The 134,648-nt window shown below is 35.5% G+C and overlaps 8 protein-coding genes, 1 long non-coding RNA gene and 2 pseudogenes across 11 annotated transcripts; 7 read left to right on the top strand and 4 right to left on the bottom strand.

Moving 5' to 3' along the window:
* Positions 1 to 5,365: 5,365 nt before the first annotated feature.
* LOC142633167 (uncharacterized) lies at positions 5,366 to 6,127 on the bottom strand. The gene has a single exon (XM_075807445.1). The coding sequence runs from the start codon at positions 6,125 to 6,127 to the stop codon at positions 5,366 to 5,368; it is 762 nt and encodes a 253-aa protein (XP_075663560.1).
* Positions 6,128 to 31,818: 25,691 nt separating this feature from the next.
* Positions 31,819 to 36,786, top strand: LOC142621953 (protein NRT1/ PTR FAMILY 5.8-like). Of its 2 annotated transcripts, XM_075795341.1 has the most exons (5): positions 31,819 to 31,857; positions 32,994 to 33,088; positions 33,371 to 33,588; positions 35,287 to 35,804; positions 35,914 to 36,786. In XM_075795341.1, exons 2-5 carry the CDS (start codon positions 33,034 to 33,036, stop codon positions 36,749 to 36,751), a joined length of 1,629 nt encoding a protein of 542 aa, XP_075651456.1. In that variant the 5' UTR covers positions 31,819 to 31,857; positions 32,994 to 33,033; the 3' UTR covers positions 36,752 to 36,786. The 2 variants fall into 2 exon arrangements, with proteins under 2 accessions (XP_075651456.1, XP_075651455.1); XM_075795340.1 differs by lacking the exon at positions 31,819 to 31,857 and having other exon boundaries at positions 32,903 to 33,088.
* Positions 36,787 to 40,637: 3,851 nt separating this feature from the next.
* On the top strand, positions 40,638 to 41,592 carry LOC142633159 (putative F-box/kelch-repeat protein At1g15680). The gene is made up of 2 exons (XM_075807435.1): positions 40,638 to 41,247; positions 41,462 to 41,592. Exons 1-2 carry the CDS (start codon positions 40,638 to 40,640, stop codon positions 41,590 to 41,592), a joined length of 741 nt encoding a protein of 246 aa, XP_075663550.1.
* Positions 41,593 to 45,662: 4,070 nt separating this feature from the next.
* LOC142641052 (uncharacterized) lies at positions 45,663 to 47,089 on the bottom strand. Its single transcript, XM_075815418.1, has one exon. It carries the CDS (start codon positions 46,916 to 46,918, stop codon positions 45,929 to 45,931), a length of 990 nt encoding a protein of 329 aa, XP_075671533.1. The 5' UTR covers positions 46,919 to 47,089; the 3' UTR covers positions 45,663 to 45,928.
* Positions 47,090 to 55,819: 8,730 nt separating this feature from the next.
* Positions 55,820 to 62,588, top strand: LOC142633151 (uncharacterized; annotated as a pseudogene).
* Positions 62,589 to 65,810: 3,222 nt separating this feature from the next.
* Positions 65,811 to 67,788, top strand: LOC142621916 (uncharacterized). Its single transcript, XR_012841846.1, has 2 exons — positions 65,811 to 66,392; positions 67,398 to 67,788. It is a non-coding gene; the product is annotated as an uncharacterized LOC142621916 (long non-coding RNA).
* Positions 67,789 to 72,011: 4,223 nt separating this feature from the next.
* Positions 72,012 to 76,876, top strand: LOC142623091 (uncharacterized). Its single transcript, XM_075796526.1, has 6 exons — positions 72,012 to 72,275; positions 73,417 to 73,452; positions 75,003 to 75,204; positions 76,151 to 76,229; positions 76,317 to 76,434; positions 76,604 to 76,876. The coding sequence occupies exons 1-6, from the start codon at positions 72,103 to 72,105 to the stop codon at positions 76,626 to 76,628; spliced, it is 633 nt and encodes a 210-aa protein (XP_075652641.1). The 5' UTR covers positions 72,012 to 72,102; the 3' UTR covers positions 76,629 to 76,876.
* A 1,479-nt stretch (positions 76,877 to 78,355) lies between these two features.
* On the bottom strand, positions 78,356 to 80,866 carry LOC142644681 (dihydroneopterin aldolase 2-like). 2 transcript variants are annotated; one of them, XM_075819260.1, is made up of 3 exons: positions 80,656 to 80,866; positions 79,097 to 79,301; positions 78,356 to 78,718 (listed from the first exon to the last, which is right to left on the bottom strand). In XM_075819260.1, exons 1-3 carry the CDS (start codon positions 80,849 to 80,851, stop codon positions 78,514 to 78,516), a joined length of 606 nt encoding a protein of 201 aa, XP_075675375.1. In that variant the 5' UTR covers positions 80,852 to 80,866; the 3' UTR covers positions 78,356 to 78,513. The 2 variants fall into 2 exon arrangements, with proteins under 2 accessions (XP_075675375.1, XP_075675381.1); XM_075819266.1 differs by lacking the exon at positions 80,656 to 80,866 and adding an exon at positions 79,539 to 79,650.
* Positions 80,867 to 84,053: 3,187 nt separating this feature from the next.
* Positions 84,054 to 89,521, bottom strand: LOC142617967 (iron-sulfur cluster assembly SufBD family protein ABCI8, chloroplastic). Its single transcript, XM_075790945.1, has 2 exons — positions 87,935 to 89,521; positions 84,054 to 84,596 (listed from the first exon to the last, which is right to left on the bottom strand). The coding sequence occupies exons 1-2, from the start codon at positions 89,411 to 89,413 to the stop codon at positions 84,378 to 84,380; spliced, it is 1,698 nt and encodes a 565-aa protein (XP_075647060.1). The 5' UTR covers positions 89,414 to 89,521; the 3' UTR covers positions 84,054 to 84,377.
* Positions 89,522 to 98,618: 9,097 nt separating this feature from the next.
* On the top strand, positions 98,619 to 101,097 carry LOC142640443 (G-type lectin S-receptor-like serine/threonine-protein kinase SD2-5; annotated as a pseudogene).
* An 11,199-nt stretch (positions 101,098 to 112,296) lies between these two features.
* On the top strand, positions 112,297 to 114,672 carry LOC142637482 (G-type lectin S-receptor-like serine/threonine-protein kinase SD2-5). Its single transcript, XM_075811760.1, has one exon. It carries the CDS (start codon positions 112,297 to 112,299, stop codon positions 114,670 to 114,672), a length of 2,376 nt encoding a protein of 791 aa, XP_075667875.1.
* Positions 114,673 to 134,648: the final 19,976 nt, after the last annotated feature.

Here is a 134,648-nt window from a genome sequence, read left to right as displayed (position 1 = left end):
AGAGCAGTCTTTCTATCTTTTAATTTAAAAAAAATTGAAATTGGCCTTTTTCTTAAAATATAGAAAGGTAAAGTTAGTCAAGAAAGTTATAGAACATAATTTTTTTTTTTTAAATCAAAGTTGTTAGACATCGCAACAATAGGAATTTTGTATACTAAATATTACCTTTAATTAAATTTAATGGATCAAAATGAAAATTTTCAAATTAAGAAAAAAAATCCATATATTAAATTTTATATATATATATATATATATATATATATATATATATATATAAAACATAAGATGAAGTATGGGACAGAAAAAGAAATAAAAGAAAAAGATATTCAGTATAAGGAGCAAAGGTATAGCCGTCACTCCAATGCTCCATAGAGGGACAGGGGAAGACTTTGGAATTTCTGATAGAGCCGGGTCTTTGGAGCTTTAAGAGGAACAGTTGAGTTAATTAAAGGGGTCGGACCAACAACCTGGTGACTAATGGGGTGATTTTGACCGTTGGATAAGTGATAACCAAAAAAAAAAAAAAAAATGTAAATTTCATTTACATTTGGAATCATGCCACAAATCTAAAAATTTTCAAAACTAATTAATTTGGTGCCTAAAACCAATTTAATCTCTAAAATAATTAAGAAAAATAATTAACTGTTTAAAGACTAAACTAATTTTAACTTTTAACAATCAAATTAACTAGTTTTAAAAATTTTGAACCCTTTTTTTTTTTTTTTTGAGAATCAGATTAGTATTAACTCAAAGAAGTGGCTTACCTAAAATGAAAAAGTTCTTGATTTATTTATTTTTTTGAATCCTGTCAGGAAGCTTCAAAGTCAATGTTTTCTGGAACCTGGACTGAGACCTTGCCTTATTATTTGGGCGTTGACTGTGGGAGAGAGCTCTGAGTCTCTGACTAGTCTTTGCTTCATTAGCCTAGACTTCCCATTTCTTTGGAGAAACGGGCTTCTGTAACTTTGTTTTTTTGGGTGAGTTTTCTAGACTGGTTCAGTGGGTCACGTTCATATAAGATAGCGGAGTGGGTTGTAGTCTAACTTACAGGCCCAAAGGTGAATCATGGGCTTAGATTTGTGATGCCATAGGCCTATCCCATTCATCTTTTTTAATTGTGGAGGATTTAACGAAAGATAGATGAAGCTTGAACTTGATACTGATTATAATAATTCTTCGGACAATAATCTTGATTATGTGGATGGGTCATGAAATTTTTGACAAAATCCTCTTTCGTATGAATTTATATAATCTATATAATCAACACTTTTTTTTTTATTGAGACGGTAGAATCTATAATCAACACTTGAAATGTATTATGTCATAATAATTGTGAAAAAAAAATCAACCAACAATTTTTTTTTTTTCATTGTTTGTCAAGAACGAATTTGATGCTTACCTTTTCACACTCTACCGCCTTATATTCGGATACATCAATATTGAATCAATGAAATCCAACACATTATTCCATAAAAAAATGAAATTTTATTAAATTTAGCAATGCGCCCTTGAATAGGCTAACTGGTATTGCCATGGGAGGGTTTTCTAGTAAGAATCGTAGTGATTGCTTGCTAAAGTTCACATAATACTTGCTACTGTTGAAGTTGAAGAAATGTTTACCCCTATAATAACTTGTACTTCAACCTATCAATCATAAAACAACTACTAACATGTTCATTAGCTATCAAACCAAGATAAAAACGAGGTTATGAACTTATGATACCAACTAACTTAGGTTTAAAGTCACGAAAGCAAAACTTATTTGTTTCAAGGGAAAAAAAATCCCTTGAATCCCCAAGAGATTCCATGAATTTACAAGTAGAATTCTTGGAATCCACCATAAAAGAAAATGAGACAACTTTTTTTTCTAGAGAAATAAGTGAGATTAGTCAAGAAAGTGATAAAAAAAAAATTCATTTTAAAAACAAAATCAAAGATGGTAGACATCCTAAAAATAGGAATTTTGTACACTAGATATTATTATTTTTATATATATTTAATAATTAAAAAGAAACAACTCCAAATATTAAATGGGTCAGGGTATAAGATGAAATATGGGACATAGGTGTTAGGACATATGTAATTCATATTAGGAACATATGTCAACATTTTATGTAATTAGTTAATCATTTGAAAAAACACACTTTACTTATAATTGGGTAGATCTAGGATGTGTTTAATGTTTCAAGAAATAAGATTTCAAGTTCAAGTGTTAAAATCATGCAAGTTTGTCCAAGAATCAAGTAAAAGAAGTGTTGTTTATTAAAACTCGACAGCTATCTCAACAGCTAGTATCTAACGAGGTTTAAAAAGTTATTTCAGTACGAGGCTCGACAGCTGCTCTATAGATAGAGTATCTGTCGAGATTTATGAAAAACATATTTTCAATTATGATTTTCATCTAATCCGTGAATGTATGTTTGAGTTTTCTTTTCTCATAACCCTAAACATATATAAGGATTATTTTAAGGGCCGCCACAGGTTGCATAAAAGCATAATTGCACAAGTGTGAAGAAAAGTGTAACTGGAAACCTAGTTTGCCCTAATTCATCTTGAAGAAGCTGTTGTATTTGTACACCGTAGAGTTTTGTGACCTAGCAATTTTGTGATTTTCATCTATGATGAACTGATGAACTTTGCAACCAACATCTTTTTCAAGTTGGTGATCAAGTTGCATACTAGGATCTACGCATCTATTGGTTAGTCACGTACTGAGAGCCGTGCAATATAAGAAGAGATTGTTACTACAAAACAAGTCTAATTGGGTATTGGAGTAAAGGTTCAACTGTAAGTTGGTATAAGGTACTGTGATTCCTTTATTTGTAACTGCTTGTTTTGATAATAGTGGATTCTCGAGAGTAGTGATCATAAAATCACCTGGTGGAGTTTTTGCCTCGGAAGTTTTCCCCATTCGTAAACAAATCGCCGTGTCAACTTTATTTTCCGTTGCATTATACTTTAGTTGGTGATTTGTTTGTACTGCCACGTACATTGCATGTTAATTTGATTAATTAATAAACTTGGATAATTAATCAATTAATTAATCACAAATGGTCAATACATTCTTGGTCTGGCAATTGGTAAAGCCGTCATTCTCTAGAAGGACAGGGGAAGACTTTAGAATATTGATAGAGCCGGTTCTTTGGAGTTAAGGTTGAGGTAGAGCTCAAAAGTCCATTTAGTAACAATGCATAGTGTCAAACAGGAAAGGCCCAAGTTATTTATATTTCATCAAAGAAAAATGTGGATAGATACCATACCAATAAGGTAAATCATATAAAGTAATAACAAACAAATTAATTTCTCTCAAATGACTAGTTAGAATTTTCTCCCAAAAAAAAAGACTAGTTAGAAATATAGTCTAACAAAATATTCTGCTTTCAAACACAGATAACAAATAGAGTAAATTATAAATATACGTATGCATTCATAAAATAAATTGGAACATGGTTAACATATGGCCATGTGGCTGGCGGATTGAATGTATAATCCTATGAGTGAGCAAAAATCTTAAAGATAATTACACTTTACCCACCTGTGGTTTGCTTCTAATTTGACTTACCTACCTGTGATTTCATTTTTTACACTTTACCCACCTGTAATTCCCTCTGTTACTACTCTGTTAACCCACCTCCAGTGCAAACATTACTCTAACACATAAACTCATAAAAAACAGAACCTAAAACAGATCAAACACTCCTCACTCCCAAAACACACTCTCATCCAATGTGCTCACCAAACTAAGATCACTATGATGAATCTCAAAATTGAATGTCAAGTCAGCCATCTGCATATAAAATACAACAAAATAAAGTATGAGATGGGCTTGCATGTGGAAAAGTATAATCTATTATAGATTATTGCTTTATTAGAAGTCAAATTTCTCTTTCAATTTCCCTAACTATATACCAGCAAATGAGAGTGTGTTTATTGCAGTGATTTTTTTTTAATAATCTTTATCTACCTATTTTTTTAAAATTAGTTGCTTCTTCTAGGTGGGTCAGCTCATTTTACTTGTAAACCGTTTTTCTTGCACTTTCTTTTAACGTTTTCTTGAGAAACAAACAGAGTACTATCTTCTTGATCTTGAACACTTTAATGCTTAATCAATCACTAAACTTTTATGGGTCATCATTAATGAAACAAAATGAAATGCCAACACCCTTTTCTAGTTAGCATTTTGCTACACTCTCTCTCTCTCTCTCTCTCTCTCTCTCTCTCTCTCTCTTTGCATTTTTTTTCCCCTGAGAAACAAGCAGAGCACCAGCTTGTAAATCTGGGAAAAATTCAAACTTTCCTTACTGGGTCAGTGGGATTTTATTACGCCATTACTCTTTTTCGAAGTTTTCCCAAATGGATTAGTCGTAGTTTCTGGGTTAAGGTTATCGATTATTGTTTAGTTGCTATTATATTTACTTGTAACCATTTTCCTTCACTTTATTTTGCCAATTTCTCGAGAAACAAACAAAGTTCTTGATCCAGAAGTCGTATTGTTTAAGTTATCCCAAGCGTGTTTGATTTATGCACAAATGAAACAAAACACTTATGCCCTTCGCCTACATTTTGCTTCACTCTTCCTTTCTCTCTTTGCCCTTTGATTTTTCCCTAGAAACAAACACGGAGCATGAGGTGCAAAATTGGGTCAACGTGATTATTTTTATTGTTGCATTTTTCTGACAATTTGTTGCAAATGGGTTGTTTGGAGTTTCTGATCAAAACCCAGATGGTTCTCAGTCCATTATCTCAAGTACATTTCATTGTGATCTTAGTTTGGTGAGCATGTTGGATGAGAGTGTGTTTTGGGAGTGAGGATTGTTTGATCTGTTTTAGGTCCTGTTTTTTATGAGTTTATGTGTTAGAGTAACGTCTGCACTGGAGGTGGGTAACAGAGTAGTAATGGAGGGAATTACAGGTGGGTAAAGTGTCAAAAATGAAACCACGGGTAGATAAGTCAAATTAGAGGCAAACCACAGGTGGGTAAAGTGTAATTATCCCAAAATCTTATATATGCCCAATGTATAAGATACTTTCTCCGTGAGCAGATATTGCCAACTTATTCAAACCCCTGTTGGCACAGTCAAATTACACTGGTGACTAATAGATGATCATATATTATAACCCCATGAATAGCTAAATAGCATCAGTCTCCACAGCTAACCAAGTTTAAAGTACAAATAAATATTTCTGAACTAAAACTAAACATATATTGTGTTGCTAACATGTGTTTAAAACAAGTCTAGGTTACCAAACGAATTTGAAAACTGTCACGATTCAAATAAAAAATCAGAATAACCCAAGTTGGACTCCAAAATGAAAAACAGTTTTTTTTTTTTTTTTTTTTTGAGGAAACCACATAAGTTGATTTTTATTCAGTTAAGCATAATAAATCGGCTTGAAGTACATCATGAAATTGTGGAGGAATATCCTCCATCCAAACTAAAAAATATGGAATGCCAGCGGCATGTCTAGCCAGATTATGAGCTAAATTATTACATTCCCTCTTTACATGAGAGTAAAGTAATTCTTCAAAACGTTGGGACAACTGTTGTGCATCCTTAATGAGCAAACCCAATGGTACTAGCAGATTTTCTTCCTCCACTAGCCCTCTAATAACAGTCAACGAATCACCCTCCAATACGGCCCGTTTCACTCCTACTTCTAGTGCAAAAGCCATAGCCCAGCTTGCTACTTTCACCTCAATATCATCACTGCATAATTCTTGGTTCACTAGTTTTGAGCATGATGCAATCACCTGTCCTTGGTAGTCTCTTATCACAATGCCTATGCCTAATTTCTTTGCATGTGGGAAGACAGCACCATCAAAGTTTATTTTGAAGAACTCAGATGGTGGTGGTCTCCAACGTGTTTTGGTTCGGTGAGTTCGCTGCACTGGTGTAGGTTGACATACTTGCCTATCATGGTAATCAGTGAGCCAAGTCTTCGAGAGGTTAGGAATCTGGTGTAATGAGTCCACTGGCTGGTTGAGGCGAACCTGGTTCCACTGGTTCCAGATTGTCCAAGCCGTGACTGCGAAGAGCTCGAGCTGGTGGTTGTTTTTAATTAACCACGATAACAGCTCTTTGAATGTCATGAACTGAGCTGTAGCCCGAAAACTCCACAGCTCCATATCTAACCACACCGAGTCTAATTCATGGCAAGACCACAAAGCGTGAAAGGCGTCTTCTTCATGGGCCTGGCATCTAACACACCGTGAATATGTGAATATTGCTAAAATCATAAAACGAATATCATATCATAAAACTTATATGAGGGCGAAAACTGTTGAGTAAATGAAACATTGACAAAATTGTGTTTGGCCTAAAAAATGTTGACTTATATATATATATATATATATATATATATATATATATATATATATATATATATATTTTGATACAAAATAGAAATTCTACTCTAACCTAATCTAAGTGTATATGTGTGTGAAACTCTCTCCTAGAGACTTGAACCTCGGCCTTTAACCCCCACACCCCATAAACACTTATACTTGTAGAATGGTCATTACACCAAGGGTGTGTGGTGGTTACTTATATCATATCAAAACAAGTACTTCACAAATAGTAACTTTCATCAAAATACCTTGGTCAAATATTAACTAATAGTAATAAGTAAGAGTTTTTTTTTTTTTTTTTTGAGTGAGATGTAAGATTTATTATCTAGTAATTTTCTATCTTTAGATAACACTATAGTCCTCCATAAACTATTCTTTCCCCTTAATGCAATTAGTATGTCCCAAAGTCAAACTATACTTTCTCCTAAATGTAATTAATATGCTTCAAAGTCAAACTGCTATAGATATTCCCCCAAAACAATATCATCAAGTAGCTCCTTATGTCCTTAAAAAGAAAAAAAAAAAGAAGAAGTTAACTCCTTATGTTAAAGGCAATAGCAATGCCGTGTTTTAGCCAAAAAAGCAAAAAAATTGGATGAACTGCAGGTGTGACTGAAAGAAATTACAGACAATGTAGCTCCTTATATGTATTTCGTTATGTTTCCTTTGCTAGTTTTTATGTTTATTCAATAGAACTCCTTTGGATGGATTCTCCAAAAAATTTCTATTAACCATATAAAAAGGGTTGATACTTGATAGGCTTAGGAATAGTGTTAGGAATAGTGTTTTGGTTTAGTTAAGTTCCTGGACTCATTCTAATACTATTAAGGCTGTGTTTGTTTTAGTGTAAAATATTTTTCGGTGTAAAATAATTTTAAGTGAAAATATTTTCGGGAAAGGAAAATATTTTCTAGTGTTTGGTTGCATTTTAAAAATTATATTAGAAAATAATTTTAAGTGTTTAGTAACATTTTGAAAATGAAAATTTTCTACTAGTTTCTCACATTTTCTCAGCCATTTTCTCAGCTTCCAAACAAATTTTATAATAAAAAATTGCATTTAAAAGAAACATAAATTAGATTAAACCATTAATCCTCTTAAACTCGGTCAAACCAAAGAGAGGAAAGAAGAAAGAGGGAGAGATTGAGTCGGTCAAACCAGAGAGAGGGATGAAGAAAGAGGGAGAGATTGAGGGAAAGAGGGAGGTAGATCGAGAAACTCTGTTGAAATCGGGTCAAGGGGGGTTGATCTAGAGGCAGTGACGACGATCTTTGGAGGTGACGACAAGATCGGCCATGGGTGGGTTGACCTAGAGGGCGGCGGCAATGAGATGAGAGAGTTGGAGGAGACAAGCTATAGGGCGGCGGTGCGATCTGAACGGCGCGATCTGACCGGCACGTGGAGGGGAATGAACGCGCGATCTAACCGGCAATGGGTTTGTGTGGATCGACCTTACCGCTGCTCTTTCTCTGTTTTCAATCCATAAAATGAGATTTGAAGGTAAAATAAAAACTGAAATGGTTTTTCGGGTGAGGAGGCTTATTTTACGATCAACACGTAAAATAATTTCCGTTGACCCAATTTTCTATGCGTACCAAACATGGGGCCTGGTGTAAAATAATTTCCTAAAATGCTTTTCAGCCAAAACAAACGCAACCTAAAAAACAATTCTTACTTATTCAAGGCATTTGGCCAATTTGTGATATGAATTTTTTTTCTTCTCAAGTACACTAATTTGTTTTTGTTTTTTATTTTTAATATTATGTTATCTATATATAAAAAGAGTGAATGACTCGAAGTTACAATATTTTTGGTTTGTTCAACTTGCATTATTTCACTAGCCGCTTTTTTTTTTTTTTTGAATATGTAAAGTTACAATAGTTTTGCTACATTATTTTTGGTTTGTTCAATTCACAATGCTTCACAAAATAATAAAATATTAACATAGCAAATTAGTACAATATTTTCATAATTGTTGAGGTGTTAACTTCTTCTAGGTCAAAATAAAATAATAAAATATCATATTGAAACCAACCACAACTAAAAATAAAGTTATTATGCAAAAAAAAAAAAAAAAAAACGATACATCCCTAACATTTTTCACAACACTGTTGTGGGGGGTAAAAATTCTCGAATAAACATTTGGGTTTTGGGCTTTATTGACTGGTACCAGTTTGTTTTTTATTAAGGCCTTTAGGCCCACAAGTTAGTCTACGCTGTAAAGGTCCAAGGAGTTGTCCGAGGAGGAATGTCTCCTCGGACAGGCCCAGCAATGACCCTGGGACTAGCCAAGAAGGTTAAAGGCAGAACTCTGGAAAAACTGGTGGGTAAGAGGGTGATCCAAGCACCCTCTAGACGCAAGGATGTGATAGAAATATCTAGAGAAAAGGCTGCTACCTCCACATTAAAGACCCTGCATCTACCTCCCTGGCCGCATTAATGGGGAAATGACTTCTGAACAGTAGGATGCAACCCCCCTACTATTTGTTTGAAGACTTCAAGGTGGCGGTGGAGAAAAAAAGTATCTAAGGGAAAGATTTGTATGACACGTAGATGAACAGTGAAGAGGAAGAAGTATATAAGGAGACGAGAGAAGAAAGAGAAAGGGATCGAGACTTTCTGCTAAGAATAAAATAGGAACTAAGGACGGTAAACTTTGGCCTAAAAAGATTATATTTATACAAATCATCCTCGGCTTACGTCCGAGGAGATCTATTTGTCATATTTGTTCATCATTTGCACAAATTGTAACACTCTAGCCTGTTAATCGAACTTCCAATATCCCGAGCCTAGGTTTCAAACCCATACTCTACAAATTTTATTGTATAAGGCTCATTGGGCCTGAGCCTAACATTCACTTTTGGGTCCAAGTGCAATTGTGCACTTACAATTGGCGCCGTCTGTGGGAAATCTAGCGTTGAAGGAGTTGAAACATCATGGCAGGTTTAGGTTCACACCATGCAGAATCTCAGGGATCACAGCCCGAAGATCTTTTTGAGTGTCTTGGGCGCCAGAGGGATCGAGAGGGAAGTGTTCATACTGTGTATCCTGGCGCGAGTCATACGCGCGGCGGAGGCAGTGCCACCCATGAAGATGATGCCAACGCCATGCAGAGGGAGATTAACCACCTAAAGAAGAAGCTGCGCCGTGTCAGACGAAGGTGGGCTTCACCCTCATCCAATCCTTCCTCGGGGGAATCCCGGGGAAGCAGTTACAGTTCAAGGTCCTAGACACCCCCCAGCAAAACCTCTTCTTGTGGAGAGGATGAACTACCGGGTCGCAAGCATAGGAAGCTCCCCTCCAGGGGCTTGGGGAACGACGCTATGAGCCGAGCGTTACACCAACTCTCCAAATCGCCCTTCTCACGCAGGATTGAGAATGGAAGGCTCCCCAAGCGGTTCACCCAGCCCACTTTCACCATTTATAATGGCCGGACAGACCCGATGGAGCACGTGAGCCACTTTAATCAGAGGATGGCGGTGCATTCTCACAACGAAACCTTGATGTGCAAAGTTTTTCCTTCTAGCTTGGGGCCTGTTGCTATGAGGTGGTTCAATGGACTCAAGTCGGGGTCTGTCGGTTCGTTCAGGGAACTTACTAGGGCATTCGCGTCTCGGTTCATTACATGCAGCAGAGTTCCTCGACCGTTGGACTCGTTATTATCTATGGCCATGAGGGAGGGTGAGATGTTGAAAGCATACTCTGACAGGTATTGGGAGATGTTCAACAAGATAGATGGAGATTTTGACGAAGTAGCGATTAATACTTTTAAAGTGGGCCTTCCCACTAATCATGACTTGAGGAAATCCTTGACCAAAAAGCCCGTACGGAGCGTACGTCGTCTCATAGACCGTATTGACAAGTACAAAAGGGTTGAAGAAGATCAACAGCAGGGCAAGGCAGCGGCGCGGATATTATGTATCCCGACTTATTCAAGGGGCTAAGATTAAAACTAGAGGATCTCACTCCTTATGACTCCCCACTGATAAGCTTCGAGGGGAAGGCTGTCATACCTAAGGGACAGATTTGATTGCCTGTATAGTCGGGCTCGAAAACGGTAGAGGTGGATTTTATTGTGGTTGACGCATACTCCCCATACACAGCCATCCTTGCTAGGCTTTGGTTACACGCTTTGGGTGCTGTCTTCTCAACTTTGCTTGTTAAAGTAAAATTCCCCTCGAGGGAATTCACCGAAGAAATTCTTGGCAGCCAAGCAGTGGCAAGGCAATGCATATCGGCAGCAGTACTGCATCAAGCCAAATCAGAGTCCTCGGCCTCGGTTATGAAGGACTTATAGCAATTAACGACTCTGGATGCGCCTGATGCTGTGACAGCAGAGGAAGCCATGTGTGAAGACTTAGAGAGGTTTCTGATAGTCGATGACCCTGAAAGGTTCTTTCAAGTTGGTATACGTTTGCCACACCAAGAGAAGATGAAATTGGTGGAGTTTTTAAAGGACAATATCGATGTTTTTGCTTGGGATCCTTATGAGGCTCCGGGAGTTCACCCAAGCTTCATTTGTCATCATTTGAACGTCAACCCTGCCATTGTTCCTAGGAGGCAGCCACCTCGGCGTTCCTCCAAAGAGCATTCCGAGGCTGTTAAAGAAGAAGTGCTCAAGCTCAAGAGGACTGGGGCTATTAAAGAAGTTTTCTACACGGATTGGTTGGCGCATACAGTTGTGGTGAAAAAGAAGAGCGGAAAGTGGAGAGTATGTGTGGATTTCACAGACTTAAACAAAGCCTGCCCAAAGAACTCGTTCCCGATGCCACACATCGATCAGCTGGTGGATGCCACGGTCGGACATCCTTGGATGAGCTTTTTAGATGCCTTTCAGGGCTATCACCAAATTCCATTGGCAGCAGATGATCAGGAGAAGACTGCCTTCATTACTCCAACAAGGAACTATCACTATAAAGTGATGCCATTCGGGTTGAAGAATGCAGTGGCTACTTACCAAAGGATGATGACCAGAATGTTTGAGTCACAACTTGGAAAGACCATTGAGGTATATGTGGATAATATGGTAGTGAAGAGTAAAACCATACCCACGCACGTGAAAGATCTGGACGACGCATTTCAAATACTTAGAAAGTACAAGCTGCGCCTTAACGCCTCAAAGTGTTCTTTTGGTGTGGGCTCCGGAAAATTCCTAGGCTACATGGTGACTCATAGAGGAATAGAGGTGAATCCGACGCAAGTTAGAGCCATCCAGGGCTTACAGGCACCTCGAAACCCAAAGGAAATTTAGAAGTTAACCGGAATGATCGCTGCTCTCAGCAGATTTATCTCTCGGTCAGCTGATCGGTGCAAGGCCTTTTTACCAATTGTTAAATAAATGGAAAGGATTTCAATGGTCCGAGGAGTGCGCGTTAGCTTTCCAACGACTTAAGGAATATCTTTCCCGGCCACCCATTATGTCTCGGCCGGAGGTTGATGAAGTCCTGTTTGCGTACCTAGCTGTGGCCGTCCATGCAGTCAGCCTGATCCTTATAAAGGACGACGGCGGGGTGCAAAGACAAGTCTATTACGTCAGCAAATCCTTAAATGAAGCTGAGGTGCATTACTTGCCCTTGGAGAAGGCGCTTCTGGTCGTAGTCCATGCCACGCGAAAGCTTCCTCACTATTTCCAGTCCCACACCGTCGTGATTTTGACCCAACTGCCTCTCAAGTCGGTGTTACGAAGTGCTGACTACTCCGGAAGGGTAGCTAAGTGGGGAACTATTTTGGGAGCTTTTAATATCAAATACATGCCGCGCACCTCGGTGAAGGGCCAGGTTCTCGCAGATTTGGTGGCGGAGTTTACTGAACCATTGTTGGAAGAAACTGCAAAAAAATCACACATGGATGAAAAATCAGTTGACCTGATCATGGACAAAGGACCTCCGATTTGGAAAGTGTCCGTTGATGGGGTAGCCAACCAGAGGGGGTCTGGTGTCGGACTTGTTTTGGTATCCCTTGAGGGAATTGTCTTCGAAAAATCATTGAGATTAGCGTTCTCGGCAACTAACAACGAGGCCGAGTACGAAGCGGTCTTGGTCGATATGAATATGGTGCGTAGGATGGGCGGAAAGGAAGTTCATATGTTCTCGGATTCTCAGTTAGTGGTCGGCCAGGTGACGGGGGCCATGGAGGCTAGGGATCCAAGAATGCAGGAGTATCTGACTAAGGTCAAATGTTTACAATCAGAATTTGATTCTTTTATCCTTTCTCACGTTTCTAGAAGTGGAAACACACATGCAGACTTATTGGCCACCTTGGCAACGTCCTCGGCTCAGTGTCTGCCTAGGATTATCCTCATTGAAGACTTGCTAGAACCCACTCTGACCACTGTAAGGGCCGTCCGTATCCATCTGATAAGGCCCGGACCTAGCTGGATTGACCCTGTGGTATCTTTTCTGAAAAGCGACGTTCTTCCTGAGGACAAGTCTGAAGCAGATAAGATCCATCGAAAGGCGCCTCGTTTCTGGCTATCCGAGGATCAGAAATTGTATAAACATTCCTTCTCCGGACCATACTTGTTATGTGTACACCCCGAGTCAACGGAGGCACTTTTGGAAGAATTGCATAAGGGAATTTGCAGAAGCCATACTGGGGGAAGGTCCTTAGCCCATAGGGCTCTAACTCAGGGATATTGGTGGCCCAATATGCAGAGGGAAGCTCAAGACTACGCGAGAAAGTGTGACCAATGCCAAAGGTTTACTCCCATCATTCATCAGCCTAGGGGAGTCCTTAATCCTTTGTCCAGTCCTTGGCCTTTTGCTCAATGGGGATTGGATATAGTAGGGCCTTTTCCGAGGGCTGTGGGAAACAAAAGATGGTTACTCGTGGGAATCGATTACTTCACCAAGTGGGTCAAAGCTGAGCCCTTAGCAAATATTAGGGACATCGACACCAAGAAGTTTATCTAGAAGAATATTATCACTAGATTTGGGGTACCACACACACTTATCTCAGATAATGGTGTTCAATTCGATAGTAGAGCTTTCAGGAAGTATTGTAGTGACATGGGCATCACAAACAGATACTCCACCCCAGCTTATCCTCAGGAAAATGGGCAAGCCGAGACCGTTAACAAGGTCATAGTCAGTGGACTCAAGAAGAGGCTGGATGATACGAAGGGCAGATGGGTAGAGGAGCTACCGTATGTTTTATGGACGTATCGGACTACGCCGCGCAAATCCACTAGAGAAACACCATTATCTATGACTTATGGGGCCGAGGCGGTGATACCTTTAGAATCTGGTTTCCCTACACTAAGGACGAGTTCTTTTAGTCCAGAAAATAACGATGGTCTCCTGCAGAAAAGCCTGGATTTGGTTGAGGAACGGCGAGAGGCCGCTATGGTCCAAATGGCTTATTATCAGCAATAGATTAAACGAGGGTATGATGCCCATGTGAAACTAAGGCCACTAGTGCCTGGGGACCTAGTGTTGAGAAAAGTTGTGGGTACTGCCAAAAACCTAGCGTGGGAAAAGCTAGGACCAAATTGAGAAGGACCCTATCGGATTATCTCTGTAGCAAGCATAGGATCATATCGATTAGCTGATCTAGATGAAAAAGTGGTACAACGCCCTTGGAATGTAAACAACCTACGAAGGTATTATTATTAATAAAGAGCACTTTTATCGTTCGTTGTTCAAATTATCAATATGTATTTGTGTTTATCTCTTACAATTTTTAAGTATCAAATAGAAACTTGGTGATGCATGGTCCTCGGACCACATACCCTGTGGAAATTGATGTCTTATCATTTGTTAAACAAAACCTTAGTTATGTCGGGTCCACAGACCTTCTACTTTGGGGAAATTAACATCTTAAGTTACAATTCTTAAGTATCAAACAAAAACTTGGTGATGCATGGTCCTCGGACCACATACCTTGTAGAAATTGATGTCTTATCATTTGTTAAACAGAACCTTAGTTATGCCGGGTCCACAGATCTTCTACTTTGGGGAAATTAACATCTTAAGTTACAATTCTTAAGTATCAAACAGAAACTTGGTGATGCATGGTCCTCGGACCATATAACTTGTGGAAATTGATGTCTTATCATTTGTTAAACAGAACCTTAGTTATGTCGGGTCCACAGACCTTCTACTTTGGGAAATTAACATCTTAAGTTACAATTCTTAAGTATCAAACAGAAATTTGATGATGCATGGTCCTCGGACCACATACCTTGTGAAAATTGATATCTTATCATTTGTTAAACAGAACCTTAGTTATGCCAGGTCCACAGACCTTCTACTTTGGGAAAATTAACATCTTAAGTTACAATTCTTAAGTATCAAACAGAAACTTGGTGATGCATGGTCCTCGGACCACATACCTTGTGGAAATTGATGTCTTATCATTTGTTAAACAGAACCTTAGTTATGCCGGGTCCACAGACCTTCTACTTTAGGAAAATTAACATCTTAAGTTACAATTTTTAAGTATCAAACAAAAACTTGGTGATGCATGGTCCTCGGACCACATACCTTGTGGAAATTGATGTCTTATCATTTGTTAAACAGAACCTTAGTTATGCTAGGTCCACAGACCTTCTACTTTGGGGAAATTAACATCTTAAGTTACAATTCTTAAGTATCAAACAGAAACTTGGTTATGCATGGTCCTCGGACCACATACCTTGTGGAAATTGATATCTTATCATTTGTTAAATGAAATCGTAGTTATGCCGGGTCCACAAACCTTCTACTTTGGGGAAATTAACATCTTAAGTTACAATTACTAAGTATCAAACAGAAACTTGGTAATGCATGGTCCTCGGACCACATACCTTGTGGAAATTGATATCTTATCATTTGTTAAACAGAACCTTAGTTATGCCGGGTCCACAGACCTTCTACTTTGGGGAAATTAACATCTTAAGTTACAATTACTAAGTATCAAACAGAAACTTGGTAATGCATGGTCCTCGGACCACATACCCTGTGGAAATTGATGTCTTATCATTTGTTAAACAAAACCTTAGTTATGTCGGGTCCACAGACCTTCTACTTTGGGGAAATTAACATCTTAAGTTACAATTCTTAAGTATCAAACAGAAACTTGGTTATGCATGGTCCTCGGACCACATACCTTGTGGAAATTGATGTCTTATCATTTGTTAAACATAACCTTAGTTATGTCGAGTCCACAGACCTTCTACTTTGGGGAAATTAACATCTTAAGTTACAATTCTTAAGTATCAAACAGAAACTTGGTGATGCATGGTCCTCGGACCACATACCTTGTGGAAATTGATGTCTTATCATTTGTTAAACAGAATCTTAGTTATGTCGAGTCCACAGACCTTCTACTTTGGGGAAATTAACATCTTAAGTTACAATTCTTAAGTATCAAACAGAAACTTGGTGATGCATGGTCCTCGGACCACATACCTTGTGGAAATTGATATCTTATCATTTATTAAACAGAACCTTAGTTATGCCGGGTCCACAGACCTTCTACTTTGGGAAAATTAACATCTTAAGTTACAATTCTTAAGTATCAAACAGAAACTTGGTGATGCATGGTCCTCGGACCACATATCTTGTGTGGAAATTGATGTCTTATCATTTGTTAAACAGAACCTTAGTTATGCCGGGTCCACAAACCTTCTACTTTGGGGAAATTAACATCTTAAGTTACAATTTTTAAGTATCAAACAGAAACTTGGTGATGCATGGTCCTCGGACCACATACCTTGTGGAAATTAATGTCTTATCATTTGTTAAACGGAACCTTAGTTATGCCGGGTCCACAGACCTTCTACTTTGGGGAAATTAACATCTTAAGTTACAATTCTTAAGTATCAAACAGAAACTTGGTTATGCATGGTCCTCGGACCACATACCTTGTGAAAATTGATGTCTTATCATTTGTTAAACAGAACCTTAGTTATGCCGGATCCACAGACCTCCTACTTTGGTGAAATTAACGTTTCAAGTTACAGATTTTAAGTATCAAACAAGAATTTGGGTATGTATGGTTCTCAACCCATCTACCTTGTACAAATTGATATCGTACTTATCATTAAGACAAAATTTATTTATGTCAGATCCTTGAATCTTTTACTTTAGAAATACTAGCAAAAATCCACGTCGTATTGATTTTGAGATGATGATGAAGTAGTTCGATCACTTTGTGCCTCAAATTGAATTCTAAGTCAGGTTGTTAGTTGTGCCTCATTGTGTCTCACATGTTGTATTCTTGAGGCATAATTTGTAAAATATAAGCTAAGTGTATGTACTGTTGTTTAAAGTTATGTTAGTTCAAATATTGAAAGTGGAATTGACTGTTCCACTTATTCATTCTTGTGCTGATGGGAATTCTTATACTAAAAAGTCTAAGTCAAATGAAAATTAAATTGGACAATCTTTCATTAATTACTTCTAATGTACATTACAAGAAGAAAAAAAAAAAAAAATGAGTCTTTGTTACATAATAAGAAAAAGGAGAAGTCCTAGGCTCGGCCCTAAACTTTTGAAGGAGGGTCCTGTCCGGAAGTGCTGCCAGCTTCTGTGCTTTTTAGCTCCATTTCAAAGGAGGATTGGACCTGTTTTCCCTTGTCTGCTGCCGCTGGTGGGAGGACGTTAGGCTGGCGCCTTGGCTTGTAGGCTTTTCGGCACCTTCACCCTGTTCCTTCTCTTTGTTGGAACTCGTAGGTTTTGTAGGAGCAGGAATGGGCTCTGGGATCACAAGAGGGGGCATGGAAGGAGCTGTCTCAGGGGCAGGGACGACAGGAGGAAGCTCTTCTATCTCCTGTATGTCTGAGGGAAGCCAAATGTTCTCGGGCTTCCTCAGCTCGAAAGTTGAAGGAACCTTTGCTACATTTAAGGCTTCCCCCCAAACTTGCTGGCAGTATTCTCGGCACAGCGCAGCGAACTCCTCTGTCAGCTGGTCTTCTGTTGCCGCTACCCCTTCCTTGTAAGCAGTTTTCTTCACGGCCTCCATCGAGTCCTTCAAGGTGCGGGCCTCGTCCTTCATCTTGGCAAGCTCCTTCTTCAAGTCGGAGTGTTCCTGCTGAGCTTTGGATAACTCTTCATCCTTCTGACGAAGAAGCTTGCGTTGCCCCTCCACTTGGGTCTTCATCATCTTCAAGCTGGCCTCGGCACCGTCCCTTTCCCTTTTTAGCTCCACCAACTGTGTGATGAGCTTCTCATTTTGCGCAAGGGCCTGACCTAGGGACTTCTCGGTCTCCAGCCAAAGCTCCAGTTCAAGCCCCGCCTTCTTCCGAGAATCCTCCACCCACTTCTTAGCAGCAAAGACTTCCTGGATGGCCTGTGACAAGATATCAAAATATCAAAATATCAAACGCATAAAAATGTCTCCTATAGTGAGGTGTGAAAAAAAAAAAAAAAAGGTGAAGATAAGATTTAAAAACTTATTGGACGTTCCAAGGCATCGGCCAAGTGGAGAGCCTGGCCTTGTTGGAACATCTTGATATTGGATTGACTGGAGATGGGTGCCCCGTCCAGCTTAAGCTCGGGAGACCAGTTAGCCGGTGCACGGCGCACTTCGGCAAGATCCCTGATCTCCCCGCTTTCCACTGACGAGGCATGTCCCTTGCCCTTGTCAGGTCTTTGTTACTAGGGTTGTTGTTTCTGCTTCTTTTGCCTCTCCCCATCTGCCTCCTCGGCCTCACCTTTCCTTTTCTTTCGCAACGAGAGGCTTAGGATCGGATGGAGGAGGAGGTGGGGGCAAAGACGGAGGGACCTGTGACCTACCTGCTCCCTTCTTAGAGACTCTCGCGCCCTTTTATGCATCAGCTCCTTCAGGGCATCAATCTCTTCTTCTTCGAAGCTGGAGTCAGGGCGGGCAACTACCAAACCTTGTATCCCCGAAGTCTCGGCAGGCTTGTGCTCTTCATCCGAGAGAATGACAAACGGGTTTCCTCGAGGCCTTTCGACGTCTTCGAGGTGAAACTGGTCTATCTCCTCGTCCAACGAGTGCAGCGAGGATGCTTGCTCTTCTTGGGCGGCGGTTGTCTGAGAGTGCGCCGAGAGGGGAATTGCTACAATTGGTCGCGTGTACAGGATGGTGCTGGGATCGTCGGGAAGATCGTGGTCGGAGAGGAAGCTTGGTCTTGCGACGTTTATCCTTCTACGTCGCTTATCCCCCGCGATGATTGCGTTTTCTATCTCTTGAAAGTTCGATGATATAGGATCGTATCCTAATATCAAATGTGCTGCTCTCACTTGTAAATCTTCACTCACGAAGACTTTTGAGCGCAGGACGCGATTTAAGTCGTCAACGTTGCAGAAGCTCAGGCGTGGGCGTATGTGTTGTTTATCTGTGAGAAGAGGCATCCGAGAAGACAAACATGGTCAGATTCTTAATAAACATAAAAACCAGAAGCAATAGTGTGCAATAAGAATTAAAGCAGTAAAGGCGGCGGGATTGAATCACGGGTTAAGGAATTTAACTCCTAAGGAGTCACACCTGGATCTCCCTATACGACTGGGCAGTGAGGGCCATCATGCCAATTCCCTGAGGCGATGAGGTAGTCGTCCTTCATGCCCTTGTTGGATTTAGGCAAACAGGAGATCAGCCTGACTATGCTGGACCGTGATTTGATGTAATATCCTACGTTTTTAAGTTTGTGGCACTCGTACATAAAGGCAACGTCGTGCCATGTGAGGTTTAGGCCCATTTGCTCATTCAGAGCGTCGACACTACCCAAGACCCTAAACACGTTAGGCGCGCACTGGTCTGGGCATAACCTATGGTTGCGAAGGTATTCACTGGTCACATTTCTCATAGGGAGAGCCATTCCACCTTCTATGAAGGCAATCATTAGAATGATGACTTCTTCCGTTTTCTTAGCACCGCCTACGACTTCTACTGGGCAATACTTTAGACCTACGTCGTTGGGAATGCGGTACTTGGCCCTAAACCCTTCCATACCGGTGTCGGTATCAACCAGGCACTTATATCTACCCATCTAGGAGAAGCGAAAATGCGAGTTTAAAGAAGAAAGAAGTTTAGAGGGGAGCTGAGGATGGAATCTGAGAAGGAAGGAGTAAAGAAAAGCAAAAACTTACTGGAGTTGGTTATGCGGTTCTTCACGAATTTCTGGAGAGAAAAGGTGATGATTGATACTTTGATACGATTGACTTCTGCAGAAATGAATGAAGGCGCGGGTTTCCAAGCGTTTTGACGTGCGGGAGGCGGCCTCGAAATTAAATTTGTCCCGCTCAAATTTTCAGGGGGCAACTTGGACCGTTGGATGTTCACCTTACCGTTGAACGTAGGCAACTAGATGTAACTTGCGGTCATAAATGCATGCATTCCGGATTTCGAAGCGTCAGAAGCGTTTTTCAAGGAACGAAAGGACCCATACACGCGTGGCGGTCTACAAAGTGTGTGGGAGGTATTCTGGTCGGATCAAAACTCTATTTCTCTCCTCGGATGGGTGGGAAAAATAAAGTTTTGAGGGGCTATTGTGGGGGGTAAAAATTCCCGAATAAACATTTGGGCTTTGGGCTTTATTGACGGGTAACAGTTTGTTTTTGATTAACGCCTCCAGGCCCACAAGTTAGTCTGCACTGTAAAGGTCCGAGGAGTTGTCCGAGGAGGAATGTCTCCTCGGACAGGCCCAGTAATGACCCTGGGACTGGCCAAGAAGGTTAAAGGCAGAACTTTGAAAAAACTAATGGGTAAGAGGGTGATCCAAGCACCCTCTAGACGCAAGGATGTGATATAAATATCTAGAGAAAAGGCTGCTACCTCCACATTAAAGACCCTGCATCTACCTCCCTGGCCGCATTAATGGAGAAATGACCTCTGAATAGTAGGATGCAACCCCCCTACTATTTGTTTGAAGACTTCAAGGTGGCGGTGGAGAAAAAAAGTATCTAAGGGAAAGATTTGTACGACACGTGGATGAATAGTGAAGATGAAGAAGTATATAAGGAGACGAGAGATGAAAGAGAAAGGGATCGAGACTTTCTGCAAAGAATAAAATAGGAACTAAGGACTGTAAATTTTGGCCTAAAAAGAGTATATTTATACAAATCATCCTCGGCTTACGTCCGAGGAGATCTATTTGTCATATTTGTTCATCATTTGCACAAATTGTAACACTCTAGCCTGTTAATCGAACTTCCAATATCCCGAGCCTAGGTTTCAAACTCATACTCTACAAATTTTATTGTATAAGGCTCATTGGGCCTGAGCCCAACATTCACTTTTGGGTCCAAGTGCAATTGTGCACTTACAACTGTCATAACAAATCACAGGTGAGAAATTGTTATTAGTTTTAATTTAAACTTGTTAATAAAATTACTTTTTTGCCCACCAATAACAACCTACTACTTATAATTCTTATGAAAATGTCGTGGATATAACATTTCTTTTGTGAAAATTTTAAAATATCTTGTTGTCGTCACAATATTTTCAAAACTGTTGAGCTATCAATTCTTTACAAGTCAAAATAAAATAGAAAAAGAGCCAATAGGTTTAGGAATAGTGTTTTGGTTTAGTCAAGTTTTTGGACTTAGTATTGTTAAGTCGTCCCACATAGGTAAGGTGTGATATTGAGAAAGGGTTTATCACTTGCTCCGCGACACTAATACCGTATGCAGTTTTAGTGTTGGCATATGAGTGTATTCCTTTTTCTCATCTCTCTTCCCCTATATATATGTACATGTGTGTGTGTTTCTCAAAACAAAAAAAAAAACAAAAAAAACAAAAATTGGACTCGTTCTAATGCTACTAAAAAACTTTTCATACTTATTCAAGGCATTTGACCAATTTGGTGAGATGTATATTTTTTTCTTCTCAAGTACACAAATTTGTTTTTGTTTTTTTTTATATTATATTATCTATATATAAAAAGGGCAAATGCCTTGAAGTTACATTATTTTTGGTTTGTTCAACTTGCACTGTTTCACTAGCCACTTCTTTTTTTATTTTTTTTTATTTTTATGAATGCATAAAGTTACAGTAGTTTTGCTACATTATTTTTAGTTTGTTCAATTCGCAATGTTTTACAAAATAATAAATAGTAACACAACAAATTAGCATAATATTTTCAAAATTATTGAGGTGCTAATTTCTTATAGGTCAAAATGAAATAACAAAATATCATATTGGAACCAACCACAACTAAAAATAAAGTTATTATACAAAAAAAATGTTACATTCACAATATTTTTCATAGCACTTTCATAACAAACCATAAGTGGTAAATTATTATTGGTTCTATTTAAACTTGCTAATGAAATCACTTTTTTGCCCACCAATAATAACCTACTACTTATAATTTGTTATGAAAATGTTGTTGACATAATATTTCTTTTGTGAAAATTTTAAAATATCTTGTTGTTGTCACAATATTTTTAAAACTGTTGAGCTATCAATTATTTACAAGTCAAAATAAAATATAAAAAGAGTCAATAGGCTTAGGAATAGTGTTTTGGTTTAGTCAAGTTTTTGGTTTCATTCTATTGCTACTAAAAAACCTTTCATACTTATTCAAGGCATTTGGCCAATTAGGTGAGATGGATTTTTTTTTTCTCAAGTACACCAATTTGTTTTTGTTTTGTTTTATATTATATTATCTATGTCTAAAAAGAGTAAATGCCTTGAATCTACAGTATTTATGGTTTGTTCAACTTGCACTATTTCACCAGCCTTTTTTTTTTTTGAATTCGTAAAGTTACAATGGTTTTGCTACATTATTTTTGGTTTGTTTAATTTGCAATGTTTCACAAAATAATAAAATATTAACACAACAAATTGGCACAATATTTTCAAAATTGTTGAGGTGTTAATTTTTTATAGGTCAACAATCAAGAATATAAAATATAATTTTATACTTAAATCGACGGAAAAAAACTAAATATTTGTCAATTCACTCAAACAATAGATTCGTATTCTTAATTAATTCTAACACTTTGCACTTTCTTTCAAACTATTACTTGTAATATAATTGAGTTGATCCCTAAATATTATAACAGAAAATAAATATTATACAGAGGCTATAAGATAATTTCTTTAAAAAATGTTTCTAAATTCATTGCTAATTGCATGGGACGTTGGTTAGTTTATATAAAATCACAAACCTCAATCTTAATTTCTTGTTCTTTGTTCCGGAAAAAAATATTAAAAAAACATTGGCACACTTTTTGAGAAGAAAAAAGATTTTTTTATGAAAAATACTAATGAGTGCCTTTAGGACATTGGTTAGTAATCTATTTTAGGAAAGTTTTGACATCACTTTTATGGAAAACGAAAAAAGCTGTCAAAACATTAATTTTTTTTTTTCTTTTTTCATAAAAACTTTCTTTAACTAAATTATTAACCAATACTCTAAGGGCACTTGTTAGCATGACATTTTCTTTATTTATCCTCCCACCTCATCAATTTTTTTTGTTTTTTGTTTGTTTATGTCAATGTATTAATTACTTGCCATGTATTAATGAGGTTAATGCATTTATTTCAATGTATTAATTAGCTATAAATGGTGCAATAATTAGTATTTATATAAAATAAATTGATATGGTTATGTTTATAAAATTGGTATAAAAGAAATTATTTAGGATACTTATTTTTGAGTAATGCTAGACATACAAATTTTTTTACAAAATTTTTTATTAACTGCTAATGTAGTGAGTAGTTATTGGTAAATAAAAAAGTGATATTAATGGTGAGTCTAGATGAAAACTAATGAAAAGTTGGTCATATAAAAAATTTGTAAACATGTTGTAAAATAGTTTGTGACTGTAGCATTACTCATTATTTTTTTCTTTTTGAAATTTTAATTGTCACAACAATGAATGCGGGAGAATTTGAACCTTGGCCGTTTAAATGAGAAATACTAAAAGGTACTAGTTGAATTACAAGCCAAGTTGGCTATTTAGAAAACTTATTGTTATTTTCTATAAAAAAGAAAAGAAGAACACTTATTATTAAAAAAAATTGGAATATGAAATTCTTTCTAAAATTTGAAACAAAAGCTATCAAAAGGTAAAAGAAAATTTTAAAAACACATTCACTAAAAAGTATAAAAAATTATTATGCTTAAATTAATCAAAATACTAAATTATTTATGAATTCAATAAAATAATTGATTTAAAATTTTAATCATGTTAATCTTAACAATTTATATTTTCTAACTCCTTTTAATGATTTGTAACAATTGGTTTGATCGTGAACCGGTCAATGGTCCGGTCCAACTAAATAAAAAGAAAAAGGAAAAATCATAAAAAAAATAATTTGAGAATAATTTTTAACGACTAGTTTAATCGGCAAAGCTAGGAAGTACATGAGTGGTGAAAATGGTTCTTGTTACTGTCGAAAGTGAAGACTTCATCGAGACAGTGTTGATTTACAACTATAGCAGCAACAAAAATGCTTGCGACAATATCGACATGGAATTGGAAGGTCTGATTGGGATGGGTTAGGCTTTGGTCCAGTGTCCAGTAGTATAGAACCCATTGAGATGATAATATGTGTCCACTTTTGGACACATGTCATCATCTCAACGAGTTCAATGCATTGGATGCACTAGACCTAAACCAAAATTGGGGAATTTTGGGTGGGTGCCTCAAGAAATGGGCAGGTGATTGGTAAAGAATACAAAAATATTGGAGTATTACATTTATTAAAAAAAAATGAAGAGAAGAGAGAATAGTTTGCATTTTAAGTCACTTATTTTTCTAATTCAACACCCTTTTCTTTTAGAATAGATCACTACAAGAAAAACCTATCATTTCTATGAATTATATAATCTTAATTGTAGTATTGTAGTAAAATTTGACTTTATACCTATTGTTATGAAATATCTACTAGAGTAGTGATTCATTATCTTGAACCTAAAGTCATAAAACATATATGGGAATTTCTCCCAAAATTATTTTACACTTTGTTTGCTTCACTGTAATAAATGGGTGTGAGTTGAATTTATGCGTCATTTATGGAAAATATTAATAGAAGCCCTAAGGGTATTTGTTAATAAACAATTTTAGGAAAATGTTTATGAGAAAATAAAATAAGCAATTGACATTTTGATGGTTTTTTTTTTTCCATAAAGGTAGTGTCAAAACTTTACTAAAATGGTTTGTTAATAATTACTCTAAAGGCATCCATTAACATAATGAGTCCAAATCTTCTATTGCACTCTTCCTACTCCACTATATACTCCACAAGTAAAAACATGTCATATATCCATTTATTTTATTAAATACTAAATTTATGCTTTCTGTTATTCTAATTACCTAAATATGATGGGTTATTTATTTATTTATTTTAGGAAATTAAAATAATAGAAGGCATAAATTTAACATTTAATAAAATAAATAGACATGTGACATGTTTTTATTTGTGAAGTATATAGTGAAGTAGAAAAAGTGGGATAGAAGATTTAGGCTATTAACATGACGTTTCATTTATTTAAAGATTTAGGATTCTTTCTTTCCTAAGCCTACAAATAGCACACTCATATTATCTCTTTTTTCCTAAACTCTTTCCTAGCCACTTACTCGCCTACAGCATTCCATTCATTGAACCAACAAAAAACCCTTCGGGTATGGGAGGAGTTAAAATTAATGAGACTTTTACTTTACAAATTTTTGTAGATTTGTAAAGTGTGCAGTGAGTGGCTAAGCTTATTGTATCTTAGGGACAACGTGCTAATAATCTCTCTACACCGCTAATACTACTAAGAGGGTGATAATTGTCTCAAGCGATTGCCCCTCAACCTGTTACCCACTAGCTTATTGTATACTATTTTTGTGTATGAGCAAGATTTAAGTACAATACTTAAGTGCTGTTTTTTAGATTCATCTCTTAAGATTTTGCCACATGGCTTTTTTCTTATTGATGGAAATGTATTTTTTAAGTTAAGTAGTCACATGACAAAATTTTAAGAGAGGAACCTTAGAAATAACACTTAAGGTACTATATATAAGTTTTGTTCTTTGTGTATAACTTCTCATATTCTCCAACATTAACTATGTCATAAAAAAGTACATGGAAAAAAAAGTGATAAAATTATTATTATTATTATTATTATTATTATTATTATTATTATTATTATTATTTATTACTAATTTGATTGTTTATATTTTTTTTCTACTTATTAATATTATTAATATTGGCTAATTCTTTTAGTAAATATGATGAGTTATTATATATTTATTATTTAATAATTAAAATAATTATAATGTCATCGATTTGATCCTCAATTAGATCTTGTTATAATATGCTATATATTTCACTAACTGTGGTGCTAAAGCAACAGGGTTCACAAATGCTTTGAAAATGGGGTTCAGTTAGACCAGAAAGCAAATAAAAGGGAGATTCTGTTTCTATCAAAATATTTTCATAATACAATTACATCAAATTAAAAAGATATGCCTGCCATTTGACAGAAAACTAGGAACTTCCAAGGCCACATGTTCTACCGTTTGGTGCATCAAAAATGAAGTTTGAAAATTTCTTAACATGTTATTGGTCATCCTAAAGACACTCATATACTCTCTAATTAAAATTTCTCTCTCTTTCTCTTTTGCTAGATTGCTTGTCTCCACTTATTTCATTTGTCTTTAGTTTCTTCCGCAACAAATCTCAGGTTTTTGGTCTATTAACAATTAGAATTGCACCTATCAAAGTCAGTAATTGAAGCCTGCAACCATATTGAACAAGTACAGGATCAAAGAGACAAAGACACAAAGTTTGTCATTCTATCCACTATCAAAGATAACTTTCTGGGTTCCAAATTTGTCGTGATCAATGAAAAAAAGGAGGTAACAATATTCTCTCTCTCTCTCTCTCTCTCAAAAAAAAAAAAAAATGTATGTAATAAATTGCTTCGATCTGTTCTGTATTAATGAACATTATTAGTATTATTAGCATTTCCATATAATAATGTTTGAACCTACAATGCATGATGTATGTGATTTGCCATTAAATTGGTTTAAATGGGTTGAATAAAGTATTAAAGTAAATATATATATATATATATTGATAAAAATCATAAATATATTTGTAATCAAAATCATAAAATGTTTTTAACATATGATTTTAGTTGATTAGGGGTGTTAAGTGTTATTACAAATTCATAACAAATGAGTTTTGGTAGGACTTCTTGTTAAAATTCACTCAAAACAATGTATTCTAGAAATTATTCTTCCGATCCTTTAATTTTAATTCTTCAAAATGATATACAATTTTAATCAATTCTTATATATAAAATTATTATTGGAACCTAAATCCTTGATAATTCAACATGGCTATATTGAACCTGATAGAAATATGTGTAAATAGATAATAGAATGGAATCAATTCAAATTAAAGTTTCTTCCTTGATGTTATGCGTTCTTGTTTTCTATTTACACAAATTGGTTCCATATTTTCTTTGTATTTCTTGTTTTGCTTCATTCCCATATTTGCTTTTGTGGTAGTTGACGGCCAATTGGATTTCTCGATAAAATTAGCATTACTAACTTTGTCAACCAAGTTTCTCAACAAAAAAAAAAAAATTGTCAGCCAAGAGAAAAGAATCTTTTCCAATATATTCACCCATCTATTTTTGTATAAATCTTCTTACTAATGGAAAATTTAGTGAGAAACAAAAGGAAAAAAAAAAACCTCAAGAAACCTAATGCAATATGAGTGCAACCAAACCGATGTTGGGAATATTACACAAAGTAATAATAGAACACAAAAGACAATATTTGCTTCATTCATTTTCCTTGGAGGTACTATATCATTTTCCTTAGACAATATTTACCTCTCACACTTTTGTTGTTAAAGGGTTATCGCAAATTTTTCCTCAGGATACAACCAAGATTTTAGGTTCTACAGATAGCAATTCTGGAGAATGAACACAGAATTTCTTGTGTTTCTCTCTATTTATACCCATAGGATTATATTTCATTAAAAGGCACATATGAAAAGTTATGAAAACGTTAACAAAGCTTGAAACCTCTTCAATCTTTCTGAACAATCACCAGAAAATTCTACAGAAAATCTTGTTTTACGATTTTCGATCGGTCAAAAATTACTTTCGATCGATTGAATGAAAATCAAACAGTGATCAAAACATCCATAAACTTCAGGATTTTTTCTTTACCATTTTCAATCGATTGAGCCAAAATTTTTGACCAATCAAAAATGCTATATTTCAAATTTTCACTTTATGAAAACAATATTTTCCAAACTCAAATATTATTATTATAACATATCTATGTATATAGCTATACATACAGCAACTGAGTCAAGACGTTATTGAAAGTAATTGAACTTATATATTAAAATATAAGTATGTGATTGTATGTGAACTACATAGATATCATATTCAATTTTCCCCCTTAAGTCTGTGGAGTCTTAATTTATAGCCATGAAGTCCTTGTAAAGGATTCCGAATTTTTGAATACTTCCAGCAAATACCAATTTAAGTAGTCTGAAACAACCTCTCAAGTTTAAAACTTCTTCCAAATTCCAATTTATATAGTCTGAAATAACCTTTCAAATTTGTCAATATTGTTCCAGTTTTTTTTTTTTTTTTTTTGAGAAAATATTGTTCCAGTTAAATATCTTAAAGACTTGGAGTCGCCTACCAAAAAATGTCAATCCCATTTCCATTTATGCTATATCCATATCTCTACCTATAATATTATTATATAAAGAAAATCAATTTATACAATATAAATTAAAAGTTTGGACTTTTTGTTGATTTCTTCTAATTGTTAGAAATCCAATACATTCTTCGTTTTGTTTATCTGATTTTATTTTTGTTAGGTACAATTTGTAATTATTTTTAAGTATAATTGTACTTTTATATAACTAGGGATAAGCATGGTTAAATTGGGTTTGAGGTATTTTTCCCCAAATGATAAAAGCTTGACAAACCCAACCTAATCCATCTTTAGTATCTGTCAAAACCAACCTAGCTGAATCCCTAGAGATACGAGTTGACCTTAATCATAGAAAAAAAAGGATTTTTATTTAATTATTTAATAAACTAGTCGTTAATCTGTGCGATGCACGGGAAACCTATTGAGTATGATTTATTATTTTATATGAATGTTTTACAAATATAACTTTTGTAACCTCTTTGGTCACATATTAAGATTCGAATCTTAAAAATTTGATCTGAAACATTAAATTACTAATTTTCTTTTTATTTTAGCATTAACATTTTCTTGGAAAATATCAATCAAACAAAAAATAAAAAATAAAAATTAGTATTCAACAATCCAATAAATGTTGTGATGTAAGTTTTTTTTTTTTTTGGAAAATACCAAGTATTTTAACACACACATAGGAAGAGAAAAAGATGTTTTAAAGCAACTTACAGTAGTGTATATTCAAAATAGCTTAACTCTTTGATACACAACATAATAATCATATATATTACTTATATATGACAATTATTAAACCAAATGATATAGTTTAATGAATTTTATTTATTACAATATTTCAAAAAAGAAAATCATAATAAAGTGATCAGAATGGTTCTTGAGGAAAAAATATTTCACATTTTGGGATTTCTTGTAAATAAACAAATATATTAGTATATTTATAATTTTATAAATAATGAAAGTTCTCCACTCCCGAGTCCAGCAACCTACCCACGTGATACCTCATTCCAATGCTTTTACCTTTGTACATTTCCAAGTCTCATTCAGTCATCTCCCTATACCAGTTTGAAAACTCTACAGACTTATTAAGGCCTGTTGGGTCTACAATTTTAAACTCACATTTTTACATTTTAAACAACTTTACACACATTTTTATACACTTTTTCATTTACACAAATTTCAAAAAATTACAAAAATCTCATTTCAAATTACTCTGTCAAACTCCCCCTTACAAAGTACATATGCAAGCCTTCAAGAACGAAGAGGAATGCTTCTTTGTCCATCCCAACTCATGGCTGAATTCTTTCTTCTACTTTTTTTTTTCCTCACAAATCATTTAGTACCAAATCTGAAGTTTTATGTTTGATCATTGATGCAAGGAAAAATAAACACAGAACAAAATTAAGAACATTGATTTGAAAACACGGAATGTCTCGTTACTGCCACTACGACATCAAGGTAGAGTTGAGGAAGAAGGAGACGATAGAGTTTGTGGAGCAAAGGAGTTGGACTTTCTTTTTAAAACAAATTGGAGGAAGTTGATGTAGAGAATCACATTTGAAGGAAGAGAAGGGTAGAGAAGAGAGAGTAGAGAAGATTTTCAAAATTATATTGAGGAAAAAATTTCAGGTTTTAGCTTTTTTTTTACTGAAATTTTTGGGTTAGAAATAGTTTTTTTTTTTTTTTTTTTTGTGTGGGTATGGTGGGTATGGTAGGTTTTGATTCTTGGAAATCTCTGTTGGTTTGTGGGTATGGTGGGTATGGTGGGTTTTGATTGAGGAATTTGTGGGTATGATGTCTTTGCCGTGGGTCTGAGGAAGGAGATCTTCCTTGGGTCTAAACGTTGGGGGAGTCGGTAGAGGAGGAGCGTTGGGCTGGGAGAGCTGGAAAAAGGAGCTTAAGGTCTGCATTTTGGAGAAAGAGAAGGCAAAGCATATACTGGGGTTGGTTTTTTTTTTTTGGGTTTATGTTTTTTTTTTAATATTGTGCTGATGTGGAAAATTATAGGAGTTTCAAAGGTTTCGGTTATATATATATATATATATATATATCTATATATATATATTGATAATTGCAATTTACCTTGGAACTAATATGTCAACTTCTTCATGTCTCAAAATACCAAAATTAAATTAAAATAGCAAATTTAAAATAAGTCTCAAATTCAAAATAAATGAAATTAAAAATATAAATAATATATATACACACACACGCACACAAACACACAAAACAACTCAACCCAATCTAATTTTTTATACTAAAACAAATTAAAATTGGAACTCAATAGTCTTAGTCCCATATTTTCCTTATCACCATCATCACTTGATGGTCCCCTACTCTATTAGAGCACTTGAATTAATGCTTGTATGTGATAGAAAAAATGGTCACATTTTAGCCAATTCAAACCCAAAATTTATATACATCAGGTCATGCAAAGTTGTGTAAAAATATATAATTTTTAGATAACCGTATATACATAAAAAAATAAAAAAAAAATAAAAATAAAAACTCGACCCAATCTGATTTAAAAAAATAATATTAAAATTAGAACTCAACAGTCATAATCCTATATTTTCCCTATCACTATCGTTACTTTATGGTCCCCTCCTCTATTTTACTGAACAACCATGTATCCTCGAACGTAATTAAGACCAACAGAAGGATAAAAACTTATAATAAGATGCTGAAAACTTGTGTACCACGTAGGGTAATTCAATTTTTGGTCGTAACATTGCTCTAAGTAGAATGGTCTAGTTGGCCTACCAAATATATTGTCGAGTTGTAGTGGCCACAAAACAATCATTATTTAGTGTCTGCATAAAATTTCTCAACATAATGCAGTGGCTTCACATCAAAATGTCGATTCCATTAACTTCCACCTAGGCATGTCGAAATTGAGAGTGGGCCATGTAAGATCAAAAATCAATAATTGCGTGCTTTTATATATATTTTGTTGGGGATAAGAATAATTGCATAGATTATTGTAGATCGAGGACATGAGAGTGAATTAAACAAGGATTCAACGTATAAAAGCCATGCAAACGCACTAAATTCTGAGTTGGTGTTCTTTCCTTACGTGTCAACTCAAACATTTAACTATTAATGCTAACCAAAGTTGAAAAAGAACTAATTAATCACAAGGGATTCATAACAACCCAATAGGGATAAGCGTAAAAAAAATTTCCAAAGAAGAGCAATATAATCTAGAAATAGAGAAATGCATACGTGTTGATGACCCATTAGGCATTGTGTTACGTTTTGGTCACTGGCTATCTTTTCTTGTATCATTCCTTTTGTGGTGGAGGTGTTGGATAGCAAAAGTGTCATCCTTCTCACTAAACCATTAAGGTGGGGAATTGGAAAATGAGGCAAAGTTATGGTGGATCTTCCAAACAGTGGCTAATGTTGATACCCATTGAGTGAGATTGCCATCTGTTCATTTTGTGGCTAGTTTTGTAATTGACATTGGTGGCCAATTCTGTCATTGGCTAGCACCGGTTCAGAGCTACATATGTGTGTGTCTCTTCGTTTGTCACTGTGAAGTTTGTGTGTTTGTTGTGTGTTTGCATGTGTTTGCTGTGTGTGTGTGCGTGTGTGCCATAGACATTTCCTTTCCATGCATTTGTGTAACGCATACTGATGTGTCAGTCATGCAGTAGTAGTGATCTGAACGTAACGCAAAAAATAGAGTATAAAACTGATTCAATTTTGTGTTTCAGTTTGTGTTTGTTAGCTCTTTCTGGTGTAGGATTGCATTAGACAAAAGGTAGTAAAGTTAAAATTCATAACTGTCAATGAAATGACGAAATTATGAGTTATGACAGCACAAACAATACCAGTAAAAATGGCGTGATCGAACAGGGTACGAGTTAGGTGCATGGAGATTAACTCAGTCAAAAAGGAATCTTGCTTGGATTGCATATATAAGTATTTTTTTTCCCCAAACAAGTCTGCATTTTGTGTATGATTTACAATTGTATACGTCATATTATATGTTTGGTTGCATTCTTTTTCTCTTTTCCTTTTTTTCTTCATTTGATGAATTGCTTGCTATCATTCTTATGTGTAAAGAAAAATTTAGTAAGGTTTAGCTAGAATTTATCAGCTTAAGCACATGTTGGGTGTTTAATACTTTAATTTTTGGAGTTTCTTTGTGAGGATTTTATATGTTATATTGCTGCCACCTTAACTTAACACAAAAAGTTTAGGCTTGACAATATATAATATATTATAATCATTTTTTTTATTTATCACTACTATAATAATTTGAACAACTTCATCAACCACATGACAAAAAATAACTCGAATATTCCAACAAGATCCTCCTATATATGGTAAAAGCTTTTTGACTGTTTATGCTATACTCTTTTTCATGTGGTATTACATGAAAAAAAAATATTAATCTGAACTTCTTCATCGTCACCAAAAATGACTCGCGCGAATATTCCAATACAAGATCTTCCTAGTAAAAGCTTTTTGACTGCCTATGTTATATTCGTTTTCATGTGATATTAATTACATGACTTCATCTAGACAAAAAAGTGTAATTTATATCATCATTCACAATATCATATCGAATCCTATACTTGTAACCTCGGAAATCTTCGTTCGAAATATTTGTACAGGTGTGCACATTGACGTGTCATTGATGCCAGGTGGCTATCCGTGAATCAAACTCACATACTTGAGGCTGTGTATTTGGTTTAGCATCGCATGTAGACATTTTTTTCTTTTCTTTTTGTTCTAGATAACGTCGCCGTGACCCCATGTCCAAACTGATCTTAGTGGAATTATTATTATTAGCTTCTGTTGAAATAGAAATACAACCAATGTTTGAAAAGCTTTAGCGTTAGTGTATTGTCTAGTGTCCCATTAAGAGCTTGGAAACAAAACCTTGGACACATATATAGAAGGTAATTAACAAGATGAGCCAATAATGAGTGGTGCAACTGTTTTTGGATGGTGAAAGCAACTTACGTTGATTATAAAAATGACAAAAAAACTACAACTTATTCTTGCTTCAATTTTCACCTCCCTCTTATTTATTGGCTCTTTGATTCCAGATACTTGATTCTGTAAGTAGTGTATTCCTTCGCTTCACTCATGGCTGGAGGTCAGAGAACAAAGAGTCTAAGCAAGTCATGCATTCTTCTAATAGGTAACAATTAAGAATATATTCCATCATCTTAATTTCTCTCTTTTTTTTCAACCATAAAACATGATTTTTCTCAACCTTGAACACCCTTATTTGGGTCTAGTAAGTTCTCTAAAACCCATATGGGGGATTTTTACACCTTGGTATATACAAGTGCTCCATTCTATAGCTGTAGCATTGGATGAGCATTTGTAATGAACTTAATTTTTTTCCTCATAATGTCTTAGTTAATGTGTATGTGTGTAATAGAGTTCTCATTTGATCTGTTTATGGCTGAATTAACAGTGCTAGCTGGTATGGAGAGGTTTGCATTCAAAGGGGTGGCATCAAATTTAGTGACTTATCTCACAGATGTTGTGAAGATGAGCAACTCTTCTGCAGCCAAAGCGGTTAACAGTTGGTGTGGGTTTACTTCTATGTTGCCACTGCTAGTGGCACCTCTTGCTGACTCTTATTGGGATAGATATTCCACCATATTGAACTCTTCTTTCCTCTATGCTGCTGTGAGTCACTCCTCTCTTCTTAATTCTCTCTTATTTTTTATTTATTTAATTTGATTCTGAGTGCATGGTACAGTTCTTTAATTTTTTGTTGTTGTTAATTGTTATTAATGTTAGTGTTATTATCACAATACTTGGCAGTGATTCCCACGAGTGAATGGAGATTGCAACTTAATAATATTGCATAGCTTGTTTTATCTAGAAGTTTACTTATCAAGGTGTGGCTAATTATTTAAGGCTTTAAAAGATGGCTAATTATTTAAGGCTTTAAAAGATGATTAGATAATCCATTGTGATTATGGAGCCTTAGTCATCATTCATCGCCATTCACCACCCAATAGAATTATAAAATTAATATCCTTAAAATTCAGAAGACTAGCTGGTAAACTTTTGTGGGGCCATTAGAATCTATTAATTTTTGTGATGATTAAGGAATAAGAAGAGCCATTTATTTGCCTAAGACTTTGTCACCAATTAAATATCACTATATCAGCAAGTGCATGCCAAGCTACTTCCAAGATTAGCGCCCACTATCTGATAGCCCTTGAGTGAAATGAATGTTTTTATTTGCTAAGATTAAATAAGTTAATTTCAATAGTTCTTGTTCTCTTGAGTGATTGCTGATTACCACAATAATGGTTTGATTAGACCATTTTATTGCTATTTTTATTTTTAATGGTCAAAAGTCTTTACTGCTTTTCAAGAATTGCTTTTAACTCCTTTAAGAGTTCATCACCCAATGACCTTGTGTGTGCGTGTGTCATGGGGGCCAGACAACTACAGAGCCAGAACTTTAAAGTTTGCTACTTTGCTTCCTTTGAGTATGAGGAAATTATGACCTCATGACTGGTGGTACGTGATTCCTTGGATTTTGAATCAAGAAAATTTGTTATGATTGTGGGTGACATTTGTTAAACTCCCACTTTTGTAGGAAATTAACTTATATTTGACTGAGAACCCATGAAAAAAATGTCTTCTCTTAGGTGAAATTTCACCACAAAGCACTGTGTTTTTGTCACTAATAAAATACCATGGATTGTAGTTTTGTCAAGGAGATTTATTGGAAATGGTAGCAATATAAAAAGGTTGCAGTGTGAGCAGAAAAAAGAATCAATTAAAGGACTAATCTTTACAAAAAGCTAGCACTACTTTGATTACTTTTTTTGGTTACTGATAATGAAGAATCACTTTTGATTCTCAAAACAAGAGAAAAGAGTTCATTAAGGATAGGCCAGCCTCAAATACTAATAATAACTTACAAGCTCAATTGGAAATAATGGTATCAATTTCCTCTGTATAACTTGAAAAAATCAACAACACAATATATACCAAGAATAGGAAAGTCACTTTTTTGCTATTTGTAAGTGAAATTATTTTATCCTTGGGACTAAATCCCACGAGGGAGCAGATAGGCCTTAAGGTCACTGGCAATAGAGAAGTCACTAAGTTAAGGTAGCTAGCGGAACATATATGTTTTAATGAAAAAAAAAAAAAAAAAGGTGAAGTGAACTGGTTCTACTTTCTCTTAGGTATTGTGCTCTTTTAAGCATTAGTCTTATGTCTAGTGGTGGATAATAAACTCTGTGTGTGTGTGTGTGTATTACAGTTAAATAATGTATATATTGCCTGTCTATGAAAGCTTTTGCAATATAATCAAGATAATATTATATATTTTGTTCTTACTATGCTTATCACTTTTAGGGGCTTGTGGCATTGACATCATCAACTGCATTGGCATTGGCATGGTCTTCTTCTAAAAACAAAACAATGTCTTCTTCATTTCTGTTTTTGTCGCTATACTTGGTTTCAATAGGCCAAGGTGCATATAACCCATCGTTGCAAGCCTTTGGAGCAGATCAACTCGATGATGATGAGGAATTGCCCTGTAGCAAAAACGAGAATAAGTCTCATAAAAAGAGTACATTCTTCCAATGGTGGTATTTTGGTGTTTGTAGTGGAAGCCTGTTGGGTGTCACAGTTATGTCCTACATCCAAGATACCTTTGGTTGGGTACTGGGATTTACCATTCCCATGACAGCAATGGTAACATCGGTTGCATTTTTCTGTTGCGGAAGACGGATGTTTATTTATAAACAAAATGATGCTATCTTTAATAATCCCTTTGAGAGCATAGTTCAAGCTTTCAAAGCAGCCAAATCAAAATTTATGTACTGTGAAGTCAAGTTATCAAATTACAAAGCTGATAAGGTTGAGCTAGAGTAAGTTTTTTTGTATCAATTTCAAGGTATCTTCATTTTATAATTACAATTCTTACTTATTTGTGCTTCAAGACTGAACTTTTCAATAACAAATCTTGCTTGTTTGTAGGCTTCAAGAGAAACCTCTTTGTCACGAAGAGTTTGACAGCATAAAGGACTTGGAAGCGAACCCAAGAAATGGCGTACCCATGTTTGACAACGTCAAAGTAGTGCTGCGGCTTTTGCCCATATGGACAATGCTTCTAATGTTTGCAGTAATTTTTCAACAACCTGCAACATTCTTTACTAAACAAGGTATGACAATGAAGAGGAACATTGGAAGCTTCAAGATTCCACCGGCTACACTACAGAGTGCTATTACATTGTCTATAATTCTTCTAATGCCTTTATATGACAAGATTTTGATCCCGATTACACAACTGATAACTCGAGATGAAAAAGGTATTAGTGTAATGAAAAGAATGGGGATAGGAATGTTTCTCTCTATCATAGCCATGATCATTGCAGCAATTGTTGAAACAAAGAGGCTGGAGATTAGCAGAAATATGGAAAAACTTGAATCACATTCAGAAACGGTACCTCTAAGCATATTTTGGTTGCTGCCTCAATACGTTCTCTTGGGCATTTCAGACATTTTCACTGTTGTTGGGATGCAAGAGTTCTTTTACAATGAAGTTCCTGTTAGAATGAGAACCATGGGGTTTGCTCTATACACTAGTGTTTTTGGTGTGGGAAGCTACTTGAGTGCCTTATCAATTTCCCTTGTTGAAATCTTTACCAGCTCAAAAGAAGGGCATGGCTGGTTCTCTGACAACATGAATGAAGCTTGCCTAGCCAAATTCTACTGGCTTCTAGCCTTGTTAAGTACATTGAGCTTTCTATTTTACATGATTTTGTGTAAGTGTTACATAAGTAGGGCTGAATTGGAGAATGAAAACTGTAAATGACCTTTTAATTGGTTTTGAGTTTTTTACAGTTTCTGCAATTTGATTTAAACCCTGTTGATAACTTGGCTCTATGTGGCAACAATTATGTGAATGTCCTAGTAAAAAACTAAAGAAAAACAAAAAAATGTGAATGTCTTAAGTTTTGCTGCAGGGGGGAAGGTAAGCAAGTAACTTTTTTATGCCAGCAGAATCTTAAAAGAGTGGAAACAAAAGACTCACTGGTCTTAATTCCTGTTCATTTGTATATACGTGAGAAATGTTTGGCCACAGAATGGTATCAAATTCAGGAAGTTGTTGGGGATATTGTGGACATTGGATGATATTCAACAAAATTTTATTGTTTGTTAGCCAAACAGAAAACAGATTTGAAAAATAAAGTTGAAGTCATTTAGTTTGTAATCTTGGTCCATCCATTGTGTTGTTGACATATCAAATATTTGGCACTTTTCCCCTCTCTTCAGAGCTACAAGACAGAGTGGAGATTTGATGACAAAATCTACAAGAATGACCGGTTACATGGACCCCAACAACAAATATTAGGTAGTCCAGCCTATTGTCACATTTCTATGTGCAAGTGGAATATTCGTGCATTGATGTAGTATTTTCCAATTTTCAGATTGTCACTAGTTGAGACTCATTTCATGTTCAAAATATTGGTCATTCATAAGGCGGCTGTAAAAATGAAAGAAACTTCTACACTTATTTTACATATGCTGTTTTACACAACATTCACAGTTGATGCTGATATACATATTTTAAAATAGGAAAAAGGTAATGTCACATTTAAAACATATAAATGGATGTGTAAAATTGGAAGTAAAAAAGTGGACGTGAGAGAATAGAAGCCTCATATCCTCTTTAAAAATTGTTAACATGTAATGTCGTGCAATTGTCCAATAGAAAGTCTTTTTTTTTCGATAGGCAATAACAAGTCATTTATATACTATCTAAAAGTTGATAGGCTATCCTGATCTGTTGGGACAGATCAGGATAGCATTTTGGTTCATTTGGTCCTAGTCGGTCCATTTGATCCAATTTTTTTTTGTCCACTTCAGTCCAGTTTGGTCCACTTCTGTCCAATTAGGTGCCTTATGTCCATTTTGGTCCATTTGGACTAATCCGGTCCACTTCAGTCAATTTTAGACTAATTGGACCTTAAATTGATTCTTTTTGTAGGTTGCCTTTTCAATTTTGGGCTCAAAATTTCAATTTTTTTCTTAATTTTTTGGTTGAAAAATATGAAATTCAATTCTATTTGGGACAAACTCTTTAGTTTTGGGATAAAAAAATACAAGTAAAATAGGTTTTAGAAATTATAGTTATGTGCCTTATAAAAATGATAAATATTTAAAAGCTTTCCTTAAAATTCAAATTTCAATAATATAGGCATTATACTTATATTTAGAAAGAAAAACAAAATGCTACAATTAAAATTATATAATAATTATAACTTTTTTTAGAAACAATATAATAATTTATAATTTAAACTTAATGTAACATGTTACAAGGAAATAGGGGAGTACATTTTTTTAATATTCTTGGATATTTTCAAATTAATCAACCGATTATGGTATATTTTTTATAAAAAGAATTCATTTTAATAATATCTTCTCACAATATTATAATGATTTAATATAAATATTTTTATTACATACATTACACTTTTCATATGTGTGTGTGTGTATGTTGTTGTTGTTGTTAAATACAAAGAACAAGAAGCTTTATTACCCTCGGGGCCTTTAGAACCTGAAGCCAAAGCAATGGAGGAAGCTTTTCGGTTCAAGGAAGCTGTGGAGTTTGCCTAGGATGTTGGTATTCGGAATGCACACTTTGAGAGAGACTCACTTATACTCTCTAATGCTATTCAAGGTCTATGTAAATCACTAGTAACCATCTCTAATGTTGTCACTAGGATTTGTCATAAACTACAAGTTTTTAGATCTGTCATTGTGTCCCATGTGAGGCGTGGCTATTATAATCTAGCACATATTTTAGCTCAAAATGCCAAAGGCATTAGTAATTGTTTAACTTGTCTAGAGGAGGATCCAATAGTCATTGGGTCAGCTTTAGCTCAAGATGTATTAAATTTATTTATTTATTTTTTATTGATCTTTTCATTAAAAAAAATCAAATAAAAAAACATTTTAGGAAATTAGACTATTTAGATGGGAGGAAATCTTCCCCAATTAATAGCACATATTACCTTTAAATCCCAAATCCACTTGCCTCTCACCAAACCCCACCTCCTAATAATTCTTAATTACTCATAAGAACCGTAATCTCACAACCTGCTAAGAGTATCTCCAGCAGATTCTTTAAATTTTTGTATTATTTGAAGAATGAACAGTGACTTTTACCTTTTAGCTATCGACATTTTTAAATACACTTTTCAACAAATTCTCTATCTCATTTAAATATTATTTCTTCATTCTTTTTTTAATATTTTTTTATTCTTCCTTTATTCATTCCTAACTGCTATATTTTTCAAATTCCCAACGGTTATATTTTTTAAATTTCATAACATTTTCAAATTTTGCAGCAAAAAGAGAACAAGAGGAGAGAATATATATATTTTCTTTTAGTTGCTTGATTTTGTTGGTTGATTTCAATGATCTCACAATGCTGAAATTTGAAAAGACAACAAGAAGAATCCAAGAAAAAACAAGGTTTTCAAACCCGGACTGGACTGGAAGGTCGAATCTTGAAAACCGAGAATTGCATGAAAATTCGGTTTTTTAAGCATAGAGAACCGGGCATATGTGGCAATTTTGTGAACCCCTAAAACCGAAGTTGGACTGCAAGAACTAGTGGCAAGAACCATGCGGTCCAACCCCTTAGAATTTTTATTTTTATTTTATAAAAACAACTTAACACAATTTTATTTTACTTAATTAAATTATCCATCTCTTACAAGGAATAAAAAAAATTATAATTAAAATCCTTCAAAAATATTCAACTTTACTTCAAAAATTAATCATAAATTTTAATGTTTTCATGATTTTTATTTTATTTTATTAACTTTCTTATTTAATTATTATATATAACCTTGAAAATCATTAAATTTCCATCACATATATAGATATATTAGTAAATTTTGCTAGTTTTATAAATTTAATATCTATATTTAAGCTTTAATTAATTATTAAATTAATTGTGACGTCATTACAGTTCGATCACGGTTTGACCTCGGTTCGACCTCAAAAACCTTGAACCTCTCTATTTTACGGTTTAATGAACAGTTCGGGTCTAAAAACCTTGAGAAAAAATATAAAGGCAGAGCCTCCTTTCACTTGTTCTGTGAGAAGCAACAGAGAGAGAAGGAAGAGAGAGAGAGAGTATGAGAGAAAAAAAAAATCTAGAGAAAGAATTGATATAATAATAGTTGGTATAATTTTTTAATCAAAAAAATCTAATTGCTAAGGTAGAGTAGCCCATCAAACTTGATGAACTACTATTCATGAGCAAAAATAAATTGTAATTCAGAAAATTTACTGGAGACCATTTTTTTGGTTTCATTCTCTATTATAGAGATCATTTTACTTTTACCTAAGCTATTGGAGAGCTCTTATAGATCTTTTGCAAGATTTGATACATTCATCATAGTGGGAACTGGGACATACTCATCTGCCTCCACAATGTCAGAGAGACAACCACACGACCAACATGTCCAAGAATCATCATATGATTATTATGATCTCCCAGACTATCTTTGGATCGAAATCCCCCTAAGACTACCTCTTGTTCTCCTATTCAGACTCAGGTGCGTTTCAAAACGCTGGCTCTCTCTTATCTCAGACCCTTCTTTCGCTTCCTCCTATATCTCTCGCTTTCATTTCATGCCTCACCCTCATGGAGACTCCTAAACCAATCCTTTTTCAATAGAATAATGCCAAACCTTTTAGTTTCATACGAGGTGAAAAAGAACAAAATGTTCTCTGAAGAGATATATCTTCCTGATTTTCTCACTAGATCAGATTACGTTTCTATCGTAGCATCAAGCAACGGCTTGTTGTTGTTTAGATTGTGCGAGTATGATAGAAACGCGTACTATGTGTGCAGCCTTATTACTAAGGAATGGTTTGCACTGCCTCAACCTGGTATTGATCGCAACATAATGCTAGATGGGTTTGCTTCACGTTTGGAAGGCGGGGTCATTACAATTTACAAAGTGTTGCGCTGTTTATATAATGGAGAGCCAGGAGAAAATGAGTTTGTCACTGCAGAGATATACTCTTCTGAGACTGGTGAATGGAGCAGTGAGTTTCAAGTGAAATGGGATAGACCCAGTTACCGTTCCACAGCTAAAGCTGTTGCGGCTTGCAATGGAATTGTGTATTGGCTTAGCCCTGGAGGTGGTGGCATTAAAGCCTATAACCTCTATGATGGTCCTACAGATTGTTGTAATTTGATCAATTTGCCGGGTGATAGGGACTTGGATAGTGTAAATGGAGGACTTGATCACAAAGCATGTGTGATTTGTGTCAAGGAGGGCTACGGTACGTAGAAATAAGTGGGAAAAGGCTTGCTAGGACTTTGACCGTGTGGGAAGTGAAGAATTGTGATGCTGGGAAGTGGTGTTTGGAGCATAGTATTAGAGTTATTGATATGGGATGTGATGATGGTTTGTTGAAGAAGTCGATTTCAGGTTCTAGGCATCCATTTGCTTCCACCCTTTTGATTTGGATATCATATATATCAGTTGTGATGAAGGTGTTGTACCATATAATCTTCGAACTAGAAGGTTGGAGAAGCCAGCTTCTCATGCCATGCTTGGATGGTCTGAGACACTCTCTTATGTGCTCCCTGCTTGGCCTACCCCAATTCCAAAACAAGAAGTATAGTCACACAATCTGATTTTTCAAAACAAATAGACATATGTTGCGATTTGTGATAATAAAAATTGTTTCAGTAGTGAGGGTAAGTAAAAGTGATTTTGTATCAATCTCAACTTGCCACACTTCTGCAAGTTATTAAAATTAGTGTGTATCAAGTTGTGTTCTTTTGCATTAATCAATTCCCAAATAGCCTCTTTTGAAGTTCAAGTCTTCTTTGCCAATATGCACTGTGAAATGTTAAATGTTATTGTCTCAATGGTATATTTCTTGTTTGAACAATATATTTGAATAGCTATGGCTCTATTCTCTAATCAGTATGCTAAAGTTAATCTGAAAATATTTCCTTGTTTAACAAGATCATGAAATATGCATGTTTAGTGACATTGTCATATGTTAGATTATTTGCTTGGAAAATTTTAGTCGATTTTCTTATGGTTGAGGCTTGCTCATGCCTTCTTTGACTATGTCAGAGGCAATGGGATCCTGTTTTAGAATTTCTCTTTCAATTTGTAAGACAATGGGATCCTCTTTCAATTTGTCAAAGTAAAACTGCTCCAGTTCAGACTTTGAATTCATATGTGATATTGATTAATTTGTATATAGGTCTTAGAAAGGCCCTTTTTTGTATGATAGTGGAACAAGTCTTGGAAGAATCTTTGACCACATAAATCCAAGCCACAAAAGCCACTGGTTTTAATTCACAAATATAGATATTTCAAGATTTTTTAAGAAGGATTTTGAATTATTTTGTAGAATTACTTATGAAAAATAATATTTTGCATAATTAAAATACTTGGCAAATTAATATTTTGGTCGATAATGTTTACACTGTATAATGTGCCAATTTAGTCTTTAATGTTTCAGTTTAATCCCTAAGTATTTGATATTGTGTGTCAAAATAGTCATTTGATCATTGCCGTTTAGTGAAGATGGAGTTCTTGGGTTGAATGGACGTCTAGGGCTTCACTTTGTTGTGTACCAACCTTTATGGCTAGACTTGCAACTTCATCATTGTTGCATTTTCAAGATAAAACCAACCATGTTTATAAACACAATGCAAAGCAAGAAGGATATGATAATCAATACAAAAGCATAATATGAGTTAGTGATATGGGGAGGAGATGTACTCAGAGTTGGTAAAAACCTAAGTCTCAAAGATAGTGTTCTTGTTTCTCGAGTGATTTGCATAGCATTCTAGTTTTGATTGATGAGGAAGACAGAGGAATGGCACTTATTAATTACTAATTAGTGCTGCTAAATGAGATAGGATCAATTTAGGGGACTTGCTGAATTGGAGGGAATGAGTATTGGAATTTTCTAAATAAAAATGGATGGGAGTTTTCCTCCAAGTGAAGGAACATGAGTTCCTTCTTTTACATTCCCCCTTATATGGAATGTTTTCCATCCCATTTATGCATGAAAGTTTTGGCTTTATAGATGGAAATCCTTGTAAAAAAATCCAAAAGTTCAGGTGTCAACTTGGGTGTACATAATTTTGTGGTTGAAGTAATGGATTTTGGAGTTTTTTTTTTTTTTTTTGTTCCAAAGATGTGCAAAAAGTGTCCTCAAAACAGTCAGGTTGCTGCTGGTTCTAGGTCATTTACCTATTTTCTTTGAGCCTGAGTGCAAGGTGCAAACTTATCTTCTAGAATCTTAATTTTCAAAAATCCTAGCCATCAAAGATTGAAAAAAAAAAAAAAAAATACAGCTCCTCATGGAGAGGAGACTCTCAAGTAGTTTCAAGTCAACAAGGATTATATTCTCTTCCGTTGAACAAAAATCTGGTTCTGTGCGCTGAACTGTACAGAGCTTATTCATATTCTCTGTATTGGGACGAGAATTTGATTCTAAGATATTGGTGGCACACCACAGTCAGCAGGTATGACTTTTTTACATAAAATTGAATAAAAGCTTATCCATGTCCTCATGTGCTCGATAAAGCATTCTTCTAGGGATCATTGTAGAGCTCCAACTAAGTGCAAATCATATAGGAGTTTCATATAAGTAAAATAAGTCATCCTTAGTATTGATTTCTTCATGCGTTAATCAATGTGAATTGGCATCTGACTTCAAAGCATCTATCACATATCTTAATTTTGATCCAGGGTCATCTCAATCACAAACAAGTTGAGAACAGAATATTAGAAGGGATCCAAAAATGCATGAGCATGTGTGCGTTGTGTGTGTGAACCATACCTATTAGTGCAGGCTCAGAGAAAAAAATAAAGACAATTGCTTAAAGACTGGCTTCTCTAATTATGTTTTTCATTAAATTATTAAGCTTGAAAATCAATTTCAATAATTAATACTAAATAGAAGTTTACTAGACTTCCAAACTTACATTAAATTGGAAAGCTTGAAAAACAGGGGAAAAAATTACAATGTGTCCAAACAACATTACACTTTTTTTTTTTTGGCAAGAATGACAAAAACATAGCTTAGAGCACATTTCATTGCTCTAGCCTCAATTTTATACAAATAACCAATACATACACAAAGTAAGCAACCTAACAATCCATCCTTTTGAAATTTATCCACACCATTCAATTATGTCAAACCAAAAATTCTAATAGACACCATATGTATTTGACAAAGACATATAAACATTTAAATAATTGACAAAAAGTAAGCACAATGGCTTCCAACCCAAAATTAAATACATACCAAATGTAGAAAGGCTAATGCACAACAAAGGAACCATATGTGAAACTTTTTTTTTTATTATTATATAAGTAAAACCATATGTGAAACTCAAACACAATGAAATCTACGGAGAACATAAATTGCACTCCTTTCCAATATCAATGTTTTCATTGGGTATCCAAGTGCTCCTGGAAAATTTACTTGGAGAACTGCTGGCCTCACAGGTGCATGAAGGAAGAGATTGGAGAAATAAGATTTTTATAGAATAAAAATAAATAAATAAAAATTATATATATATATATATATATATATATATATATATATATATATCTATCTTGAGTTTTCAACAATAAAAGCCTCCACCAGCAGCCACCCTGGGGGGTGGGGGGGGGGGGGGAAACTCTTCAAGAAAATGGCAAATAAGAGAGAACATCACTTTTCTTCTTTACTAAAAAATTAAAATCCATTCAAACACCATTTTTTCCCATTCTTACAAAAATGCAAGCCACATCAAATTAGGGAATTTTTGTTAATAAGATTTCCATGAATATTCTGTCTATTTTTTTTACCATATATACAGCTATCTTAGGTTCCTAATCTAATTGCTGCCCATAATAGTAACAAAAGTTTGCTTTGTGATCCAAATACATTATGCTTTGGAGTTATTAGCACGGTTGGTTAGTGTCTTTAAGATAGGAATTTAGTTGGCTAGTGTCTTTAAGATAGGATTTTAGTGGCAGCTCTTACCTGATTAAGTTTCATCTTTTCTGATGCTAAAACATATGATGTATAACAATGCGAACAAACAACGTAGTCATAGATAATGGCCACATAAAGACTAACAATACCAGATGTTATACAAAATTAAAGAAATTTTATTTCAGAGTTCAGAAACTTGTAAAACTTTTGAAAGTCGCATAGAATTGAATAAGGATGATCTACTTTATTGGGATACAGAACCAGTCTTTGGAAAATTTTACGTTTCTTAAAATTATTTTAACCAATGGCAATTCATAAATCCATCAGAGGACCATATTCTATTTCATCTCAGAAATAGAATATGATCTACTTTACTGGGATACAGAAACTAGTCTTTGGCAAAATTTATGTTTCTTAAAATTTCTTTAACCGATGGAAATTCATAAATCCATCAGAAGACCATATTCTATTTCATCTCAGAAATAGAATATGTTCTACTTTACTGGGATACAGAACTAGTCTTTGGAAAAATTTATGTTTCTTAAAATTACTTTAATATGGCAATTCATAAATCCATCAGAAGACCATATTCTATTTCATCTCAGAAATATTGGGTTGATAATACCAAGTACAGAGAAACACTATATAAAATAGATGAATTGAAAATCCATGGAACTGATAAGCTTGTTCATAAAAAAAATTCAAAACAATACTAAATTAAATGAATCACAACAGACCACTCAATATCAGTATCAAAATCACATAAAATGAGAAAAGGAATGAAGTTTGGAGTTTGATCACAATATCAAACTGAAGAACACAATGTATAACATATAACTAGAAATCTAGGACAAAATCTACAAAACTGAAATCCAGTTAAAACGCTATCCCAATTCATGTACACGAAGCAAACCACACTCTTCACAACAATCACAAAAAATAAAAATAATAAATTGAAACATTACATTCAACACCTCAAAATTCGCCTAGATTTACCTCACTAATGGGAGCCATGGCCATTCGCACCCATTTCCAACATACCCACATTCTGCTTTCCCATACTCTCCACTTCCTTAATCTCTTCATCAACATCATCATCAGAATCCAAAGAGAATTGTGCATTCTCAATTTGCTGCATTTCTGCGCTGAGCGGCCTATACTGCACAAAATCACCGGGAACTCCATGCTTCCTGACAAAAACCGAGTAAATCCCCACGACCAAAAGCACCATAAGTGCGAGATGACAATTAAACTGTAGAGTGGCGACCGCTCTTGCCCGGTGATACTCAGGGTGTCCCTTACACCTAATCGTATAATTCCCTCTACTCTTTTCATGCAAAGCACATCCATGAGCAATCAAATTGCTGTAAAAAGAAATACCCATTTGCACAAACCATGTCCCCTGTAGAATTAACCCAACCCCACGAGCCAATTTCGGGTAATTCGATTTTGGGGATTTCACTTCCATCATCGTGGCAAATAAACAAACAGCTATAGGGACAAGCAACAAATCATAATAATGATTTTCGATCCCACTTGTGTCTTTTCTCTGCAAGTAAAACAACAAAAACTCTTCCACGAAAGCGAAAAGACCAATCAAACTAAGAAAAGAACAAGGCATAGGAATGAAACTCTTGAAATTTACCACGAAACCCGTAAGGGAATAGAGCAAGAAGAGCGAGGCAATAGCGAGCACTTGTAGTTGGAGCGCCGAGCCCATTTTGTCATTGGAATTGAGGGCGTCAAAGAAGGAGACCAAGGAGTTTAGGAGGAACAAGGAGGAGAGGACAGAGAAGAAAAGGAAGGTTAAAGAAGAAGAGGAAGATGGGTTTGTTTTGGTTTTCGACGACGAATCTTGTTGTGGTGGGTGAATTGTTGAGAGAGGTGAAGGTGGGATCGAATTGTGATTTGGGTTTGTGGAGGTAAGGGCTTCCCATGAACCCATAAGGATGAATCCACCGCCTGCCATGGTGTATGTGAAGAGACCCATTGTTAAAATTCTCTGCTTTTTCAATCTCTGTATCAATGGAGATCTTAATCTAAAGGATTTTTGGGTTTTCCGAGATGTTTGTGCCTTTGTGGGATTGATTGTTGTAAAGTCAGACTGTGATTTGTGTTTGATTTCAACGGTTGGAATAGGACTTTTTTTTGTCTTTCTCCAGGCTGATTCTGAGAAATGGGCACGTAGGGGGCATGACAATTTGATGGTTTTTTTTTTTTTTTTTTTTTTGGGGGGGGCAAAATACAGTAATTAATTAATTATTCTTGAGCTTTGGCCTAATGATAATCAAGTCCCAAAAATTTTAAAATTGATCATTTTGGACTCTAAACATACATAATGTGTAATCCATTAATATTCTAACTCTTTATTTTGACCATTTGATGGATAAACCGCGTTACAGTTAACTTATATGAAGGTCAGTCAAACTGTTACAGATAATATGGTCAACTTTTTTAACTAATTGTTTGTATTTAGGATCAAATTGGTTAATTTTAAAATGAAATTGATTGTCATTAGCTTAAACCTAAGGGTAATTATTGTATTTTACCCTTTTTTTCTAACCTTTTATTAAAAAAATTGAAATTTTCTTTTCATAAATAGAATCAAAATTCAAATAGTATTATGTTGCTAGAAAATATTATCTTATAGGACAATTTTATAAGATATTTCTTTTACAACATGTGTAGATCTCGCACATATAAATCTCACATGTTGTGAGAGAGATTCATAAGACCGTCTCATAAAATACATTTTCACTTATTATTAGAATGAGTCTTAATTGATTTCAATTAAAGCATAATAATTTAGTATTTATTATAATTATGAAATTTTGAAAATTGTATTAGAGAAATATATTGTAAAATGTTGAGTTGATGTGAAAAAAATATATGCTTCCAAAAACTTATGTGATTGTATAAGAAAAGCCAACAAAGAGTCTCGACAATTTTTAACATTTACACACGTTACCAGATCGAGTTCAGCTTTGTTTATCAAATAATAGGTTGATTAGATTGTGGCAAGACTTCTGACATGACTCGTGAATATAAGTTTTTCAAAACATTTTTCCTTTGTTTCTAAGCATGTGCAAAGGAGGGGATAATATCTAGTATTTGGAACAGTCACAAAACCGGTGGAGTTCTCATGTGGTGACTGTGTGAGAGTTCCACTAAATGCAAGGAAAACACTATATATTTTTTCGGTTTTTCCTGAAAGAGGGGTGGATGAATTTCTTTAAGGAAAAAGGGACTTATTTCATAATGAAAGAAGTCCGCAACTCATAGAGCTAAACAACAGTACAGAAACCCCAGTGAGTGGGCAAAGATTAACAAAATTAAAATAAAAAGCAGAGGAAAGTAGCAAACCTACTGACATCATAAAGATGGATCATTCAATCGCGGCCCCCTGATGCAAGGAAGGACTGGCTATCTGCGGCTTCTTCAGAATTAGCCTCCTTTTTACTTGATAAGCTAAAGCTCAATGAGAGGATCTCTATGTCATGAGCACCCTGCCAAAATTTTAACATTCAAATATGCAAAGGACTTAAACGCTTGTCAGAAAGCATAACCTAAGGAATATTTCAAAACTGCATATATGTGAATGCATTACTTGAAAGCATGAATAATCAAAAGTTTGTAGGTAACAAATATGAAGTTCTCTACATGCAGAGGATGTAAGCTCTACTCTTGCCACTTCCTTGTGATCAACATCAACACTTTCTACACTCTGATAGAATGTTAGAATTCAAGCTCTCATACAATCTTCTAATTATTCATAGATATGTAGAGAACAACAAGTTCTGCATAAACAACATTAGATAGACTTAGCCTTTGTACTGTATACACGACTTGTAGTTTAGTAGTTGATTTATTTCTATAAGTGATTGCACGTGGGAGTGTTAGTTATTGTTGTCTACTCACGTGTAAGAGTTAGTTTTAGGTCTGTTAGTAGCAGTTGGTAGTTAGGCTTGTTTTACTCTTTGATACATATTAGTCTTTGTATTCTAGCTTTGTTAATCAATGAAATACATAATTTCTTCATTCATTTCTTGATACATTCTCTCTATAAAACTCTCTTTTTCCCTCTCTCTCTCTCAAACTCTCTCTTTTTCCCTTAGAAGAACACAATGGGTTCTTTCTGGTTTCAAGCTTCATCGACTGGTTCTTTCACCATTACAAGGCTTCTGGGTTGGTAAGTTCTTTCACCATTAATCTTTCAATTTCAAGAAATATATAAGTTTATGTATGTTTGTTCCTTTCTGCATTAAATGAATAAAAACCTGCATTAAAAATAACAGCATAATTTTTTGTTATTGAAACAATAATCAAGATCAACATGCTCTCATGCTCTAGAGCATGTGGAAGCAACATGTGTCTTACAATCTTTCACTTGCAAGAGGTGTAGTGACCTCCATTGAGTGAAGTCATTTTTTCTCTTTTCCGTTTATTTGTCTTGTCCTAGTTAGGTAGTACGTTAACTGCTTAGGTTCCATACGAAGGGAAAGTGTGGAAAGAGGGTTAATGGCTGAGGAACTTGAGAAACTATGGAATAAGCTCTCATTTACTGAGGAGGAGGATGAAGATATTGTGCTTGGGAGTAGTTGCACAAGAGCTGCTTGAGAAGTAAGGAAAAACTGTGCAGTGATGAAGATTCTAGCGCACAGAAGCATCAGCTTGGAAGCTCTGAGGAAAAATTTGAAAATGATGTGGAAACCAAATAAGGGAGTCCAAATCTTTGAAATAGAGGAGGACCTCTACCTGGTGGAGTTCAGTGACGGGAAGGACAAGAAGAAGGTTTTAGATCTATGCCCGTGGAGCTACGACAAACAGTTGGTCCTTATCCAAGAGTTCGAAGGGGAATTAACGCCAAAGGAGATAGTTCTGAAGTGGTCTCCATTCTGGGTCCAAATCTTCAATCTCCCACTAAAGAGCTGAACAAAAGAAATGGGATGGGTGAAAGGGTCAAAGTTAGGTGAGGTCTTGGAGGTGAATGTGCCAGAATCCAGGATGTCTAATCGATTCAAAGTGATCACAACAGTAGGCCTATAAATTCCAACAATTAGGAGATCATCAACTATCATTGGTGTTGATCTTGACATAGTTACATTCACAACAATTCCCGTCCCATTTAGCCCGGTTATTTCACTAAGGTTCTGCTTCCATATTGAAGCACCAGTGAAAGCATTTACAGCATACAAATATCCATTCCATGATGGGAAATAGACCACTCCACTGTCTACTATTGGGGTAGCAGATATGTCTTTCCCAACAAAGAACTTCCATTTCAGCCTCAGTCTTGACACTGTCAATGGGTTTATCAGCACTTCATCATTCGCGTAGCTTCGGTTAGTAATATCTTTCCCATGATTGAGCCACTGAAACCATATACATCAAAATTGAAAGCTTCATATTAGTGTTCTTGAGAAAGTGTGAAAGAAACTAAAAAGCTATGAAAAACAAGAAGGAATCTCATGCATTGGATATATATATATACATCCTTTGTGATATATATAGTACATGTAGGCTTTACATTTTTTTTTTCTTTTTTTGATAATCAACAAAAGAAATATTGTAAGCCTATAATCATGTAATGATTGTAAGATCATATATGATGTATAAGATAATTATCCGTGAAAAACCCTTTTTTGGTTTCTTTGGTTGGAAAGAATATATAAGGCTTACAATGCAACTATGTTATCCACCACTGCAAATAAGCAGAGTGCCATGACAATGCTATTGATAGTGCTAGGATATTTCTGGGTCTGTGTTCGAATAGATGTCACCAAAAGGTTAGTACGGGGAAAGAAACTCACCATTGAGGGAGGAGAGAGTCGGTGGATAAACTATAAATAAGAAAGGTTACCGAACTTCTATTATTGGTGTGGAATGCTCAACCATGCCTTAAAGGAGTGCCCCGATAAGACAGGAGTCAACAACCAAGCAGCGGAAGAGTGTCTCCAGTATGGACCTTGGTTGAGGGGTTGTTCGGCGGCCTTTTTCGGTTACTCGGCCACGTGTGGTCCTTTGGAGGGGTGACCTTGCTAGACCTGGGTTCGTTTGGGGAGTTGCGTCCAGGAACTCAACATTGGGCCACGTGGTCCAACGGCTACCGGTGTACTTTTAAGCCTACCAAACCATTAAAGCCAAAGTCTAAGAATCACGATAATGGTTGAATAAATATGTAATATGTGTTTGATATAATAGGTTTAATTAGTAGTTGAAATAAAGTAGTATTTATTTAGAAGTAAAATAATCATGTACTCAATGATGTAAATTTAAAGATATGGAAGCAAAGTCACTTATCTTCGTATGGTTTGTAGCCCAGCTGTGTAGCATCGGTGAGCTGATAGGATTCCAGCAGAATGCCAACGGTAGAGGCTAGTTAAGCTTGCCCCTCTTATCATGCATTTAAATGAGTTTAAGCCTTGGTTAATAGTTGTAATAGTAGTAATAGTAGTTGGAATAAAGTAATATGTATTTAAATTTGAAGTAATCATGTACCCAATAACATAAGTTTAAAGATTAGGAAGCAAAATCACTTATCTTTGTATGGTTTGTAGCCCAACTATACAACTTCTGTGAGTTAATGATATCCCAGCAGAGTGACCTAGAGGTAGAGAGGCAGTTTGCCATAATAACTTCAAGATCGAAGGGAAAAAATGGGTGCAACTAGAGAGAGAGAGAGTATGCTCAGCTGTGTGTAAGGGCTGGTTAAGCTTGCTCCTCTTATCATGCACTTAAATGAGTTTTCCCCTTGACAATGCTCTTTTAGTTGTTGAAGTTATGAATAGTGTTGCCTTCCATGAGAAGAGCTTTTGTATGAAGTATTTGTGCCTTCTAAGAGAAGGGCTTTATGTAAAATGGATTTGTGTCTTCCATGAGAAGGGTTTTGATAGGAGAAGGGCTTAGCATTAAAAGTTTTTGCCTTCTTTGAGAAGGGTCTTTATAAGAGAGATAGAGAAGAGTATTGATATGTGTTTATAAGCAGCAAAACGGTAGAACTTCAGAGTGAGAGAGTATGAGAATGAAGTTTAGAAGAGTGTAGTGAGTCATATGTAATGGTGTAGTAAATATGTATGAGATTGTGTAAGAGAAGTGAGGAAAGAGATGTTTAGAGATATGAGTATTTTGTGGGATGTAACATTTGTAATATGTATGGCATATGGAAGTATGAGAGATATAGTAGTTAAAAATAGTAAAAATATGAGATTATAACCGTTGAAGAAGTTGTAGAGATAGCTTTCCAAGAGGAAATATTTTATAAGAGAAGAGTATGAAGATGTGTTTAAGTATTTGAAGATAGTAGCAGTAAGATATGTATATTTTTGAATATGGAGAGTGAGAGAATGAGTATAAGAGAGTAATGGTGTTGTAGTGTGTTTAGCAAAGCTGTTGGGATTTACTACTGGGATTTTCTACTGTAGGGTGTATGAAGGCTTATGAAGGGTATTTATGAGCTAAAGGCTAAAGAGTTTAGTTCTTGATTTTGAAACTAAAAATCTTAGAACTTCATTAAGAACTTCGAGAGAGAGCATAGAGAGGTTTGTGAAGAGTTGCTCTTCTTCATTGGTGTCCCCTTAAGGTGTTAATGAGGGGTCCTATTTAGCTGAATCTTTAGAAAATCTGTCCCAAATAGTAATGAATTTTTAGAAAATCCATCTTAAGATTTGAGCAAAAATGGTAGGTTTAGCTTTAAGGTATTCTTGCTGTTTTGGGTAAGAGCTACTGGGGAAAGAGCAGTAGAAAAGGAAGGTATTTTGGCAAGAAAAAGATAGTTACTTTATTTGGTTTTGGTTTTAGCTAAATGAGAAAAAATCAGTAATGCTAAGGCTGTTGGGTCAGCTGGGTCTCTGTTCTGAAAAAGTTGTCCCAACTGTTAGGAAAAGCTGTGACAGCTGTCATAAGACAGTTATTGCTTTGGATAGAAGCAAATGAGGTTAGCTGGGGTGATATCAGACTGCTGGAGAGGGTATTCAGCATTTATTTTATGGATTTGGCTGAAAATTGTAAGATCTCTTTCAAGGGTATCTTGCTATTTTGGGTATAGCAGCTGGTAGCTAGGATTTCAGCATTAAAAGGCTAATGATATCACCTCCAGCTAGGTGTCAAGTGCTGAATACACTGCTGGGGTTCTGTTGGAAATGTTTCCCCTTTTCGGTGTTTGTGTTTTTGGTGCAAGGTTCTATTACAACACATTTTTAGCAAGTAATAGAAGGATTGGTTGAAAGTTAATGAAGCTTTAGAGATTTAGTCAATGTCTCATTGTGTTGTGACAGAATATTGGTGAGTAAGAATAGTATTTAATGCTCTGCTCTAGCAGCTGGCAGAGAAATATATGATCTGATTGTGGCAGACAGCAGCTGAGTATGAGAGATATAATGAATATTTTGCATATAATTGGAGATAAAAGATAGTCAATCAGATTAGGCCATGTGTTTGAGTTGGATTTTAGCTGAAAGTGGTAATAAGATTTATGTATAATAATATAATGAAATTTCTAAATTTGTATAGCAACAACTGGGGATTGAATGAACGTTATTTTCCTAGCAGTTGTATGGCTAGGGATATTGAATATAAGTTTTAGGAAAAGAGCAATAGGAAATTTTATCATCTAAAATGCTATGTGATAAGAGATGTTTACCATATGTTACCCGCTACACACAGACTCGTCAGAGTTCAGGGAGTTGAAGAAGACACGGCAAGTAACATGCTTCTTTTATCAACTTTAAACCGCTAGAGCTTACTGAACATACCTCTTGGCCCTTCAAACCACGACTCCCAAAGTTTTTCCAAAGAGACTTATGAGCTTGGATCATAAGCCGAAGATGAGAAGACGTACCTCGGGTTTTGTTGTCATTTTGTGTAAATATTGGCTCTTGTTGAAGAAGCCGCTTGCCATGAGTGTAAGAGAGGTAATATGAGCCGTGAGCTTTGATTCATTGCTTAAGCCCGATCCATATGTTGATGTTGATGATGTCGTGGGGTTATGATCCCAATTGATGAAAAGGAAATGTAGACCATGAATTTGTCTCTTGAAGTAAGGATTTTATGGGCCATGTGAGCCCAATCCATAAGATATAAGCTTATTTTGGGCTTTAAAGAGATTTACCCAAAAAATCAATAATATTTTGATGTGGCATGGGTTGCCAATGAAGTAGTGCCACGTGAGGCGAAAAAAGAGTCCTCAACAGGGGTGAACCGATCAGAAGGAATGGGTGGGGAACTACTCAGACCAAGTCCGGGAGGAACGCCGATATCAGTCAACGAGCAAATAGAGTCGGCACAACAAAACATGCTGAGTTGACTCATGCATCACACGGTGACAAAGATTCAAATGGTGCTCACATGATTAAGCCCCCAGTTCGGGATGAAAATCCTCCATGGGAGATATCAATGTCAAAAGCCAAAGGAAACTTACCCGAGGCTTTACACAAAAATGGAATTAGAATGGGAGAGGTGAGAAAGATGGATGAGACAAATACCTCTTTGGATGAAACATCAGAGGGACTAGTTACAACACAGGCATACAAAAAGGTGGCTATGTAGTGGGATGAGACAACAAGCCAGGAGAGGGAACCCGTTTTTGAATTTGGTCTGACGCCAAACCAGTGGGCCAATAACCAAGAAGGGGTGGAAAGTGGCCCAATTAGTAATCAAAGCCTGATGGCCATGACTTATGAATTAAAGTTAAGGTGGGTTGTTGAGCAGTTAGGCCCAAAAAGTGGACACTAGAAGAGGCTTGCATGGGAAGTAAAATCCAAGCCAGCCCAAAACAAAGGAAACCCAAAAACCCCGAAACGAAAAATGCCCAACACCATTAGAAGAGCTTGATCCGAATCTCCCAAGCCAAAAATGAAGTAAGGGAAAAGGGAAAGCTAATGAAAACCTAGAGAACGAAAACCAGAGGGATGGCGGTGTGGCAGTGGTTGTTAGGCAGCACCACTGAGCCCGATGAGTTTGTTCACGTGGAATTGCCAGGGATTGGGGTCGTCTTTGGCGGTTCACATTCTCACCAACAAGGTGAAAGCGAAAGACCCCACTCTGGTCTTCTTGGCGGAGACGAAGGCTAGAGTTAGTCGGATGAAGGGAATACAACAAAAGTTAGCGTATACTCATGGGATTATCATCCCCAGCAATGGCAGGAGTGGCGAACTTGCATTGCTATGGAAGGAAGGCACCGACGTCAAATTCAAGAGATGCTCGAACTCACACATTGATGTGGTGGTTCACGACATGCTCTCCTCAGATCCATGGCATGCCACTGGATTCATGCAAAAGGGATATTTCATGGAAGCTATTAAATGCCCTCCGAGCTCAATGTGACATGCCGTGGGTAGTCTTCAGAGATTTCAATGAAATAATACACTCTGATGAAAAGCTTGGGGGAGCGGATAGAGATGCAAGACAAATGGAAGCCTTCAGGGAATGCCTAAATAGATGCGGATTGATTGATCTTGGGTTTATCGGCGTAGAACCCACTTGGAGGAGACCCGAGTAGTCCGATTATGGATAGAGTAAAGAGATTCCAAGTGTAACTTCAAAGGTGAAACTAGAAAGAGTCTGGAAAGAGTTTGGAAATATAAGTTACTTGTTGAAATAAAAGAAGGATTGGCTACAACAATTGGAATCTCTTAATAGCCTTCATGAAAATGCAGAGGAGATACAAAGCCTAAAAAAGGAAATAAATGAAGTTTTAACTAGGGAGGAAATTATGTGGAGCCAAAGATCAAGGGCTTTGTGGATTAAATGGGGCGATCGTAACACGAAGTTTTTCCATGTCACGGCTAGTCAAAGGCAGAGAAAGAATTGTATCACAAGACTGATGGACTCGGAGGGGAGGTGGCAAGAAGATCAGGAGGGAATTGAAATGACCATTTAAGAGTATTTTTCCACCATGTTCAAAACAAGCCAACCTGCAAGTTTTGATGCCAGTCTCAATGCCATCCGAACCACAGTATCCCCAGAGATGAATGATATGCTGATAGCAGAATTCAAGGCAAAGGAGGTTTAGAGTGCACATAACCAAATGCACCCCACTAGAAGTTCACATTTTTCTATGAGAAATTCTTGCTTTTATGATTATAGGTATATGATGTTTTACACGCACACTTGGTCCCAAACACATTATATCATTAAAAAAAAGTTTAAAATATTATAAAACTATAGATTTACAATTGAAAATGATGTTATATCTCTTTTCTTCTTTTTATTTTTTAATTTCAGTATAATGTTAATTTATGGAGTACGCTACACAATGGTTGCTCTCTATTAATAGACCTAAACACACTTATATATGTACATGACATATAATAGAATAAAAGAAATATTAAATCTATTTTTTAATATCTTTCCTGTGCATCGCACAGGTTAGTGACTAGTTAATTAATTATTCTTGAGCTTTGGCCTAATGAGAATTAGGTCCTAACAATTTTAAAATTGATCAATTTAGTCTCTAAACGCACATAACGTGTAATGCCGTTAATATTCTAACTCTTTGTTTTGACCGTTTGACGGACAAATGGCTTACAGCTAACTTATATGAAGGTTAGTCATACTGTTACAGCTATTATGGTCAACTTTTTTAACCCTTTTTTGTGTTTAGATCAAATTGGTCAGTTTTAAAATGAATTTAATAGTCATTAGCTTAAACCTCAAGGGTAATTATTGTATTTTGCCCCCTTTTTTCTAACATTTTATTAGAAAAAATTTGGCATTTTCTTTTCATGAATAGAGTCAAAATTCAAATAGTATTGTGTTGCTAGAAAATATTATCTTATGGGACAGTCTTATAAGATATCTCTCACAACATGTGTAGGTCTCATATATATAAATTCCGCATGTTGTGAGAGAGGTCTCATGAGATTGTATCATAAAATACCTTACGACTTTCTAGAACTTAGAGAAATAGATTGTCTTAATTGAATTCAACTAAAGCATAATAATTTAGTATTTATTATAATTATGAAATTTTAAAAACTCTATTAGAAAAATATATTGTAAAATGTTGAGTTGATGTGAAAAAAAATATATGCTTCCACACAAACTTATGTGATTGTATAAGAAAAGCCAACAAAGAGTCTCGACAATTTTTAACATGTACACACATTGCCACATCGAGTTCGGCTTTGTTTATCAAATAATAGGTTGATTAAATTGTTTATCAAATTATAGGTTTTTCATTACATTTTTCCTTTGTTTCTAAGCATGTGTGAAGGAGGGGATGATATCTAGTATTTGGAACGGCCACAAAACCAGTGGATTCCTCATGTAGTGAGTGTGATTATGTGAGTGTTCCACAGTTCCACTAAATGCAAGGAAAACGCTATGTATTTTTTCGGTTTTTCCCAAGGAAGTCAATACCGTACCGGAGGCTGTACCGGTTTGGCCACCGGTACGATATATTTCGGATACCGGTCAATACCGGTGTACCGTTTCGGGTTTACCGCTATTTTATATATATATATATATACACACACACACACACACCAAAATCTTTAGAACCATGTTTATAAACATATAATATTTCACTTATATTATAGTAAATATAAAAGTTTATTATAAAATATTACCTCAATTCATAACAAATTATTCATAGTTTTAGACTTTAGTATCAAATAAAAGAAAAAAAAAACACAATATAAAAAATAGAAAGCTTAGTTGTTCATTACATACTAAGAAAACAAATAATACTAAGAAGTTAATGTAAATAAGTTACCATTATGCCTTTACAAAAATTCAAAAATTAAAAAAATAAAAATAAAAAAAAGCTTTTTTCTGTACCGGCCGGTACGCCCGGTACCGGCCGGTATTGCCCGAAATTGGCCGGAATGGCCGGTACGCGGCCGGTATTTTTTCCGGTACAATATAGAAGTGTACCGGTACCAGTGCACTGGCCGGTACGGTATGTACCGGCCGGTACGGCCGGTACCGGTACGGTATCGGCCACACTGGTTTTTCCTGAAAGAGGGGTGGATGAATTGCTTAAATAATACACAAAAATATCTTATAAATGATCAACTAATGGGTTGAAGAGCTAAACTTTGTTCTAGGTAAATTGTAAGTCCTGTTGTAATAGATGTTTTATCTTGTTAGAGTTTAGGAAGGTTACCAATGAAAAAAAAGAAAGAAAGAAAGAAGCAGCTAGAATAAGCATAGTTATCCTTGTCCTCAAGTTGATACCCAAATTTCAATACCCGTTAGGCACTCATACCCGATTCCTACCTGAAACTTTACCCACGAATACCCACACCTAACCTCAAACCACCCCCCCACCCCCTTTTTTTTTTTTTTTTAAAGTTAAAAACGTGATTTTCCAAAAACAGAAGAAATAATAATTTTAGAATAATTGTATGAAACTAACTCCATTCGTTTTTTATACAACAAAAGCAATGTTGAAATGCTAAATTTAAGGGCTCAAATATTAACTCAAGCTAAACTAAAGGACTTCTCCATGACTCCACTCCACCCTTCCATTAACTAAACATTCGGACTCATACCATTCTACCTAATCCGGCCCATAGAAATAGGAATACAAAACAGCCCCCTACTATGCGTCTCCTACAATTCAGCCAAAAAAAAAAAATACTATGTGTCTCCTACATGGGATGAAGGGAATCGTGTGCCTTGAAGGACCACGGTTGAAGACACAAAACCACACGCTTAGCAAAAACATTATTATTACTATGCACCTTTGATGCAATGATGACTTCACAAGTATAAATATTTTTGGGGTGTGAATGGATAAGGACTAGAGTTCAAGTTATTAGGAGGGAGTTCTATACACATATACACTTAAATTGGGATAGAGTAGAATTTCTATCTTGTAAAACAAAAAAAATAAAAACAAAAACAAAAACATAATTGAGGACGGAAAATTTTTAGATACTCCCAAAGTATAGAATAATGGTGTTTTCTCCTCTTACATTTATGGTAAAGTCTACCATGAATTTAATGAGTGAATTTCACCATGAGTATGAGAAAATGAAGTATCATTTTCCGTACTCGGAGAGTACCTAAAAATTACTCATTCAAAACACAAATGCAACATTTGAGGGTAGTTCTCAATTTTAAGTGAAATGAAGAGCATCCTGAAACTAATAGTTGTGATAGCCAAGTTTAGGACATATATATAAAATTTGGCTAGAAACTAGTATTCCATATTTTATTGTACCCTTTGTTCCCAAGGAGAATCATGGACACCAATCTATTTGCGATAAAATAGCCTATCTTTTTGTCTAAGGGGAAAAAAAGAAGAAGAAGATAAGAGTATAGAAAAAGTTGCACATGCGATTTTTATTTTTATTTTTTATTTTATGAAGTGGCCTTTGTAAATAAATGGTGGATTAAGTATATATAATTAAGTGTCCCTTGTAAATTCCAAATGACATGATATAAAAAAAATGGGTTGCAACACTTTCTAATATCTTTCATTGGATTAATATTTCAAAAAATTCATTACTTTTTGGATTATATTTTTTATATTTTTAACATATATGCTAAATTGATTTGTATTAATCAAATTTATTCAATCCATAGAATCATATTTTGTGTAATTTTAAAATATAAAAACTTGAAATTTCAACATTTTACATATAAAATGATTATTAATTTCACATCCAATAAAAAATGTTGAGCAATATATATATCATTATACAAAGTTACACAGCCATATACAACTTAAACGTAACTCTCTCTTGTAAAAAAAAAAAAAAACAAACAAAACGTAACTCTCTCTCTCTCTCTCTCTCTCTCTCTCTCTCTATATATATATATATATATATATAGTTTGTAAATAATTATTCAGTATACTTTGTCCAGGCTAAGGATACTTATTTTTTTCTCCCTTTTTCAACAATCTACGGGCTTATAAAAATCAACTTAAGCTCTTTGGACTTGCATGTTATTGCCTAGTCACTACCAAGCTTCCACACAGACTTTATCTCAACTTTTTGGCTGGCCATAAAAAATTTAGAAACAGCATTAAGCCCTCCAAAATATAGCATTACGTACTCTTTGTACTAAAACCCCTAACACAAACACTACACTAGTGTCTTTTGGCAACCACAAAATGGCTTAATTTCTTATATATGCTATTCTAGAATGCACAAAAGGGTACATGATCCAACCTATTTTGTCTATAAATACTAAGGCCTTTTGCACTCTCTCTTCATCTTCTCCTTGGTATTCACTCTAGGCCTAGAGTCTGACCATATATCAGAGAAAAAAAAAAAAAGGAAAACGAGCATCAATGGATTTTTTCACTATTTCAATGTTTTATACTTGGTCTTAATATTTGTGGGCTTCTGGGGTTTCGTATAGGGACGGTTACTCACAGAAAAGAAACCTGACCGAAAAAATATTGCTGCCAAAGCTCGTTGATTGGTCTCTCAGAATTTCTGGGGAGTCGTAAAGCATGCTCTCCCTCTCTACTCTCTAGCTTGTTAGCTCAAAATGGGTATAGCTGTGTTGTATAGGGATGCTTTGTTGAACTTGAAGCTCATTTTTCTTTTTAATGTTGCAGTACTGTTTCAATTGACTTGGGGGGAGCACCATTTGGGTAAGCTTTTCCCATTCCTATGTCTTAGAGAGTTACTTCTCATGTACAAGCTGCATATATGGAAGTTAATTAAGTTATTGTAGCATAATATAGTATTGCCTGAAATATGTTAGTTCTTCCAAAAGAATGAAAATGATCACAGTTCTCTTTGAGATGAATATTAATTAATTTTACATTATTGTTCAAATACAAGAAGGAATGCGGTTTCATTCAGTGATGGACTACCTCACAGAGGTCTTCATTCACTGTCAGCGAGTATCCTCTTGGAACTTGTGGAAAGATAGACCCTGAGAACCCCAGTTGTGCAAAAATTACACTCACAGGAAAGGTGAGTTAACAAAAATCAGTTTTATCTAATTGTAATATTTGTATTGTCACATAGGTTGAAGAAAAATAAATAAAAAGAACTGTATGTCTGTACATATATATGAGTGTCAACACTATGAATGACTATTTTGTCTGTCTTTCTAGTTTCCAATTTGAACATATTTCTTCCATTCTTATGCTTGAATATGCTTAAATATGTTATTCAACTAATTAAAGTACATTTGTAGAGACAAGTTTTAGAAATCTACATCAGGTGCCAAAGATCAATGTTAATGTCACTAATTGGATAATATATGTGCGTATAAGAAGCTAGAGCTAAATTATCAACATTACGAGATTAATTAGTGATGCCAATATACCTACAGGTATATATATGCACACTACAGTAAGATGACAACTGAAGTCATATTATTTAAATATTTTAAATCATAGTTTTTTTATTAGATAAATTAAAGATTACCCATTAGATAATGATAATAGTTTTAAAGATTAAAAAAATATATAAAAAATTAATTTTGATAAATTAAATTATAAATACCACTTTTATTTTTCACCACATTTAAAATTTAACATTAAAGAAATATAGTAATTAACAATGCTAAGAAATTTTTAAAAAGTTCTAAAGGTAATTTTTTTTTAATCATAGATGACAAAAATGATAATTTAGGACATGTCCTAAACTATAAAAATCATAGTTTTTATTTTTTATTTTTTATTTATAGTTTATTGAGTAAATCATAAATTATCTCGCATATAATAACAATATTACAACTAGGCACCTTACCCATATTTTTTTTTGAGAGAGTAGGCACCTTACCCATAAAAAATAATCCTCTATTTTTTTTTTCCATTAATGCAAATCTGATCATATATATATATATATATATATATATATATATATATATTAAAATTAAATATTCAACTAAAAATGAAACCCATCCATTTGAAAGCAAATGGAGAGCTCATAATCCTAGAAGAATTAGATTAACTTCAAAGAAATGTCATAAAGAAACTAAAGCATCAACTATAAAAAGTAATTTTCAAGAATGAACGTTATAGGTTGAAGCTATCTTTATAAAAAAAATTCCACCATAGTGGATGAAGATTTTCTCCTACTTAAATTTTCCAATTTTCTCAAATTTTAACCAAATGTGAGAAAAGTGACATTTGTTTAATTTTGTGTTGTTGTTCAACAACCCCACTCCCAACCCCCACCAAAAAGAAAAACACAAAGAAAAATAAAATAGAAAGCCTACGTACGTAGACCTGTCTTTGCTAGTAACTAGTGCTTTTGATTTTGACAAGCATGGATTAAAATCTTCCTGTAATGGCATTTCAGTTGAAGCTAGTTGATAAAAACTCTAAGGAAGCAGGATTGGCTAAAATCGCCTTGTTCTCAAAGCATAAGGAAATGAAGGGTACGTAATTGCACAAATTTGATACGTTAATTGCAATTCTTCTTTCAATGGTCACTTTTTTTTTCTGTTTTTTTTTACCTGAGACACCTGACATGTTGCAAGTGTTACTTTTTTATTTTTCTATATTTTTTACTACCAAATGTACCCAACCTTACACTTTGTGTTTCAAATGGTTGACAGATTGACCTAAAAATCACAACTTCAAGTTCTACAAGTTGACAATTGAGCATATATTTTTGATTGATGGGGCTGGTGGTCCAAATTCTCCTACACCAGATCAGTACCTGGCATCCCAAAAAATGAGTGCTAGAATTATGATTCCCTTGATCAGGGGAAAAATACTGGAAAAAAAATATATGTAATTTCTTTACTATTAAATATCCCCATCATTTTGTGAATGGTTCATAATATATAATTCCCACTTTTCTTATTTGATTGTTCACTGGATTTAATGTGAAGTGTGTAAATTGAGAACGTTGTGTCAATTGTTTACATATTCTCACAAAATTGTGTGTCAAGTGTCAACCCATCGTTTGATAACAAAATATAAGACAATATGTTGTTGATATAAGCATTTAAATCGCAGGAACGGAGAACCTTTACTGTTTTACATTGTATTCTAAACAATAAACATTCATAAACATTGGTAGAATTTGGAATCCAATTAGTTAATTTGTGCATTTTATTCAATGTGAAGCGTGCCATAATTTACTGTTGACATATTCTTTCAATTTTGTGTCAACCTATCATCTGATAACATATTAAAAGACAATAAGGGGTTGTTTAAATTTGTGGGTTTCTATCACTCATCACCCTATTTCCATCACTCATCACCCAAAATAAGGGGGTTCCACAGAGAAGGTGCTTGTTTGGATGCGGGTTTTGGGGTTTTGTTTCCATCACTTTGTTCTCACCGAACCAGGTAATGAGTTACTGAAAACAAAAACAAGTTTTAGGTGTTTTTAAGTTACAAAAACAAAGTAACGGGTGGCAATTTCCTAAATACCCTCACATTAGCGGGCCCCACGGTCAGAGAAGAGTCAAATCTACAGCTCCTTTTCATACTCCCCACCAATGGCTCTAATGAGCATTTGCTTCCACAACTACAACCCCATTTGCGTAGCCACATCACTACACTCCCATCTTTCTTCACATCCTCAGCACAACCCCATCTTCACAAAAATCCCACCTTGTCTGGGTTAATGCTGGGTTCGGTTTTGGCGCCAAGGACGGAGGAAGGAGGTACAGACGTAGGTTGTGGGTTCGGTTTTAGGGACAAGGAGGGAGGAAGAAAGCCCATCCATCATTGGTGGCATCAGCGCAGTTGGGTGAGGATTGAGTAAAGGACATTTTGTGTTGAGGCGCAAAAGGGGAGTGAGGAGGATGGTTTGGTGAAGTTAGGTTTTGGGGTAAGTGGGGTGAGGAGGGGGCGGGTAGGGGTTCTGAGAGCACCGGTAGCCTAGGTCAGAGTGTGGGTCACACATTTTTGAGTTTTTGGATTTGAAAACATAACTGGGTTTAGGGGATATTTGGGAATTTTTAAGTGATAGGAAATGAGTTATAGGGTGATGAGTAATGATATTTTTCCACCTAAACAAGACCTAAGTTGTCTTCATAAAAGATGTCTCTTTAGTTTTTTAGTGACACTAGTTAGAGAAGCATCATTTTATACACAAGTTCTATAAAATGATGGGGTTAGCATTTTCATTTTTTGTTTTTCAAGGGTTTCGAAATTTTTTACCAACTTTTTCACATCTTATGCATCTTCATTTGAAAAGGTTTCTATTAGACTTATGGGTTCCAGTTAGCTCAACTGATAAAATTTCTGATAGTTAAATAAGAGATTTAGGATTCAATCCCTGCCTACACCAAAAATCGACTGATGTCTTAGTTTGATAATAAAAAGAGTTATCATCAGGAGCGGATGCTACATGTTAAAACTCTCTTAAAAAAAATTTCTATTAGACCCACCATAGCACAAACACTAGAGAGGATGTGAAAAAACCAATGAATTATTTGCTGATACTAAAAAATAAGTGAATTATTCAAAGACCCTTCCTTTCATTTTATATACAACTTTTTTTTTTAGATATAGTATATGTTGGGAAATTTAGACACTGGTTAATAGAATTAACAAGTTTTAAAATCAAGTTGTTAATTAGATCTATTATAAATAATCCTTGTTCAAACAAACAAACATTAATATCATGTCAATATCATGCACATCAAAATAATATATAAGACAAGATATGATGACACAGGAAAACCAATGAAACAAACTAGTTTCATAATAAAGAACCTGGGGGGAAAACCTTCCCAAAAAGCAATCCACTATAATAAAGAAAAGTTTCATATTTAGTACAAAGCCTTTACTCCTAGGCTCTACAATCTAGTAGATGAACTTACAGCAGAAATCTTCTATCGCTTTAGAACCTCTGAACTCTTCAATATATGAACATTTCACCCACAATTAGAATTGGAAACCTCCAGCTGACTTCAAGAACTTCTTGAAGGTTTTTCTCACATTAGTAAGTCAGTGGTGGTTGCTATGACTTCAACTTCTTCACTAATGGAACCTTTAGAGCTACTTTAAAACTCTTTGGTCTAGTGAAATAGAGAAAACTTGGTTACAAGACCCTAGCCACATAAATAGAGTGTTTCTCTCTCTAAAAAGCCTCCTAATAGATGGCTTATAATGTCCTTTAAATCTTGGTTCAAACGGATCTCAATTCGTGCTTCAAACAAATAAGTTATGAGCTTTTTCGAGTTGCTAATTTTTGTTGATCTGCGACGCTCGATCGATCGAGCTTGTGTTGAGACTTCTATCAAGGAAACAGTAAGTTTCGAGCTTCTATTGAGAGGTATTGAGCTTCCATCGAGCTGCTATCAAGGTACATGTTGAAAAAGTGCTGAAAAGATGTTTTTTCTTGACATTTTCTTGAGCAAACTTTGTTTCTTCAACTTGCACTACAACAAAATGTATTTTTAGTGACGAAAATTAGTGAGGAAATATTTTTCGTCGCTAAAAATACAGCTTTAGTGACGAAATATGGATTCCGTCACTAATAATGAAAAAAAAAATATAACATTTAGTGACGAAATATAAATTTCATCTCTATTGTGATCTGAAAAATGGGCGCCAACGGAGGGAAACTTTGGCGCAAGTTTAATCAATCTATAGCGATGAAATATTTCGTCGCTAAAAGTTAAAATTTTTAGTGACGAAATATTTCGTCACTGTAGGTATTGCTGTGAATAGTATTAGTGACGAAAATCATTTCGTCACTATAAGGAAGAATTAGTGACGAAAAATATTCGTCACTAAAAATAATAATAGTTTTGCACTTTCATGTTTTTAGCAACGAAATCACAATTTGTCACTAAAAGTTTGCTTTAGTGACGAAATATGAATTTCGTCACTAAAAATCTTAACAAAGCTTGGGTCTTTAGTGACGAAACTTAAATTCGTCGCTAAAAGCTTAAAAGCCTACTACATTTGGCGACGAAGAAGTAGCAATAGCGACGGACCAATTCGTCACTAAAGGCCACTATAAATACCAAAACCTTCTATTTCATCCTATTTTCTCTAAAAGCCTTTAGCCCAAAAGAACCCAACCCACCGAAAAGCTCCCAAAAGCCTTCATCCAAAGCATCTTACCGTCGCCAAAAGGAGCCATCTTACCAAAAGAATCCGTCGCCGATAAGCATCTTACTGTCGCCGATAAGCCATCTGACCGTCGCTGAAGAGATCCCTGAACCATCGCCGATAAGCCATCTTACCAAAAGAAGCCATCGCCGAAAAGCTTCTTACCGTTGCCGATAAGCATCTTACCGTCGCTGATAAGCCATCTGACCGTCGCCGAAGAGATCCCTGAACTGTTGCCGATAAGCTTCACCAATAAGCGTCGCCGATAAGACCTAAACCGTTGCCGATTGGAGACCTGAACCGTCGTTGATATCCACCTAAACCGTTGCTGATATCCACCTGAACCGTCGCCGATCAGAAAGATTTGCAATGATTCTTGAGCACGCCGTCGCCGATTGAAGAACCACCTGAGCATCATCGTCGATTCAAAATCACGTCGTCGCCGATTTGAGCACAAACCCCGACGCTTCGCTCTTCGCCTCCCCTTCGCACCGGCGACGCTTTGCATCGTCGCCGATATGTACGTCTCCTTTTTCTTTTCTTTTTACCTCTCTTTCTGTATTTTGATTTCTTGGTTTGGTGGCTGAATTTTTTTTTTTCAATCTTAGTTAATCTGTGACTTTAAGTATGTTGGATTACTTTGTTTTGGGTTGTGTTTGTTTATACATGATTGTTTTTTTTTTTGGGGCTTAAAATCGTGTAAAGTTGTGAACATAGTTTTGTACTTTAAATCGGTTCAGATGTTATGAACTATTATCTGATATATTGATGATTGAAAGGCTATTAATGTTGAATGGTCCTGTAATTTCTTGGTCTCTGAGTTTTAATGGAATTGAAAGTTAATTCTGACATGCTCAAAGTATGGCTGAGTTTGTGATTTCTTGGTTTGGTTTTGATTTTCAGAGTGTTTTTCCGGCAAAGGTTTGGTTTTGGCTGTTTGGTTGTGATTCCTTGAAATAATGATAAATATTTAGGCATGTGAAGTGTGAAAAGATGCTTAATTGCACTTATTAAGGAGGAATTCATTGCATTGGGAAGTAGTAATAAAAGCAAAACAAACAATTATCTATTCAACTTTTTAGGTAATAGTAATGCTGCTGAAACATTTTTTTTTATTTTAATATAAGATCGAATTACCTTCGGGATTCATTAGTTCTCACACACTTTTTTTTTATTTGTTAAAACAAACCAAACGTTTTTTGTTTTCTCCAATAGTTGGCAATTAATGGATTCATAATTGGCTGTTTGGTTGTGATTCCCAGAAATAATGATAAATATTTAGGCATGTGAAGTGTGAAAAGATGCTTAATTGCCCTTATTAAGGAGGAATTCATTGCATTGGGAAGTAGTAATAAAAGCAAAACAAACATTTATCTATTCAACTTTTTAGGTAATAGTAATGCTGCTGTAACATATATCTTTCTATATCATTCTTTCTCCTTCTCTCTTTGAGTGTGAAAGTATCTTCAATTCTTTTGGAAATTGTTTGTTATGGGAATTGATGGTTTGATGATGGGCCTTGCAGGGGTAGATATGACATAGACAGAAAAAAATTGTGATTTTGTGAAAGCTTGGTAAGGTTAGAGAAAGAAATCGCGCCTGCAGAGTTGACACCTCAATTTGAGGTATAATGCCCTCAATTTTGTATATAAAAAAAAAATAGGGAAATGAAGATGTCAATAGAAGAAAATGAACAAAGAAAAAGAAATGCCTGATTTCTTTGCCTTTTTCTTTTCTTTATTATTATTATTTTTTAAAGTTTTTATTCTGTATTTTGCACATTTTGGGTTATGATGCAGGTGCAGACTTTAGTTGGTAGTTTTAAGTTGTAAACATGAACATAAAGTTTTTATTCTTACAAAGTTTGTTTGTTTTGTGTAGTTCTATTTAGTGCAAGTTTTTTTATTTTTAATTGATAATTATTGTTCATAAGATCCTATCTGTTGTTGTGTTCTTGGAATTATTGTTTGCTATATAAGGTTTATCCTAAAGTTATGTACAAGTCCAGCTTGTAAATCATTGGTGACATCTTACCTTAGCTTATTTTCTGGTTGAATTTGATTAGATTGTTAATCTTAAAGCTATTTTGTTTGTATATGTAAGGATTACACTAAAAGTGCCATGTACTTTTAGATTATCTATTGATATAAAATAATTGTGTGGTAAATCTACCATGCCTATGACTTAAACAGTTGCAATGGTATGTGGGCTAAAGCTAACTAAAAATTATCTTTCTTTTATCTCTAGCTCTCTTTCTCTTTTGTGGCTGAAGAAATTGTGAGGGACAAGGTGAAGAACACAAGTTAACTTTGGATTTTTTCTGAAAGTTGTAAACTTAGCTTGAGCAAAGTAAGTAAGTTTTAGTTAAAAACTTATAAAACTCTATACTTGTAATGTTGGAAATGGGATTTGTGTTGGTCTTTAATTACAACTTTAAGACACATCAAAACTCAATAAAAGACAAATAATTTGGCATGGTTTGACAATACCAAAACACATAACCCTAATAATCTCCCTCTTTGTCAATCCATGACAAAATTTCAAATACAAGGGTAAGTCCAATGCATTAATAAGTCGAATATAATGAATGAACTCATACTCATACAAACCAACTTATCTAAAAATAACTAGTCTTGAGAAGCCATAGTACAAATTAAGATTGATTGTTTTGATTGGCTTCTTACTTATTTTTTCTGAAAGCACTTAACAAACATGTTATGCGCACCATGGAAAAAATAATGATAAATAATAAATAAATAAAGTGCGTTTTGTCATAGGATATACCAATCACATAAAAATATGAACCTAACAATATAATTTCAATCAATGATGTCTATTTTATGATCTACCATAACACAAACACAAGAGTACCGTAAGGTGCCTGTTAACACCTAATTTTATATCAAAATTTTTATAAACCCCTTAGTTATATGTTAGTATTTTGTCAACTTTATAAGTTTTAGGATTACCACACCACACCGTGTTTGTTAACATTTTCCATACAATATTTCTTATTTTTTTCTTACCCCACGAGGCAATTGTGGTACAAGCTTGAAGAAGGTACACGTGAACACGATAAGATAAAGTCACAGGAGACTTGTTGATTAAACTGATGAATGATACTATACCAACCAATAAGTGCAAAGGAAACCCATGCTGGCGAGTTGTGTGACCCTCAAAACAAGGACCAGTGTCCCTTCTCTAGTTGCTTTCCGTTTTACTAATTGCAGTTCAGTGTAGTGGAGAGCACCAAGTTCTTTCTAAATCCTATAGGGGGAAAACAATAAATCTATTATTTAATTATTTATTTCGATAGGAAAATAATGGGAGAGGGGAAAAAACCAAAAAGGAGGTGGTTCAATTTATTTTTTAAGCCAAATAACTAATTAATGGTTCATCGAAAAAAAAAAACTAATTAATGAAGGTTATATTAACTAAATATTTTATCAAATCTTTAATAATATTGGAGGGGTTTAACTTCAAGTGATCGCTCATAAGGTAGTTGTGGGGGGTAAAAGTACTTGAATATGCGTTTGGACTTTGGGCCTGATTAGTTGGTACAAATCTGTTCAATCAAGGTCTCTAGGCCCACAGGTCAGTCCGCACTATAATAATCCGAGGAGTTGTCCGATGAGAAGTATCTCCTCGGACGGGCCCAGCAAAGGCCCTGAGACTTGCTAAACGGTTTAAAGGCAAAATTTTGGAAGATCTATTAGGTAAAGGTGTGATCCAAACACCCTTTAGAAGCAGAAACGTGTGAGAAATGTTTGAGAAAAAAGCTGCTACAACCGCATTAAAGGCCCTGCATCTACCTCCCTGGCCGCATTAATGGAGAAATGACCTCTGAATAGTAAAATTCAGCCTTCTAGCTATTATTTGAAGACTTTAAGAAGGTGGTGGATGAGACAAGTATCTGGGAGAAAGATTTGTGTTACACGTGGATGAAACAGGGAAGAAGAAGAATGATATAAAAAGACGAGAGAGGAAAAAAGAGGGGGATCTCTTCTTCTTGGCTAAAAACCAAAAGTTGTAATCTTTTGCTTAGAAAAAGAAATACTATACAAATTGTCCTCGGCTTACGTCCGAGGAGGTTTTTTTGTTACGTCCATCTATTACTTGCATAGACAGCGGCATTCTAGCCTGTTGATCAACCTTCCAACATCCCAAACCTAGGTTTCAAACTCATACTCTACAAATTTCATTGTATAATGCCCTTTGGGCCTGAGCACATCACTTGTTTTTGGATCCGGGTACAAATTGTGCACTTACAGTAGTGATATTCTCTATAATTTGAATCACGTTTCCCTCCCAACTATCTACCTCTCTAAACAAAATAGACCATATCTATTATCAACAAGAAATAAGATGTCTTAAATTTCAAGAACAACTGTAATATATAAAATTTCAAATTTCAAACATTTATTATTCAATTATTATTTTAATTTTTGGAAAATCTTGAAGTTAATACCAACTATACTATAAACTACTTGCAAATTGACAATAAATATAACTTGTACATGTAAATAATAGAATAAATACCACCGCACACCCTTAATGCGGTGGTCACTCCATAAGTATAAATGCTTGTGGGGTGTGGGGGGTAAGGACCAAGATTCAAGTCTCCAGAGGGAGTTTCACACATATATACACTTAGATTAGGCTAGAGTAGAATTCTATTTTGTATAAAAAAAATATATAACAGAATAAATAAATTTTTAAATTTGTGTTTTCTATTTAAAAATAGACACATCAATTTGTAAGAATTATATAGTTAAATTTTTCAACAATTTAATATTTTAAATTTCCTAAAAATACTAAATTCAATACTAATTTTACTACAAAATACTTATAAACTGATAATGAATATAAGTCGTCTCATATTAACAATATAATAAATGAATTACTAAAATTTTGTTTTATATATAAAAATTGGCTCGTCAGTTTGTAAGGATTATATAGTAAAATTTATCAATATTATAATATCAATTTAATTTTTATAATAATAATAATAATAATTGAAAAGTAGATGATATATAAAATGCAATCTAGTTTTTTTTTTTTATCAAATATTATATTCATTTGTTTCGATGGAAAACTTTATGTGAAGATAGTTTTTTGCATTTTTTAGTATTTGGTAATATCCGCAAAAAATGGCTTAGAGGAAACCATGTTTTGATTTTTTTTTTATTTAGTTTGGTGTGAGATAGAATCGTTTTTTACTAAAATTTCTTGGAAAACAACTATATTTTAAGTCAAGCTATATGAGGGAAGTCAAATAATAATTTTCCAGCCTATTTTAAAGTTTCTACTAAACATAAGAAAATAAGATAATTTTTTAAAAAGTGATTCATTTTCATAAGATGTTAAAGTCGAAACAAACAATTGATTTCTACTAAAATTTAGTGGAAAATAACTCTATCTCACACCAACCTAAATAAGGGAAGTTAAAAGTTATTTTTTCAATTTATTTTAAAGTTGTTATCAAATATAGGAAAATGTGATAATTATCTAAAAAAATTTTTTTTTTTAAAAATAATTCATTTTCTAAAAAAATGTTAATGCTGAAACAAACAAAATGCTTATATTTATATATGTTGTTTGTACCTCCCCTCCTTGCTATCCACCTAAAATAGAATAAAATAAAATAAACTTATGGCATTGAATTAAGTAGATCAACTTTGAGTGTTTCTTTCTTTCTTTTTCTTTTTTTTTTATAAAGAAGTTGTGTTTGTCTTTTCAATCATGAACCAAGTAAATGGATTACTTGATTTAAATTAAGGGTCATGTTAACGAATGTCCTTAAGACAATTGTAAATAAATTATAATAAGAAAGTTTTGACACTATTTTTATAGAAAATATAAAATTATAAAAAAATTGTCAACAATATTTATTATTTGATTATTTTTTTAATAAAATATTTTTATTTTATTATTTTTTCAATAAAATATTTTTAAAAGTAGTTTCTAAACTAATGTCCTGGTTACGTTTCTAAAAAAAAATAAAAATTATACAAAATTCTATCCACGTGCATATCCTGGCTGGATAGTAGAGGATAAATCCTTTTTATCTTTTTTTTTTTTTGGAACAGCCAACACGACACTATTGATATGCCTCAAACTTTGGGGCTATAAATACTTCGAATATTTTGTTCAGTTCTTCATCTTCTTCTTCTTCTTGACCCTTTTACTGTGTCTGACAGACTTCGGAGATCACAGAATATAGCAACATCATGGGCATCAAAGTCCTTCTTCCTTGTTTCTATGTTTTATATTTGTTCTTGTGTTTTGTGGGTTTTCCAGGTTCCATAGAGGGACGGTTGCTCCTAACCAAGAAACCGGACCCAAAAAATGCTGCTGCCACTGCTCGTTGGTTGGTCTCTCAGAATTCTTGGGGGGTCTTAAAGTATACTCTCTCTCTCTCTCTACTTGTTTATCTAGCTTATTATTTCTTGTAAAGGCTCCATTTTTTTTATAGACCAAATGGGTTTTGGGTCTGTTTTATGTTTCTGTTGACTATGATTAAAGAACAAACCCATTAGCTTGGTTTCTTTAGGAGTTGTGATTTTTAGCTATGTGATTGCCAACCCCACTTGGTTGTGGTGAAATTAAATTGGTTTTTTTTTTGGTTATTTGATTGAAAAACCAATTTATGCTGATTATCAATAGAAATGAGCGAGCTGATTGAAGTTGAGGGAACGAAAAATGATAGAAAGGCCCAAAATAACATAAATAGAAGTAGTAAAAATTGACGTGTCAATTAAGGAGGTGACAGAGAGTATATCTTCGGATAGAATAGAATGGTAGAAAAGAATACATCTGTGTTCTACAGCCTACTTGATTTGTGCGTTGAGGATCTACAGCAAACCCCTAAATTTTGGGACTAAGGTTTAGTTGTAGGTGTATCAATACAGATGATTCATGAGAACAAACAGTTTCTTTTGGTGATTGATAAACTTGTCAATACCATTAATTAATTTTGCACCTTTCTGTTTAAATCCTTTATGTTGTGGTTAACTGTCTATGTGTTCTTTGTTTTTCTTGTAATGTTTTGTATGTTTAGTTTTCTTCTCTTATTTCACTAATCTTGTACTTGTTGGGCATAGAGGGTTCTCACCTCCTTGCTATTTTATGAGCTCAGTTGGTCATGTTGGAAGATATAGCATGCAAGCTTAATGTCTCTGGGTGACTTAAATGCAATAGGAATTTCCAATCAAGTTGTTGGTTTGCTGGTTCATTACGGACTCATCTTTGATATATTGCTTATGCAAAAGTTATTGAGGAATACATTAAGATATTTTATGGACATTCTGATGTGCGATAAAGAAAGTGAGTGTTAAGAAGTTCTCTATTGTTTAATTGTTAAATCAAAGAAGCCAACATATATATCATATTTTTTCACCTTATGTTGTATTGAAACCAATTGCTGCAAAACAATTCAGTTTTAAAGGTCCTAACTATTGACTTTGTAATATGATATGTGTATATGGGTGATTGTTTTCTGTTGAAACAGAAGCTTATTTTTCTTTTTCTTTTTCATTTTGTAGTACCATCTCAAGTGACTTGGGAGGAGCTCCATTTGGGTAAGTTTTTCCTATTTCTATGTACTTGAGAATTATTTTTAAAGTTCAAGAGCTTAAAATTCAAGTGCTTTGTTTGGAGAATATTGTAGCACTGCCTGAAATGGGTTACTTCTTTACTAAATTTTTACTTCTCTATGAGATGCACAGTGACTTTTAGATGTTTTTGTGGAGTTATAGCCATAGGTAAACAAGGATGCTTGGGTTCATATTCCTTAAAACTCATGGCTTCAATTGCCAGTCACACTTTTGTGCTTGTGAAGATTATTGTATGTATGATATTTCTGCCTCATACATTATCTAAAAAATATACAGTAACTTGAAACTTGATTTCCTCTAGTATATATGTCAGGAGAGAGTGCAAAATGGGCAGAAAAAATTTGTCTCATAGTTGAGTCGAGTTAAGATGTAAGTGTGCATAATTTCATTTAATTTTTTGTTGAAGGGCTATTAAGAATATTCACAAAAAATCCAAACAACCGTTTAGGTGAGTCCCTTGCTATCAACCCTTGTCTCTTTCAGGAATGTCATGAGGATTAAACATATTAAGCTGTCCTGAATTTTCATTCTGGGGAAGCAAATTCATAAAAAATGTAATGTTCTCTGTATCACATGAAAAAGGGGTACTCTTCTAAGCTTATAGTGACCTGAATAATTTGTTTGACAACACTTTGGGCACAACATTTTGTTTCTAAGCACATCTATAGCATTTGTTGAACCCATAGTCACTCTGGTTCTCTTCTTTGCTAGGTTGAGGCTAGCCTTAAATACCTTGAAGCTAAACCTTTGCAATCCCTCACAATAACTATAGAACCTCAAATACTGTTTGTTAATGGACAGCAAATAATAATTCGTTTATAAGTGAAAATTTTTATTAATATAATTGATTACTTCATGCTCACGATTACGAAATCCATATTCACATTTCAGCTATAGCAGAAGTCTCCGTTCTCTGTATCTAATACCTCTGTATCATGAATCTAATTGCAACCAGAAATTTCCAAAGCAGAAATAGTTATGAATTTGCTTGTTTCTTACAAAATATGTATTTATTATAATACTGCTAAAATTGACTTTCTAAGTATTGATTGTTCAAAGACATGTCTAATAGCAAGTAGAGCCTCTTCACTATCAAGGTTTCATGTGAGCTTCTTTTGAATTAAGTCCTATTTTGTTTCTTATTACATTATGCAAATGATTACCTGCAAACATAACTAATTTTTAGTCTAAAATATAGATATACAATTGATTTTTTTTTAGTTACTTTTGTCAAGAAAATCCTTTAATTTTTTTTTTCTTTTTGGCTCAAATTTTGGTCTTTTCTTTCCTTTTTAATAAAAGATTTTGCATGTGAGCACTTCACACTTCTCCGAGTGTGCATGTATGTGTATGTATGCATTTGTGTATAAATGAGTACATTTCTTGACTCTAAATTCTCTTTTGAATAAATTTAAAAATTTGTTATACTTATTTGTTATACCTTTCTTTACGATAGGTTTGCCTCCACCTCATTTATCCAGAACTAGTTTCATAATTATCTAAATATGTTGCAGGAATGTGGTTTCTTTTAGTGATGGGTTGCCTAACAAAGGTAGGGGCATCCCATACTTTTACTTGACAGCTCTTGATCCAACTGCGAGAGATGCATTGAAAGATGACAGGGCTTCATTCACAATCAGTGAATACCCTATTGGAACTTGTGGCAAGATAGACCCTGAGAATCCCACTTGCGCAAAAATTACACTTACTGGCAAGGTCTGTTGCAAAATAAAATTTTTCTAATACTAATTTGGTTTATGTTTGGTCACATTAACTGTAGCTCTATTGATTGTTGCTGTAATTTCCAGTTTGCACTTATCTTTTTTCTTTTTCTTTTTTTGTTATGGGTCCTTTGATTTTGCTATATGTGAGTAGACAAGTATTACCAATCGCACCCAGTAATTAAAAATCAAATTCTAACTGATAGGAAATGATGATCTTAATCATTTAAGTATCATTTTAATGCTCCCTGTCATGTGTTGGATATGAGCCACAGCCTAAGAGTCCATTAGATATAGTGGTGTTATCTGCCATGCCCTAATCCCTTCACTCCAGGGTGGATATGTAATCAACACCAACAAATAATTATTGTCTTCATATGATGGAAACATCACTAGGTAATGGTCTCCTTTTAGTTCCCCCACACCCCCCCCCCCCCCCAACCATCTCTCTTAATATGAATGAACAGAATTCTATTCAGCAAATCAGAAACAACAAAGACAATCATAACAGAACACCTAGTGACAAAACAAAGACTTAAGCAGGAAGCTGCACACTACCATACAAGCATAACAGCACACCTAACAACTATCAGAAGCAGAGAAAGGACTTTTCCAAAGGCTACATAGCATCCTGTTTTGGAATAGAGTTTATTATATTCCTAAGCATAGGTTAGACAGCCTATTTCTAATATTCTGCATATGACTTGAACTATATGAACTTCAAATCAAATCTTTCCGTTATGAATTCTAGTATTACGATCTATCCAAATTTGCTAAATGAAAGCTGCCCAAGCTATCTTACCAATGAGGTTCTGCGGCCCTTTTCCCTTTAAGCTCCTTCACTGCCCTATAAAGTTCTTGATCTCACCTTCAAATTAGAAAGTTGGGCAACTTTTAATTTTGAATAACTTGGATTTCATTTTCCCTCTATGATGTTTCAGTTGAAGTTAGTGGATAAAAACTCCAAAGAAGCAGAATTTGCTAAAAGTGCCTTGTTCTCAAAGCATGCAGAGATGAAAGGTATTTACAAGAATTGATGCATTAGCAACACTTCTGCTTTCATCCGCTTTTTCTGACCTTTATTTTTATGCCTTGGATGGTTGACAGACTGGCCTGAGGATCACAGCTTTCAGTTCTTCAAGTTAGAAATTGAGAATATATTCTTGATTGATTGGTTTGGTGGTCCAAAACCTCTCACATTGGATCAGTACCTGCATACTAGCTTGTGAGTCTTAGAGCAATGATATCATGTTTGCAATAGCAAATCATATAGAAAAAAATACTGAAAAATAGTTATAATTTCTGTACCTTCATATAATCCATCAGAATCAATGGAACTTTGTTTTATGTTTACTGATGTTTCTTTTCCAAATATTTGTCTCTGCCATCGACAGGAACGGGTTCACTTCAATTTCTTGAATGCTCATTGAATTGCCAATCTCTCATGTGTTTTTACATTGGATGTCAATGTGAAGTGTGTATAATTAATTTGTTGCAAAGAAGATGGACAGTTGTGATTATTGTATATATATTGTTATAGTTGTACCATCTTATCGTCTGTTGGGAGTAATCAAAGACGATAAATTGTTGGTACAAGCTTTGTATTTACATGTACCCTTATTGTTTATTCCATACTATTCTGAAGATGTACATTTATAAACGTAAAATCAACATCCGGATTGATTCACAACTTACATTAGTGCTCAACATGTCCAATGTAGCTCAGTGGTAGAGCATTTGACTGCATGTCCAATGCATCTAAGTGGCATGTCACTGATTCCGTAAGTTATTATTTTTGGTTGTCTTGGCCAACTGCCTCAAAACACATGAATGTAATTAAGTTCCTTTGCCACATGCATCTCTTTTTACTTCCAATTTATATCTCTCAGGCAATCAAAATTATTGTATGGTTCCTTTCAAGTGAATGATATTGATAACTCTCCATAATAGCAGTGTCATCAGTATGCATATGTGTTTGCATATCAAATTAATAGTTCGTACAATTAAAAGGTGATCATGACAAATAGAGTGTACTGGTACTAAACACACTGGGAAAACAGAAGGCCAAAAAAAAAAAAAAACCAACAACAACAACAACAATGGGTAGCCGAAAGTCCACACCAAGTGCAAGCTACTCAAAATCAAATAGTCATTATGTGGTTCACCGTTTACATGGGAATTTTAAGACCATAGAATTTTTTAAAATGCAATTTATCTCATATTTAGTTAAAAATTAGAGAGTATTGCGCTTGTCAAAAGACAAATAAATAAATAAAAATGAGAGAGAACTGAGTGATTGAAGAGATAAACTCATGCACTTTCAACTGCCTCTCAAGTGCGTTCGCGAGCAAGTGTTGGCCATGGTGGAAGCACAAACGACATGGTCACACACAAGTACTCCGGAGTCCAGCCTCCCAATACAAACGTTGCAGGATTTAATTACTTCTCATTAGTCAAACAAATTATATCCAAATCAAATGGGTGGAATGCTATTAGCATGAAATGCCAGTTGCATGACAAATTTCGTGCCGAACGAATGTCATCAGAGATCACTCCAGTTACACTTGTTTCGAATCCACATCACTTATATCAGAGTCTTTCAGTTCCCACACCTTCAAACTAGGATTTTTCCAAGGTGGAGATTCTTACAATATCACAAACGCCCTACACTTGCACCATTCAACCTATGTAACAACTAACAAGTAACAAGTCCTTCAAACTCATTGTCCCAGTCCATGTCGCCCCATCCTCAGATAAACACATACCCTCATGAATCTTCAAGGGTTTTTTCCCACAAAAATCACGCACCACAACAAACCACAAGTGCATAAACAATAGGGATAACCACAGTGCACTTTATACATCTTCCATTGACCAGTTTCAGAAGAGAAAACCCGAAGCTTGAGCATCATATGACATCATGATTCTGCAGAACTCTCACCACCTTGTAATGCACAACTACAACACCTCTTTCTACTCGGGCTCCTTGCCCCAATATTTCATGGGAAAAATTATGAACATGTAAACCCTCTACCAAGTCTGAAACACAAAACCAAGCCATTGTATTCTATAAACAAGCATTTATGGCAGTGTCAACAAGGAAGATGAGACTATGACTCTTTGCAATTTTCGGGAGGAAAGGGAAGGATGGGAAACACTAATTTCTTCGTATCTTGATTGTTTAAATTGGTGAAATACAGATCAGTCAAAGAACCATTATGGATGTATAGCAACCAATGTATTTGCTTAAAGAACATAGCTGTTCAGCTGGGTGAAAAAAGAAAAAAAAGTACAAATAATAAGTTCAGTTTGATGCATCTACACTTCTGTATCTGAGAATCTCAACGCCCAAGTAATCAACAGAACCAGGAACTGCAACATGAGGCTTTCCGACTACCACACGAACAGCAGATATTTGGGGGTGCTTTGTGAAAGTGGTAGATGCAATGAGTTGAGCCACTGACTCTAGAAGATTGTGTGCAGGCCCTTCCACAACTTCTTTAACTATTCTGCATTTCATTTCACCAATTCAAACCATCAAATTTGATCATGTATCAAACAGAACATTCAGGAAAATAATAAAAACAATAAAAGGAGCATACATAACATACGGATAGCTCTCAGAATGAAAAGATTCATCAAAAAGCACAATTATTATCATTGGTATTAAAATGCCTACATTATGTAGGTTTGCATTATTAGATGCCTATTAATCATATACGGCCTCACGTTATGCCATAAACTTTCACATTTACTGGGAATCATTAAGAAGATGGTTTAAGAATCCATGAAAATTAAGATGAACTTTTGCCCATCAAAGCAAACATTCAAATTGTGAGAATGCATATGACATATCACATTTCAAGGTATTATAAATTTTAGCTTACCGGTAAATATCAGTATAACTAACAGTATCTGACAAGCAATCAGATTTACCAGCTGGCTGAAGGTCCAACCAGGCATCAACATCCACCAAGAACTTCTGACCCAGCTTCCTTTCTTCTGGCTTCACCCCATGATATCCATGGAACTTCAAACCCCTTAATATGAGTTTGTCTCCCTTCACTATTGCAACATTCTCCATTGATACTCCTGATTGTCATTATTTATTAGCCATACACTTCAAAGGGTGAAATGATAATATTAAGCATCAAACTAAAGATGTATGGCTCATGAGGACTATATAGATTAGATGCAAAAAGACAATGTATGATTTCCTATGACAAGTAATAACAATGAATTTGTACAAATTATATATAATAACACCAGCATTTATGATAAGAATCAAATTCCTCATTCTTATGATGAAATTTGACCTATTGACATTACAGTTTATAGAGGTATCGATTTTCCCAATCTGTTCCAGTTGATGTGTCTCACGGACAAGGTAATACTCAAAAAAATCAACAGTACCACAAGTTAATCCTGCATCATGGTGTGCCTTCCATAGAATAAAAGTCACAAATCAGCCTACCCCCAATACAAAATCACTTAATATTCACGAATTTCAAAAAAAAAAAATCTATATAATATATATTCCATCAAGTACAGCGGTTTGCTTCTGACCAAACCTGAATTAAACCATTCACTTAGTTCACAGGCAGGACAAGGGACCCTACAAAGACCAGACTAATTTTAGCAATAAAAGTTTCATTACACCATGGCCAGAAAGGAAGGGACCAGCATAAATAAGTGCAAACCTATTTGGTTCAATTGAAGATGCATAATTAAGGTTAGTGTTGTAAATGAGAACCACCATAGAACAACAAAGATAAACGGCCTTGCAAGTGCAAAGATTCATGTTTTTACCAATGACAGCAACAACCTACCAATCCCTGGTGATTATTCTTACCTTTCCATCCACAGCATAAAGACCATTCAAACTCTTACAACCAAAGAAAACAGAAACACCACTAATACCATGATTCTGTCAACAACAATCAGTTGCAAAGTAATATTTCATAAATAATTTGAAAATCCAAAACAGAAACCAATGCATATTGGAGCAAACAATGTTGCCACAAACAAGGAACATATACTACTTTTATATCACACTAAAACACAACACTCAATAACAAAATGTTCTAACAATCTATAACCCCCAATGTTTGAAAAACTCACATTATGAATATAAAAAAACCCTTTGTTCTCCCCAACCATTTTTCCAAAAGCAGGCGCATCAAACTAAATATGAAAAATAAACCAATCATTTCTGACACCCATATGAGCCAAAAAGTAAAACCATGAATAACTCACAGAAACTAATATGTTAGTAAAAGCAGTAAACATTTTTGAAAAAACCCATCAATGATTCACAAGAGTACACTCGCTATCACCACTAGAACAAGCAAAAATTACAACTTTGTAACTGAGATTTGCATCAAATGTGACAGAGGCGATTCAATCAAATTCAAAAAGAAAGAAACTATTAAATTATGCAACTTACCACTACTGAATGTTTCCAAAGATTGTAAATTTTCTCCCGGAAAAAAAGTACTATGCAATCTTGCAGAAGCAGGACTGAAAAAGTGAGCCACAGACCAAATGATCAAAGAGAGACCATTTGTTTTGTCGAAATCACTTTTGGGCGGGTCACCCGGCCCAAATAGTCTGGGCCAGTAAGTTCTATTGTCACGACTCATGAGTAGAGGGCTGGACCCTCTTTTCCAAGGCTCATTTCCTTTTTTCTGAAAAGACGTTCTTGGTGGCAATGGCAATTATGGCATGCTAGTGTGTGTGGGAGAAAATAGTAAAATAGGCATAACTTTCTAACTATATAATTAGTTGTTACGGTTTGAAAATTGTTTTTTTTTTCTAGCATCTCGAGTCTTAGAGGCTCGATTTTGGGCCAAAAATCGAGTTTTTGAGGGTTGATTTTTAACAGTGGAAACCACCTGAAAATCGAGTCTCTAAAACTCGATTTACAAACCCAAAATAAAAAAAATCTAAGTCTTTTGCCATCTGAAATCCACAGCCATCAAAATCCACAACAACCATCAAAATTCATCCACCACCATGTGAAGATCAAGATTGAACAGAACCCAGCACGCAAAAAAAAAAAAAAAAAAAAACCATTGCCCCAGATCCACGGCTGCCTGGGTCTCGCCGGCCGGGGTCGCTCGACCTGGGGCGCGTCGGCCTGGGACGCGCGACCTGGGCGCGCCGGCCTGGGTCGCGCGACCTGAGGCGCGCCGGCCTGGGACGTGCGACCTGGGCGCGCCGGCCTGGGTCGCGCGCCTTGGACTCGCCGGCCTGGGTCCGCGTGGGTCGGTGGCGGCTGGGCGTGTAGGAGGAGGAGGAAGAAAGAAGCAGATTGAGAGTAGTGAGGAAGAAAGACCGGAGTGAAACGTAGAAAATGGAAAAAATAAGAAGGAAATAGGGACAGATATAAGATATAAATCAAGTTTCTAAGTCTCGATTTCCAACTAGACGCCACGTGGAAAATATGCCATATCAGACAGAATTATACCATAAAAATTGACCTTCAAAAACTCGATTTTTAGCCCAAAATCGAGCCTCTTAAACTCGAGATGCTAGTAAAATATATAGTTTGCAAACCGTAACAACTAATTATATAGTTAGAAAGTTATGTCTATTTTACTATTTTCTCCGTGTGTGTGTGTGTGAGAGAGAGAGAGATTTTTTTTTTTTTGGATGATGAGATATAATTTCGTGTTTTTGCCCCAAAAAAAAAAAAAAAGGCTTCTTCCATTTTATGGAGTTACATGGGTGTTAACTAATAAAGCTTTCAACTCCATCAAAACTTTCTCCTTCCCATCCTAGTTGTTACCAAATAAGATACTTAAAATCACATCCTACTTCTAACAAGAATTGATTGTGTAATCCAAAAACTTAATGGACCTTTTGTAGACCTAAGAAAAAGATATTATGAGTCATTCTACTATGATTTAGGGCTTGTTTGGTTTTTTTTTTTTTTTTCATCACTCTTCACTCAATTTTCATCACTCATCACTCAACTCAATATAGTTTTCATAATAGAAATTATTTTATACACATTTATCACACCTTTCACAAATAAGAACTGATCTCGTATATGGAACTCAAATAGGACTCACATTCATATGGGAAGAGGGTATAGTACATGTGGGGACACAATTTTCAGACCAAGCCCAAAATGTAAGAGATCTTGGCCCAGTGAACTCAGTACAATAAATTTGTAAAGAGTGGGTCAAAAAGTTAGGTTTTAGTGTTTGGATAACAGTTAATATGGTTTTGGATGATGAGCCAACAAGAATTGAACCCGGTTTGTGCGAGAAAGTTGGTTCTTGGCATAGTCCGAGGAGTTCTGTTCTAGCGTATATTGGATGACCATGGTTACAGGAATTGTTGAGATTGCTATAGTGCTTTCTCTTCTCCTTTTTTCCTCTATCCTTCTCTGGGATTTCTACCCTTATTTATATTACCTCTCTCTCTTCATCCTTACCCTACACGTGGACTACATGTGGACAATTGATGGTTGTCCCATCAGCCCCCTCTAAAAGTCTTCTGGGGTGGCTGTAAGGCTGCCATAATACTGTTCAGAGGCCACTTCCTCATTAATGCGGTGGTAGCAGTTTTCCCTTAGATATTTTTGAGTCTTTATCCCTCTTGTACGTTCATGATACTCGTTGCTATCATTAGAACTTCTTGGAAGGTCATCCTTGATCATTAGGATTTATACTAGATTTGCGTTTGACTTTATCCGAGGAGATAGTACTCCTCGGACTCGGACCACCCATGCTTCTCGGCCAAAACCACATGCTCTCGGCCAAATCCCAAAATCCATGACCCCACAGTACACATGATGCACTAAATAATTTCATCACTCAAAAAGAAAAATAATTGGAGGGATTTTTATTTTTTGTGTGGAATAAGTAGACTGTGAGAGAGAAAGATAATTGGAGGGTTTTTTTTTTTTTTTTGAGAAATAGGTAGATAGTGGGGAGGAGAGGTGGAATTCAAACCACCAACATGTGATACCATAAAAAATATTATTACCATTGACCTATCACTTGAATCTCAATCATTTTAGCATTTACCATAATAACAATCGAGCTTGAGCTCTTAATTGTTGGAGTATGATTAATTGAGTTTTTGATTGTTTAGATTGGTAATTAAAGTAAAATAAAGCTATTGAATATTTGCATATTTGATCGTCATAACTATCATTGCCAAATTCAGCAGCTTGTTCAAGTATAATTGTATAATTGATTTTATTTTTCTAACAAATTTAATAATTAAGCCTTTTTCTCTTTATTTGTAACTAAACGTCTTGACTAGAACATAGTTAATCATGTGGGAAAAAAGAAAAAGAAAAAAAAAGGTTAAGTATTTTGAAATTTCTTAGGTTTTATTAGTTAGATAATTTTATCGATTGTAACTCTTTTTATTTTTAGAAGCAAACACACACACAAGAGAGACGGAAAGAAATTCAACTCCACTTAAAAGCCATGGTAACTTTTAAGAGAAGATAAGACAAGTTATGTTGCACACAACACACTCTCTTATGCAATGTTGGACAACTACCCTTTTTTTTTTTTTTTTTTTTTTTTTTTTATAGAAACAAGCACACACAAACACACAAGAGAGAGAAAAAGTGATTCTAACACAAAAACATACTACAACTCCACTCAAAAGTCATAGTAACTATCAAGGGATCGATTAGAACTCTAAAGCCGCTTAATTATCGTTATGTTTCTAACATCAATTCACCAAATATTCCAACATCAATTCACCAAAATCCCATGGAAGTTTCACTGTCTGGTTTGAAAGTTCAATTGAGCTATGTTGACCTGCTAAGGACGCAACAATTATCACAGTCATAACCCTCATGTAGCAAAAAAATTTGAAATCTCAAAGCACAATATCACATTATCCTTTTTCATTTCCTTCAAAAGGAAAAAATGAATTCAAGTATTAATTATCCATAAAAACGATTATAAGGACTTGCAACTTAATATAAAACAAAAGATTTTATTATACAACAAGCAATTTAACTTATAACAAGCAACATTATGTACACAGTAACGGTAGTGACGTTCCTCCAATCGTGTAGTATCAATAGTTGGTCGATATGATACGAGACTTTACATTCTTAAACCTCACGACCAAAAAGACCTAAATTTCCTCCAACAAACACAAGCTTTTCGACACAGACCTACTTGGTACCTAACCAACAGATCCCTCAAGCTTCAAACTCATTAGTTGATTCACTTCAGAACCAAACTCATCAGGAAGCTCATTGAAAACATCCCTGCAAAACCCAGAAATCATGGCAGCCATGGCTTTCTCATACTCAATTCCCCTCTGCTGAAAGTAAAATAGTTGATCTTCACCAATTTTGGAGGTACTGGCTTCATGTTCAATTTGAGCAGTGGGGTTCTTCACCTGTCAAAACATCTTAGAGTATAAGCCACACATAAGGATGAGCAGTTTCAACAAGATAAGGTGTAAGAACTTCAACAAGATAATGCAAAACATTTATCTTTCATTAATGATTTACCAAGGTAATTCACATCACAGACAATGAGTTTTCTAGCTATCTTGAAGCAAACTCTCTAACTAAACAACACAACCCCACCGACACCCCCCCCCCCCCAAACACCTCTCTCTCCTCACCCTGGTCTTCAGATTCAGTTGTGTAAAAGAAGAGCAGCAATCATCATATACATTAAAGTTATGGCAGTAACATTTAGAGTGGACCAATGGAAGTGACGTGATTCCTACCAAAAACAAGCTCAATTGTTTATTTATTCATTTATTTTCTGCTCTACTCTCTAGGATGACGGTAATGATGCCTTCTTTGTGTCATGTCTGAAAAACAGATTATAAGAAGCTTTACCATATGATATTGCAATTTTGCAAATAGATAAATAGTTCAGCTCTTTTTTAAGATTACTATTTTTTCAAATTCATAAGCACAGAGGATGGGTCTTGAACCCATGATTTCACTCTCCACCTAAAACTTATGATTTTGTAACAACTCCATCTATTTTAAAGTGTACCCCAATTAAAAGGTCAGTAAATACAGAGGACAACTCCTCTGATACAAAAAACAGCAACATCTCAGAAGGACATAATACCAGAATAAGTTGCAAAAAATGTATCAATTTCCATCTCAAAATATTATTCCATCAGATCAGAAACAGTATGTCAGTCCCTTCCTTTTTTTTTTTTTTGGGTAAAAACTAATTTGGTCCCTAAACTTTACCAAAAGTTTGCTTTTTGTCCCTAAATTTTAAAAAGTTCTTTTTTCATCTCTAAACTTTGTAAAGAGTTTTTTTAATAGTTTAAAGACAAAAATAGGGATGAAAAAAGAACTTTTTTAATAGTTTAGGGATGAAAAACAAACTTTTGGTAAAATTTAAGGACATAAATAAAACATTTTTCAATAGTTTAAGGACGAAAGATGAATTTTGCAATAGTTTCAAGACAAAAAATAAACTTAAAGGATGAAAAACAAACTTTTGATAAAGTTTAGGGACCAAAATAGTACTTTACCCTTTTTATTTTGAATATGTCAGTACCTTCTTGAAGTGCAGCAAATATGAATAAAAATGGTAAGTTTATACACATGAAGTAGGTATGAAACTCAGTAGACATTAGTAGTCATTTGTGGGAGAAGGAAACAAGACAAGCAACTGAGAATTGATGTAAATGATAATTAGAGTTTGGAGATACTCCAAATTTAGTTTCTATACTAGCATTATATAAAAGGAAGCACTGAATCAGTGCTAAACTTTACTCGTTCTCATGTATCATATTAAAAACTAACCTCAAAATCAAAGTAACCTCCAACTCTCTTAATTGGTTTATTTGACATGTAGATAAAGTAACCACCCTATCCCCATGTGATGGATCAACATCTCTATAGCAATTTCTCTAATGAATTTCACCACCCACAAAAATCTTTCCTGGATATATCAAATTTCCTGATCTCACCATTGGAAAAATTGTGTTCCATACAAAAATCAATCCAATGCTACTTATGAAAACAATCATAAATTCTACTTCATTTTACTTCCCGAATATCATAATATGCTACTTATTAAAAAAGAAACTCTAATTGTTTATCACTGAATCTGCAATAACACAACCTGATACATCAAAAAAAAAAAAAAAATTGATAAATAAAGAAATTGAGGTACACCGGGGGTGTACATGGGTAGCATACATCAAATATTTATGAGCAGATAGTAAAGATGAGACACCTAGAAAAAATTGTCAAATCAGTCAAACGGAAAAAATTCCAATTGCACAACTGATAATTGACTCTAGGATCTATTTAGTCCCAGATTTAATTTCTTCAATATTTTACAATAACTTCAACTTGGATGACATCTTTCTTAAGGAGAAAAAAAAAAAGTCCAAATTCATATGCACTTTCAACAAGCATTCAGGTTTATGAACCAAAACTCATAAATTTCCTATTCTTCCAGTTCTCTATCCCCCAATTTTTCATTCTCCCTACCAAACCGACCCATAAGGACTAGATACATCGGGTTAGTAAACGACCTCAGAAACTTCAAACCTTCCATGACCAAATGGAAAGGTTTATACAGGACTACAAGAAATATAAATGAAAAAGAGGAAGAAGATGAAAATGAGAAGAATAAAAAAGAAGCAATTATACACATCTGTAAAGATTAATAGCTCAGTAACCCTAAATTGCAGACTATTTAATGCTGTTTTGGTAAATTGAAATTACAAATTGTTGTTGCTTTCAGATAATGTCATAAACAGAGTACACTCTCTCATCTGTCTCTGCCCTATGACCATGAGGACATGGAGATAATCCTCAGTCCATATCCCTTGCATAAACTTGAAGTAATTATAAAAAGAGAGGAGAAATGGGGCAACTCCAACATTCCAATCATTAAGAATGCCAGAGTCTTAATTGCCTCCACTTACTCAAACAGTCAGACATGAAATGAAACAATGAACTAAAGTACAATACAAGATACAAAAATCCTGTCCAGATGTAATGAAATCTCTTAAATGCTTAGGTGAAGTCATTTTTTTCCTAAATGGCTTGTAGTTGCTAGTCATTTATTGTCCCAGAAAACTTCTTTTTATGTACAGAAACACTTCTATAATTGAAGCAGTTTATGCATACAATAATATCTCTAATCTTTCCCAGAAACCTCATTGACTCGTTGACTATCCGGATAGCTTGGACAGTCAGGTAACCTATACATTAAATGTATGCCCGCACTGATTTTTGTGTACTTTGCAAGACAGCCACCTTTGAAACTAATGTTAACTTAAATCACACCTCTAGGTAGATTCCAAAACAATATAGGCATCTTGTCTTCAACTATGCCCAATTGGCCAACTAGCATGATATAAATGGTGCGTGGGACTTTCTTTTTAAAAAATGGAAAATTAATAAAGGAAATTAAAATTTTTGAGAGAACATCAAAGGGTGTGGCAACCTGTATAAACTGGGAGAAGGGAGGGGGGGGGGGGGGGAGCAGGGGAGCATTTATAATTGTATATAGTGAACATATCAAAGGGTAGATTTCAGTAGGACCACACAGTGATAAAAATAAATTTAAGTATGACATCCAGTAACCCCATTGGGCTGGGAGGGAAGTGGGATCTGAATACAGAATACTCCATATAAAGCTCTTCGAACAAATTAAAAAACCAAAATAATCAGCATGAGTAATCAATCAAAAATACTAAAAACAGAAATATTAATACAAACAACCTAAAGAAATTACCTGGATGTATGGATATGTATTGGCAGCTGCAGTGTCACCAATAAGCATGGAATCACATTGAGAGGAGTTTCGAGCATTCTCCGCTTTTGACTGAACCTGAACAAGACCCCTATAGCAGTTCCTTGAATGTCCAGCCGATATACCTTTAGAAATAATCCTACTCCTAGTGTTCTTCCCTTTGTGTATCATCTTTGTACCCGTGTCTGCCTGCTGATAATTATTCGTCAAAGCTACTGAATAGAACTCACCCACAGTATCATCACCCTCCAAAACAACACTCGGATACTTCCAAGTGATGGCAGACCCTGTTTCCACTTGGGTCCAGGATATTTTTGAGCGATCCCCAGCACAAAGGCCTCGCTTTGTAACAAAATTATAAACCCCTCCATTCCCTTCCTCATCCCCAGCATACCAATTCTGCACTGTGGAGTACTTAATCTGTGCATCCTCAGCACAATACAACTCCACCACAGCAGCATGAAGCTGGTTTCTATCATATGAAGGCGCAGTACACCCTTCCAAATACTCCACAAAACTCCTGTCATCCGCAACTATTAACGTCCTCTCAAACTGCCCCGTTTCCAATGCATTAATCCGAAAATAAGTCGAAATCTGCATTGGACACTTGGTGTCCTTTGGAATATAACAAAACGAACCATCACTAAACACAGCCGAATTCAACGCTGCATAGTAATTATCCTCACTAGGCACCACCCTCCCCAAATACTTCCTAACCAAGTCCGGGTACTCCCTAATAGCCTCTGATATCGAACAAAATATCACACCGGCCTTCTCTAATGTCTTCCTATGTGTCGTGGCAATCGACACACTATCAAGGACGGCATCAACAGCAACATTAGCCAATCGATTCTGCTCATTCAAAGGAACACCCAGTTTATCAAAGTACCTAATGAGTTCCGGGTCAGCCTCTTCGAGGCTATTCAAAGCAGGTTTCTTCTTGGGTGCAGAGTAATAACAAATATCTTGAAAATCAATAAGTGGGTATTGGTTATCAGACCACTTGGGCTCTTTCATCTTCAAGAATTTCTCATAAGCATTCAATCTAAACTCAAGCATCCAATCAGGTTCTTCTTTAAGCGAAGAAATCAATCTAACTGTTTCCTTTGAAAGCCCCTTAGGGATCGAATACGAATCAATATCTATATTAAAACCAAATTTCTTATCGTACTCTATGTTTCGAAGAATTTCCTGGATTTTCTCACTAGCACTAGGTGTAGTTGTAGTTGTTGTTGAAATCGAAGACTTACCTGGTGCAGAAGAAGAAAGATTAGAACTTGTACCTTGACCCGAATACCCGACATCTGCTCGGACCTTGAAGAGCCTTGAAGTTGGGGTTTTGAGGTTCGGGAATTTTGGAACTTGGGGTTTTGGGTGAAACCCTTTTGGGAGTTTATGTGAATCGTAGGTGGGTTTTGGAGAAAAGCCAGAAATAGTACCGTTAGCTAAGAGAGAAGCCATGGATGTGGTGTGGCTCAGACAGACGTGACTGAAGAGATCCACACAAATTAAAGGTGGTTGTCTTTGTTTTCTGTGTTTTGTGTTTTCTCGCGAGAAATAAATATTTTGTTGTTTCCTTGTCCACAAATTTAAGGGGTCTCGTGTGTATAACACATACCTCCAAGGATGAGAACGCGTGGCCTAGTTTCATGATGTTTCTATTAAGAGTGTTTAGAAAATTTCGGAAACATATCACCTGCAATTGGTGACTATACATTCCCTGCAATTTAACTAGCTGGTCCAATGACAAAGTGCCAAATAATTACAAATTTACAATAAGACACAGACTCACAAACTGATATGTCAATCCCCATACATTCTTAATTCACTTCCAACACTAATAAGTACTGGTTTATTTTATTCAGCAAAAAAAAAAAAAAAAAAGGTACTGTTTTATTTTAGGAAACAGTTAACTAATGTCATATGAACATTTATTAATAAATCATTTTTTAAAAATTTTATGGTAAAATAAAAAAACACCGGATTGAAGGCATTTGCCTTGTAGGGTGTCGGCTTTTTTTAAAATGATTTTTGGAAGCCTAAAAATAAAATAATCATAAAAATTAAATAATAATAAAAAAAAAGCTCAAAATACTGAACCGATTATTGGAAACTCTTCCTAAGAGCATCTACATTGGTAGAGTCATAAATTTAACAATATGGTTCTACAAAAAACTATTTTATCTATTTTACTTTCTCACTTTACAAAACACTAAATATCAATAGTTTTATTTTAGCTATCAACATAATAAAATAATATAAAAAACACAATAAAATAATATATTCACTACAAAGCAGTGTAAACATATGAATAAAACAATATATTTAATATAAAGTAATGTAAGCACAATTTAATAATACCTTTTTTTTACCTATGAGCTACAATATACAACCACTTTTGGTTGTGCACTGTAGTTGTGGAGCTAAATTATTTGACTTTGGCTCTACTAATGTAACCATAAATTTGTATTTGGTGGTGCTAAAAATGTTAAAAATAGTAATATAACTTTTTAGCACCATCAATACTAATGCTTTAAAACCTTAATATGAATTTAGAAACACAATTTGGGAAAAATGGCATTGGTTGAGGGGCGGGGTGAGGCGATGCGGCGTGCATACTGGCATGCCTATGGGCATGCTGGTAAGACCAAATAACCTCTTTTGGGCATGTAGTCAAGAACATGGCAGTCCTTCATGCATGATGTCTAGGTCATAGCAGCCTCATGTGAGCGTGCTACCAAGGCCATGACAATCCCATTTGGGTACGATGTCAAGGCCATGACAAGCTTGTGTGCATGATGCCAAAGCCATGAGAGCCCCACATGCACACTCCCTAGGCCATGACATTGAATTTACTTCTATAGTAAGCAAACTTAAAAATTAATAAATAAATAAAAATTTAACACCTCCCCTCTTATAGTTTTTCATGATACTAATTAATTAAGATATGACTTCTACAAATGAAATTGACAAGAGTGCTAAAAACAGTTAAAAGGACATACCTCATCATTTAAGTGAGATTTGGTGCTCTTGATAAAAACAACTTGACTTGCGTCTTCCGAGTAACGTGACTCCTCTCTATGCATATATATCCTCGAATTATCCTTATCTCATTGAACTTTTCTTTTTTATTTCTGCTTTATGAGAGCCAAATTGTTGATTATAGGAATCCTTTTATTAAAAAAACTAAATAAATAATCATAAAAAAAAATTCAATTTAGAAATAGAAAGCTAATGCTTTGCTTTGCTTTAGTTGGATTCAACAATTCTAAAATCTATGAGAAATAGTTTACTTAATACTTACGTAGGAAACCTTTTCACCCGGAAGTACAAATCTCCTATGAGTCCGTTTGGATAGAACTTATTGCTGAAAACTGAAAACACTGTACAAAAATAATTTTTTAATGTGTAAAAATTACTGTTCATCCCAAAAAGTACTGTTTATTGGCCTAAAATCGCTGTTCATGGCCAATGAACAGTGACATATGCGCGTGGAAAAAAAAAAAAGCGGGCTGGACGTGGACGTACTGTGCTATCCAAATGCATTCTAAGTCTTTCAATTTATGAATTGGTCCTAACAATTCTTCCAATAGTGTTTTTAGATTCTGCCTTTGTGTCATAAATTGACACTTATTGGGACTTGAAATTTTCATGAGCTTGCCATAGCCATTACAATCCCAATATCTTTGAATCCAAATCTTCTTTCTCATCAATTGTGCTCCACTTTATACTCCACCAATAAAACTTAGACAGCTAATCTCTCTCATTAAATGAGATAACACTGACTTCAACTCTCACCACTAACGTTAAAATCCCTTTTTTTTTTTTTTTCTTCTATTTTTTCTTCCGCAGCTTTTATTTCTTGTTGACTGTTTCCGGCTTTTGGTTTCTTTTTTTTTTTTTCTCTTCTCCATGTGGTTTGAGTCAAGCCGCAGCTAGAAGAAAAACCAAATAATCCCTTCTTTTGTTTTCCTTAAGAATTTGTTTGGAACTGATGGGAACACTATTGCTGCTGTTGGACGTTTTCTGGGTATTCTCATCGTTAAACTCGACACTCATGTGGTTCCTAATATCAATCTTCTGCGAGAAATGGAGTTCCTAAATCAAATATATGTGCCTCAATTAAAAAATATCCTAGATTTATTACGACAGGTGCTATTTGATTTAAAGGGATTGTAGAGGAAGTCAAGGAAATGGGATTCGATCCTTTGGGGTTGAGTTTTATTTTGGCTATTTTTGCAATGGGGGGAATGAATAAATCCACATGGGAGAGGAAGGTCAATGCTTATAAGAGGTGGGGTTTGTCTGAGGAGGAGATTCTTGTAGCATTTGGAAGGAGCCCCCATTGTAAAAGAAACCACATGGAGAAGAGAAAAAAAAGAATCCAAAAGCCGGAAACAGTCAACAAGAAATAAAAGCTGCGGGAAAAAAGAAAAAAAAGAAAAGAAAGGGATTTTAACGTTAACAATGAGGGTTAAAGTCAGAGTTATCTCATTTAATGAGAGAGATTAGCTATCCAAGTTTTATTGGTGGAGTATAAAGTGGAGCACAATTGATAAGATAGAAGATTTAGACTCACTATTTACCTATCCATTCTTTACTATCTTATTGATGTGTAATACGTATAATGAATTAGACAATGGTGCAAGCTTTTCCCTGCTCCCTCTCCATTATTAACTAGTTTCAAATTGACTACCATTAATTACAGACAGATTTCTCTTTTCCCCCCCTTTTGCTAGGATAGGCAAACCCCAACTTGTTAACTTGAACCAATCTCCAGTAATTGAAGCTACAATGATGGTGGATACCCATGTCTTGATCTTCTACATATAAGTCGCTTTTGAACGGAACTACCTTGGGCTGAGGGGGGCCATGGCCCCCCCAACCTTTGAAAAAAAATTCCCTCAAATATATATTAGTATAAAAAATATACTTTTGTCTCTAAAATTAAAATACTTGGCCTCTCTCCCAAACAATTTACAAGCTAACCCATGAAACAAAAATGACAAAAATTATCAAATCATCCCTTCTCTAGTTGTCCCAAGAATATCAAGAAAAATATTTAACTAAACATTTGAACAATTTACAAATCCGGACAATAAGGAAAATCTACAATACAATTCACATATTCAGATAAAAAAAAAAAAATCTTTGGACATGGTCTAAGTTAAAAAATATATATATAGATATATAACAAAACAATTATAAATTCTAACAAAACAAATCACAAAAATCCAATAACCTCTATCCAATTTCTACCTCACATTTGAGAGTTTTTTGTCCCTCTTAAGTAACTCCACCCTATAGTCACAAAGACAACTCCTATGCTGCTAATTACTCCATCCACACACTAATTAGTATCACCAGCAACTTGTATAAGTTGGTGTCTTTAACTCAATCCGTGAATTTTTATTTTATTTTTTTAAAGATCTACTACTCACTTGGATTAGTTGGTGTCTTTTAAAAATTTACTTTAATGATGCATTATTAACATTAATTTATGCTTGATTATAATATCTATTATTGATTTTAAAAAAAATACAAAAGAATTTTAAAAATTAATGTTAATAATGCATCGTTATCAACTTTTAGTATTAATATTCTAACTTTTTAAAATTCTTGCACAAAAAAATTTGGCCCCTCCAAAGTTTGAATCCTAGTTCCGTCCCATCGCTTTTCTACTTTTGCATACAAAAGGTCATTTTGCTCATATCTTCCTGTTCAATCACTCAACGATTAAGATACCAGTGATGCAAGGCAGAACAAATTTTAACCTTACAACAAATAAATAAATAAAAATTCATAAATTTATTTATGATTTTTGTCAACTGAAGTTTCACGAATCTAATTCATTATCGCTGTGATCGTAATAGAATTGATAGTAAATTTAGCATTTTATTTAAGTTCTGAATCAGGTATCTATCTTTGGTCGCGGTGATTAAAGTATTTGAAAACTATTCTGGACCATAACTGCACAAGCCCAACTGAATTGGCCCACTTTGTTTTTGATAAAAATTATCATAAAGAGGTTTAGGAAATGTTTAGGAAAATCCACACATAAAGAGCCTGCAATAAACACAGAGAGAGTCACCTTTGTAGCTTCGTTGGAGTAATATATATCGGGTAGTCAATCTATTCTTAAAAGCCAACCAATTGATAGGCATGTCTAGGAATTGCAACTGAGAACCGAATTAGTCTCCACCATTCTCTCAAATTTCTACAATAAGACTACCAATGCCCAACAGCACGAGCTCCACAACCTCCAAATCCACAGCCACAGGCTATCTTCGGGAGGTTTGAAAGATATGATTGCTGAATAGTCAGACTTTGATTCCTTAGGCAAAATAATAGTTTGGCAACTTTTTTTATGGTAGTATTGGCACAGAGTCCACAGTAATACATTACAGGCTGTAACGTTTACAGGGATATTTCCTATGAAGCACGGGTGCGGCGTTTGGGCCGCCGCACCCGCGTCGGACGCGGCGACGCGTAGGAGACGCCGCTGCCTGCGCGTCCGTGCCGCGTCTGGCAATAAAAAATCATTTTTTTCGGCGCGATTCGCGCCGATACGGCGTCGATTCGGGTCGACGCGCGCGAAATCGGGCCGATTCGGCCTGAATCGGTCCGTATCGAGTGAAATTGGTCCGGCCGAAATCGGCCGATACCGGAGAAATCGGCCGATACCGGCCGAAATCTGCCGATACTGGCCGAAATTCAAAAAAAAAAAAAAAAAAAAAACCAACAACAGGTGCGTATGGCTGAAAAGAAAAAAAAAAAAAGAAAAAAAGAAAAAAGGTGCAAACGCACCGTTTGGAAAAAAAACAAGACCCAACCCTCTCACTCTTCATTTTTCTTGAGCCTCTCTCCCACTCTCTACCTTCACTCTTCAGCTAGGCTCTCTCCTATTCTCTGTATTCTAGTTATTATTTACCATTGCTCTTAAATTTGGTATATATTTATATAATGTGAAAAAAGTATGTTTAGCAATATATTAAAAATATAAATAAAAATATTTTTAATAATTTTTTAATCGCCGCACCCCGCCGCACCCGCATCCTACTTTTTCAAAAATTGCCGAGTCCCGCACCCGCTCCCGCACCCGCACCCGTGCTTCATAGGATATTTCAAGGAATGAAGCTCATATAATGTGTGCAGTTTCTTGGTGCTGCTAATTTCTGATCTCTTTGAGGAGCTAACAATGCCAAAAAAATCCATCCTTGGACAAATTCTAATATTTTTGAAGCTCAAACCTAAGGAACTTAATTAGTCTCTGGTTGAAAGCCTTGAGGATACACTATGAGAAACCAAAAAAAAAAAAAAATTATGATATTGTCATTTTACAATATTTTTGTAGGAACTTGTACCAATTAGCTCAAGTTATAGGGGCCAAAACCTAGGTTCAATCTTCACTTTTTCATTTGTTGTAATAAAAAAGGGAAAAAAAAACAAGAGAGGCTCAAGTTGTAGGGCAAAGAAAGAGTGTCAAAGCAACTAAGTGAAACTTTTAAAAAGTGTTGGTGCATTTTACCTAAAAATGATTCTCAATTATACAATATATATATATATATATTATCATTTCTATCTTTTTTCCAAATGAAATGAGAAAAAAAAAAAAAAAAAGCAATACACTATCAACATTGATTTATAACAACAATAGTAGTAGCAGCAACAAAAAACAAAAGAATGATAATATATTTTGGTGAAGTAATTGAGGCTTGTTTTTCAGTTATTATATATTGAAAAATAACAGAGATAACAGAGAGTGAAGGAAAACTAAAATTCTTCTTCATGAACTAACTGAATAAAATTAGCAATTAACTCTACGTATATACAATCAATCAATCATAGAGCTGAGCTCTGTACAAGGCTCGAAGCAAGCAACATAACTAAATTTCAACTAACAAACCAATTCCAACGTGACAGCTGTAAGCCATAACAAAATCTTAGTTTCTGTTGCACGTGTGACGTGTTTGTACAAATCAAAACTCCCATAATATTATTTGCTTTGAAGTTTATCATTTAATGGGTCATTTAAAAATCATATGCTATCAACTCCAAATGGTGTGTTTGTTTGAAAGTGAAATAAGGTGGATGAAATTTTTTTGAGAGGAAATAGAAAATAATTTTTTTTGAAGTGTGTTTGGTTGGGTGGAGAGGAAGGAAAATAAATAGTGAAACTCATATGTTTTCTCCCGGCCCACCAAAAAGTTCTCTCCAAAATAGAGAGAGAAAACTGAAAGGAGAAATTAGCCATCATTTTTTAACGAAAATGCTATGTACAATTTGCAGTTGCACCTTCACTTTTCTTCACACTTTTTTTTTTCTTTTCTTTTTTTCCTAAGTTGCCTGCCTCTTTTTTATTTTTTACTGGGCTGGCGTTGCCTGCCTTTTTTTTATTTTTTATTTTTATTTTTACGGTTGCCTGCCTCCTTTTTTTTCCTTTTCTTTTGATTTAGCTTGTCTGGTTTTTTTTTTCTTTCTTTCTTTTGTATTTTTTTGTTTTGTTTAGATGTGATTTTTTTTATGAACATAATTTTTTTTATAATAAATTTAGGTGATTGATTTTTTTTTATCACTTTTTGGATTTTAATTGGACATCTTTTTTTAATAAGAGTATATGCGTAAATTTATATAAACTCAATTTTTCCATCCTTCCATTTTTCCACTCCCAACCAAATAAAAAGAAATTAAATTAAATTATTTTCTATCATCTTATTTTTTTATCCTCTCACAATTTCCTATATCATGTTTTACGCCTCCCATCAAACAGAACCAAGTCTCCAACCCCCGACCACCACAAGCAGATTTTTTGAGACAAGGGTGGTATTATTGGTGGCGCACTTTCCAACTTGCATCGTGTGTTAAGTGCAGACAGCTCCCATCATTAAAGCTGATGATACACAAGAAAAGAGAGGTGTGGGTGGGCAATCCAACAAATGCAAATGCACACGCGCACCTCTCTTGGGTTTCCCAAGTTCTCCTGTCCTGTATAGCTCCAATTAAGATACAGAGTTCTGCATAAGATAAATCTTTCAATGAGCCCAAAAAAAAAAGAGTACAACTTTTGTTTTAATTAAATATAAATTATAGACCAAATCCATTATTATCAGCTTTACTGAAGTAAAAGGATAATTATTAGTTTACACTGCACAATTCTTGTAAGATTTACGTTGCAAACTAAAGGCCAAAATGGGCACTTAGCTATAGATGCTAAAGAATATAATTAGTAGGCATCGGTTTGAAAGTATATATAATAGTAACATCTCGACTCTTAGAGAGTCGATTTTGGGGTATAAATCGAGTTTTTAATACTCGATTTTTATAACTGATCGATGCGCATTTTTTTTCACGCGCGACTGCTTGGAAATCGAGTCTTAGAGACTCGATTTACAAGCCAAAAAACTTTTCTTCTACCTCCATCCATTCCCAGAGCAAAACCAACCACAAAAAAAAAAACCCACCTGGGTCGCGCTGCCAGGTCGCGACCCTGCCTGGTCGCGCTGCACCCAGGGCGCGCGACCTGGGTCGCGTTGCCAGGTCACGACCCTGCCTGGGCGCGCGACCTGGGTCGCGCTTCACCCAGGTCGCGCTTCACCCAGGCAGCGCGCCCAGGTCGCCCGACCAGGCAGGGTCGCGACCTGGGTGCAGCGCGACCCAGGTGGGCTTTTTTTTTTTTTGGCGGTGGGTTTTTCTCTGGGATTGATGGACTTAGAGAAAATTTTTTTTGGCTTGTAAATCGAGTCTCTAAGACTCGATTTTCAAGTAGTCGCCACATGAAAAAAATGCCACATTAGACAGAATTAGACCATAAAAATCGAGCATTAAAGACTCGATTTATAGCCCCAAAATCGACTCTCTAAGACTCGAGATGCTAGTAAAAAATATAGTTTGTAAACCTTAACTACTAACTATATTCTTCAGCATTTATGGCTAATTGCCCATTTTGGCCCAAACTAAACAAATGAGTATAACTTTTATTTAGTCTACAATATAAATCTTGCATGAATAATACAATATAACAAGAAGACTTGACGCAGTTTCATACAACGATTCAGAATTACTAATCACAAAACTGTTGCGGCTGTGTGCGCGCATAAGAGAGAATCTCCAAATCAATTTCTCATGTATTACATTACAATAATTACAATAGTCTCATTATAGATCTTTAAGGGCTTGTATCATTATGATTTTGAGTGATATCGCTCAGTTTTCATCACTAAGTTTTCAAAATGCGTGAGTCCCACCAAAAAAATTTTGTTTGGTTTGATTTTTAGGTGACGTTTCCATCACTCAAAACTCAAAAATTTGAGTGATGGATGATGGAAACTAAAAACAGAATATTAGTATTTTCAGTTTTTGAAATATGAGTTATGGTGTCGAATGATGAGTTATGTGACTAAACAAGAATTATGGAGTTTTTGAAATAAAATGAAGTTTAGGTTATAGTTATAGGTTTTGAATTTGAGTAATGAGTATTTAATTATGAAAATTGAGCCATAGCCAAACCAAAAGAATCCCCACTTTTCAAGAAATAATCTACAAACACAACTATATTTTTTCGGCCAGGAGTGATTCTTTGGTTACGCTTGTCATTCTATCCGCCCATTCTTGTCCACTCTCTCTTTCTTTTTCTTCTAACTGCACCGTGTGTTACAGACAAATGACAATGGGTATAAGCTGGGTTTACCGTGCTGTTCTTCTCTACCTTGTTCATTTTTTAAACCTTTTTCCCATCTCAGTGACTGCGCAGCCGCCTAGTGGTTTTCTGGCAGTAAACTCTTCTACTTCGTGGACCAACAGTCTTTCTTCTCCCGACTCTGTGAAACTCGATGATGGATCATTTGCGAGAGTCATACTTGAAGGTGTACCACCCGATCTATACTATACTAAATATGTTTGTGGTTGTGGCTTCCTCTACAATCGAACATACAACAGTTCTCTTTTTGCTATTTTTATTCTGTATTTCGGGGACAGCAGTATTACTCCTACTTCGGAAGTAGTATGGTCAGCTAACCCAAACAATCCGGTTAGCCTTGATGCGACTTTAAAGCTTACATCGGAAGGAGGTTTGGTGTTAGAAGATGGTAATGGAAGTAGAGCATGGTCAACAAACATCAGCAACAAATCTGTGGTTGGCCTAAACTTAACCGGCGACACGTGCAACCTCATGCTGTTGGATAACAAGAATGCTACAATTTGGCAATCTTTTGATCACCCAACTGACACGCTGTTTATTGGGCAAAAGTTGGTAAGAGGTCAGCAACTCACTAGTGAAGGAGGAATGTTTTCATTCTCTTTCACTAGTGAAGGGTTGTTTTTATATATCAATTCTAATCCTCCTGATATCTACTATTTTTTTTTCTTTTAGTGATACTACTAAATACAATTACGCTCAATTAGGGAATCAAGCCTTCTCTTTGTTTTTAAATGATACATCATATGACCTAGATTATGGCTTTCCCAGTACTTCAAGGTACATGAAACTCTGGCCTGAGGGACACTTGAGAATGTATGATTGGAAAGGGGAAGAGGTCTTTGAATTTCTCAAACAAGATATTGGTTTTTGTGGTTATCCTACGGTTTGCGGCCACTATGGTATTTGTACAAATAAGCAGTGTAGTTGTCCGCTACCCATAAATGGAACAATCTATTTTCGGCCCATCAATGACAGGCAGCCAAACCTTGGATGCTCTCTAGTTACTCCCTTGTCTTGTGAAGCACACAAAAATCACATTCTTACAGAGCTCCAGAACATCACATACTTTCCCTTTCAAGAAAGCCTCCCAGATATAAATCCAGACCACCGACATTTGAGTTTAGAGAGTTGCAAACAGGCTTGCTTAAAAGTCTGTTCATGCAAAGCTGCTATTTATAATTCGAGCAACCGTGTTGGGAATTGCTATTTGCGATCCCAAATATTTTCACTGATGTACACTGATGAAAGAGAAGAAACTTACTTTAAGGTATACATCAAGGTACAGAATGTTCCTCTTCCTCCTCGGAAGAAAAAACATTGGCTTGGAATAATATTGGGATCCAGCCTCGCATTTGTTCTGTTTCTTTTAATTGGATTCTTTGTTTTTCTATTTTGGAAGAAGGAAACCGTTGATGAAGCAGAGGAGTATTATTTAGAACATATACCAGGAATGCCCACGAGGTATTCTTATGATGATTTGCAAGCAATAACAGCAAATTTCAGTAAGGAGCTCGGTGTGGGAGGATTTAGCACAGTTTTTGAAGGGACTCTGATCGACAACACAAAAGTTGCAGTGAAGCGTCTTAATGGTGTTAGTCAAATCAAGAAATCATTTTTAGCCGAGGTTAAGACAATTGGTAGCATTCATCATTTCAACTTGGTAAGATTGATTGGATTTTGCACTGAGAAATCTCATAGGCTTCTTGTTTATGAGTACATGTCTAATGGGTCTTTACACAGATGGATATTTCACAAAAATCCTGAGATGTTGCTTGATTGGCAACATAGAAAGAAGATCATCTTTGACACAGCAAGGGGACTAACTTATTTACATGAGGACTGCAGACAGAAAACAGTTCACTTGGACATAAAACCACATAATATCCTCGTAGATGAGAATTTTAATGCAAAAGTCTCTGATTTTGGGTTGTCGAAACTAGTTGATCGAGATTAGAGCCAAGTTGTGACAACCATGAGAGGAACTCCCGGCTATATGGCTCCTGAACGGTTGAGTTCGGTAATTACAGAAAAAGTAGATGTATATAGCTTTGGAGTAGTGCTTTTGGAGTTATTATGTGGAAGGAGAAATTTGGATCTCTCTCAACCAAAAGAAGAAATGCATTTACTTGATCTATTTAGAAAAAAGATTGAGGAGGAACAATTGTTGGATCTTGTTGATAAGAATAGTGGAGATATGCAATTACATGGCGAAGATGTTGTGAATATGATGATGGTTGCCGCTTAGTGTTTGCAAATTGATTTTACAAAGAGGCCTTCCATGTCTACGGTAGTTAAGGTCTTGGAAGGTGTTGTGGATGTTGAATCTAACTTTGCTTATTGCTTCTCAAATCCACCTTTACCAAACACAAGAGCTATAGTTGATAACCAGGAAACGCATGTTGCTGCTACTACCCTAATATTGCCTTCGGTTCTATCAGGACCGCGGTGACTTTTCAGTGTCTTTCATTCTTTGATAAATGAGGTAACTTCAGTAGTTCTAATAAATTCTTACAACTAATAACTAATATTAGTAGTATAAATTTTGATGGTAACTTCAACCTGAGTCATCCTTGTTGCCGATTATTGGTAATAACTTGGCTTCTCTATTAGTAACATATATGTTTATTTAACATTGTTGGTATTCAGTGTGCAATATAGTAAGTTTGCAAAGAACTTACAGTCGTATTGTATATAGTTCATTATTATAATTTTTTTTCCTGCATCTAGTAAACTCTTCTTGTTTAAATCACATGAGAATGGTAGGAAATATGCAATCAAGTTTGTATATTGAAGTTCCTATGATTAGAATAACAAATAAATGGTTAAATTAATTATTTTCCATTAATTTAAATTTTTGAGACAAATAGTAGTTTATCATGATATTAAAGTGAGTGGTCCCAAGTTTGAATCTCATTTTCACACAAACCCTACTTTCAAAAGTTAAAAAGTTTTAGGCCACACAACTTGAACTATTAAGATAAATAATAAGATCATGTAGTTTTTGATCTCTAAAAGAAGTTAGAAGCGAAAATAACTTTCTCCAAGTATGTCAATTACAACCTATTCAGCGGAAAATTTGAACTCTCTCTCTCTCTCTCTCTCTCTCTCTCTCTCTCTCTCTCTCTCTCTCTCTCTCTCTCTCTCTCTCTCTCTCTCTCTCTCTCTCTCTCTCTCTCGATAGAGTGAGAGGTCTCTTGGAGAGAGAGAGAGGTCTCTTGGTGCACATTAGCCCCTCTATGCTAACGTGCGCTTGAGGCTCATTAGCTCTATTTATAGCAGAGCCTTTTTGAGATCTATGAGCATTTTTGATATAGGGGATAGAAAGATTTTACTATTTAGTAAATTTTCCATGCGATGCATAGATAATGTTGTAATATCTTACGTAAGATAGTTTGGAATATGTTGTATATATATATTATAATATAATTGTTAAAGAATTTTATTAGTAATGAGTTCATTATAAAAAGCAACAATTATAAATTGTACACACATATCTATTATAATTATTTAATTGAATAAATGAGAAATAAATAAATAAATATACAACTTTGGAGGAATATTATAGAATAAAAGTTGATATAGAATGTGTCTTTCTCGTTCTCCTTAATTCTAAAAAAAATACACATCCAAACACCCATAGTTAATCACGTCATTTACAAAATCCATGAATCCACAGCGTTCGACCTTAACATAAAAAACGTGATTGTTGTCGCCACTCAATATAAAATGCAAGCTCCCTTTCTTTAGTTCTAGTCAACTCATATGGGTTAAGATTAGATGAAACAACAATGTTAAAGCTAAGTAAGTATCATCGAAAGATTGAAAGTAGATGACATCGTTTTTGGCCTGTGTATTTGATATGGGATGACATGAAGGGCTATGTGCAAGTATATATACAAAAAGGTAGAAGTGCAAGAGGTGAAAATGATGAATTAAAATACAAAAAGTTTTGTGTGTATGTTTGAGAGGTGAAAAGTCTTGAACTATTGAACCAAATAATACAAAAAATATTTATTTTTTAATTAGAAAAATCTTGAAACATTAAACTAAATAAAACAAAAAATCAATATTTAATTTATTCATATCTCTGATGTGACACTTGGAAATATTTTATTTATCTTTGCATAGAATGTGCTACGTGGCAAAACCTCATGCAATCCTACACGAGTTCTTTGTTTATATATATATATATATATATATATATATATATATATATTTGTATGATTGATTGGTAGTGCCACTACACAATAAAAAAATCATTATAATAAAAAATAAATAATCACTGCCAATGCTTTTTGAGTCTCTCAAATTTTATTTATTTATAGATGAATGACCAGTCAAGACACGCAGCTGAAGCTGCACAAATATATCCAAACATCAAGGTACACCTAATATGGTATGAACCATCTTAATGGAATATTGATGATAGTGTTTAGGTGAAAGGGTATTGATGAGGAAATAGGAATAGAGTAGGAATTGGCTTATTTGAGGAATCACCCTCCAAAGTTTAGAGGGAAGAGGATAATTAGAGAAGATAGCTAGACAGAAACTGTATTATTATTCATCAATGTCCATTTCTGGCTTGAGTACAAGATCTTATGGCTGGTTACAAATGGTATAGGCATATATCTCATTAGCCCATCAGGTTACAGATCTATTAACTAACCTATAACAACCTGATTTAGTAACTACTAATTTAAGAGCTTAACAAAACTTAATAGTGACTGCCACTAACAACCTTGCACTAACAGACCTACACTAACAGCTCATACATCAGCTATGCTCCTGTTAAATTGCAGCAGCTAGCATCACAGCTCCTATTTTTTGCATCAGCTTGGATCACAGCTCCTGTGTTGCACCGGCTTCATGAGATAACACTCAAAGCAATACCAATCAGTAAAAGTGAGAGTACATAGCCTCTGTGTTAAGTACAAAGTGGCATGCCACAGTGAAAACTTCCGCAGAAACAGTCAAGATTTCAGTTTACATGCCCAGTAAAAAAGGAAAAAATTGTTTCCTTAATGAATAAAGAATTCAGTTTACTTCCCATGTACAAATACAGGCATCTTCCAATAACAACATGGCACTTTGGTTACCACTTAAGACTTGACCTCAATGGCGTTTATTATACTTGCCTCATTCTTGAGTCAGCCTCTAATATCCTAGCATTACTTCGTTGCAAAACATGATACACAATGAACCCCATACTAGTTTACACATAACCTCAGACTTTTCCCCTTCAGATCGTGCAAACCCCATTCAACAAGTCTGGACCATCTCAAACTCAGGCTTCCTAATAGCACCTCCTCATAACTTCATTCCAAATTCTATTGGAAGACTCACACATAAGTAGCCTGCAATAAACGCAGACAGTCACCTTTGTAGCTCCAATGGAGTAATATATATTAAGTTGCTATGTTATGAATATATAAGACTAACAAAGAAAAGTGATGATTTGAATATATAGATTTGCAAATTCAATCTAAATCCAACTCAATTTGGCTCAATTTGTGAGTACTTTAAAGATAATGGTTTAAATCATAATAAATAAACATTGGCCCCTTCAAAGACAACCTCTAGCTAGTAATATAGAAGCCCACCATTTTTTTGGCATGATTGATGTTTCGGTTATGTGCCATGTGGACCATGGTTTTGCGTTTGATCTAATTTGAACCCAACCTGACTTGGAAGCATTATGGCTCTAAATGGTACCTTTTGTGAGACTTAGTCCATAGAATGAAGGCTAGGCCAATAGGCCCAAACCGGAGCTTTAGAATTAGGGTTTGATTTATCTTGTTAGGTTTTGGACCCGTTTTTGGGGTTATATATATTGTTGCTTCATAATTAGAAATTGATATACTGTAAGCCACCTCTGTACTATTCTCTCTAGCATAGTGAAAATTACGGCAACTACATAGATGTAGGCATATTGCTAAATCATGTAAATCTTTATGTTGCGTGATTGTTCTTAGTGTTCTTCTCTATTTTTTTGCTTCTCACATGTTTTAGAAATTACAGAAAATTTCCAACAATGGAGATGCAGCATCTCAGTAAACTTTCAGGCTAGAGGTTCAAGTAAGAATCACAAGAAAGCATCAAATTCGTGGAGTCAACTTGAGGAAGAAAACGATTGATTTCCAAATTGACTTATTGTATTCTAAGCAAATATTAATAATAGTAGAGCTCAAACAAGACAAACTTTCAATGGATTCCTACTATTGATTCCAAGACTGCACTAGGTTTCACTTGCTCACGTATCTCTGGAACCTCCTTTCCCCTAGAGGATGAGGCAGCGAGTTTAAGAACCAGTAGCTGGGTGTGTAAATTTAGCAATAAAAATACTTAAAATATCCAATGAGATTGATGAGGTTGGGTCAGGTTGGTCAGGTCCTGCTCACTCCTACACGTGACTTTGAATGGTGTAATCCTATCCATCTCTTATTCCCCACTCTCATCACACATTTCCCCTTCCGGCATGCTCTCTGTAATGAGAGCAGCACTTATACCTTGAAAAGATTAGTCAAGACACATTTAGGGATTCCTCACAATTACTTATAAACCCAAAATCCACTTAATAAAGTTCTCAGCACATGCCCGCACAACACAAACTCAAACAATCCAACCCTTCTTGCCCCTACTTCACAACAAAAGGCGAATGTTTTTCAAGATCTATCATCTACATCAATCACGCCAGCATCCAGAGAAATCATCCAATTCATTCAGCATTCCCATATCAAAATCTCGCCTTCACTGACCTGGTGCAATCAACAGCACCTTAGAACCAGTCAACAATCACATCCTGGCTACAAAACTATCAAAATAACCTAATTCAGAACAAAACACCAGACAATTCAATTGGTCATCCAAATGGATCCTCCAACAAGACAAATCACCCGACCAGCATCAACAAGCAACCAAATAAATTAACACCCTCCCCCTTACTTTACAACCTGACCTCTCTGAAACACTAAACCTTGAAACACTTGCTTTACTTGGCAAGATCATTGCTGACCTCCTGTCCATGGAAGATAGATGGAAATCACTTAATTCTGAAACCAGTAGGCTCCCTAACAAAAGAGTTTGATTTCTCCAATCTCCACTTCATCTAGGTACACAACCTTCCCATTGAATATATTTTCTGCAAAAAAAGCAAAGCTCATCAGCTCTAAAATAGGGAAATTGCTAGGGACCGATCTGTTACTAAATAGAACGATCAAATTGGAAAAATATATGCGAATGAAAGTTGAAATAGAAGGGAACCTGTGGATTCCTGATGGATTGGAGAACAAAAAAAGATGCCTGGATTGAAAAATGTGTTTAATTTGTGTTTGTGTTTTTTAGAAATAAATCATTGTTTTCTTTGCCACGATTTTATGGGGTGTCTCGTGAACGAGGACACATGGATGTTAAAATTTAGGCGTAAATGTACTTTTAGTCTTTATATTTTGACGTTTTTTCATTTTAATTCCTACGTTTTAATTTTACCACTTTTAGTCCCTAAACTAATTAACGCTTGTTATTTTCGTTATTTCCATCAGTCAATCGACAGAAATTGCTGAGGTAGCAGTTAGAGACATTAAAATATTATTAAAAATACCACATCAGCATCTAATTTTAAAAAAAAAAAAATTTATCAATTTTAACTAAAAAAAAATAGAATTAAAAACAATAAGAACACAAAGAACACCAAAACAAACCCAGAAAGAACCAAACACAAACTCAAATTTAAAAACACATAAACAAACAAAAATGATTGTAGCTCCGCACAAACCCAAAAAAATCATATAAACCCAGAAATCAAACTCTGATCCGTGCTTCCATAGTCTGTAAACTCTGGTACTCCATCATCTCCTCCCCAACCTTCTCTTCCTCTTCCTCTTCTCTTCATCCATGGTTCTTCCTTTATGGCCTCCACAACACCTCCTCCAAGAACCACCAATCCTTCGCCTTCAAACCCATCTCTAACCTCTGGTTTCGCCTCCCTTCCAACACTTCCTTCTCCAACAACAACACTACTTTCGCCGCTGGCTTCCTCTTCACCACCACACCCACCTTCTCCTTCTCCCCAATCCTCTCTCGCCACATTTCTACCACTTCCCCATTACACTACTCTCGCCTCAACCCTCTCCTCGGAGTCTTCTATTCTAGCCACGACCACAACCGACCCAGTTACATTGTTGTCGGTGGTGTCAGATTCATCAGCAACCTCGTCGACATCGAGGATAGTTTACATCGGCCACCTCGTCGACATTGGCAACCTCGTCGACATCGAGATGTACAACCCCGATCTCGATTCCTAGGACATTTGTCCTCCCTTACTCCCCTTTTCGCTACCGCACATGTCGCTCCGTCCTTAACCCCTTCGCCATCGTTGACTTCGCCGCCAAGAACTGGATCTACCCTTTCTGCTTCCAGCATAACCACTTCCCTCATTACACCACCATCGAGTACTCCCAAGACAACCAAATTGACCAGTCCCCGCCACAACCGCCGCTTGTTTTCTTGTTCGTGATCTATTCCTGTCTCATTGAGGAAGAGATGGGGTTTCTGAAGTCTCCGATCTACAATCTAAGAGCATCTTGAACAGTGCTTGATCCACAAAAATGAGATGTGGAGGTTAAAGGGAAAAACATAGGGATTGAGCTGGGTTTGTGTTGGTATGGTTGAGCTGGGTTTGTGGTTGAGCAATCGATTATAATATGACAATATTCTGGGTTTGTGTTTGGTTTTGGGTTGGTTCTAGGTTTGTGGTGGAGCTAGGTTTATGTTGAGCAATCAAGTTTTATTGCAATATTCTTTTATGATTTTTCTGTGGTTGAGCTGGGTTTGTGGTTGGTTCTGGGTTTGTGTTTGAGCTGGGTTTGTGGTTGAGCTGGGTTTGTGTTGAGCAATCAAGTTTTATTTCAATATTCTTTTATGATTTTTTTGTGTTTGATTTCTGGGTTTATATGATTTTTTTGGGTTTGTGCGGAGCTGCAATCATTTTTGTTTGTTTTTGTGTTTTTAAATTTGAGTTTGTGTTTGGTTCTAGTTGGTTCTGGGTTTGTTTTGGTGTTTTTTGTATTCTTATTGTTTTTAATTCTGTTTTTTTTTTAGTTAAAATTGATAAATTATTATTTTTTAAAAATTAGATGCTGATGTGGCATTTTTAATAATATTTTAATGTCTCCGGCTGTCATCTCAGCAATTTCCGTTGGTTGATTGACAGAAAGGACGAAAATAACACGCGTTAATTGGTTTAGGGACTAAAAGTGGTAAAATTAAAATGTAGGGACTAAAATGAAAAAACGTCAAAATGTATGGACTAAAAGTGTATTTACGCCTAGAATTTAAGAGTGGTTAGAAAAATATGCCGTTTTACTTTAAATTTTTTAAAAAAATGGTGGTGAGAAATTTGAAGCAACACGTAGTTGTAGGATGAAAGTTGATAGAAAAAGGGCAGATATTTTTCAAAATTTTAATTTTAGTGTTAAATTTAATACAAAAGCTTGGAACTTTAACAATGGAATTTAGAGAATTGAGAAAATGAAAGATACTTGATTGATTAAGCTATAAGATTACAAAGGCTCTGTATATATTTAATTATTTATTATACTAGAGCAGAGTAGTGGGAAAAGAATAACAAACTAACAAAATCAGTAGAAAAGAGACATCTGTCACCCAAAGCTATGGCTAAGTAACTAATTAATTTGTGTTCACACGACATGTAGTTTTTACATGATTAATAGAAAACGACTATAGTTTTGTATTGTATAGCAGCTGCACTTCGATTAGTGGAAAACGACATTTCAACGTTGCTGAACTTCATCTTCAAATCTTCATATATCTTTAACATTAAGAAAAGAAATCAAACTGTACACAAAAAAGACACGTGGTCCACAAGGAATTTTCCAAAGGCTACATAACATCTTGTTTTGGAATAGAGTTTCTTATATTCCTACGCATAGACATTAAAAAGCCCATATCTAGCATCCTGCATATGGCTTGAACAATATGAACTTCAAATCGAATCTTTCCATTATGAATTCTAGCATTACGATTAATCCAAATGTGCTAAATGACTGCTGCCAAAGCTATCTTCCTAATGAGTTGCTGGCTTGCTGCAGCCCTTTTCCCTTTGAGCAACTTTTAGTTTCGAATAACTTGGATTACATTTTCCCTCCATGATATTTCAGTTGAAGTTAGTGGATAAAAACTCTAAAGAAGCAGAATTTGCTAAAAGTGCCTTTTTGTCAAAGCATGCAGAGGTGAAAGGTAATTACAAGAATTGATACATTAGCAACTCTTCTGCTTTTATCCGTCAGTTCTGACCTGTATTTTTATGCCTTGGATGTTTGACAGACTATCCTGAGGATCACAGCTTCCAGTTCTTCAAATTAGACATTAAGAATATATTCTTGATTAACTGGTTTGGTGGTCCAAAACCTCTCACATTGGATCAGTACCTGCATCCTGGCTTGTGATTCTTAGAGCAATGATATCATGTTTGCAATAGAAAATCATATAGCAAAAATAATGAAAAATAATTGTAATATCTGTACCTTAATATTATCCATCAGAATCAATGGAACTATATTTTATTTTTAAGTGTTTATTTTATGTTTACTGAGGCATTTTTCCTTTCCCAAACATGGGTCTCTGCCATCCACAGGAACTGGCTCGCTCTCATTTCGTGAATGCTCATCAAATTGTCAAATCTCTCAAGAAATTTTACATTGGATTTCAAAGTGAAGTGTGTATAATTGATTCGTTGTAAATAAGATGAGACAATTGTGATTACCGTATATATATAGTGATTACTGCATATTATCTATATAACATATTCCATCAAGTACTGATTTGCTTCTGCCCTAACCTGAATTAAACCATTCACATAGTTCACAGGCATGACAAGGGACCTTGCAAAGACCCGACTAATTTTAGCAATTGAATTTTCATTCCACCACGGCCAGAAAGGAAGGGAACAATATAAATAAGTGTATAGCTATTTGGTTCAATTGAAGATGCATAATTGAGGTTAGTGCTGTCAAAGAAAACCACCATAAAGCAACAAAGAAAAATGGCCTTACAAGCGCAAAGAGATCATTTTTTTTATATATATATATATTTTATTTATGACAGCAACAAGCCACCAATCCGTGGTGATTATTCTTTCCTTCCCATCCACAGCATATAGGACTATTCAAACTCTCACAACCAAAGAAAACAGAAACACCACTAACACCATGATTCTGTCAGCAACAATCAGTTGCAAAGCAACATTTCATAAATAATTTGAAAATCCAAATCAGAAACCAATGCATATTGGAGCAAACAATGTTGCCACTACTAAGGAACATACATTACTTTTAGATCACACTAAACCACAACACTCAATATTAACCTATGAAGCACGGGTGCGTTTCGGGATTCGGGTGCGGGTGCGGGACTCGGCAATTTTTGAAAAAGTAGGGTGCGGGTGCGGCGATTAAAAAATTATTAAAAATATTTTTATTTATATTTTTAATATATTGCTAAACATACTTTTTTCACATTATATAAATATATACCAAATTTAAGAGCAATGGTAAATAATAACTAGAATACAGAGAATAGGAGAGAGCCTAGCTGAAGAGTGAAGGTAGAGAGTGGGAGAGAGGCTCAAGAAAAATGAAGAGTGAGAGGGTTGGGTCTTGGTTTTTTTCCAAATGGTGCGTTTGCACCTTCTTCTTTTTTCTTTTTTCTTTTTTTTTTCTTATTTTTTCCAGCCATACGCACTTGTTGTTGTTTTTTTTTTTTTTTTTTTTTTGAATTTCGGCCGGTATCGGCCGATATCGGCAGATTTCGGCCGGTATCGGCCGATTTCTCCGGTATCGGCCAGTATCGGCCGATTTCGACCGGACCGATTTCACCCGATACGGACCGATTCGGGCCGAATCGGCGCGAATCGGCCCGATTTCGCGCACGTTGGCCCAAATCGGCGCAAATCGCGCCGAAAAAAATAATTTTTTATTGCCGGACGCGGCACGGATGCGCAGGCAGCGGCGTCGCCTCCGCGTCCGGCCGTGTCCGACGCGGGTGCGGCGGCCCAAACGCCGCACCCGTGCTTCATAGATATTAACTTTTCAAGTTGGAGATAACAAAACGTTCTAACAATCTATAACCCCAATGTTTAAAAAACTCACATTATGAATCAAAACTCTTTGTTCTCCACAACCATATTTCCTAGAGCAGGCACATCAAACCAAATATGAAACACAAACCAACCTTTTCTGACACCCACATAAAGTAATGAATTCTACACACTTTTTCCCCTTCTTGTATACATATGAGCCAAAAAGTAAACCCATGAATAATTCACGGAAACTAATATGTTAGTAAAAGCAGTAAACATTTTTGAAAACCCCATCAATGATTCAAAAGAGCACACTCGCAATTATCATTAGAACAAGCAAAAATTACAACTTTGTAACTGAGATTTGCATCAAATGTGACAGAGGAGATTCAATCAAAGTCAATAAGAAAGAAACCATTAAATTATACAACTAACCACTACTGAATGTTTCCAAGACTGTAAATTTTCTCCCGGAAAAATACAATGCAGTCTTGCAATAGTGAGCCACAGATCAAATGATCAAAGAGAGACCATTTGTTTGGTCGAAAACAATGTTGGGCTCTTAGCAAAAAAAAAAAACTTTTGGGCGGGTCACCCGGCCCAAATACTCTGGGCCAGAAAGTTATATTGTCACGAGTAGAGGGCTGAACCCTTTTTCCAAAGCTCATTTTCCTTTTTTCTAGGAAGACCGTCTGTGTCGCACTGGCATGCTATTGTTTTTGACTTTTTGATATGAGAGAGAGAGGGAGAGAGAGATATTTTTATTTTTTTATTATTTTTTTTAAGCTGGGACGTTTCAGTTGCCTTCTGTATTTATTGACCTTTTAATTGGGGGTACACTTTAAAATAGATGGAGTTGTTACAAAATCATGAGTTTTAGATTGAGAGTGAGATCTTGGATTCAAGACCTATTTTTTGTGCTAAAGAATTTTTTTTTTTTTTTGAGAAACTTGTGCTTACGAATTAGAAGAATAATAATAATCATTAAAAAAGAAAAAAGAGCAGAAGCATTTATCTATCTGCAAAATCATAGGATAAAGCTTCTTATAATCTGTCTTTTGGACATGAGCAGAAAATAAATAAATAAATAATGATATAATATGTTTTCTCTATTGATAAGAATAATACTCTTGAGGGACATAAATTTCCTATTCTTCCGGTCCTCTATTGACAAATTTTCAAATAAAAATATATCAAATATAAAATTCAAAAAGTGAAGTAGAGAAAAAAAATGTAATAGCGAGATCTGACGCCATTTCATACAGATAGAGATTCAAAATTATTAATCACAAAAATGCTGTGGCCGTGCGCGCGCGGAAAAGAGCACCTCTTTTTTGTGCGGATATAGCTCCGGCTGTTTGTGGACAAAAAACGTTGATTTTGTAGCTGAAAAAGTCAACTAGAATTTCTCATGCATTACATTTACAATTTTTTTTTTTTAAATAAAAAAAATTCTGCCGTAAGAGATTCTTTGGTTATGCTTGTAATTCCATCCGCCCTTTGTTGTCCATTTTCTGTTTCTTTTTCTTCTACCTGCACCGTGTGTTACAAACAATGGCTTTAAGCTGGGCTTGCCTTGCTATTCTTCTCTACCTTGTTTCGTTTCAAAACCTTCTTCCCATTGCAGTGACTGCGGTGCCTCGTGGTTTTCTGGCCGTAAACTCTTCTACTTCGTGGACCAACAGCTTTTCTGCTCCCGATTCTGTGAAATTCGATGATGGATCATTTGTGAGAATCATACTTTCCCGTGCACCACCCGATCTATACTATGGTCAAGATGTATGTGGTTGTGGCTTCTTCTACAATCGAACAAACAACAGATCTCTTTTTGCTAATTTTATTCTGTATTACGAAGAGGGCAATTTTAAGGGATCCGAGTATCCCGAAGTAGTATGGTCTGCTAACCCAAAGAATCCAGTTAGCCTTGATGCGACCTTACAGCTCACTTTGGAAGGAGGTTTAGTGCTAGAAGATGGTAATGGAAGTAGAGCGTGGTCAACAAACATCAGCAACAAATCTGTGGTTGGCCTAAACTTAACCGACGACACCTGCAACCTCATGCTGTTGGATGACAAGAATGCAACAATTTGGCAATCTTTTGATCACCCAACGGACACGCTGGTTCTTGGCCAAAAGTTGCTAAGAGGTCAGCAACTCACTAGTGAAGGAGGAATGTTTTCATTCTCAATCACTAGTGAAGGTTTGTTTTTCTATATCAATTCTAATCCTCCTGATATCTATTATTATTATTATCCTTTTAGTAATATGAAATACAATTACTCTCAATTTCTGAATCAAAGCTTCGCTGTCTTCGAATCTGATTATCCATCACCTGGCATAGCTGTTGGCCTAACCATTGCTGCAAAGTACATGAAACTTCGGCCTGACGGACACTTAAAAGTGTATGATGCAAACTGGTATGAAGTCGATGATTTTCTCAAACTGGATATTGGTTACTGTGGTTATCCTGGGGTTTGCGGCAATTATGGTGTTTGTACAGATGAGCAGTGTAGTTGTCCGCAACCCATAAATGGAACAAACTATTTTCATCCCATCAATGACAGGCTACCAAACCTAGGATGTTCTCTCGTTACTCCCTTGTCTTGTGAAGCGAACAAAAGTCACATTCTTATAGAGCTCCAGAACATCACATACTTTCCCTTTCAAAAAGGCCTCCCATATATACATCCAGACTACCAACACGTAAGTTTAGAGAGTTGCAAACAGTCTTGCTTGAAAGTCTGTTCGTGCAAAGCTGCTTTTTATAATTCGAGCAACCGTGTTGGGAGCTGCTATTTACGATCCCAGATTTTTTCCTTGATGTACGCTGATGAAAGAGATTTAAGAGAAGAAACTTACTTTAAAGTATATATCAAGGTGCAAAAAGTTCCTCTTCCTCCTCAGCAACAAAAACATTGGCTTGGATTTATATTGGGATCCAACCTAGCATTTGTTCTATTTCTTTCAATTGGATTCTTTGTTTTTAAAGTTTGGAAGAAGGAAACTGCTGATGAAGTAGAGGAGTATTATTTAGATCATGTACCAGGAATGCCCACAAGGTATTCTTATGATGATTTGCAAGCAATAACAGAAAATTTTAGTAAGGAGCTCGGTGAGGGAGGATTTGGTACAGTTTTTGAAGGGACTCTAATTGACGATACAAAAGTTGCAGTGAAGCGTCTTGATGGTTTTGGTCAAATCAAGAAATCATTTTTAGCTGAAGTTGAGACAATTGGTAGCATTCATCATTTCAACTTGGTAAGACTGATTGGATTTTGTGCTGAGAAATCTCATAGGCTTCTTGTTTATGAGTACATGTCTAATGGGTCTTTAGATAGATGGATATTTCATAAAAATCCTGAGATGTTGCTTGATTGGCAACATAGAAAGAAGATCATCCTTGACACAGCAAGGGGACTAACTTATTTACATGAGGACTGCAGACAGAAAATAGTTCACTTGGACATAAAACCACATAATATCCTCTTAGATGATAATTTTAATGCAAAAGTCTCTGATTTTGGGATGTCTAAACTAGTTGATCGAGATCAAAGCCAAGTTGTAACAACTATGAGAGGAACTCCTGGCTATATGGCTCCTGAATGGCTAAGTTCGATAATTACAGAAAAAGTAGATGTATATAGCTTTGGAGTAGTACTTTTGGAGTTATTATGTGGAAGGAGAAATTTAGATCGCTCTCAATCAGAAGAAGAAATGCTTTTATTTGATATTTTTAGGAAAAAGATTAAGGAGGAACGACTGTTGGATCTAGTTGATAAGAACAGTGGAGATATGCAATTACATGGTGAAGATGTTGTAAATATGATGATGGTTGCCAATTGGTGTTTGCAATTTGATTTTACAAAGAGGCCTTCCATGTCTATGGTGGTTAAGGTCTTGGAAGGTGTTGTGGATGTTGAATCTTTTTAGATTATTTTTTTCTTGAATCCACCTTTACCAAACACAAGAGCTAGAGTTGATAACCAGGAAGCACATCTTATTGCTACTAACCTAGTATTGCCATCAGTTTCATCAGGACTGCAGTGACTTTTCAGTGTCTTTCATTGTTTGACAAATGAGGTAACTTCGGTACTTCTAATAAATTCTTTCACCTAATAACTAATATTATTAGTGTAAATTTTGATGGTAACTTCAATCTAAGTCATTCATGTCGATGATTATTGGCAATAGCTTGGTTTCTCTGTTAGTAACATATATGTTTATTTAACATTGTGGGTATTTATTACGCAATATAGTAAGTTTGTAGAGAAGTTAAGAGTCATATTGTATATAGTTATTTTTTTTTCGGCTATCTAGTAAACTCTTCTTGTTTAAATCACATAAGAATGGTTGGAAATATGTGATCAAGTTTGTGTATTGAAGTTCCTATGATTAGAATAATGGTTAAATGGATAAATGAATTATTTTCCATTAATTTAAATTTTTTAGACAAGTAGTAAAAGTTAATATATCATAAGCAAGTGATCCTATGTTTGAATCTCATCATCACCCAAACCTAAAACCCCACTTTTAAAATTTAAAAATGTTAGGCCACACAACTAGAACTATTAAGATACATAATAAGATTATGTGGTTTTGGATCTCCAGAAGCAGTAGGCAGTGAAAATAACTTTCTCGAAGCATGTCAGTTACAACCTATTAAGTGGAAAATTTTTAATTCTCTCTCTCTGGAGAGAGACAGAGAGACAGAGAGAGAGGGAGAGGTCTCTTGATGCACATTAGCGCCTCTATGCTAATGTGCGCTTGAGGCTCATCAACTCTGTACAGAGCAGAGCCTTTTTGAGATCTAAGAGCATTTTTGAGATAGGGGATAGTAAGATTTTACTAATTGGTAGTGCAACTACACCAATTATAATTTTAAAAATAAATAATCACTGCCAATGCTCTTGGAGTCTCTCAAATTTTATTTATTTTTAGATGAATGGCCAGTCAAGACTCAAGACGCAGCTGAAGCTGCACAAATACATCCAAGCACCAAGAGGTACACCTAACATGGAATGAACCTTCTCAATGGAATAGTGGTGATAGTGTTTAGGTGAAAGGGTATTGATGAGGAAATGGGATTAGAGTAGGAATTGACTTATTTGAGGAGTCGCCCTACAAAGTTTGGAGGTAAGAGAATAATTAGAGAAGTTGAGAATAGAGAGAAACTATATTGTTATTCGTCAATGTCCATTTCTGGCCTGAGTACAAGATCTTATGGCTGGTTACGAATGGTATAGGCGTATATCTCATTAGCCCATCAGTTTACAGATCTATTAACTAACCTATAACAACCTGATTTAGTAACTACTACTTAAAGAGCTTAACAAAACTTTAACAGTGACTGTCACTAACAACCTTGCTCTAACAGACCTACACTAACAGATCATACATTAGCTATGCTTCTGTTAAATTGCAGGAGCTAGCATCACTGCTCCTATTCTTGCATCAGCTTGGATCACAGCTCCTGTGTTGCACCAGCTTCATGAGATAACACTCAAAGCTATACCAATCAGCAAAAGTGAGAGTACATACCCTATGTGTGGTAAGTACAAAGTGGCATGCCACAATGAAAACTTTCGCAGAAACAGTCAAGATTTCAGTTTACTTGCCAAGTAAAAAAGGAAAAAACCGCTTCCTTAATGAATAAAGATTTCAGATTACTTGCCAAGTACAAATAGAGGCATCTTCTAATAACAACATAGGACTTTGGTTACCAATTGAGACTTGACCTCAATGGCTTGAATTTCACTTTCCTCATTCTTGAGTCGGCCTCAAAAGTCAAAACATGATATACGACAAACCCCATACTAGTTTACACAACTCCAGACTTTTCCCCTTCAGATCATGCAAACCTCATTCAACAAGTCTGGACCATCTCAAACTCAGGCTTCCTAGTTAGCACCTCTTCATACCTTTTTTCCAGATTCTTTTGGAAGACTCTCACGTAAGGAGCCTGCAGTAAACGCAGAGAGTTACGTTTGTAACCCCATTTGAGTAATATATCTCGGGTAGCCACAATCTATTCGTAATAGCAAACCAATTGATAAAGGCGTGTCTAGGAATTGCAACTGAGAACCAAATTAGTTTCCACCAGTGTCTCAAATTTCTGCCATACGACCACCAATCCCTCAAATTTCTGTCATAACAGCAACTCTTTCCCATTATGGATGCTCTTCCACCTATCTTGCCTATCCACAAGCTCCACAGTCTCCAAACCCAGGTCCAAAGGCTATCTTTGGGAGGTTTGAAAGACAACATTGCTGTGAATAGTCAGAATTCTATTTTACCCTGAGCAAAATAATAAAATGGCAACTTCTTTGATGATATGATCATATTATGATATATTTTTTATAAAGTGGTACCTATCAGCCCAAGTGATAGGGGCCGAAAGCCTTTTGCTTCAGTGGTACCCCCAAGTTTCCTCCAATGGGAGAACCTAGATTCAAATCCCCCTCCTTCGGTTTGTTGTAAGAAAAAAAATAGGCTCAAGTTGCACAGCAGAGAATGTCAGTGCAACTAAGTGAAAGTTCAAAATGTGTTGGTGCATTTTGTCTAAAATGATTCTCAATCATGTGTAATCTAATATCAACAATTTATAACAAAAATAGTAGAAGCAGCAAAAGAAAGAAAAAAAAAAAAGAGAACGATTCTTGAAGAAATTAATGCTTATTTTTCTGTTATTACCTTGTGGGTGTTTTTTCCTCTCCAATAGCAACTACCAAAACATTCGAACAATTACAAGCCAAACAGACAAGACCCAAAAGCAATGGTCACATAAAAGCCACATGCCATTGACTTCAACCACGTCAAGCAGATTTCGAGACAAGGGTGATGGTATAGGAGGCACCTTCTGACTTGCATTGTGTGTAAAGTGTAAACAGACCTTCCATCAGTAATAGTTACGCATTTTCAGAAGCAGACGTGCAAAAAAAACAAAAAAGTGCGTGTGGAGAGGGAGAGAGAGCACTTTGATATCTGTTCAACAACCATCATAAGTTCTGCAGAACTTGTTTCTATGCCTCCAAAACCATCTCATCTAGAATAGCGTGTATCTGTCAAAAACATAGGGAAACAAAAAATTTCAAGCCTAGTCCAGTGGAGTTTTAGGCTTTTAGCGCATATTTTTTATTATTGGGAAATAGAAGAATAACAAACAAGAGCAATGGCATGAATATGTAATAAATTCGATTATTCAATCAGGATCCTTTTCAGTTTAGCTTAATTTTGTGAGTAGCAAAGCAAATTCGTTAAATCTAAAATATTATGTATTTCCCCACAACAGAGTGAAACAAAAAATCAAGTCTAGTCCAGTGGAGGTCTAGCACAGAGTTCTTGTTGGGAAATATAAGACTAACAAACAACGGCAATGTTATAAATATATATAGATTTGCAAATTCAATCAGAATCCAACTCTGTTTCGATCAATTTGTGAGTAGCGAATACTTTAAAGATAATGGTTTAAATCATAATAAATAAACATTGGCCCCTTTAAAGACAGCCTCTAGCTGGTAATATAGAAGCCCACCGTTTTTCTGGCATGATTGATGTTTGGGCTATGTGCTATGTGGGCCATGGTTTTGTGTTAGATCTTCTTTGAACCCGACCCGACATGGAAGCATTATGGTTTTAAATAGTAACATTTGTGAGACTTAGGCCATAGAACAGAGGCTAGGCCGATAGTCTGGAGCCGGAGATTCAGAACTAGGGCTTTTGATTTATTTTGGCCCATTGTGAACCAATTTTTGGGGTTATATATATTGTTGCTTCATAATTAAGGTTTGATGTATTATGAGCTGCCTCAGTACTATTCTCTATAGCAGAATAGAAATCATTGCATCCTCGACGTAGACATATTGCCAAATCATGTAAACCTTTATGTCGTGTGATTGTTCTTTGCATGTTCTTTTAACTTTTTTGCTTCTCACAATTTTAGAAATTAAAGAAAATTTCCAACAATGGAGATACAGCATCTCAGTATAAACCATTACTCATTAATATTTCAGGTTAGAGGGTCAACTAAGAACTACAAGAAATCATCAAATTCGTGGAGTCAACTTGAAGAAGAAAACGATTAATTTCCAAATTGACTTATTGTATTCTAAGCAAACATTATTAATAGTAGAGCTCAAACAAGACAAACTGTCAGTGGAGTCCTACAATTGATTCCAAGATTGCAATAGGTTTCACTATCTATGGCACCTCCTTTCCCCTAAAGGATGAGTTAGAGGGTGTATAGTTGCAAGTTTAAGACATAATAGGTGCATTTGTAAATTTAATAATATATTATTTTGCTAAGCACAAAAACTAATCTAAATTAACCTTAATTTCAAACCGATCAGAAAGAATAAAAATAAAAGAGTCTCAAGCATTCTAGAACAACAAAATATTAAGAGTCTCAAATGTAAGTAGTTCATATAAATACTGTACCCCATTTAGTTTCGGTACCACATAATATATACATATTTCATTGATTTATCTAAAAGTTTCAAAACCTACCTTAAAGCAACAGAAAATTTACCCCTATAAAAAAATAAAAAATAAAAAATAAAGGTTTTTTTAAAATGTGATTCTATCAAAGCCCATGGTCCTACAAGCTTTTATGATTCTACCAAGCCCATGGACCAGGGACTGCATACAATCCCTTTAGAAGGACTGGACCCAGATACATGGCTGTATAATTTTGCCATGCTGAGCCTAATAAGAAAAAGCCCACTCCATGAAAACAACCCAGCTGATACTTGCCCATACTCACCTCTAGTTACCATAGACCCATTTAACAGTTTGACTCAACGCAAGGCGAGATAATGCCGAGCATAGTAGTACACAAAAGCATTGCGAAAGAAGAGTGAAAAAAGCCCAATGGGTGTTTGTGGAGCAAACTGATTTATGGGGCTTTTGGAGGGCTGGCCCTAATGCTAATGGAACATTAGAGGTTTAGGCAATTCCTCTACATTTAGTTCCAGCTCAAAAAAAATTTCCGAGAGATAAAACCATCCATTTGATCTCTTATGAAAACCAAGAACAAGAAGGGAAGGAAAAAACACAAATGGAAGTTTATGGAATTTGTGGAAGAAGCAAAGGAGGGCTATGCTGTGGGGGGCTTCTGTTGGGTTGCTCGGGTATCCAACTTCAGGTCTTATAAGTAACTAAAAATGTAATCCATGTAGAAAGTACAAATTTACGTTCCATCTCTTCACTTTTGTTTATAGGCAGCCTTGTCTTCATGAAAGGCAAGAGGTCCGAAATGTGCTAATGTAATCCATTTAATCTGCTCTGATTGTTTCTCAAAAAAAAAAAAAAAAAAAAATCTACGCCAATCTACTTTAGTGCATTTCAATCCGTTCGGTCTATTTGATCCACTTTGGTGCAATTTAGCTCATTTCAATTTACTTTGGTCAAGTTTCTCTCCTAAATGGTAGTTGGCACAGCACTTTGTTGTATCACACAGATTTTGGAGGCTTTTTATATTATGGAGCTTGTAGGGATAGAGGGCTCATAAGTGTATATTGGGCCGTGAGTCTTGTCCGAGAACTTAGTCCGATGACCAAAAGATAATAGGGAAGAAGTGTAAATCAGAGTGCCACGGACAATTTGCTGATGGAGAGACTTAGGAAGGTGGTCCGAGGAGGAGTGCCTCCTCGGCTAAGTAAGGCAGAGGTCAGAGGGATTGGTCTGCCCTTAAGGGCAACACTTCGAAGGGTTCTCCTAGTAAGGATAAACATCAGGGAAACGTAGGACACATGGAAGCTAAGAAATATTCAAGGGAAAGCTGATACTACGGCATTGAATGTTTTGCAGCTAATCCTCTGGCCGCATTAATGTGGAGGTGATGCCTGAACAGTGGTAAGCAGCTTTACAGCTACTACCAAAGACTTCAAGAAGGTGCTAATGTAACAAGGATCAAAGCCAACAACTTGACCTACACGTGGATGGTGGAGATAAGGAAAAAAGGGATATATAAGGGAGAGGAAGTCCCCTTACGGAGAGGATATCGAAAAAGAGAGAGAAAAATATTGTAGCATTAGGAGCAGGACTTATAACCAAATTCAAAAGAAGCATATATATAAGATTTAGTATCCTCGGACTGTGTCGAGGATGATTTACTTTGTGCAAAACAATTGTATTCTTATTTTCTTTTCATCTGGGCTCACTATAATTTTAATTTGATTCATTAAAGCCTAGTTTTTCAGCCCACTCTTTACAAATTTATTGTATTGGGCTCTTTGGGCCTAAATCCTTTTCCCTTTAGGCTTGGCCAACAATCTGTGTCCTTATAATTGACACTGTCTGTGGGGATTACTTGAGCTTTAGTGAAAACAACAAAAGATTATGGTAGGCTCAAGGCCAAATCGAGAGAAATTTGTGGGGTCCCAACGTCAAGATGAGCGGGGAAGAGATCAAGAGGTTAGTGTGCATAGGGGTGTGCGCGGTTCGGTAAGGGCAGTTTTTTTCCAAATTTATTACCGAACCGATAGAGATCGGTTTTTTCATAATTGGTACCAATGCATACCGCCTAAGGTCGGTTTTCCGACCTATAGTGGTGCGGTTTTTTGTGGTACAGTTTAGTCGGTTTGGTTGGTTTGAAATATTAAAAAAATCTATTTTTTTATTAATAAAAACATTGGGCTTTCAAGCCCAGTATCAATATATCAACCTATTCAAGAATAGCATATTCCAAAACATGTACAAAAAATTTGTTCACATAATGATCCAAATTTTTTCATTTAATTCACCATGCAAAAATATTTTGAAATTGCCTCAATAAGAGTTCAACTCCCCAAATACTATCATGTAGCATATAATATCATTAGTGTCACTGTGTGTGTCAGTGTTAATAACAATAAGCGTTAATGTATCCACTTAATAACGTATTACAAAACCATTTGGCACTGTCCACAAATGCCAAAAGAAAGATATACAAATTAAATTAGCATTTAGGAAAAAGAATGCTAATTGCTTGTATCCCCAATAATAATCCCACCCATGAATACCAAAATAACTACCATTGGTGAAAAGTTAACTACCAATAACATTTACAGATATAATTAGCAGATAGGCAAACGAATGTTAATTCTTGTAAGTCCTTTGTCTAGTAAATCTGTGTACTATGCATCATTCTAGAACTCCTACAAAATACTAAACAAAACAAAATAAACACGTGTTAATAACAATAAAACGTTTATGACCAATAGAATATTTATAATTAACACAAACGAATGTATACTTACATAACACTAACTACTAACTAACTCCAAGCAAAGAGTAGCACATCACTCATCATCATCCAACACAACGGTGCTTGGATCCTCCTCCATAGGCATTAGGCTAACCGATGCAATTTCTACAATCCCATTCAAAATAAAATGATTCATAAGCATTGAGCAAATAAATAAACAATTAATGTATACAACAAACAAAATGAACATATATTTACCAGCATCAATCTTAAAACCATCCATATCCTTCACATTATCCATGCACTCCCGAAGCTTTTTTGGTCTTTTTTTCTTTGCATCCTTCAGCCAATTTTGGGTACAAATAAGGGCTTTAACTATATTAGGAGATAGTGAACTATGGAACGAATCCAAAACACGCCCCCCGGTACTAAAAGAAGACTCAGATGCAACTGTAGAGACAGGAATAGCCAACACATCACGGGCAATTTGGGAAAGGACTCAATATCTAGAAGAATTCATTTTCCACCACATCAAGATGTCAAAATCTTCCACATCAGGGTCTTCAGAAGATTCTAACAAATACCTATCCAACTCAGATTTGCTTTCCACACTGTCCTCGTCCGCCAAGTGTTGCTTAAACCTATTATTATAACTTTTAATGCGATCAGACAATGAAGCATTGCCAACACTTGGCCTAGAGTCCCTAGACAATGAAGCACCACTACCACTAGAACTCGAAGCTCCATTTTGACCCACTCTCTCCACATACAACCTCTTCAATGCATCCCGAACCTTAGAACTTATCTCATCCCCCTTGTCCTTTCAATACCACTCCCTAAACCAAAACTTTACATATTTCAATCTATACCTTGGGTCAAGAACAACAGCAACAAAAAGTATCAAATTGATATTATCCATACTTCCCAAATACTTATCATATTTTTTGTTCATCTCTACCGCCATACTCTTCAAAAATGGATCCCCATCAACACTACACAATTGTTGCAATTGATCTTCAATGCTAATTAGCTCATGGAAGTATGTATTAGAAGTGATAAACAAAGACTCAGAAAATCTAAGTGTCCCCTCATAAAATATGCCAAGAAATTTCACAAAGGTCTTGACATTTTCCCAATCAAGATAGTTAGGAGGACCAATGGGCTTTTTCCCATTCCCATCCGATTCACAAAATTAAATTTTGTAATGCCCATCCTTCTCTTCCAACCTATCAAATGCTCTCACAAATTTCAAAGCACAATCTAACATGAGATAAGTGGAATTCCACCTTGTTGGTACATCAAGGGACAACAAACATTTGACTTTGATTTTCTCATTTTCAACACATTCTTGAAACTTCTCAAACCTTGCGGGAGAGGCTCTCACATATCGCATCGCGTTCCTAACTTTGGCAATTGATTCATGAATGGACTTCAACCCACTTTGCATAATCAAATTCAAGATATGCGCACAACAACGCATATGCATGAACTCACCACCCAATATGCTACTATCTCTTTCTTTTGTTTTCTTCTTCACATAATCAATTGCCACATCATTAGAACTAGCATTGTTCGAGGCGATTGTAAACAACCGGTCTATACCCCACTTTAACAAACATGACTCGACCGCTCTACCTATGGTGTCCCCTTTGTGATTAGCTATAGGGCAAAAGTTTAAGATTTTCTTTTGGTAAGTCCAATCCCCATCAATGAAGTGTGCGGTGACTACCATGTAGTTCAAGTTTTGTATGGATGTCCAAGTATCCGTTGTCACACAAACTCATTGCTCAACAAAAGCCCCTCTTAAAATATCCACCTCACGAGAATAAATCTTCATACAAGCCCTTGCAATGGTAGTGCGATGGGGAATAGGAAACCTAAGCTCAACTATTTCCATAAATTCTTGAAAGCCTTGACGCTCCATAAATTTAAAAGGCAATTCATCAATGATGATCATCCTTGCCAACGCTAACCTTATCATCTCTTCACTATAGTTTGCAACCACTAACACATTTGAACCACTTTCCCCTTCTCTCTTGGCTTGGAAAGACAGTTTTTTGCTTATCATCACGAGGAAAATGCCACTTCTTACACACTTTCATGTGTTGCAACATGCCCGAAGTACCATTTTTCTTACCATGACATTTATATTAATTTTTACAATACTTGCATTGAGACCTAGGATTTTTGGGATCAAAACTAGCCAACTTAATGAAGTGTTGTCATGCTATAGACGGGTCCTTACCACCTTGTTTAGGTGATAGTGGGGGAAGTGATGCACCAAGTCCAATTGGTGCTGCAGGTTCAGGTGGGTTAGGATTAGCACAACCAAGACTAGGAGGAGGTGGGTTAGGATCCCCAGGTGCACCAAATCCAGGTGGAACATCAATATCCATCTAATAAAACAATTTCCAACCAACAAAAAAACAAAGTTTCCACAACAATATCAAATTATAATTTTTCCAGCAAAAATTTAATGTTGAATATAAACTTAAAGAAGGTGTTACTAAGTACTAAAAATTTAAAATCATAATGTTGAATATAGTGAGTGTTTAGTGATTACCTCTTGGTGAAGGATTGAAAGCGTGAACTCTCTCAATCTCGTCTCCCTCAAAAATTAAAATGCTGAAAAAAAAAAAACGTTAGAGCTTACTATACTACTTAGTAGATTGTGATAAATAAGTGCTGAAAAATTGATAAAATTAAAAACTAAACTGACAAGCATTAATTATAAGCAACTAAAGCAAGAGAGCATTATAAAACTACACGGTATAAAATATAAATTAACTAAATTGACTAAATAAATTAAATGCATGGTATAATAAATTAACTAACTAAACTAACTAAATAAATGCACGGTATAATAAATGCGCGGTATAATAAATTAACTAACTAAACTAACTCAATAAATGCACTGTAACAATTAACTAAACTGACAAAAAAATTGGGCATTATAAATTTATAACTATAAGTCTATAATATAAGCAAGACTGCAAGAGTGAAGAGAGTTAGAGAGCTAGAGGAAAGGGGCTGATAAGTGATAACTATGGAAAGACTCAAGAGGAAAGGGGCTGATAACTATGGAAACTGGAAAGACTCAAGTGGAAACGCATCAGTGACAATGATGGGTGCAGCGTGTCCACTGTCCAGCCAAGACTCAAGAGGAAAGGGGCTGATGGCTTACCGTGTTTTGCCGCCGGCCTGCTGCAAGCTGCTGCTGTTGCGAGGCGTGACTCAGGCCGGTGAGATGGCGAGAGCTAGAGGGCCAGAGGCGATTGGTGGTGAGAGTGAGTGAGAGAGAGAGAGTTAAGGCTCATATCAGAGTTAAGAAGAATTTATACTGAGTGTTTCAAAAAACCTATATAAAACGCTGCGTTTTGTGTGTTTTTTTTTATAATAACCCAAACCCAATACGACGACGTTTAGTAAAAAAATTTAAAATGAACCCACCTAAACGACGCCGTATATTTAAAATGAACCCAGATTGAAACAGTGAAACTATTTCTTCTTCTCTATGCCTGTGTATCGGTTCGATTCGGCTCCAATTTAGTGTGCGCTTTGCGTCTCCGATGTCCTCACCGCATCGGGGTCGGAGCTCCATTCGCGTTTCGATCGCCGGCATCAACTCCATCGGTCAGTGCCAGTGGCGGTGCGGGAGGGTCGGTGCCGGTCGGTTTTGTTGGCTCCGATGATGGCTTGCACACTCCTAAGTGTGCATACCACACATACCAGTAGAAGCCAGTCCAGGGGTGGGAGCCATGTCTCTCATGAAGCAACTACCAGAAGCATGCAATTAGAAATTGATCGTTTAAAAAGAAAGTAACGCCGAGAGCGATGTAGAGGAACTCCTTCAAGTTCTGATCATTCTTCTGATGGTAATAATGATCATAGCTACGGGCATAGGTCAAAGACTCCTCCTAGTGAGTCTTTTTTGTACGACGAGGAGCGTCGTGATAAGCGGTGGAGGAGAAGCTCATCATGTAAAGGCTCGGGTAATGATGCCATGAGTAAGGCTCTAAATCAGATCTCTAAGTCACTTTTACCCGAAGAATTAAGGAAGGAAGGCTCCCCCGGTGATTTACCTAGCCAACGTTTACCATCTACAATGGTAGGACGAACCTCGTGGAGCACATGAGCCATTTCAACTAGAGAATGACTATGCACTCTAAGAACGAAACTTTGATATACAAAGTGTTTCCATCCAGCTTAGGGCTTGTGGCGATGAGGTGGTTTAATGGCTTAAAGGAGGGTTCTATTAGCTCTTTTAAGAAGCTTACGAAGGTCTTTGGTTCTCGGTTTGTAACTTGTAGTAGGGTTCCTCGGCCGTTGGATTCCCTACTGTCTATGGCCATGAGAGAGGGGGAAAACTTAAAAACGTATTCTGACCGATACTAGGAGATGTTTAATGAAATTGATAGGGATTTTGATGACGTAGCTATAAGGATATTTAAGGTCGGCTTGCCTGCCGAGCACGATTTAAGGAAATCATTGACAGGGAAGCTAGTTAGTAATGTGTATCAGCTCATGGATATCATTGATAAGTATAAGCGGGTTGAGAAGGACCAACAACTGGGTAAAGGCAAGGCTAAGGTGGTCCCTCAGGATATGAGGGGTTTCAGGTCAGACAAGTACAACAATAATCGTCCTTGGAGGGATTTTTTTGGGCAATCTGGGGTTGCTGCTGCTCAAGTGGTTAGCACAGTGTTCTGAGAAACAGTGCATCAAATTTTAGAAAAAACTAAGAATGAAACATATTTTCAATGGCCAAACAAGATGGGAGGAGATCCCACGAAGCGCAATCAAAGCTTTCATTGCTAGTACCACTAGGAGCGAGGGCATAATACGGAGGACTATAGAACCTTGTGGAATCACCTAGAGCAACTGGTCCGAGGTGGTAAGTTAAAGCAGTTTATATCACCCCAATGGACAGGGAGATCGGGCAGGGACAGGATCACAGAGGACTCCTCCCCTTAGCCGAAAAGAAGTAGGGTGAAAGTCCGACCAGCACTGAGTTTCTCTAATAAGGAAAAGGTTGGTACCTTACAGCCACACAACGACGCATTGGCGGTTACCCTCAAGATAGAGGGGGTATGATGTGAAGCGAGTATTGGTTGACCAAGGCAGTGGGGTAAAGATTATGTACCCTGAGTTGTATAAGGGTTAAAGCTAAAACCAGAGGATTTGACCAGTTATGATTCACCCTTGGTAGGTTTTAATGGGAAGGTGGTTATACCAAAGGGCCAAATTCAACTGCCAGTACAGATAGGGTTAGAGGTAGTAGAGGTGAACTTTATTGTAGTGGATGCTTACTCCCCCTATACTGCCATCATGGCAAGACCCTAGTTGCATGTCATAGGGGCCGTCTCTTCTACCTTACACTTGAAAGTGAAATATCCATTCAGCGACCAAGTTGAGGAATTGGTTGAGAGCCAGTCTATGGCTAGGTAGTATTTAGTTTCTGCTAATAGGCATTAGGCTAAAGAGAAGCCCTCGGCCTCTGCTGAGCGAGGCTTACAACAATCAAAGGAGCCAATATTATTTACATATATGGTAGAAGGGGTGAGGTGCAAGGAATTGGAAAATGTTGTTATAAGTGATGATGGGGAGAAGTTCTTTCAGGTCGAGGCTCAGTTGCCTCCTCGGGAGAAGGAAAAGCTGGTAGTATTTATTAGAGAGAATATTGATGTGTTTACATGGAGTGCTTACGATGCTCTTAGGGTGGACCCGAACTTCATTTGCCACCATTTGAATGTCAACCCAACCGACATCCCCAGAAAACAACCAACTCGGCGCTCGTCTAAAGAGCATTCCAATGTTGTCAAGGATAAGGTGATCAAGCTTAAGTAGGTTGGAGCTATTAAAGAGGTTTTTTACCTCGATTGGTTGGCCAACACAATGGTAGTAAAGAAGAAGAATGAAAAATTGTGGGTATGTATGGATTTTACAGATTTGAACAAGGCTTGCCCTAAGGACCCCTTTCCCATGTCTCGTATAGATCAATTGGTGGATGCCATTGTAGGACATCCTTGGATGAGATTTTTAGATGCTTTCCAAAGGTACCATCAAATACCTTTAGCTTTGGATGATTAAGAGAAAACAGCCTTTGTTTCTCCCACTGAAAATTCTCAATACAAGGTGATGCCCTTTGGTTTGAAGAACGCAGGCTCCACCTATTAGAGGATGATGACCAGGATGTTTGAGCCACAACTAGGAAAAAATATTAAAACTATATAGATGATATGGTGGTGAAGAGCAAGTTAGAATCTGAGCATGTCAGTGAACTTGGAAACGTCTTTGGAATATTGAGGAAACACAATCTGCGCCTTAATGCATCTAAATGCTCTTTTAAATTACATTTCTGTTTGAGATTACAAAATTTTAAGTAGCAGACTTTATGCTATAACTGGATTTAGGGATGACTTAATTGTCGTTTTGAGCTTAGTTGTGATTAGGAACAGTTCAATGCCCCTAATTTCATACAAAGATTTTGTCTTGTTTTGAGATAACTAACTTAAACTTAGTACCTAAATCAATCTAAGAGCTTTTGCCTCTAAAATATCTCACACTCTCTCTCTCTCTCTCTCTCTCTCTCTCTCTCTCTCTCATTCAACTTCCAACAAAGTGTGTTCCCACTGAAGAAATGGCACACTCATTTAGATTCCATTTAAAAGGTTTGAACTGTCAGACCCATTTTTTTGACGGAATTGACACAATGAATGATATTGGTATTGCGAAATTTCAGGGAAGGGAGTTCAAAAAGACTGGGTTATAGACTTTCATGCATTTGAGAACATGATCATTCTAAGAAAATTTTCATTAGCTTCGTAGATGCTGAAAGGGAATAGTACAATCGGGTCCACACGGTTTTCTTTCTTTTGGAGCTAAGAGCATCCACATCAGTTCTTGTATAATCTTCTGTAATACAAAAAATTCTTCATTTTACACATTTTGGTCAAAAAAACACGCACAACAGTAGGGCTAAAACTGTGTAAAATCTTGCAAAACCATCCACGAGCTACAGTAACCGTGTAAATATACATGGCTACTGTAGCTCGTTTATACAATATTTTATCATTTTCTCGTTCGCTCCTTTTTTTCTCTCTCTGATCCGTGCTAAAAAAACTCAATTCTTTCCTCATCTTTTTCTTTTTCCTCAGATGCACACAAACACACCCACACACAAACACATCCACACAGACAAATCAACACAGAGATACACTTTGCTAAAAAAAAAACACAGAGATACACTTTGCTAAAAAAAAAAAACACAAAGATACACAAACACAGATCGGTGCTTGACTGGATCGGAGCTCGTGGGTCTTGCCGTGGATCGGAGCTCATGGATCGAGGATCAGAGCTCGCAGACGCGAATCGGAGCTCGCGAATTAAGGATCAGAGCTCACGGATCGTGATCGGAGCTCGCGGATCGCGGATCGGAGCTCGTGAATTGAGGATCGGAGCTCACAGATCGCGGATTGGAGCTCGCGGATCGTGGATCAGAGCTCGGAGCTTGTGGATCAGAGAGGGAGAGTTGATCTGAGCTCATGGATCGGAGAGGGAGAGTTGATTTGAGCTCGTGATTGGAGAGAGAGAGTTGATCTGAGCTCTTGATCAAGAGGGAGAGTTGATCTGAGCTCGTGATCGGAGAGGGAGAGTTTATCTGAGCTCGTGATCGTAGAGGGAGAGTTGATCTGAGCTCTTGATCGAGAGGGAGAGTTGATCGAGAGGGAGAGGGAGAGGGAGAGGGAGAGTTGGAGAGATGGGTATAGAGAGAGAGCAACAAATCAGAAATGAGTAGGGAAAGAAAGAGAGTGCGCGTATTGTATCCGGGGTAGTTGGAGAAATAATAAAAAATTGAAGAAAATTGATTATTTAATTAAAAAAGGTGGTAGGATAGATGAACTGATGTGGGTGTTTTGTAAAATTGGATGAGTAAAATAGAAAAAGTGGGTTTTTAGTGTAAAAGTGGATGTGTAAAATGAAAAAACTGATGTGGATGCTCTAAAGGCCTCAACAGTCAGCAGTCACAAGGTGCCTCCTCATTTTCCTGTGCATGATCACGGTAAAATTCCAAGAAAATTCATAAAGTTGTGCATGGTAACGGTCAATTTCTCAGAAAACTAGTAACGGTAACTTTCTTCACCTATACACTTTCTAGCAGAGAGAGAGAGAGAGAGAGAGCACTTTGATATTTGTTCAATAGCCATCATAAGTTCTGCAGAACTTGTTTCTAAGTCTCCAAAAATCATCTCATCTAGAATAGCGTGTATCTGCCCAGTGGAGATTCATTTAGCACACATTTGTTTTTGGGAAATATAAGATTAACAAACAAAAGCAATGGCATGAATATATAATCAATTTGTTGATTCAATCAGGACCCTTTTCAGTTTTTAGTTTGGCACAATATTTGTGAGTAGCAAATTCTTTAAATCTAATGATTTAAATTATAATAAATAAACATTGGACCCTTCAAAGACAACTTCTAGCTAGTGATACAGAAAGCCCACCATATTTTCTGGCATGATGGAGATTGAGCATCTCAGTGTAACATACTAACGTTAGTATTTCAGGCTAGAGGGTCAACTAATTAAGAACCGTAAGAATTCATCAAATTGGTAGAGTCAATTTTATTATAAGCAAACATTAATCATGGCAAACAAGACAAAATGTTAGTGGAGTCCAATTATTCATTCCAATACTGCAGTAGGTTTCACTAGCTCATGATGCAATCTGACACCTCCCTCCCCCTCATAAGGACAGGGGCGACGCCACCTTATGGACAGGGTGGTCTTACCTAAAAAAAAAATTATACATAATAATTCAAAATTTTATATTTATCTACCTTGAAAAATTTTTTTTGGGAACACTCTAAATTTTTTTTATGCATATAAAATTAAATTTTGGTTCATAATTTGAGCAACTTAACAATATATTAGGGTCTTTCAAGAAAAAAGAATCATATGTTTTTATATTCTTGTAAGCCTATACTACGGCTTTACATGTGCTTTTTGCCTTACCTAACATACTGTCATTGTATGATTACTTTTCCTCAAAAAAATTATAATATATATATTATATAACTAATTAGACAAAGTCACGTAAATTTATCTTTTTTCATTGTACAACTACTTTTCTTCTTTCTTTTTTCGATAATTTTGATTAGAAAAAAAATAGCAGTTTTAGTTAATTAAGTGAATAAACTTAAAAATTTACTTAAATTTTATATAACATCAATTAATTCATTATATATATATATATAAATAAACTTTTTTATTTTTATGATTATAATTAAACATGTGATTGTCCATTCTATGGAAATTTGATTAAATTTACTCGAGAAGTGTCACTAAATATTATGTTTTTACATTTTGCTATCATATTATTAGTAATAAACTAATTGTATTTTTATTTACATAATTTAAAATTTTATTAATTATATTATTTATGACGTCATCGGTTCGACCATCGGTCGGATCTTGGTCCGACCAAAAAACTAGTAACCAGTCCCTTTTTTAGTTCTTTCACCGTACAGGTTTATAAAACCATGGAAAAAACCAAAAAAAAAAAAAAAAAAAAAAAAAAAAAAAAAAAAAAACTTGAACGAAAATCTAGAAAAAAAAAAAAAAATAAAACCACTAACACGGCCCAAACCAAATGCCAATAGAAAAGCTCAGTAGAAGATCAATCTCATCTTAGAATAAGACTATCACTACTCCAACACCAACACGATTACGTTTTTAATTCAACAAATATTACAAAAAAAAAAATCCTCACTGCCTCAGTGCCTCGCGGATTCACAAGTAATAAAACAATTTAAACTAAAACTAAATCAAACCTAAAGGCTAAAAGGAAATAAGAAATCACTTACTCTCCCCAGCCATCGCCGTCCATCCCTGTTTAGCAACACTAACAACAACCATAATTGAACTACACAAGCTTTATGTTGCAAAACTTTATGTATTTGCGTTTTTTTTAATTGTTGTTATTGTTGTCAATATATAAAATTTTCTTTTTATTAGATTGTGTAATTTGTGCTTGTTGAGGAATACCCTAGAAAAAATTCCTGAAGCAGCCGCGCATAAGGATTAGGTAATGCGTGAAGTTTCACGTTTAAGACCCAATAGATACGGTATATATAGTATGGCATAGTACCCGTACACAAGAAGACTATATCCCGCACAAGATACAGAAGCATATAGCTCCTCTAGGATTCAGAGTTTTGCACAAGATAAGTCTTTCTATGAGGAAAAAAAAAAAAAAAAACTCTTTAGAAAGAAAAAAAAAGTAATGAGAGTTTATTAAAAAAAAAAAATACTAGGCCAAAAATAGACTCGGCGTATAAGAAATAAGAACGAATCAAAATTCAAATAAAAAAAGTGAAAAGAAAAACAGAGCATGGCGATATATTGAGGAAACACATTCTATGCCTTAATGTTTCTAAATGCTCTTTCGGTATTGGTTCAGAAAAGTTCTTGGGATACATGGTCACTCATTGCGAAATTGAGGTTAATCCTGATCAGATTAGAGCAATTAACAGTTTGCAACCTCCACGAAATCCTAAGGAAGTCTAGAGATTGACGGGGATGACTGCTGCCTTGAACCGATTTATCTCTCGGTCAGTAGATAGTGCAGACCTTTCTCCCAATTGCTGAATAAATGGAAAGGGTTTGAGTGGACCGAGGAGTGCGCCCTAACCTTTCAGCAGTTGAAGGAATACCTCTCTTGGCCGCCCATCATATCCAAGCTTGAGAAAGATGAAGTCCTGTTTGCTTACATTGCTGTAGCTCCTCATGCTGTTAGCTTGGTACTGATACGGGTTGATGATGGGATTCAAAGGCCAGTCGATTATGTGAGAAAATACTTACATGAAGTAGAAATCATGTACCTACCACTGGAAAATGCCATATTAGCAATAGTGCATGCAACACATAAACTTCTCCATTATTTCCAATTTCACACTGTGGTGGTGTTAACTCAACTTTCTCTTAAGTCCCTACTTCGAAGAACTAACTACACAGGGAGGATTGCTAAATAGAGTATGATTCTAGGGGTCTTTGATATTAAGTATATGCCTCGCATGTTTGTAATAGCCGTTGTAAGCTCTGTTTTTTCCAACCATGCTCTGTTTCTCAAATATGCAGAGTTTATAAGAACAAAATAGAACAGAGAAGTTGTAATTATAACTAACTTAAGCTTAATACCCAAATCAATCGAAGAGCTTTGGCCTCTAAAATATCTCATTCTCTATATCTCTCTCTCTCTCATTCAACTTTCAACAAAACGTGTTCCCATTGAAGAAATGGCACACTTTTTCAGATTCCATTTAAAAGGTCTGAACTGTCAGACCTACCTTTTTGACAGAATTGACACAGTGAATGATATTGCTATTGCGAAATTTTCGGGAAGGGAGTTCAAAAAGCAAAAAGACTGGGTCATAGACTTTCATGCATTTGAGAACATGAACATTCTAAGAAAATTTTCATTAGCTTCGTAGATGCTGAAAGGGAATAGTACAATTGGGTCCACACAGTTTTCTTTCTTTTAGAGCTAAAGGCCTCAACAGTCAGCAGTCACATGGTGCCTCCTCATTTTTCTGTGCATGATCATAGTAACATTCCAAGAAAATTCATAAAGTTGTGCATGATAACGGTCAATTTCTCTTAAAAATTCGTAAAGGAAAACTAGTAACGATAACTTTCTTCGCCTTTACACTTTCTAGCACAGAGAGAGAGAGATAGAGAGAGAGAGAGAGAGAGGGAGCACCTTGATATTTGTTCAATAGCCATCATAAGTTCTGCAGAACTTGTTTCTACGTCTCCAAAAATCATCTCATCTAGAATAGCGTGTATCTGCCCAGTGGACTGTGGAAATTCATTTAGCACATATTTGTTTTTGGGAAATATAAGAGTAACAAACAAAAGCAATGGCATGAATATATAATCAATTTGCTGATTCAGTCAGGACCCTCTTCAGTTTTCAGTTTGGCACAATATTTGTGAGTAGCAAATTCTTTAAATCTAATGATTTAAATTATAATAAGTAAACATTGGACCCTTCAAAGACAACTTCTAGCTAGTGATATAGAAAGCCCACCATATTTTCTGGCATGATGGAGATTGAGCATCTCAGTGTAACATACTAACGTTAGTATTTCAGGCTAGAGGTTCAACTAATTAAGAACTGTAAGAATTCATCAAATTGGTAGAGTCAATTTTATTATAAGCAAACATTAATCATGGCAAACAAGACAAAATGTTAGTGGAGTCCAATTATTCATTCCAAGACTACGGTAGGTTTCACTAGCTCATGATGCAATCTGAAATGACACCTCCCTCTTTCCTTATAAGGACAGGGGTGACGCCACCTTATGGGCAGGGTGGACTTACCTGAAGAAAAAAAAAACATTATACATAATAATTCAAAATTTTATATTTATCTACCTTGAAATTTTTTTTTGAGAACACCTTGAATTTTTATTTATATAATTTAAAATTTTATTAATTATATTATTTATAACGTTACTGGTTCGACCATCAATCAGATCCTAATCTGACCAAAAAACTAGTAACCAGTCATTTTTTTGGTTCTTTCGCCGTACAGGTTTATAAAACCACGGAAAAAACCCAAAAAAAAAAAAATGAACGAAAATCTGGAAAAGAAATTATGATAAAACGACTAACAAGGCCCAAACCAAATGTCAATAGAAAAACTCAGTACAAGATCA

This window comes from Castanea sativa, chromosome 1 (assembly GCF_040712315.1).
Source record: "Castanea sativa cultivar Marrone di Chiusa Pesio chromosome 1, ASM4071231v1".
NCBI lineage: Eukaryota > Viridiplantae > Streptophyta > Magnoliopsida > Fagales > Fagaceae > Castanea > Castanea sativa.
Note: the sequence above shows the minus strand (reverse complement) of the source record. Positions and strands in the feature narration are given on the sequence as shown.

Coding starts and splice junctions, on each gene's coding strand:
- LOC142633167 (XM_075807445.1), bottom strand. CDS start 6,127: ATGGAGCTGTGGAGTTTTCGGGCTACAGCTCAGTTCATGACATTCAAA.
- LOC142621953 (XM_075795341.1), top strand. CDS start 33,034: ATGGCTGGAGGTCAGAGAACAAAGAGTCTAAGCAAGTCATGCATTCTT. Junction 33,089..33,370: donor GTCATGCATTCTTCTAATAG/GTAACAATTAAG, acceptor CTGAATTAACAG/TGCTAGCTGGTATGGAGAGG. Junction 33,589..35,286: donor CTTCTTTCCTCTATGCTGCT/GTGAGTCACTCC, acceptor TATCACTTTTAG/GGGCTTGTGGCATTGACATC.
- LOC142633159 (XM_075807435.1), top strand. CDS start 40,638: ATGCCAAACCTTTTAGTTTCATACGAGGTGAAAAAGAACAAAATGTTC. Junction 41,248..41,461: donor TTGTGTCAAGGAGGGCTACG/GTACGTAGAAAT, acceptor GTTGTGATGAAG/GTGTTGTACCATATAATCTT.
- LOC142641052 (XM_075815418.1), bottom strand. CDS start 46,918: ATGGGTCTCTTCACATACACCATGGCAGGCGGTGGATTCATCCTTATG.
- LOC142623091 (XM_075796526.1), top strand. CDS start 72,103: ATGGGCATCAAAGTCCTTCTTCCTTGTTTCTATGTTTTATATTTGTTC. Junction 72,276..73,416: donor AATTCTTGGGGGGTCTTAAA/GTATACTCTCTC, acceptor TTCATTTTGTAG/TACCATCTCAAGTGACTTGG. Junction 76,230..76,316: donor AAAGCATGCAGAGATGAAAG/GTATTTACAAGA, acceptor GATGGTTGACAG/ACTGGCCTGAGGATCACAGC.
- LOC142644681 (XM_075819260.1), bottom strand. CDS start 80,851: ATGAGTCGTGACAATAGAACTTACTGGCCCAGACTATTTGGGCCGGGT. Junction 79,302..80,655: donor TTTGGAAACATTCAGTAGTG/GTAAGTTGCATA, acceptor AATGACAATCAG/GAGTATCAATGGAGAATGTT. Junction 78,719..79,096: donor AGTTATACTGATATTTACCG/GTAAGCTAAAAT, acceptor AATGAAATGCAG/AATAGTTAAAGAAGTTGTGG.
- LOC142617967 (XM_075790945.1), bottom strand. CDS start 89,413: ATGGCTTCTCTCTTAGCTAACGGTACTATTTCTGGCTTTTCTCCAAAA. Junction 84,597..87,934: donor ATACATATCCATACATCCAG/GTAATTTCTTTA, acceptor ATGTTTTGACAG/GTGAAGAACCCCACTGCTCA.
- LOC142637482 (XM_075811760.1), top strand. CDS start 112,297: ATGGCTTTAAGCTGGGCTTGCCTTGCTATTCTTCTCTACCTTGTTTCG.